This window comes from Trachemys scripta, chromosome 9 (assembly GCF_013100865.1).
Source record: "Trachemys scripta elegans isolate TJP31775 chromosome 9, CAS_Tse_1.0, whole genome shotgun sequence".
In the NCBI taxonomy this organism is placed as follows: Eukaryota; Metazoa; Chordata; order Testudines; family Emydidae; genus Trachemys; species Trachemys scripta.
In genome coordinates this window covers 47,089,787-47,232,757 of record NC_048306.1, presented here as the reverse complement: position 1 = coordinate 47,232,757, position 142,971 = coordinate 47,089,787, and the positions used below count along the sequence as shown (strand labels likewise).

The 142,971-nt window shown below is 47.3% G+C and overlaps 3 protein-coding genes across 16 annotated transcripts in view; 2 read left to right on the top strand and 1 right to left on the bottom strand.

Moving 5' to 3' along the window:
- The window catches only part of KIF1A (kinesin family member 1A), a 188,133-nt gene extending 138,236 nt beyond the window's left edge, over positions 1-49,897 (top strand). For 7 of the 13 annotated variants that reach the window (XM_034781051.1, XM_034781046.1, XM_034781049.1 and 4 more), the window contains 14 exons: positions 2,425-2,491; positions 2,621-2,705; positions 3,776-3,881; positions 25,678-25,792; positions 26,907-27,040; positions 34,933-34,994; positions 35,514-35,659; positions 42,251-42,463; positions 42,918-42,995; positions 44,421-44,545; positions 44,926-45,072; positions 45,453-45,645; positions 46,273-46,391; positions 48,525-48,567. In XM_034781051.1, the coding sequence (XP_034636942.1) occupies positions 2,425-2,491; positions 2,621-2,705; positions 3,776-3,881; positions 25,678-25,792; positions 26,907-27,040; positions 34,933-34,994; positions 35,514-35,659; positions 42,251-42,463; positions 42,918-42,995; positions 44,421-44,545; positions 44,926-45,072; positions 45,453-45,645; positions 46,273-46,391; positions 48,525-48,567 (1,633 nt within the window). Of the gene's footprint in view, positions 1-2,424; positions 2,492-2,620; positions 2,706-3,775; positions 3,882-25,677; positions 25,793-26,906; positions 27,041-34,932; positions 34,995-35,513; positions 35,660-42,250; positions 42,464-42,917; positions 42,996-44,420; positions 44,546-44,925; positions 45,073-45,452; positions 45,646-46,272; positions 46,392-48,524 lie in introns of all 13 variants that reach the window. The other 6 variants (XM_034781045.1, XM_034781041.1, XM_034781042.1 and 3 more) reach the window with 1 other exon arrangement.
- Positions 49,898-59,268: 9,371 nt separating this feature from the next.
- Positions 59,269-98,025, top strand: ILKAP (ILK associated serine/threonine phosphatase). 2 transcript variants are annotated; one of them, XM_034781094.1, is made up of 13 exons: positions 59,269-59,409; positions 68,090-68,152; positions 72,511-72,576; positions 73,016-73,072; positions 74,686-74,805; positions 76,317-76,443; positions 77,500-77,606; positions 78,111-78,204; positions 81,953-82,040; positions 85,528-85,649; positions 94,696-94,815; positions 97,082-97,163; positions 97,706-98,025. In XM_034781094.1, the coding sequence occupies exons 1-13, from the start codon at positions 59,364-59,366 to the stop codon at positions 97,844-97,846; spliced, it is 1,233 nt and encodes a 410-aa protein (XP_034636985.1). In that variant the 5' UTR covers positions 59,269-59,363; the 3' UTR covers positions 97,847-98,025. The 2 variants fall into 2 exon arrangements, with proteins under 2 accessions (XP_034636985.1, XP_034636986.1); XM_034781095.1 differs by lacking the exons at positions 59,269-59,409; positions 68,090-68,152 and having other exon boundaries at positions 74,686-74,863.
- A 4,752-nt stretch (positions 98,026-102,777) lies between these two features.
- Positions 102,778-128,843, bottom strand: ERFE (erythroferrone). Its single transcript, XM_034782033.1, has 8 exons — positions 127,985-128,843; positions 119,257-119,379; positions 118,357-118,450; positions 116,653-116,876; positions 114,214-114,322; positions 110,641-110,731; positions 107,210-107,285; positions 102,778-104,723 (listed from the first exon to the last, which is right to left on the bottom strand). The coding sequence occupies exons 1-8, from the start codon at positions 128,177-128,179 to the stop codon at positions 104,625-104,627; spliced, it is 1,011 nt and encodes a 336-aa protein (XP_034637924.1). The 5' UTR covers positions 128,180-128,843; the 3' UTR covers positions 102,778-104,624.
- Positions 128,844-142,971: the final 14,128 nt, after the last annotated feature.

Here is a 142,971-nt window from a genome sequence, read left to right as displayed (position 1 = left end):
TCTTGGGGGGTGCCTGTGTCAAATTCCCTGGGCCCTGGGGGTGCATATATCAGATCCCACAGGCCCTGAGGGGTGTGTGTGTGACATCCCCCAGGCCCTGGGGGTGCATTTGTCAGATTCCCCCAGACACTTGGGATGTGTTTGTGAGATCCCCCAGGCCTTGGGGGGGGTGAGATCCTCCGGGCCCTGGGGGGTTCGTGTGTCAGATCCCCCAAGCTCTGCGGGTTTCATGTGTCAGATCCCCCAGGCCTTGAGGGGTGCTTGTGTGAGATCACCTGGGCCATGTGGGGTGCGTGAGATCCCCCAAACCCTGGGGGGTACGAGTGTAAGATCCCCCAGGTCCTGGGGATATGTGTATGAGATGCCCTGGGCCCTTAGGTGTGCATGTGTGAGATCCCCTGGGCCTTGTGGCGTGAATGTGTGAGATCCCCCGAGCCCTGGGGAGGGCATGAGTCTGATCCTCCGGACCCTTGGGGGATGCATGTGTGAGATCCCCCAGGACCTGTGGAGTGTGTGTGTGAGATCCCCCAAACCCTGTGGGGTGCATGTGTCAGATCCCCCAGGACTATGGGGTGCAAATGTCTGAGATCCCCCAGGCTTTGGGGGTGCGTGTGTGAGATCCCCCGTACTCTGGGAGGGTGCATGTGTCCAATCCCACAGGTCCTGGGGGGTGCCTGTCTCAAATCCCTGGGCCCTGGGGGTGCGTGTGTGAGATCCCCCGGGCCTTGTGGGGTGCGTGTGTGAGATCCCCCAGGCCCTGCGGGATGCGTGAATGAGATCCCCCAGGCCCTGGGGGGTGAATGGGTGAGATCCCCCGGGCCCTGGGGGATGCGAGTGTGAGATCCCTCCGGCCGTGGGAGGTGCATGGGTGAGATCCCCCAAGACCTGTTGGGCATGTAGGTGAGATCCCCCGAACCCTGGAGGGTGCATGTGTGAGATCCCCCAGGCCCTATGCAGTGCATTTGTCAGGTCCCCAAGACCCTGGGGGTCCGTGTGTGTGATTCCCCAGGACTTCGGGGTGCAAGTGTCTGAGATCCTCTGGACTTTGGGGGGTCCGTGTGTGAGTTCCCCCGTACTGTGGGGGGTACATGTGTGAGATCCCCCAGGAGCTATGGGGTGCATGTGTCTGATCCCTAAAGTCCTGGAGGGTGCCTGTGTCAAATTCCCCAGGCCCTGGGGGGTGCATGTGTCAGATCTCCCGGGTCCTGGGGGTACATCTGTCAGATCCCCCAGACCCTGGGAGGATGCGTATGTGAGATCCCCCGGGCCCTGTGGGGCATAGGCGCCGACTCTGTGGGTGCTCTGGGGCTGGAGCACCCACAGGGAAAAATTAGTGGGTGCGCTGCACCCATCGGCAGCCAAGCTCCCCACTCCTCCTCCCCCCCCAGAACGCGCCACATCCCTGCTCCTCACCCTCCCTCCCTCCCAGCACTTCCTGCTGCACTGCTGCGTAACAGCTGTTTGGCGTTGCTTACGCCTTTCTGGGACTGAGGTGGAGGAGCGGGGACACGGCATGCTCGGGAGGAGGTGGAGAAGCGGCGGGGCAGGGGAGGGGACTTGAGGTAAGGGGGTGGAATGGGGGAGGGGTGAGGGCGGTGTAGGAGCGGAGCCAGGGATCTGGTGGGGGTCGAGCACCCACCGGGAACAGAGGAAGTCATCACTTATGCTGGGGGATGAGGGGGGTGAGATCCCCTGAGCCTTGGGGGTGTCCGTATGTGAGATCCCCCGGTACCTGTTGGGTGTCTGTGTGAGATCCCCCAGTGATTGGGGGTGCTTGTGTGAGATCCCTGGCCCTTGGGGGTGGATATTTGAGATCCCCAGGGCCCTAGGGAGTGAGTGTTTGATCCCGCGGGTCTTGGGGGTGCATGTGTGAGATCCCGCAGGACCTCTGGGGTGCATGTGTGAGATCCCCTGGGCTCTCTGGTATACAAGTGTGAGATCCCCTGGGATTTGGGAAGTGCATGGGTGAGATTCCCCCTGGCCCTGGGGTGTGCGTGTGTGAGGTCCCCAGGCAATGGGGGCTGCGAGTGTGAGATCCCCTGGGCTCTGAATGGGACATGTGTGAGATCCCCTGGGATCTGTGGGTGTGTGTGTCAGATCCCTCAGGATCTCAGGGGATGCGAGTGTGAGTTCCCCCGGGCCCTCGGAGGATGCGAATGCGAGATCCCCCTGGCCCTGGGGGTTACATGGGTGAGATCCCCTGGGCCCTGGGGGATTGGTGTGTGAGATCCCCTGGACCCAGGGGGATGCATTTGTGAGATCCCCTGGGCCCTGGGGGGAGCATGTGTGAGATCCCCAGGGACTTGTGGGGTGCGTGTGTGAGATCCCCCGACCCTGGAGTGGCGGGGTGAGATCGTCCAGGCCCTGACATGGGGAGGAGCATCTCCATCTCAGATCACATTTCACTGATTTTCCCTTTTTCAGTTACATTCCTGCCGTCGTTGATCACCGTGGAGGGATGCCGTGCCTCGGAACCTTCCTGCTCCACCAGGTATGGTCCTTGCCCTGCTCCTTGTCCCTGTGCCGCTCCACTGGCCCATCTTCCTAATCCCCATAACAACTGGGTGTTGGGCTGTTGGTTTTAACCACTGCCCTTTTCTCTTTGGCGTGGTGCTGACAGGGAATCCAGAGGAGGATCACCGTGACGTTAGTGCATGAAAACAGCAGCCTTGTCCGCTGGAAAGAAGTGCGAGAGCTGGTTGTAGGTAAGCAGAGTTGCTGGTTGGCAGGGTCTGAGCAGACGTCTCACTTCTGCATCCTCACGCCTGTGTGCTCCCTCCCATTCCCTTCTCTCCCATAATCTCTTCTCCCTCATACTTTGTAAGTTTGATTTCTGACATTGAAAGATTTTGGATACTTTGTCCAGGCTCCCGCTCCACCTACTCTGTCAGGCCCGTTGTGGGAAATAATGCAGATGATCGCTGGGGGCCGGCTGGCACCCCCTGTACTCATGCTCAGCAGCACATCACTCAGCAAGGTGCCCCCTCCTTGATTACCGAGGAGCCAAGGCTGCACTGCTAGGCCCTTGCTGCTGCAGCAGGGGTCCCGGGGTGGATTCTCAGCTGCTGTCAATGGTCAGAGTTCCATTTACTTCAATGGAAATTGCCACCAGCTGAGGCTGTGCCCCCATTATTCTTGCCAGCACCCCGGATTAGACTGGGGGGCCTCTGCCAGCTCTTTGCGCCCCCATCTGGGGAAGTGGGGCCCTCTCGGTGCCTGCTCTCTGCCCGGGGCATAGTGGAGGGGAAGGGGCAAGGAGCCCCTCACATTGCATAGCCCATGTAAAGGCCAGACTATGCTTTGGGGAGCTCAGGAGTGGCTCCATCCATATATCCTTACAGGTAGGGGAGGGGACAAGATGGAAGGACATGCCTCCCCCTCTCCATGGCCTTTGGAGGCTACTGGCCTGTGGGGCTGGCCGGCCATGTGGAAGGGAGTGAGCCAGACCTGCAGAGGGGTGTGGTAGCAGGCACACAGAGCTCCTCCTAGTGGTCCCCCTGGAGCCATGCACCCTCCCACCCATGGGGATGAGCCTGGGCAGTTTGGTCTCTAGGTTCTAGCAGGAAGGGATGGATATAGGGGCCTGTCCCAAGGGGCTGAAGGAGGATATGATGCTGACATTAAGCATCTTCCCCCAAGTCTCACCTTTACCATTTACTCTGCTATGCAACTTGGAACTGTGAACCATCCCCATTGAGCTGTTTCCCCCCCCCCCCTCCCCCCCCCCCCCCCGCTGCCCATCCTCCAAACGGTGTGTTTTGACGTGTGTTGGCAGGTCGGATCCGAAACACCCCAGAAGGGGACGAGTCTCTGATTGACCCCAACATCTTGTCTCTGAACATCCTGTCGTCTGGATATGTCAACCCCTCCCAGGATGATCGGTGGGTCTGGCCTGGCTTTGCCGTCTCTTCACTTTGCCCTGGTGTCCTGTGGCACTAGGCAATGTCTGGTCCAGTTAGGTTGACAAGGGCTGTCTGTGTTTATGGGGGCTTCACTCCCTCCCACCCCCAAGGTCTTGCCCATCAGGTCCTTCTTGCTGCTGCAGGACCATTTAGGGGCGGTGATTGTGCTGCATCTGGGCACTGGCGGGATGGTGACATGGCTGCACCACAAGGCAGGAACAGTGGAGAATGCACAGAAGCCCAAGGATTCGAGGTGGGCTTCCCCAAATCCCGCCACACACAAAAACACACACTGATGGCATCCAAGATCATTATCTGGCTGACAGCTTTCACCTGAGGCTGCTGAGGCAGGTCTTCCTTGCACCACACAGGGCTGCCATGGGCATGTGCCAAAGGGGGCCTCACCTCCCAGTGACATTTTCAAAATATTACACCAACATCAAAGGAGTCTTTGGATTTTCACCCACCTGTGGATTTTAAGATGCCATCCCCGTCCCTGTGTTGTAGCAGCATTGACCCAAGGTGTTGAGGCCCCATGGCCCTACATTCAACTAGGCAGTGTTGTATGCACCTCCCTTTAGATGCTGAGACTGTCACCTAGGCTTCTCTGAGATCCAGTATAGCTGTGTGCTGCAGTGTCAGTCAGATGCCTATAGGGGCTCTGCTAGTGCTGATGCTTATGGCTAAGTCATAAGGGGGGGCAGCAAACACCAGAACTCGGAATCCTAGCAGCAACCTGGGAATGAATAACCAGTCAGTAGGTCAGTAGTGGCTGTGGAGCGACTGCTACTGGCACCACAGAGCAGAGCTCCAGGTCACTGCTGCAGCACAGGGTAGCCCCAGCAAGATGTCTAGCCTGGAGAGCTGTCACGGGTCCACGCTGGGATGGATTCTGGGTGGAAGTGGTTGTACAGTGTGTTTTAGGAGAAGATTGGGAGCACATCCATCAGGAAGCAGGGGCAGTCACTAGTCACAGTGCTTGCTTGTAATTCGCATAGAGGAGATGAGAGATCATCACTAGCAACACAGGGAACATCAGCATTGTGTGTGGCCATCGTGAAGCATTGTAATGCCTGTCCTTGGAGCATGGCAGGAAGGAAACTGAGCTGGTCCCTGTCACAGCTTCCTTCCTTGCATCCTTGGGAACATCTCCTCTTCCTTTCTCCTGCCAGGGTTGCCCTGCCTATGGGCACATGGTGTAATTGAGGGAATACAGTTTAAAACCCAGAAAGCTCAGTGCAGGAGAAATGGTGAGTCCCACTGTGAGCCTGTGTGCTCACTTACATAATCTGCCTCACCTAGCAATCCCACAGGCCAGCGCTCTGCCCCAGGCCAGCAGAGCCCTTCACCAGCTGGGCGGATGACCGAGGGGGCAAGAGCAAGACAGCAGGTTGCTGGAGTGAGTATATGAGAGGAGTGGGGAAGGGCAAAGGTGGGCCAGGCGAAACGTGAGTCACGTGACAAGCAGTTGCGTCTGAAGAGTCACTGAGCAGTGAGTGACCCTGAGGAAAGGATTGGATCAGGGCAGTAGGGCAGGCTCCACTGCGTGCTGTCAGACGCCATGCAGGTGACGCTGCGTGAAGGTGACAGCAGCAGTGTTCAGAGGGAGCAGGGACTCAGAACAGCGGCACTGCAGCACCTCTCAGGGTAGCTCAGATTGTTTGTTCCTGCCTGTCCTGAGCAAGACAGAAATTGATAAAAACAAACACAGTGTAATAGATGCAGCGTTTCTCAACCTTTTGATACCAAGGACCAGCTTGCTGCCTTCCTAAACTTTATCAGGGAAATCTCAGAGCTGGCGCCAGTCCACGGACCGGTCATTGAGAAACAGTATAACAGACAGCTGGAAGAATTAGGGGTAGATCCTGAACTAGTATAAATCAGGCCCATTGATTTCATTGGAGCCACATCAATTTACACCAGCTGGGGATCTGACTCAGTGACTCCAGTGGAGCTAGGGCTGATTTGCACCAGCTGGGGATCTGGCCCATTAAATCTGACAAAGCACAGTGTGACTGCAGTGCTCATTCTTTTGCCCTACTCCACACATGAGAGCAATGCTGTAGCACCTTGGGAATTTCTCCCTCTTCTTCCTCCCTGTTTGAGCCCTGCACGCTAGAAGAGGTCATTCTGGGCAGGGGATTTCAGTCCTGGCATGGAGTTCTCCAGAGAGGGTGGAGAGGTGCTTGTTTGCAGAGTTGCTTGTCACAAGACTGTTTACCAAGCAAAGGGGAGGCATTGCTTACAACTTGAGGGACCCAGGGCCTCAGGTTTTTATATAGCTTTCTGTCCCAGAATCTAAACTGGGTGTGTGAAAATGCACTGCTCTCTCCCAGGGATGGAAACCTTGGCTCACTGCCTCTCTCCTCAACTGGGACCAGAAGCATGGGCAGAAGGGGTGGTGCAGGGAGAAGGAGGGGTAACTGGAACATGTGAAAAGGAAAAGAGGATTGAATTTCCACAGGACAATGGAAGGAAACATCTTCACAAATTTCCTTTGCTTCAACCCTGCATGGGCTTTTTGCTTGGTTTGACCTTAACAATGGGGAGATCCTGGATGTAGGGATAAAGGGATGAGAGCCAATGGAATGGGATGCATCTAACCCTCTTTCTGAACTGCTTTTGCTCCCTGCTTTGCTCTTGTATGTCCTTCAGTCTTCATTGCAGCAAGCAGGCCTTGGGACCATCCCCTGGACTGCCCTTCTCCCCCACCACTGATGTTTCAGTGTAAGTTGTTCCTGAGGAGAATCAGGAAAGCTCTCACTGTGGAGGTGTTACGTAGGCCCTCAAGGAGTTGGCTTTAGCCTGTAGCGCCAGCAGCCCCAGGCTCTTCCCCCACAGGCTCAGGCATGCTTTAGGTGTCCACTGCAAATAGCCCCTGCAGCTAGGATTGTCACTCCTGCTCCTCACCCTAGCCAGCCCAGATAAGGATGTTTCTTGTTCACACTCTGTCACCACCGTCAGGAGGGGGATCTGGTCTCTTCCCCTTTACGACTCCCCAGACGACAACCCAGGCCACAGCCGTTGCCCCTCAGCACGCTGCTCACACATCCACCCATGCCTACAAGGTGCCTGGCCCCTTGGCTGCAACCCTGCTGCCCTGCATGAGGCAAGGAAGGGCAGCAGGGGCTGCGTGGAGGCATTAGGCTTCTGAATCACTTCCTTACAGTGCTGCTGCTGCTGCTGCCGCCGTCCATTTGAACCCACACTAACCATGTGATTGTTTTGTGTTTTTGCAGGCAGTTTCTTGATTCGGATATGCCTAGGTAGTATTTGTTTCCCTTGGGTTTTTTTCTTCACTTCCACTCCCGTCCTGGGCACTCTTCCTCCCCCTCAGAGACAGAACTTTAATTTCCAGACACTCCATCCACTGACTTCCCTTTCTCTTCCACGTCTCTGGGCTGCTCTTTTGTTCCGTTTCTGTCCCTTGGGCTTCCCTGTTTGTTTGGATTGCTCTCTTGTTAGCCTCTGTTCCTCTGGCTGGCTTTTCCTCCGATTTTGCTGCTGTTGTAACTTAGTGACATTTGGCAAAGACAATCCTTCCCCCTCTTGTACCCTCTTCCAGCTTGGGCCCAGGAGCAGTTTTGGGGAGCTGGGAGCTGACCCAGACTGCGTGAGAGGCTAGACTGCAGTGCGTGGATGGGGTGGGGCACTTTGGAAAAGATACTGTATGAAGGTTATTAAGGAGAGAGAAATGGAAGCAACATAGCTGAGTTTGGGAGCAATGTACAAGCTGCATGTAGAAGGAAGGGACATAACAGGTGAAACCCTGGCTTCACTAAAGTTGGTGGGAGTTTTGCCATTGTCTCCAGTGAGGCAGGATTTCACCCAAGCTTGTTATTCTCTGGCCTGCTTGACAGAATTTCTACCAAAGAAACCTCCGTGGAGACACAGATTCACTGGCTTGAATTCTCAGTTTTGCTAAGGCCCCTTAACATCCCTCTGCAAATTTAATGGGGCCTCAAAGTGAACACCCATTTTAAGGCCCCTTTCCACTGCCAGATCAGTATAACTTGGCATAGCTGAAAATCAGGCCCCAAGGTTTTTAAGGTCAGAAAGGAGTATCATAGAATATCACAGGAGATTATCTAGTCCAACCCCCTGCTCAAAGCAGGACCAATCCCCAGACAGATTTTTGCCCCAGATCCCTAAATGGCCCCCTCAAGGATTGAGCTCACAACCCTGGGTTTAGCAAGCCAATGCTCAAACCACTGAGCTATCCCTCTCCCCTTCAGCCTATCATCATGTGATCATCTGGTCTGACCCTCTGAGTGCTGAAAGGAGATAATGGGCCAGATCCTCAGCTGGTGTAGAGCAGCATGGCTCCATTGCAGGTTTACACCAGCTGTAGGGCTGGCCCCTTGTTCTTTGGACATTACCAGGGGAAAGTGTTTGGAACTGTAAGTTAATGCACTCTCTTCTCAGAGTCAAATCTTTATATGATTGCAGGCTGCAGGGATACTGGGGTCATCTTATTACTATGTAATAGTTTTACTATTGAATGGACTTCAGTGGAGCTGTGCCAGTTAATACCAAGGGGGATCTGGCCCACTGAAGTCAATGGAGCTGTGCCAATTTATACCAATCGGGGATATGGCCCTCTGTACGTGCATACACACAAGAAGCAGTGCTAAGGTATGTTCAACCCTAGCACTGGCTCTCTTGACTTTTGAATGTATAACTGTGCATAATTCTCGGATAATTTTGGGTTTTTTGCATGTAATTTAGTTTTGTTTAAAGAAAAGTTCCCAGTTCCATAACTAATGGGCACCAGCCAGCAAAGGGTAACTGGTGCTTGTCAATATCATTAATAAACTGCTCACTTGTGGGGAGGGGAGGAGAAAAAGGCAGAGATATAAAGGCAGAGGGGAGGCTATAGGGAAATAGGTCCAGGGGGGAGACTGTGGGGATATATATAGATATAGATATATAGATGCTATATATACACACCATTGTGATGGGGGTGCTGGAAATACAGAAGCAGGCAACAAAAAGTAGGAAGAGGCAAAGAGCAGATGGGAGAAGTGGAAAGATGAGACTATTAAAAAGCCAAAAAATTGTGGAGAAGGGACCTTTGATTGGCCTTCTTGCTCTGTCTCATGCTTCCCATGTTGAGAGAGACAAGATCAGTGAAGTAATATCCCTGAAGAGCTCTGTGAAGGTTGGAAGCTTGTATCTTCCACCACAGAAGTTGGTCCAATAAAAGATATTACTTCGCGTATCTTGTCTTGATCATATGCTGGGAGCAGCATGACTACAACGCAACAAACTTCCCATGGGAGGATGGGATTGTGACATTACCCAGGGTACAGTCTGGACTGTTGAACAGCTGTGTCCCCTCAATTCTCTAGCTTAGGGTGCCTTTTACACTGCCTCGCTGTGAGTAACGACTTCTGGTCTGCTCACACAGAACCTCCAGCATGTAAATCACTCCCAGTTTTACTGTGTGAGTGCTGTAGACAGCCACTCTTGAATTACAGTGCAGGGCAACACCAGCAAATTTTCAGTCCGACTTTCCTGCAGAAATGTGCATCTTGTGCTGCCTAGAACACTCCTGGACAACACAAGCTCATATAAAGTCAGTCATTTATTATTAGAAAATGATACATACAAATCCTATTATCCCAAATGGAGTTTTCTAGGCACTTCAGTCCAAGCACACTGGTGTAGATAATAAACTTGTTCTATTGTTTTAAGTACAGAAGGATTTTTTTGTCTCTTTGGAGAAGGCTTTTAATTCAGGCATTCCTTTGAGGCTTTGGCAAGGAAAGAGTGTACTGCAACCATGCCTGCCCTCAGCCCATCCCTCAGGAATGTCTCTGGGCTGGACCCCACTCCCTTGTGAAGTTTCACCCATGCAGAGATTTTTCCCCTCCTGTCTTGGAGAGACAGTTTTATCCCTTACAAGAGTTGCAAGAACAACATCTTTCAATGGAGTGCCTTGGTTTGGTAAAACCCCACTTTGTTCCCAACAGGTCAGCTGGATGGACTCCCCCCTCCCGGAGATCTGACCCCCAGTTTTTCCTAAAACCTGATTCACAGGAGAGGGGTCTGGCATTTTAAATGCAGACTTTTCACCCTCCTCCTGGAAAGATCCTCCCTACAAAAGATGGTCGGATTTCCCAGCCCCCACTCACCTTCCGTCTGGGCTTTCCTCTTTGGGCTCCCCTCTGGGAAGGTGACCCTGGTCCAGCTGTGGGCTCACAACTACCAGCTATGACAGATCCTTCACTGGCCAGCAAAATTCCCCCCTCTTCACTCAGGTTGGGCTTGCCAGCAATCACCAGGACCCCAACTTCCACCTTCGGGACACATGTCTCTGTGCACCCCAGGGCAGGCCCTGCCCCCTGCTGACCTGCAACTTTCTGGCAGTCAGCAGCTGGGGTGGCCCCCCCTGCTATAAGGTGGTACATCCCCCTCCCCCGGGGAACTGATTACGGGACAAGAGATGGCTTTGTCCAGCCACTCTTTCTGGGACTTGCCTTGAGCCCTGGGGCTACAGAACTGGCTACAACCATTCCTGCCCCCAAAGCTACATTCTTTACTGCTACAGAGGAACCTAAGAGACACTTTTCTATTCCCCTAGCAGTCCATGTGACTTCACCCCCCCCCCCCCCCCCTTTTAGCACAATATTTCTTTTCACTGCTAACCAACTTTGGGATAGATTCGGCCACATTAAAGAAATCATTTCCAAGTAGAAATGGTGCAAAATTGTGTGCCACCGTTGCAACGGTCAGTTCAGCCTGTAAACCCCCAGTTTGCAAGTGTACTTTAGCTGAAGGTGCAAGGACTTTGTAACCCCCCACCAATTTCAATTCTGCTAGTTTCCCAGACAATAAATCCTTCTCCTGGATCAGGTCCCTCCTGACCACAGAAATCTTAGCACCCGTATCTCTTAGGCCAAGAAGCACTTTTCCATTCAATTTAACAGCATGCATATGCTCACTGCTTGGTTGTGTGGAAGCAAGCTTTACAAATCCTGTGTGGAAAGAGGCAGCAGCTGTGCTCTGAGAAGTACAGTAGCAGTTTTATGTGTTACTTGCTGCTTGTTCCCACTCAGCAAGGGACACTTATTCCTCAGGTGCTCAGTGGACTTACAATTATAGCACCTCTTGGGCTCCTCTGCTTGCACAGGAAATTTGGGACGAGTAGCAGAGGACTGGGGAGGTGAACACCCAGGCTCCTTTGTCCCAGGGGTAAAACAGTGATTCTGCTTTCCCCCAACCCTCTGCCAGTGGTTTATGTTTGATTGCAGCTTGTGCTTGCTCATAAGAGTCTGCATATCCAGATAATTCACCCACTGCATCCACCTTTTTGTCCCACAAATGCTGTTTTATGTCATCACTGAACATATTCAGGAATTGTTCATGAGTAACCAAATCACACATTTCTTCTAAGCTTGTAATGCCTTTCCCCCTCACCCACTTATTTACCAAACCTCTTATTTCATTTACATAAACCACATTACTTAATCCAGATCCCCTCTTAAGACTTCTGAATTTAACCCTGTAGGTTTCAGGTGTAACCTGAAACTGTTTAAAACCAGTTCCTTAAATTTACCATAGTTTGAAGCATCATTAATAGGCATCTTATTGAATATGTCCAGAGCTCTGCCAGTCAATTTTGCTATCAATGTGGTTATCTTTTGATGTTCAGGAATTACATGGAGGGTGCACAGTCTCTCAAAGGTGATGAAATATTTGGCAGTATCGCTGGATTCATTATACTGTGGACATAGTTGCTCCCATTTGTGGATTTTTGAGGAAGTTGAGCCACCAGCTGAAGGGTTTTGTCCCCTCAACCCCATAACAGCCAGTTCATGCTTTTGGGCCTCAATCTGGGCCTCCATAGCTTTCTTGTGGGCAGTCTCTTTTGCCTCCACCCTGGCTGTTTCTGCCTCCATTGCTCTTTTGTGGGCAGCCCTGGCTTCCTCTGCCTCTTCGAGTTTCAATTGAAACTTCTGGTTCTTTGCCTTCTTTTCTGCATCCAGCCTAGCCAGCTCTAGTTTAGAAGCTGCTTCACTGGTTGTCATTTTCCTGCTTTCTTGTGCTGGGCCACACCCCCTCTGCAGTTCAGTGAAACTGGGATGCACTCAGCTCAGGGGATTCTTAGTTAACAGGGACTTGCCCAGTGTTCAGCTTTTCTGGGCAATTTGCAACTTATATAGTTTTAGCTTCTTCTGATCTTTAATCTTATTTATTTTGCTTCCTTTTTTGTCCCTACTTTCCTTGCCCAAAATAAGCAAACAAAAAATAACAAACCAGTAACCACTATGTCTGTTCTCCAGCCACCACACTTAAAACTCACTTAAAATCACTACCTAACTCAAAGTAATCAGCTGTGCACAGATCCTGGTGACTATGCCACTGTGACGGGTTGAATCACAGAACCCCCCTTGGGAGCTACCACCTGATGTGCCAAGACTACCTCTGCTCCTGCTTTCCATGCCAGCTCGGGATCCCAGCACCCTGTCTTGCTGAGCCAGACACGCCCGTCTGCTCCAACGCAGACCCAGGGTCTGAATTACTTGCCCTAAAGCTGCAGACTTAACTGAAAGCAGCTTACAAAAGTGTTCTTGTCTTTAACACTCAGATGCCCAACTCTCAATGGGGTCTGAAACCCAAATAAATCCATTTTACCCTGTATAAAGCTTATATAGGGTAAACTCATAAGTTGTTCTCCCTCTATAATTGGCCTCTCAGAGTTGGTAAGACAACTCCCACCTGTTCATGCTCTCTGTATGTGTGTATATATATATCTCCTCAATATATGTTCCACTCTATATGCATCCGAAGAAGTGGGCAGTAGCCCACGAAAGCTTATGCTCTAATAAATTTGTTAGTCTCTAAGGTGCCACAAGTACTCCTGTTCTTTTTATTGATAGAGAGGTATGCACAGCTGTTTCCCCCCCGCCCCTCCCCGGCATTAATACATACTCTAGGTTAATTAATAAGTAAAAGTGATTTTATTAAATACAGAAAGTAGGATTTAAGTGATTCCAAGTAGTAACAGACAGAACAAAGTGAACTACACCAAGTAAAATAAAATAGAACACATAAGTCTATGTCTAATACAGTAAGGAACTGAATACAGATAAGATCCTCACCAGTTCCAGAATACTTCCTTTTACAGACTAATCTCCTTTTAGTCTGGGTCCAGCAATCACTCACACCCCTTGCAGTCACTGTCCTTTGTTCCAGTTTCTTTCAGGTATCTTTGGGGGTGGAGAGGCCTTCTGTTTAGCCAGCTGAAGACCAAATTGAGGGGTCTCCCACAGGCTTAAATAGACTCTCTCTTGTGAGTGGAGACCCCTCCCATCTCCTATGCAAAGTCCAGCTACAAAATGGAGTTTTGGAGTCACCTGGGCAAATCACATGTCCTTACCAGCCAAGCCACATTTCTGGGAAAGCCCAGATGTGGATTGGTGTCTCCAAGTTCATTGTTGGCTTAAGTGTTTCTTGATTGGGCACTTACTGAGAATAGTCTTTTCTCAGGAAGCTGACCAACTGCTTCACTACAGCCTACTTAGAATCAAACAAGTATACAGACAATATTCAAAACTTTGAATACAAAAATGATACATGCCTACAAATAGGATTAATAGATTTAGTAGATCATAACCTTTACAGAGATATGTTACATGGCATATATAGAATACTACACATTCTAGTTATGTTATATATATACACACACACACATAAGCATATTTTTATAAAACCTTATGGGGGGCACCAACCATCACAATACCGTCATACGGGGATCTGTACAATGTAAGCTCCTTTATAAAGTTCACCTTCCGCTCGATGTGGGAGGATATGCAACAAGCCTGTGTTAACCAAGCTGAGATTTTTCCCTAGACACTTCACTCAAAGGCTCCCTGGTTTAGATAAAGAAAAACACCCAAGTTCACTAATTACAAAAGATAGATTTTAAGTGATAGCAAACAGATCAAAGCAGGTTACCTAGCAAATAAACAAAACACAAACTAAGCCTAACATACTAGATAGATTGGATACGAATTAGCAATTTCTCACCCTGGCTGATGATACAAGCAGTTCACCAGGTTTCCATACACAGGTTAAAAATCCTTTAGGCCTGGGACCAGCACTTCCCCCAGTTCAATCTTTTTTCCTCAAGTGTTTCCAGGAGTTCTCTTGTGTGGGGAATGAGGCCACTAGATGATGTCTCACCCCACCTTATATAGCTTTACCATATGGCAGGAACCCTTTGTTCTAAACTCTGTTCCCAGACCAGCTTGTGGAAAAATACAGGTATCAAAATGGAGTTCAGTGTCATGTGGTCTGGTCACATGCCCTTGCATGTCCTGCTGATTCATAGCAGCCATTACTTACAGGCTGGCTGGAGCGTTCTCAGGAAGGCTAAGCTCTTCTATGGTCCATTGTCTTTGCTGATGGGCCATCAGCACTGTTTACCTTCACTGTTGTACCTGACAGGCTAGCTGTGGGTGTTCTCAAATGTGCTTACTCTGGAAATACTGATACATAGTCAATATTCATACCTTCAAATACAAAAATGATACATGCATATTAATAGGATAATCATATTCAGCAAATCATAACTTTTCCAATGACACATTACATTACCCATCTTGTCCAAAATGCATCATAACTATGCCATAATCATATAATATCCCATGACGAATATGGAGTGTAGTGTCAAACAGATGATATTCCAGAGGGACTCCTTAAGACAAGGATCAAGGGTGGTGACATCTGGCAGCTATGGGGTGGTGTGTGCAGAGCAGGTGAAATGGTTCAGGCCAGGCGTAGCCAGCTGGTGCTCACTAAGCCTGACCTACATTATTCTTTTACCTTAGTGAGGACATGGTCTGACAGTTTCTCCCAGGGCCTCCACAGTGCTCCGTATCTCCTGGAAACATAGAGGTCATCATATGTGATGGGGCAGACTGGGGCATCACTCAATGAGGGCAGAGTTAAGGTTGGGGAGTGGGACTGGTGTGCACTTTAACTCTGAATTGCCTGCTGTGCAGGGACCTAAGAATTGCTGTTCTGGAAGGGTACGAGGCACTGCTCTTCAGCTGTAACTCGGTCAACAAAGGTTTTGGGCAGTGAATTTAAGCACTAAGGGCCTGATCCAAAACTTGAAGTTGGTGGGAGCTTTTCTCTTGATTTTAGTGAGCTTTGGCCTTTGGTGAATTAACTCTTTAGCCATCAGAGGCAGAGTAAAAGGCACCAGCAGCCTGGGAACTTGATTTTGGAATGTTTTTTTTCCTACCCCTAGGCTAGATTTGTGAAAAGGAGTAATGGACTAGCTACCTGAGATTCCTTTTACTGAATCCTTAGTCTTTGGTCTGATTCTTTATCTTGCAGTTAGCCATTTACGGCAGGAGTAACATTAGGAAGAGATCTGTGGAAGCCAGTACAGGGACTGAGAGCAAATTCTCCTTTGGCCTAAAAAACCCCAACCCCGAATCTAAAGTATTCCTAACTACTAGAGACTGATTTCCTTTGATGAATAAAGTGTTGCAGAATCAAGTTTTAAATTAGAAATGAAACTCTGCCATCATTCTTTTTAGCGGAGAAAGGGGAGACTCTTTATTCCACTTGGGTTTAGATTTAGGTTTTGTTTTTAATTCTACTTCGAAAATCCAGCAGGGTTTGTATTATGCAAGTGCTCTTGCTTTCCATGGCATTTGTGGAGCTTTGCATTACTTGTTAAATACAGGACATGATGATTTCTGTCTCATAAATCAACATGCATTCGCTTCCAAGGCAATTACTATGCAGCTCATATTTTTTACCAAGCTCTTCTCTAATTACAGACAAGTCACATGGCCATTGTGCATTGACAATCTAAGAGTTTTCAAATATTGGGCATTGCTGTGATCTCATTTACCCCAGTGCCCTGCCACTGAATTCAGTTTTCCGATTTACACTGGTGAAACTAACATCAAAATCAGGCCCACAATATTTTGTTTGGCTAATACAATATTATTGCCTAGGTAATACCTGGGTGTCTGGTCTGCTCAAGCTCTGTGCTCAGGGCAGGCCCATTGCCAGGGTCATGGGGGGCAAAGGTGGCTTTCCACTCACAGTTTGGCCTCCAGGGTGTCATTATGCCAGCCAGGCCTTTCCTGAATGCTCTGGGTAGGCCCCTCGCTGGCAACATCCCCTGCAGTGAGGACTATGGGAGTGGCTAGTGTAGTGGCAACATAGCTTTAGCCCCCCCAGGGATTCCCCACTCTGGGGATGCTCAGCTGGCTCAGTAAGCCTATCTTACAGCCCCTTTGTGCCACCAAACCAGAGCATGGGTGGGAGATGCCAGCTCTTTCTGGTTCTCACATTTTTGCAAAGGGGGTTGCCACAGACTCTTGTGGTGGAATTCAACACATGCTATGGGAATACGTTTAAATCCTACCCCATAACTGCACCTCAGGCCTAGAGCCAGCCCATAACATTTTGGCACCTGCGGCGGGGAGCTCAAATGACGCCCCCATACTCCCTCACTTGGGCCAAAACTTTGAAAGATCTCAATTCTGCCTTCTTCCTGTTCTACTCCTCTCATGGTACTGCTCTGCTACCTACCCCAATAAAGGAGAACTAACAACTTACAATGCCTTGTTCAAAAATTTTAAGTAACACTTAACTTTCAAATGCCTGAACAGCAAATGTTACTTTTCTTGTCTGCATAGTAAACACTGGCATTTTTATCTGTTTGAATAATCAAAGTGATGCTTTTCGTGCCTTCTTGGTTGCAAAGATTTGAACTGCTTCTTGAAGGTCCACAGTCTGGGCCAGCTCATGCTCTATTGAGATGGTTGTAAGGCCGACCAGCCTCTCCTGTGTCATTGTGGAGCGTAGATGTGTTTTTATTAACTTCAGTTTGGAGAAGCTGCGTTCTCCACTGGCAACTGTTATAGGAAGTGTTAGAAATATGCGCAGAGCAACAAAATAATTTGGAAAGAGGGTGGTCATCTTATTTGTGCACATATATTCCAGAACAGCCTTTGGAGTTGATCCTGCTGAAATGTATCTTGAAAGGGCTTTCAGTTCATCACCTAAATCACTTGCATCAATATTGGGCATGTCATCATGTGTCAACACTGTCTCTAGTGCCCTGCATTGCTGGTGTAGGTCTTCTTCAGGTATAGTGAGGAATTTTGGAATATCATACAACATCCCAAATATACTGCTGTGTTCCTTGAGCTGCATGAAATGTTCTTCAACTGACTGTATTGCACAATCTAGCACCTGGTTAAAAAATTCAATTTTGAATTGTTCTTTGGAGTCTCTTATGGGATTATCCCGTGCCTCGTAATCAAAATGTCTTCTTCGGTGACTCTTGTATTCTTGAATGAGTGGGAAAATAGCTTCAGTGTGAAGTTCCTCTGCCAACTTGTGTGCACTCTTCAGAACGTTTTGAAATCCCTTATCTGACTAGTAAGACTGTAGGTATGACTTTCCTTTGTCCAGTTGTTCCATTGCTCCAGATAAATCAAGGTCAACACCTTGGAGTCTCTTGCTTACAACATTTATTTCAAACAGTATGTCATGCCACAACACTACGCCACACAGAAATTTGAAATTGTGTATGTTTCTGGTGATTCCATTTCCCTCTGCCACTGTTCTCCCATGAACAGTTCCTGTCATAGCATTATCCTCCATAATGGCAACTATGGCATCATCTGTCTTCCCAATTTGGTGTTTGATAGGCTTTATCGCCTCCACTCAACTTTCCCATCATGTGGCACTCAGTGGTTTCAGTGTCAGAGAGGATGTTCCCAGATGTTGCTTCAAAATTTGCTATTGATGAGTTGATGCAGAGAAAAATACATAGATGCTTTGAATTACATTAAAAAATTCAGCAGCCTCACTAGACGCTGATGCTGCATCACTGACCACCAAGTTCAATGAATGAGAACCGCATGGGACAAAAAAAAGCTTGAGGGTTTAACTCTCGGATCCGTGTCTGCACTCCTCTGTTCTTTCCTCTCATGTTGGCACCATTATCGTAGCCCTGACCTCTCATGTCAGCTATTGCAATTCCCGTATCTTCCAGCTTTTTAAGAATCACATAGCTCCTGTAGTATCATCAGTGTGAATACATTCTAGAAAATGTTCTCTGACAGTCACCATTGCAGGGACATTTTCACTGGGTTCTGTTGTTGTTACAAAACGCACCATTAAAGTCATTTGTTCCGTATGGCTGATATCAGGTGTGCAGTCCAGAATAACAGAGTAATATCTTGTTGACTTCAGATCTGCCACAATTCATAGATTTTTTTTTTCATAGATTCTAGGACTGGAAGGGACCTCGAAAGGTCATCGAGTCCAGTCCCCTGCCCGCATGGCAGGACCAAATACTGTCTAGACCATCCCTGATAGACATTTATCTAACCTACTCTTAAATATCTCCAGAGATGGAGATTCCACAACCTCCCTGGGCAATTTATTCCAGTGTTTAACCACCCTGACAGTTAGGAACTTTTTCCTAATGTCCAACCTAGACCTCCCTTGCTGCAGTTTAAACCCATTGCTTCTGGTTCTATCCTTAGAGGCTAAGGTGAACAAGTTTTCTCCCTCCTCCTTATGACACCCTTTTAGATACCTGAAAACTGCTATCATGTCCCCTCTCAGTCTTCTCTTTTCCAAACTAAACAAACCCAATTCTTTCAGCCTTCCTTCATAGGTCATGTTCTCAAGACCTTTAATCATTCTTCTGTTTGACTTTTGTTGCCAGTAACTGTATGATCTCATTTTGAATTGTTTTTCCAAGGTGGTGGTGTGTGTACATTTCTTGGGTGGTGACCCTTCTTTGATGCTCCTGGAGTACAGCATCAAACTCAGCCATCAGCTCCACAGTTTTAAGGAAGTTTCCATTGTTTGGCACATGCAGCTGATCTGAAGTGCCACACAGTGCAAGGTTTTGAGTAGCACGCATTCTCACAATGGCAATGAGCCTTTTCAGAACATTTTGCTAGTAAAGAGACTCTGATGCAATCTTCTCTTGATGCTGATCATCTATGGTGGCCTTTAACCTTATTCTCATCTCAAACTCTTTCCACCTATGGAATGCTTTCTGGAGATTTGCTGCCTTCTCGTGGCATGTCAGATTTCTAGCCAGATTTTTCCAGTTCTTTGTTCCTGTAGAACCCAATGTGGCTGGAACATTAGACTGGAAGAGTTTGCAACAAAAACAGTATGCAGCATTCTGGGTTTTTGAGTACATAAGCCATGGCCTCTCCACTTTGTCACCATTGGGGATTTCACGCTAGTAATGTGTTGGATGGAAATTTCTATTTTCATTGTCTTTGGGGAACGTGAAGTTTTTCACTTGCTGTGGCCCATGCAGTACAAGGAAGTCCCTTAGGCTACTGCTCAAGTGGGTCCACAATCCTGGATCATCTCGATTTAAGGAACAAAACTCCGCAGCAGCTGTTTCTTGCACTTCCATCACACTCTTCTCTGATCTACACTTTTCTTCAGGAATGTGCCTGGTTACATCCATTTGAGATGGAGGTATGGATGCTGCAGTAGCTGCCAGGTCACCTGCACTCTGACTAACTGGAAGATCAGGCATCTCCTCACCACTCACATCCTCACTGGGGCCGGAAGGCTCACCATGAATATTTGTGTCTATGTATCTCAGGAGAGCTCCTTCCTGCTTAGATAGAAAAGCTTCCTTTGCTTTCTTTCTTTTTCTGAATGCTGCCTCAGAGGGGCGGTTTCTTCTTTCACTCATGACTGCTGTTCTGTGCCAGCTGTAGTGGCTCTCAACACTCTATTGAAGGGGACTAATAAGCAGGCTGGTAGCAGGGCCTGAGTGAGGGAAGATATCAGCGTCTTAAGGGCCTAACTGGCTCCTACTACTTCAGTTGACTTAGGGTTACCATATTGGAGCCCCTGAAAAAGAGGACACTCCAAGGGGCCCCGGCTCCGCCCCAACTCCGCCCCTTCCCCAAAGTCCCCACCTCAACTCTGGCCCCTCCCCTGAACTCTCCAACCCCCTGCTCCTCCCCCTCTCCTGCTTCCCGCGAATCAAATGTTCGCGGGAAGCCTGAAACAGGCAGGCAGCAAGCAAGCTGGGGCTGGGGAGGGACGGGGGGCGTGAGGAGACATGGCCCAGTCCGGCCCCTCCAGCCGAGCGGCTCCCTCCGGCATCCAGCTAAGAGGCTCTGGCCCCGGCGGCTCCAACCCAGCTCGGGCCCTGGGGCGCCGGCCGAGCACCCCCAGCCCCAGTCGCTCCAACTCGGCTTGGGCCCTGGTTCTGGCCAGCGGCCGAGCACCCCCAGCTCCGGTCGCTCCGGCTAGGCTCGGGCCCCAGTTCCGGCCGCCGGCCAGTGGCCGAGCACCCCCGGCCCCACCGGTCCCGGCCAAGCAGCTCCGTCCCGGCCCCGCCCCTGGCCGAGCACTCCCAGCCCTGGTCACTCCGGCCCAGCTCGGCTCAGGCCCCGGTTCCAGCCAACGGCCGAGCACCCCCGGCCCCACTGGCCCAGCCGAGCACCTCTGGCCTGGCCCTGGCCGAGCGGCGCTGGCCGAGCAGCCCCAGCCCTGGTCCCAGCAGCTCTGGATCGGCTCGGGCCCTGGTTCCGGCCGAGCACCCCCAGCCCAGCCCCGGCCAGCGGCCGAGAACCCCCGGCCCCACCAGCCCCGGCCGAGTGACTCCGGCCTGGCCCCAGCCCTGGCCGAGCAGCGCCAGTCGGCAGCATCCCAGCTCACAGCCGCCTCCTCCCGGGCTCCGGTTGCTGCTGCGCTGGGGAGAGTGGCGGGAGCCAGGAAAGTTGAACCCTGGGGAGGAGGCGGTCCCCTTACCATGCCTCCCTTTTTTCCCGGACATGTTCGGCTTTTTGGAAATTCCTCCCAGACGGGGATTTGAGGACCAAAAAGCCGGCCATGTACGGGAAAATCCGGATGTATGGTAACCCTAGTTGATTGCCTGTTCTTCTCAAGTGAGTTCAGGGAAGCAGCAGGAAACAGGAAGCTCCCGCAGAAGCTGGTGTTAATCAGTCCAGGCTCCTGGGGGTGCTAGAGAGGTACATAAGAGGCTCCTCCTCCTCTCTCTCCCTGCAGCTCCTGCTGCTTTCTGTTATTCCCTCTCACCTTTTCTCCTGCCTGCCTGTTATGTCTCTTGTGCCCTCCTTCCTCCAGCACAGCACTTCACCATCTCTGTGCACCTAGACAGGGTCGGCTCCAGGCACCAGCCTGGCAAGCAGGTGCTTGGGGTGGCCACTCTGGAGAGGGGCGGCATGTCCAGCTATTCGGCGGCAATTCGGCGGACGGTCCCTCACTCCTGCTCGGAGCGAAGGACCTCCTGCCAAATTGCCGCCGCAGATCGCGATCACAGCTTTTTTTTTTTTTTGGCTGCTTGGGGCAGCCAAAACCCTGGAGCCGGCCCTGCACCTAGAGCAGAGAGAATACATATGCACCAGCAGCAGACACAGTTTTCTACACTCTGGGCGGCCGCCTCAGTTCACCTGATGGTAAGGCCAGCCCTGCTCAGGCCCTAACCAGTGGGATCATACCAGAGCAGGCACATCAGAATGTCTTTCCAGTTTGGGGGCTGGGTAGGAGGAGGGGAAAAGAAGGGACATCGTTTGTGCTTTACAACATTTGGCTGGTTTGGTTTAGTTTCTTTAGGGAGGCGCATTGCAAAATACAGTATTTACTTTTTAAAACAATTTGCACTAGAGTCCCCTGTTCTCTTTGTTGGAACTAACAGTTTGCTCAGTCTACTGCAAGTTATCCTTAGCTTTGTTCTGTGATATGAAAAAGCTTTTGGCTTCAGGATTGAAAACATGCATGAATGAGCAATGACAGAACTTCCACGGTGCATTGGGCTAATTCACTAGTCTGGGGACCTGTAGCGATGTGACAACTCATGGGTGCGGTGCCTCCTGCTGGTCGTCTCAGGAATTAGCTCTTGTTCAGCTTGGAACACCCTCTGTTGGCCGGTGTCTCACCTGCCTCTGGCCCCCGTGTCCTTCCTGGACCCTGGTGCCCCTTACCCTCTGGGTTCTGCCCCCAGCAGTAACCCACAGTCTGAGTCTCCCCTCCCAGGGGAACCCCCAACCCTCTAACCCCACCTTGCTTCAGTGGCTACTGCCAGTCATTATCTAGCCCCCGCTCACTGGGGAAAACTGCAGTCTGTAAAAGGCCACTCATCATTGGCAAGGGGGGATCGGACCAGCTGCCTCTGCTTAACCCCAGGCTGCTCCTCCCAGCCCCCTGTACCTGCATAGGCCTCTATCAAGGTCTGCAGCCTGGGGAGTTGCTAGGCTGGAGCTCCTCAGCTCCTCCTCCCTTTCCCCAGCACTGCTCTGTCTCAAGTGCCCTTCTCCCTCTGAAGCTGGAGGGAGAGTGTGTCTAGCTCCTGGCTCATAGCCCTTTTATCAGGGCCAGCTGAGGTCTGATTGGGGCGTGGCCCAGCTATGGCTGCTTCCCCAATCAGCCTAGCTTTTAGCTCGCAGCCCCAGCCCCAGCCCTCTCTCCAGGCTGGCAGTAACCCTTTCCAGACCAGGGAACGGGGGACTACCCCGCTACAGGACCAGAGTGTCCCGAGGCCCGCCGGGGATATCAGCTGGCGGCTCCTTCATGGGGCCGTGAGCACGGGCGTGTACTTGGCGCGGTTTACCCCTGTCCCGGACACCTGTCCTTTCTGCGGCGTGAGGGAGACCCTGGCTCACGTTTACTTAGAGTGTGCCAGGTTGCAGCCCCTACACCGGCTCCTCACCGATATTATGTTACGTTTTTGGTTACACTTTTCCCCTCACCTTCTCATTTATGCACTCCCTATCCGTGGCCCTACAAAGTCGCGGGACCTCCTGGTCAACTTCCTCTTGGCACTGGCTAAACAGGCCATCTATAAAACCAGGGAGAGGAGGTTGGCCGATGGAGGTTCCTGTGACTGTGGGGCCTGTTTCCGATCCTCTGTCCGTTCACGGATCCGAGCGGAGTTCCTCTGGGCGGCGTCCACTGGCTCCCTTGACGCCTTTGAGGAGCAGTGGGCGCTGTCCGGGGTTCTCTGCTCGGTGTCCCCGTTTGGTTCTCTTCTTTTGACCCTTTGACCACACTCCTGTCCCTGTTTTACATTAGTTGTCCCCCGTAATTATTTGAGTTCCAGGCCCTGTGGATCCTCCCCTTAGGCTGGGGGGGGATCCTTTAGCAGTGGGCGGGCTTACGCCCGCCCACTTCCCGGAACCCAATAGGTACAGGACCAGAGTGCAAATTTTGGATCAGCTAACAAGTGAAAAGGGTGTGTGGTGGCCTCATCCACCACATTTTGGTATATTGCAAAACCACTCGACTACTCAGTGCAGTTTGTTGGGATTGGGAGACCCAACTCAAGAGAGGACCTGGACTGGAACAGCAAGGGGATTGCAGCTCAGGATCAAAGTGAATTGGCAGAAACTCTGAATTTGAATGACTGGAAACTGGGTACCCTTCCCCTCTCCAGAGGGAATAGGGCTGAAGTTGATTTTTGGTCTAATGGGTGGGAAGGAGCTCTCAAAACAAATGGCTGTCTTGGGGCATCCAGATGAAAGAGCACTCACAGCAGCAGGTATATGCTGAGGGTCCATTTGTTTCTCACAAGATCTGCACTGCTCATTCCTTGCCCTTACATTTAAAAGGTGCATATTTAGTCCCAAGTTCTCAACCACACAGCATGCTGTGTCTGTGGCTCTTTGAGATGGCACATCTTTGACATTAATAACATCAGTTGCCCACCAGCGTGATAGAAATGATGCACTCCTAATGGCATCTTTCTTGGAAGGGAGCTGAAAGGCTGTTGTGCTATTAGTGAAAATGCATGGTAAAATCTTTCCCATCTCTGACTGCATGAGGGGCAATGGAACCTAGTTTCAGCAGGTTCTGTAATCCATGCCCTAAGGAGCACGGACAATGGGTTCCTCTTTTGTTACAAAAGAGGGTGTTCTCTGCAGGAGGGCAGAGATCCACTGATACAGCAGGGCAGGAAAGCCCATTAATTGAATGAACAGAATCTAAATTCCCCTATTGCGCGCAGAGGGTGGGTGTGGGAATCCTTTGCATATCCAGGGTTCTGTGAAACTGTCTGGCCCAGGGTTCATCCTATTACATCACCACCATGAGGATGGAGAGAATGTGATATTTGTTGATGGAATGTCTGTGTGGAAATGATTTTGAATCATGTCTTCTCGAGAATGCTCAAACGGAAATTAGGGGGAGTCCTGAGTAGATGTCATCTTTGATTGGCTTCTGAGTGTGGCTTTCAAAAGTAGTCTTCAGGATGCTGGAAGTTGAACCCAAAACACTAGAGCTGAGAGCCAGATGGGTTCAACAAAGAGACCGTCAGCACAGTGGACTGTTCTAATGACCCAGGACAGGTCCGGGATTTTGGGACCTGAGCTTAATTTGTTCCAGCCAGAAAATATTGACCCTAAAAATGATAGGGCAAGAAGTGTGAGGCTGTGATGTCCCTCATGGAAGTCCTGTCTTTAGAAATGGTGTTTCCAGGAAGTACAGCAGAGCACAGTTGCTACCAGTTCCGATTACTTGTGGGCAGGATTGATATCTTTTATGGTACCAGCTTGTCTCTCCCAAAACTGCATTAATTTGGCAGGCAAACTTCCCAAAAGCCCAGCTCTGTATTCCAGTATATGCACATATCTACTTCTTGAGACCAGTGCAGCTAATTTCACAGGAGAAAGGGACAATGAGTGGATATGTTGGTGGCCAGAGTGGAGGTGTTTAGAAAGAATGAGCCTGGGCCCTGATTCAGAAATCCATCTCTATTCAGCAAAGCATGGAAACATATGCTAATGTTAGGCACATGCTTACATCCCCTTGACTTCAAAGCCACTTAAGCAGTACTTTAGTTAAGCCCATGTTTAAATGCTTTGGGGCCATGGATATTAAATTCCTTTGTCAGCCCAGGCCCCCTTAATTTAGCACAGACATTAAATGAGGTGGGGGGAGCAAGGGGACAATGAACATGGAGGGTCAAATTCACCCTGGCACTATGGCGCTCCATTGACTTCACTGGAGTTGAACTCACTTAGGCCAATGCTGAATTGGCTCAGAGCCCGTGGCTGTGTGCCAGAGATGAACAGTAGGAAGGAATTAACTGCCAAGCTTTGATGGACACTTTGAGCTCACAGCTTAACCTTGGAGGGAATTGGTGGGTTTTGGTGTCAGGTAAAAGGTAAAAAAATCACTGAGAGCATAAAGTGCCTGAGAGAGATGACAGCAATCACTTCGCTAAGCATCCTCACTCTTTTCCGTTCTGACCATGCTCACAGAAAAGTCATTCTTCCTTTGCGTGGAAGGAAGCCTGTTTGTTATCCACGTTTAACTGCACAGATGTGGTCCTGGAGTGCTGCACATTTCTTTTGGCTAGAGACAGTACCTGGTGCTGATACAGCTATTTCCTTTTCTCCATCTCCTCCTCTAGCTTTCTTTCTGTCCTTCTCGCACTCCTCCCATTTCCATAGTATTGCCAGTAGGCTGCATCCCACTGCTTTCAAATCTTCTCTGTCCATGTGTAATCCACACAGAAGATTCTTCCTCAAATTTGCAATGCAAACCCCTCAAATGAAGCTTCCTCACGGAAATGTTACAATATCTTTCAGAGCTGGGGGTGGGGGGGTGTTTTCCCCTCAGCCTGCCCCTTCTGAGAGTTGACTTGAACCTGAGAACTCCAGAATGGCTGCCCATCTGTCACAAATGTGGTTATGTGCGTGCATGTTACATGTTTCTGCAGCTCTAACTTAAGGTGTAGTTGTGTTTTTACCAGGCCTCTGCTGTTTCCTTCCAGAACGTTTTACCAGTTTGAAGCAGCGTGGGACAGCTCCATGCATAACTCCCTGCTGTTGAACCGAGTCACCCCTTACAGAGAGAAAATCTTCATTACCCTGTCTGCTTACATTGAGGCAAGAACCTTCCCGTGTTCCTTAACCTGCCTGTCAGCGCACAGAGTAGGCAATATGGTCTGTGAGATCAAGGTTCTTCCACCTCCCCTCTACTCCAGTCCCTGGCATGAGCTACTCCAGTTCTTCCAAGTAACTCAAGATGTTTGTGCAATGTACACTATGCCTCACGTGCAGACAGTTCTTAGACTGCCAGATAACCCAGAGCTGCAGGGCCTGAGTCCCCACTCCAGCATGCCAGTTTTACAGTAGGGTAGCTCCACTGAAATTGGTGCAGTGCAGAATTAGAACCATCAGGCTCTGCTGGGAACATTGCTACACCTCTGGCAGTAACAGGGCATAAGGGGTGCTCATTGCCAAAGCCGATACAGGCTGCTACTCCACACCCTGTGCAGGTGGGAGGGAGGGAGTGCAGCCACCACCAACACAGCAGCCCACCAGCCTGAACACCAGAACCAATGCTTGGGAGAAAGTTAGAATCTGAGTCATGCCCTGCAGGAGAAAGGCAGGGGGCTACTTAACATTCATTGAGCATGTTCCTGAAAAGGCAGAGCCCATTTTAAAGTGCCCTTGCTTGGTTTAGGCCTAGTTTTTCTGAAGACTATTAACTCTGTGAGAACAGGCATTTTCTCTAAGGTTGGCCCTTCCCTCCCAAAAGCTATTTATCAGAGTGGTGGAGAAATCTTCTTGCAGAAGCCCAGGACCAAGGGAGCAGAATGGCTTGGCATAATGGAGAATCAAGCCCACAACCCTCTGCTGAATATTCTTTATACAGTAGGCAGTTTGGTCTTTGCGAAGTCCCAAGTGTAAAGCAGGAAAGAAGTAATCCAGTTAATATCCACTTTCCCTGGGCATGCTTGAGTCATTCTAGAATGGCCAGCCTCATAGTTTGAGGCATGTATATTAGGAAATGACATATGATAAAGCCATGAAATCACCATTGTCTAGTCACATGTGCTCTTCTCTCTGAATATGGACCACTCAGACACAGTGGTCTTTACTAACATTACAGACACTGTCATCCCTCACTCAAATTGATGGGGAGGAGTTGACGTTAGCCTCATTACGAGCCATCTCCATAATTCTCCCTTCATCCTCTTTCTCCACCCTACTGCAGATGGAGAACTGCACCCAGCCAGCTGTGATCACCAAAGATTTCTGCATGGTCTTCTACTCCAGAGATGCCAAACTTCCAGCATCTCGCTCCATCCGCAATCTCTTTGGCAGCGGGAGCCTGCGAGCCTCGGAGAGGTAGAGGAATCTCCTTTCCTTTTTAAAAGGAGGAAGGAAGACACTGAAGAATAATTAGCAATGGTTATTAACAGTGACAATGTCTTAGTTGTCCATAGTGCTAGTCACCCCAAACCTTCCCAAGGTACTTAGGCCCAAATCCTCAAAGGTATTTGGGCACCTAGCAGCTTTTAAATATCCCACTAGGCTTCTATCTGCATCAAATACTTTTGCAAATCTGGCCCTTACCACTCTATTAAGTGAATAAACTAGTTCCACACACTGCAGGTTCTTCTTCGAGTGATTGTTCACGTCCATTACACATTAGGTGTACGCGCGCCGCGTGCACGGACATCGGAAACTTTTTCCCTTAGCGGCTCCCGTCGGGCCGGCAGGGCCCCCTCCTTCCCGCCAAAGCGGCGCCCCGCTCCAGGGTATATATATCCCTGCCGACCCGACCCCTCCAGTTCCTTCTTACCGTCCGTGGCGGTATTGGAACAACTCTGTCTCTCGTCTGAGAGTGTCCCTTAGCAATAGTCATTAGTGTTATTTAGCAGTTATCAGTTAGTTTGTAGTAGTGTTGAGCCAGTAGTTAACAGCTCATTAGGGTACTTAAAGTTCCTGCTGTGGTTGTTTGTTCAACCCCGGCACCGGCCCTGGGCGGCGGGGCATGCCTCACGCCCAAGGCTTCAAGGCTTGTGCCACGTGCTACAGGCCTATGCCATTGAGCGACCCCCATGCCTCGTGTCTCCGCTGCCTGGGGGAGGCTCACCAGAAAGAGCGCTGCAAGATCTGCAAGGCCTTTAAGCCCAGAACTAAGAAAGAAAGAGACTTTCACCTTAAGCAGCTGCTCATGGAGACGGCATTATAGCCCTCCACTTCGGCGGCACCGTCTGCCTCCGTGCGGAGCGCCCCGGCATCGGTACGGGAACCGGCGCCGGCGGGTCACCCGAAGCCCACGGCACCGACCCAACGGGGACATATACAACGCCGGTCGTCTTCGCCGGCAAAAGCGAAGGGCCAACCTAAGGCCCGAGGACGCTCCCCGCACAAGAGGGCGGCACCGGTGAAGACCTCGAGTGCCCCTAAGGCCTGTACGGCCCCAGCACAGACCCCGGTAGTGGCTCCAGCGCCGAAAGGCCCGTCAAGCCCCGGGATGGACGCGTCGAGTGAGGATGAAGGGCTGGAGGAGCTCTTGGAACAGCCCTCCACTCCGGACACGTTTGAGGCAGCTAAGGACCTCATTGCATTGTCCGTCGAGGCCCCTACACGCGCTGAGGACGCTCCGCTGAAGCTGCCGCACAGAGGCAAGCCGGCGATGGTGCGCCCATCACGGTCGCCGTCTCAGCACCGTTCCAGGAACCGGTCCCGGTCGAGCTCCGCCTCGGTGGACTCCCGGTTGCCCTCGGCGCAGGAAGCACTGCAGCAGTCGGGCTTCAACAAGCGGTCGGCACCGACTCAGCAACCCAGCACGAGTCGGCACCGCGAAGAGTCGGCGGTACGTTACCCGATGCCGACCAGCCGTAGTCGTTCCCGGTCCCGCGATCACCGGTACCGTTCCAGGTCCAGGTCGGCGAGACGCTATTCCAGATCCTGGTCGCGAAGGCGCTACTCCCCAAACCCGGACCGGCACCATCCTACGGCTCCGCCGTGGCCTTCCAGGTCACCGTCCGTGGTCTCGGGGACTGACTCGGACCGGTACGGCGGGTATGCCCATAGATCACAGGCCAGCAGGGACTACGGCCATTCTCAGTGGGGCCAACCGAGCCAATGGCCATTCTGGACACCCTGGGCCTACAACCAGCAAGGGCCCCCATCGAAGGCCTCGAGATCCGGGCCATCGGGGTACCGATCCCGCTCCCCGCGGCACCGCCCGCCATCGCATAAGGAGGCAACGGTCTCTAGACCACCGGAGCGGGAAGGAGTGGACTCGGCACCGAGTACGGTACCGTCCCAGTCCCACACTGCGGGTCAGGCCCCAGAGGAGCAACTGGTCGATGCCGGGTTGCAGGACAATGAGGATGGGCAGAAGGCCCCGACCTCTTCCTCCTCGCCAGATGAGGCAGTAGCGGGCACAATGGTGTCCGGCCCTCCCCCGATTGACCATCGGGCGCACCAAGACCTGCTTCGCCAGGTAGCCCTCAATCTGGGCTTGCAAGCGGAGGAGACCGTAGAACAGGAAGACCCCATGGTCAATATCCTGAGCCCGGAGGGCCCCTCCAGAGTCGCTCTCCCGATTATATGGACAGTACAGTCCAACTATAAGACAGTGTGGCAAATGCCGGCCTCCAGTGCACCGACTGCAAGAGGCGTGGAGAGGAAATACTTCGCCCCATCTAGAGGGTTTGACTTCCTCTTTTTACACCCGTCCCCTTGTTCGCTGGTGGTCTCGGCGGTCAACGAGAGAGAACGTCATGGCCAGCAAGCTCCTGCCCCCAAGGGCAAGGAAGCTAAGCGATTGGACTTGTTCGGGAGGAAAGTCTATTCATCTGGGGGCCTTCAACTGAGGATCGCCAATCAGCAGGCGATTCTAAACAGGCACAATTTTAACTCTTGGGCATCAGTCGCCAAGTTTAAGGACTCCCTCCCACCTGACACACATCAGGAGTTCACGGCCCTGGTGGACGAGGGGATGGCGGTGGCCAAGACCTCATTGCAGGCCTCCCTTGACTCAGCCGACGCTGCGGCTAGAACAATTGCGTCAGGAGTCGTGATGAGGCGTTCGGCGTGGTTGCAGGCTTCAGGTCTCCCGCCAGAGGTGCAGACCACACTGCAGGACCTCCCGTTTGAAGGTTCGGGCTTGTTTTCCAACCAAACGGACGCCAGGCTACATAGCCTTAAGGACTCGCGAGCAACCCTTAAGTCGTTGGGTATGCACACCCCGGTGACGCAGCGTAAGCCCTTTAAACCCCAGCCACCGCAAAGGCAATACCACCCTCGCCCCCGGCACGAACCATACCGCCGTTGAGGCAGGGATAACAGGCGGAGACGTAACAATACGCCTAACCAGGGCCAGAGTCACGGCCAGGGCAAGCCGCAGCCAGGGAATAAACCAGGCTTTTGAAGCTACGCCCGAGGACAGCGTACCACATTCTATACCGGATCCTCCTCTGATTTTCAAGGACCGCCTGTCCCATTTCTACCGGGCATGGTCGTGCATAACATCGGACCGCTGGGTCCTGCGCACAGTGAAGGCGGGCTATACCCTCCAGTTTTCCTCGCCCCCTCCCTGCCATCCCCCTTCCCCGTCCCTCTTCAGGGACCCCTCTCACGAGCAACTTCTCACGCAGGAGGTTCGGACCCTTCTCGCTGCAGGAGCAGTAGAAGAGGTCCCACCAGACCTAAGGGGAAAAGGATTCTACTCCAGATACTTCCTGATCCCCAAGGCAAAAGGGGGCCTCCGTCCTATTTTGGACCTGCACGATCTAAACAAGTTTCTGATCAAAGCGCGCTTCCGTATGGTCTCCCTTGGAACTATTATCCCATCCCTGGATCCGGGGGATTGGTACGCTGCCCTCGATATGAAAGATGCCTATTTTCACATCGCAATCAATCCGGCCCACAGGCGGTTCCTGCGCTTCGTTGTCAACCAGCGCCATTTCCAATTTACTGTCCTGCCCTTCGGCCTGGCATCAGCACCACGAGTGTTCACGAAATGCATGTCCGTGGTAGCAGCCTTCCTTCGAAAGAGAAGGATGCGCGTGTTCCTGTACTTGGACGATTGGCTTCTCGCGGGCAGGTCGGAGGCCGAGGTCCGATCTCACGTGACGCTGGCCTTGCAGACGTTCGACAAGCTCGGCCTCCGGGTCAATGTGCCCAAGTCCACGTTAGTCCCCACACAGAGACTGGACTTTATAGGTGCGACCCTGGACTCGGTGGCCACGCAGGCAAGCCTACCAGAGGCACGGTTCCTGACAATTCAGAGGGCCGTAAGCTCAGTCCAAAAATTCCCCACGACAACGGCAAGGTGTTGCATGCAGCTCCTGGGGCATATGGCAGCTTGCACACACGTGGTCAGACATGCTCGCCTAAGGCTCCGGCCTTTACAGTTGTGGTTCGCCCAAACAGAGACCCATTGGATCAAGTAGTAACGATCCCAAGCCAGGTGTTGGGCTCGCTCCGCTGGTGGCTCGATCAACAATAGGTCTGCAAAGGGATCCCCTTCGCTGCCCCACAGCCCACTCTGACGTTGGTAACAGATGCATCGGACCTGGGTTGGGGAGCGCATCTGGGGGAACTTCGGACCCAAGGGCTGTGGTCCAGAGAAGACAAGCTGCTTCACATCAATCTGAAGGAGCTAAGAGCGGTTCACCTAGCCTGTCAGACCTTCCACGCCACCATAGAAGGTCACAGCGTGGAAGTCCTGACGGACAACACTACCGCCATGTTCTATATAAACAAGCAGGGCGGGTCCCGGTCTTCTCCCCTCTGTCGCGAGGCACTCCAATTATGGGACTTCTGTATAGCCCATGCGATCCACCTCATCGCGACGTATATTCCGGGGATCTTAGCGGACCGCCTCAGCCGATCCTACCGAATGCACGAATGGACGTTGAGGCGAGACGTCCTGCATTCAATCTTCCGGAGGTGGGGCTTTCCCCGGGTGGATCTATTCGCCACCAGGGACAACAGTCAATGCCCTCAGTTCTGCTCATTCCAGAACCTCAGCCGGGGATCATTAGCAGATGCCTTCACGATCCCGTGGGGAGGGAGCCTGAGATATGCCTTCCCTCCGTTCCCACTCATACACAAGGTTCTCCTCAAGACCCGCAGGGACAGGCGACAGTCATACTCATAGCCCCGGCCTGGCCACGCCAGCATTGGTTCACGTCCCTGCTGGAATTGTCCATAGCCGACCCAATCACCCTCCCCCTCCATCGCGACCTAGTCACACAAGACAAAGGTCGCCTACTCCACCCGAACCTGTCTTCGCTACATCTCACGGCATGGTATCTCTCTGGCTGAACGATGCAGAACACAGGTGCTCTCACCAGGTTCAACAAATCCTCCTTAATAGTAGGAAGCCCTCTACAAGAGCGACCTACCTGGCAAAATGGAAAAGGTTCTCCCACTGGTGCGAGCCTCAATGCATACAGCCTTTACAAGCCTCAGTTCCGTCGATCTTGGACTACCTACTGCACCTCAAGAATCAAGGGCTTGCGCCCGCCTCGATTAGAGTGCATTTAGCCACCATTTCGGCTTTCCATCCGGGAGAGTTGGGAGTGTCAGTGTTCTCCAACTCCACAGTGGCCCGATTCCTCAAGGGGCTGGAAAGGGTGTTTCCCTACTCGCGCCCGCCTGTCCCGGCGTGGAGTCTGAATCTAGTCCTAACAAGACTCATGAGTCACCCCTTTGAGCCCCTAGCCACTTGCTCCCTCACGCACCTCTCGTGGAAGGTGGCGTTTCTCGTGGCCATCACGTCGGCTAGAAGGGTATCGGAATTGAGGGCCCTCACTTCGGAACCACCCTATACAGTGTTCCATAAGGATAAAGTGCAACTGAGGCCGCACCCCAAATTCCTTCCAAAAGTGGTATCGCAGTTTCACATGGGGCAGGACATTTGCCTACCGGTGTTCTTTCCTAAACCCCATACGGACCCTCACCACCGCAGCCTACATACCCTGGATGTTCGAAGGGCGTTGGCATTCTACCTGGAACGGACCAGGTCGTTCCGCAGAACACCTCAGCTGTTCATTGCTATTGCGGAACTTATGAAAGGCTTACCTATCTCGACACAGCGCTTGTCGGCATGGATTGTGCATTGTATATGCACCTGTTATGAGCTCGCCAATGTTCTGGCCCCAGAGATCCGGGCCCACTCGACTAGGGCCCAAGCATCTTCAACGGCCTTCTTGGCGCAGGTCCCTATCCAGGAGATCTGTAAGGCTGCCACCTGGTCGTCCGTACATACGTTCACAGCCCACTACGCGATCCATCATCAGACGAGAGAGGACGCGATGGTCGGCCGGGCTGTGCTACAGTCAGTTGTACCTTGACTCCTACCCACCTCCAATGGTAAGCTTGGGAATCACCTAATGTGTAATGGACGTGAACAATCACTCGAAGAAGAAAGAACGGTTACTTACCTTCTGTAACTGTTGTTTTTCAAGATGTGTTGTTCACATCCATTACACTTCCCACACTCCTTCCCCTCTGTCGGAGTCTCCGGCAAGAACCGGAGAGGTCGGGTCGGCAGGTATATATATACCCTGGAGCGGGGCGCCGCTCTGGCGGGAAGGAGGGGGCCCTGCCGGCCCGACGGGAGCCGCTAAGGGAAAAAGTTTCCGACGTCCGTGCACGCGGCGCGCGTACACCTAATGTGTAATGGACGTGAACAACACATCTCGAAGAACAACAGTTACAGAAGGTAAGTAACCGTTCTTTCCTTATCAGAGGATCCTGATTTATTGATGTAATTGATTCCAGAGGAGCTCTGTGTTTGTCATGCAGAGGGTGGGATAACCAGAGCTGGCCAGGAAATGATTATTTTCTCCTGCAAAAAAGGGTTGATGAAAAAGATTTGTTCATTGTTGTTGAAAGTTTTCAGGTTTTTATCAAGAAAGTGTTTTGGTTTAAAACTATTACCAAATACCAAACAAAAGTTGTTTTTTTTTGACAAAAACCTGAACTTTATTAACTAAAACAGAATTTCTTTTTGCAAACATGTCTTGAGAGTGCGATTCAGGGCTGGAAAAGTTATGATGTCTGTTGTGGAGGGCTTTTATTTTGTTTGCTGGTTTGTATTTTTTAGGGTTGAAAAAGCAGTCTGTTCTATCATGTTATTGCACTGTGAAATGAAACTGTGCTGGGCCACCCAGAGCATGGGGTGAGGGCTTTGTTATGTTTGTAAGAAACTAAATGGAATAGCCTGTTCTGAGGGGTTGGATTGGTAACATAGCCTTGAACAAGCTGCATCAAGTGCAGTCCTATAACAAGGATATCACAGGAAATATATTCTGTCTGGCACAGCTAGAAATCATGCACCTGGTTCCCCACGGCCTCACACCTTGTGTAGACAGTGAAATTTGTGCATAGTGGGTGAGTGTGAAATGCTACTGTTCTGATCTGGATAGGGGCAAATGATTGTACTCACTTCATAGGGGAAAATGATTATATAAAGTGCAAAGTCATGAAGAATCAGGCCCTGTGTTTCCTGGTGATTGTGCAGTGCTGCATGTTCATGTGCATTGTTCTCTGCCAGAAGGGACATGAGAACAGGGACTAACGCTGAGGTTCTGGAATGGTCTATAATTATCTTTCTCTCCTTTCCTTCCTCCCTTGTCCGGAAATAGAGAAATCAGTGCATTATAACAGCCCCAGGATCCAGATACTGTGTGCCATGGGAGGATGCTGGCTAACCTGGTTATCTAGTAGTGGCACAGTGTGCTGGGGCTGTAGGATTGCTGTTCTCAAGCTGGCAAGGAAGAGGAAGTACCTCATGACCGCCACCTACCCACTCAGCCAGCACAGAGGCAGCACTGATGGGCTCTGAAGGGATCCATGTCCAGTCCTTTGCTCCCAGGATTTTCCCTGGGAGAAAAGAAGAATCACTTGAGGTTGTTCAATGCACTACTAACCCTTTGTTGCAATGTGCTAGAGAGCAGGAAGTGGACTCAGTCCCAGGACTGCAGGCCCCACTAAATGAGCATGAAGATTCAGGAGGAGAATTTGAAGGACATTGCCAGAGCAAGAGCTTGTTCAACGCTCTTCTAACAAATTTTGTACCTCATTGTTATTGCTGGCTAGTCGCTTAGTAATGAGAACTAAGGTACACCCAGCATTGTCACAGCTGGGACATGAGCCCCATTTCCCTAGATGCCACCTCCCAGTCACTGCCTCCCTCAGAAGAGGGGCTGTGTGAGGAGCATCTGTCCTCAGCAGTGTGTAACCTGTTGCCTTCTGTTTGCTTGCAGTAACCGTGTGACTGGGGTGTATGAGCTCAGCCTTTGCCGTGTGGCTGATGCCGGCAGTCCAGGTGGGAAGTTCATCTCTATCTCTGGGTTGCTTTAGGGGTTATTTCCCCCATGGGGACTCCATTGCTGGAACTTAAAGGGGACCAAAACCCCTGGGATTCATTTTGGGGTTGGATTGTTTTGGCTACTTATTTTGTAAAAGGACTTAAACTTTGGGGGTCAAATCCATCCCTGGTGTAATGCCATTGGCTTAAGTGGATTAATATGTGTGGCCCTTTCTGTCTTCATTAGATGACAGGTTGTGAAGGTCAGCACCTGCAGCACTCCAGCATGCTGCATGGGGGGAGGGAGGGGAGCGGAAGGAGATGGAGAACAGCTAGTCTATGCATGTCGTTATCTCCCCAAACTCTGACACACACACACACACACACACACAAAATACTGTGCTGCAGTGCAGGTATATGGAGCATATCTGCAATTAGATGTGCATCACCGTAGGCCATTCTCCATCTTACCAGCCCCAGCCTCCAATCTAAAGGCTGGAACAATGATCTCTAAAGTGGAGAGCTTCTCTCCTTCAGGTATGCAGAGACGACGCAGGCGTGTGCTGGACACCTCTGTTGCATATGTGCGGGGTGAGGAGAACCTGGCTGGGTGGAGACCTCGAAGTGACAGCCTCATCCTGGATCATCAGTGGGAACTGGAGAAACTCAGCCTCCTACAAGAGGTAAGACTGCACCCTAGAAACCTATTGCCAGGAACTTCAGTCAACCAATGGCCCTTGACTTGTAATGGTCAAATGCAAGGTCAAACATCCTGTTTAACTGGCAGCTCCTCCTACCCATGTCCACTAAGGTGTGTCTGATGCTTTGCCTTTGAGGTACACTAGAAGCGGATACAACATGCAACTGCTGGTGCTGCGTTCCTGCCATTTGACTCCATCCCCATGGCTCCTCTTGCAGAGATCAAGCACTGGTGTGTGGCAATTTGGACCTACGAAGCTTTAGCAGGGAGGGCTGTGCAGAGGTCTCTTATGTTCTCCTTTGAGTGCTTGCTTTATTAATCCAAGTGGGATGGATTGCACCCTCAACAAATTCGCGGATCAGACTAAGCTGGGAGGAGAGGTAGATATGCTGGAGGGCAAGGATAGGGTCCAGAGTGACCTAGACAAATTGAAGGATTGGGCCAAAAGAAATCTGATGAGGTTCAACAAGGACAAGTGCAGAGTCCTGCACTTAGGGATGGAAGAATCCCATGCACTGCTACAGGCTGGGGACCGACTGGCTAAGTGGCAGTTCTGCAAAAAAGGACCTGGGGATTACAGTGGACAAGAAATTGTATATGAGTCAACAGTGTACTCTTGTTGCCAAGAAGGCTAATGGCATACTGGGATGCATTAGTAGGAGCATTGCCAGCAGATCAAGGGAAGTGATTATTCCTTTGTATTGGGCACTGGTGAGGCCACATCTGGAGTATTCCTTCCAGTTTTGGGGCCCCCACTACAGAAGGGATGTGGATGAATTGGAGAGAGTCCAGCAGAGGACAATGAAAATGATTAGGGTGGTGGGGCACATGACTTACGAGGAGAGGCTGAGGGAACTGGACTTATTTAGTCTGCAGAAGAGAAGAGTGAGGGCGGATTTGATAGCAGCCTTCAACAACCTGAAGAGGGGTTCCAAAGAGGATGGAGCTAGGCTGTTCTCAGTGGTGGCAGATGACAGAACAAGAAGCAATTGTCCCAAGTTGCAGTGGGAGAGGTCTAGGTTGGATATTAGTGTCGGGGACTTTTTAACCCAGACGGCAAGGTTCGTTGTCTGACCGCAGAGTGAGAGACAGGCAACACCAGCAAGGTCCAATACAAGCTCTTTATTGAAGAGTGCACACAACAATAGAGAGCGGCCCGTCTCCAGAGAGAACCAGCCCCGATTACAATAACTAGTAAGGTTATATAGACAGTTTTGTCGCGTCATAGTTAAAACAACCCAACCCCCCTTTATTAGTTAGAAAGCTTCTAATATTCATGCATATCTATCTTCTTTGACACTACAAACAATTCGTGATGCCTCAGCAACTTCTTATGAGCTTTGTTGTCATGCACCAGAAACTGGGAGAAAGGAGGGAGTTAAGAACAGAAACAGGGAGTGGAGACTGCAAGTCTCCATATGTCCAAACAAACCGTTCCTAGTACATTTGGTACAAGAATACGGTCCCCCCTTTATCTCATTCTTTGAAGCCCAAGCAAGCATGTCCTCATGTTTCACAGAGAGACAGGAATGGCCCAGCAACTACAGTTAGCCTAACTTTGGCTAAGCTGGCCAAACAACCTGTTCTATACTCCATTTTCCTTGGACCTAACATTAGGAAACACTATTTCACTAGGAGGATGGTGAAGCACTGAAATGGGTTACCTAGGGAAGTGGTGGAATCTCCTTCCTTAGAGGTTTTTAAGGCCCGGCTTGGCAAATCCTTGGCTGGGATAATTTAGTTGGGGTTGGTCCTGCTTTGAGCAGGGGGCTGGCCTAGATGACCTCCGGAAGTCTCTTCCAACCCTAATCTTCTATGATTCATGTCATTTGCATGTTCAAGAGAAGTGCAAAATTTGTAAGGGTCCTACCGCATGCACTCAAAACGAGAGCCTTGCATGGTGTCAAGCATCAGAGGGATAGCCGTGTTAGTTTGTAACCACAGAAACAATGAGGAGTCTGGTGGCACCTTAAAGACTAAACAGATTTATTTGGGCATAAGCTTTCGATGCATTGAAGAAGTGGGTTTTTTACCCACAAAAGCTTATGCCCAAATACATCTGTTAGTCTTTAATGTGCCACCGGACTCCTCGTTATTCAAAAAGACAGAGCTATTCATCTCCAAGCCCTTCTGATGGAGGCAGCATTTAGACCAGCCTTGGAACCCACCTGCTCCGACTCAGCGCCTAGTACCTCAGCCTTGGTACGGAGCGCCCCACCGGCACTGGCTTCACCTTGGCACTGCTCACCATTGCCATTGCCATAGAAGCACCACAGGAAGCAGCGCGCTGAACATGGGCGCTCCCTGGTCTCGAAGAAGGATGGGAAAGGCGACAGGCAAAGGACCCATGTCGGCCCATCTGCCTTTGTCAGGACTGAAAGGTGCAGCCTCTCTGCCCAGGGCTCCGAGCCCAGTACAGGAACTGCCTCTGACTCCAGGCAGCGGCAGGGGTCCCATATACCTTATGGTGCCCTCAGTGTTGGAGGTCTTTCAAGTGGCCAGGGACCTGATGGCCCTACTGGTGCTGCATACACCATGGAACTTCCCTCCATCGGTGGAGCCAGTGACAACCTCCCCCTCCCAAAGGAAAGCCTTCCATGGGGTCTCCCCAGTGGTTGCTTGGTCATCAGCATTCGCCACAGTCCTGACACCAATCCACAACTCCAAGTCTCCGGTCTCCAGCACCGCGTCTGTGGTCTCTGACCCCATGTCCCTGCTCCCCAGCCCCACATTCCCGGTCCCCAGCTCTGAGACATAGATCACCAACCTCACGACGTCAGTCCCAATCTCCTGGGTACTGGCTGCCCTCTTCCCAGCACTGGTCACTGTCATCACACCGCCGCTCACTGACGCCCTGTTCCTAATCTCCGATGCCTCGGTTTCCTTCTCCACGTGTCTCACCGCCAACTCGACGCCAGTCTCCGATGCGGCACTGATCTTTGTATCCCTGCCTCTGATCACCTTCCCCTCGGTACCGCTCAGCCCTGCACCATAGCCAGCAGTGAGAGGCACCGTTAGTGCCACCATGGTCCCCAAGAGAGAAGTCCTCCTCGGAATCGGAAAGGGATTTTGTTTCACAGTCCCAAAGGCACCATTTGGCCCATGCACCGGACTGCGGTACCGGCCCTGCAGCAAGTGTCTGGCTGCAAGGTCAATGGCAACTACATCGGCCAAACTGGAACCCATGAGGGCTCCCTATTATGCCAGGACTGTACTCCTGGCTGTCATCCACAGCCTAATTGGGAAAGCAGATTGCAGCGCCTCCCGTCTTGATACAGGAAGTGCATGGCGGTGGTGGCCACTTACCTGAGGCGCTGGGGCATTCAGATCTACCTATACCGCAATGACTGGCTTGTCAGAGGCGGGTCACTGGACCAGGTGCAGTGTGGCCTTTCTTTTGTGCAAGCCACATGTCAGGATCTAGGCCTATTTATCAACGAACAAAAATCGACTCAGACTCCCATTCTAAGAATAGAGTTTATAGGAGCAATATTTAGCTCCACCCATGCCAGAGCCTACCTGCCGGAGTCCTGATTTTAAGTTATGTTGGATCTCATTGAGCATGTCAGAGCCGACCCGCTCATGACTACCCAGGTATGCCTCAAACTGCTAGGTCACATGGCAGTGTATATGTACGTGGCTTGATGCATGGCTATGGCTCAGATAGAATATCAGGGTTGGAAGGGACTTCAGGAGGTCATCTAGTCCAATCCCCTACTCAAAGCAGGACCAATCCCCAATTTTTGCTCCAAAACCCTAAATGGCCCCCTCAAGGATTGAGCTCACAACCCTGGGTTTAGCAGGCCAATGCTCAAACCACTGAGCTATCCCTCCCCCCAAAAACTGGAGGGGAGTGTCTTTCTAAAGTTCTTGGGGGGTATGACAGGGGAGGGACTTGAACCCTGGACCCTCAGATTATATATATATATCAGGGAACGCAAGGTGATACGCCTGGCTTACCAGGCATTCCTCCCCATCTAAGGGGCAGAGTGGTACAGATCTTAATGGACAATACAGCTGTAATGTTTGACATCAACAAGCAAGATAGAGCCCACTCATCTGCCCTGTGGCAAGAGACTCTTCACCTGTGGGACTTCTGTGAGCATCATGCCATTCATCTGGAGGCTTTGCACCATAGGCGTCAACTTCCCCTCTGCCTGGTGGGTGCTCAACCCCCACCCCGCCCCACCTCTTCCCACCCCTGCACCACCCTCACCCCACCGCCATTCCTCGCCCTTCCCCCAAGTCCCCGCCCCTGCCCTGCCTCTTCTCCGCCTCCTCCCCTGAGCATGCCATGTCCGCGCTCCTCCCCCTTCCTCCCGGAAAGTCCTAAGTGCCACCAAACAGCTGTTAGGCGGCTGGGGGGCAGGAAGCACTAGGAGGGAGAGGGAGGAGCGGGGATGTGGTGCGCTGGGGGGGAGGGGGAAGGAGATGAGTGGGGAGCTTGGCTGCCAGTGGGTGCAGAGCACCCACTAATTTTTTCCCCGTGAGTGCTCCAGCTCCAGAGCTCCCACGGAGTTGGCGCCTATGCTTTGACCCTACTGAGCATCTGAAATGCATGGGCGGATCTCCTCAGCAGGTCCTTCTCCTTTCTCCACGAGTGGTCACTCCACCCAGAGATCATCAGCATGATCTTTCGAAAGTTGGGGACTCCCCAGGTGGACCAATTCGCGTCCAGTCATAACAGGAAGTGTCAGTAGTTGTGCCTATTTCGCAGTCTAGCCAGAGGCTCCCTGTTCAACGCTTTCCTGCTCATTTGGATGGGAACACTGCTGTACGCCTTCCCGCCGATACCCCTGGTTCACAAGGTCCTACTGAAGGTCAAGAGGGACAAAGCGAAGGGCATCCTGGGAGCTCCAGCATGGCCTCGCCAGCACTGGTTTGTCACACTTTTGGACCTCTTGGTGGCAACCCCGCTAAAGCTCCCGCTTCGACCGGACTTGCTCTCACAGAACTGAGGCCATCTGCTCCATCTGAACCTAGCATCACTGCATCTGACGACATGGCTTCTGCATGGCTGAATGCAGAGGAACAGGCCTGCCTGGACCAAGTCCAGCAGATCCTGTTGGGTAGGAGGAAGCCTTCCATCAGGGCAACTTATCTGGCCAAGTGGAAGTGCTTCACCTATTGGGCCATGGGCTCAGGTCTCTCTCCCTCCTGGTCATCATTACAATCCACCTTGGACTACCTGCTCCATCTCAAGCACCAAGGCTCACTTGTCAGCCATATCAGCCTTTCACCCTCTGGTCCAGGGCAGATCAGTCTTTGCTTATTACATGACAATCAAGTTCCTGAAAGGTCTGGAGAGACTATACCTGCAGGTTCATGATCCAGTCCCTTCTTGGGACCTAAAGCTGGTGCTAGCAAGGCTCATGGGCCCTCCTTTCGAGCCTCTGGCTTCATATTCTCTGCTGCTCCTCTCATGGAAGGTCTCCTTCCTGGTGGCTATCACTTCGGTTCTCAGGGCCTCCAAGATTAGAACGTTGACATCTGAACCCCCTTATACAGTGTTCTACAAGGAACAGGTCCAGCTGCATCCCCACCCAACCTTCTTACCTAAGGTGGTGTCACAGTTCCACAATAATCAGGACATCTTCCTACCAGTTTTCTTTCTGAAGCCTCACAAGACGAACAAGGAGTGTCAATTAAACTCTTTGATGTAGAAGGCTAAGGCCTGTGTAACATCCAGAGGACCAAACTCTTCACTGAGTCAATGCAGCTCTTCATCACAGTGGTGGACAGGATGAAAGGTCTGCCCATGTCCACTCAGAGAATCTTCTTGTGGATAACCTCCTGCATCAGATTCTGCTATGAGCAAGCGGGGGTGTTGCCTCCAGCCATTGACTGCCCATTCCACCAGAGTGCAAGCTTTGTCAGCAGCCTTCCTCGCGCAGGTACTGATCCAGGATATCTGTAGAGCCACCACCTGGTTTTCACTTCATACCTTTGTGTCCCACTACGCCATCATGGCCTGGGATGATGCCAGCTTCAGCAGAGCAGTGTTGCAAGCAGCACATCCATGAACACCGAGCCCTCTCCGGGGATATTGTTTGTGAGTCTCCTAACATGGAATCAACATGAGCAAGCATGCAAAGAAGTAAAAACGGTCACCTACCTTTCGTAACTGTTATTCTTTGAGATGTGTTGCTCATGTTCATTCCATGCCCTGCCCTCCTACCCCACTGTCAGAGTCAATGGCAAGAACGAACTGTGAAAGCGCCAGAGTCGGCCCTATGTATTCCACTAAGAAAAATCTTCGGTAGCAGTGCACGTGGGCGTGCACAGTCCTAGCATGGAACGGACAGGAATAACATCTCAAAGAACAACCGTTACGAAAGCTAGGTAACAGATTTTTTGGTAGGCCACGAGCAGGCATTTTGTTGAGTTTATGATCGTTCTGGTATAATGTCATCTTAAAGTGTTCCCATAGTAGCTCATGTAGGAGCTGTGACATTCGTTCTCTCCAAGATACTCATCACCGTGTGTTTGAACAAGGCAATGCAGTGGGAAGGGAATAGTGCAAGTGAAGTTAAGTGCCAGACACTTGAACTTGAAAGTGAATGTCTTTGTCCAGGTTGAGAAGACGAGGCATTACCTGCTCCTACGCGAGAAACTGGAGACAACCCAAAGATCAGGCCTGGAGTCCCTGTCCCCATGTTCCAGTGAGGATTCCGACTCCCACAGCACTTCCTGTGTCTCCTCTCCACTCTCGGCAGATGGTGCCTCAGAGGGCAGGAGCTCGCCCTTGGAGACCCCCAGCGAGAGGCAGAAGGAGCTTGCTGTCAAGGTATTGTATTGCAGCAAGCCAGCCCCTCTAGAAGGCTAGACACTGGGGAGCAAATGGGCAGCAGCATCCTACATAGGCTAGAGTGAAGCTTGGGAGGCCACAGAGAAGGGAGTGGCCTTCATCAAGGTGCGAGGAGGTGACAGCATGGAGGAGGGTTTCAGCAGAGGCAGTGATTAGGGGAGGAGGCAGTGGGCAGGAGATGTGGAAGGAGAATTCATGGAAGGTCTGAGGCAAGCAGGGGAATCCATGAGCTGGATTTGGTGCTCACAGCTGGTCCTCCTGATCAGCAAAATGTTGCCTTTGAAATATTTGTCTCAGCTTCCTCTGGATAGAGCCGCACGTTTCAGGACTGGCAGAGAAGGGCAGATGGGGAGGGTCACTGGTGGGACTAGAAGGTGTTTACAGGGAGAGGTCTTGCTTGCCAACTGGATGTTGCCTTTTGTTTCCCCTGCAGTGCTTGCGTCTCCTCACACATACATTTAACAGAGAGTACAGTCACAGCCATGTCTGTATCAGCGCCAGCGAGAGCAAGGTAGGACCAACTTCCCACCACCATTAGCATTCCCTGCCTCTGACAATGATGTGATAAGCGGTATGGAACTGTTGGTTCTGCTCAGACAGTGACACCTACTGATAGTGAGCTCCTGGTCTGGCCTGCATCGGGAATCTTAACACAGTGGCTCTCAAACTTTTTTACTTGTGACCCCTTCACATAGCAAGCTTCTGAGTGCATCCCCCCCTTATAAATTAAAAACACTTTTTAATATATTTAACACCATTATAAATGCTAGAGGCAAAGCGGGGTTTGGGGTGGAGGTTGACAGCTTGCGACCCCCCCCATGTAATAACCTCATGTGACCTCCTGAGGGGTCCCGACCCCCAGTTTGAGAACCCCTGTCTTAGCAGGAGATTCCCGCTGGTATGTGAACAAGGCCTCAGGGTGCCATTTCACTCCACTTTAAGCAGGCTCTGTGTGCTAACGCCGATGGCATGCCACAGTCGTCGCTACTAGAGAGGTGCATGGTGCTGCATTCCACGAGATTATCACCTCCATGTCTATCTCTGCTTTGGCTGAGCAGAGAAGGAGGGGAGCTGAAGTTGCCTCTCCTAATATCTGTCTCCTGGCCTGACTGCAGTTCCTCCCTTATGGGACTGAGGAGTGGGATCAGTCTTGTGAATTTAGTGGCTTCCAGAAACCCACCCCCCAGCTACCAGCCTAGAAACACCAGTGCTCTGGGACCTCAGGGCTATAGGGCCAGCTCCAGAAGGAGGCCAGTGTCAGCACTGTGACAAAGCTTCCCACTTTGCCTCCCACTTACTTCTCCAGAGCAGAGCACAGGAGGGCAGGGCCCAGTGGGTCTGACCTTGCCAGTTCCTGATGTCTTTTCCATTAGGAGCACCCAGGAGTGGAAGGGAAAGGGAGACATAGGCAAGGTGTGGGAAAGAGCAGATGACCTGCCCTGAAGATTACCTATGTGGGGAGAAGGAAGGTCTGGTGACCTGCCCTGTCCCTAGAGTCTGCCTCTGCTAGAGGGCTGTACAACTTTCCCTAGCTGGTAAACTGTGGGGAAAAAATCAAGGGCATTAGTTTAGTATATCAAATATAGGCTCTAACCAAAGGGCAAGAGCTATAAAAGATAGCATCCTCAACTGTGTTATATCGGCCTAGCTCCCTTCTCCTCTAGGGATCACACTGACTTTGAGAAGCTGTCCCCCATCTGTTCACTGTGACCTTTAAAAGACCCCAGTAACCATGCAAATATGAAAGAGGAATTGTCTCTGCAGCACGGAAGAGCACTCGTTACCCAGCTAGGGCCAAATTCATACCAGGAATAAGCAGGTGAAACTCCATTGTCTTCAGTTCACCAGACCGAACTTTGGCCTTTGCCCTTCAGGTCCACGTCCTATAACTCAGATTAGATTGTGACTCCAGGAAATGATTCCTTTCCTCCTGCAGCTGTCAGAAATGTCCGTGACCCTGCTGAGAGACCCCTCCATGCCAGCTCTTGGTGTCACCACCCTGACTCCCTCTTCCACCTGTCCATCACTGCTAGAAGGACGGTATAATGCCACTGAGGTCAGGTAAGAGAGGTGCAGCCAGACCACTGAGGGATGAGAAATGCAAACTGAGGCCCAAACAAATACAGACAGGGTCAGCCTGATCGCTAGTCCAGACACCAACCCACCATGAGATTGGGCATAACCATCAGTCTCTGTGCAAAAGAGAAACAGTGCCAGCATCATGGGAGGTTTGAAGGCCAGAAGTGACAAGCATGGACAGTGATTTGGAGCGGGGGGATGTCTACAGGGATATAGCTATGCCTGGGTCTAGCCACTGCTATCAGTAGGTCACTTTCATGCGCACCAATTTAGCCAGTTTTCAGAAGAGAATCAGAGATGGCTATTGGCAAAAGTCACTGTGAAGGCATCACTGTGATTAAATACCTTTCTTCCCCTTCCAGAACCTCCCATCTCTCTTCCAGGGCAGAAAGCCCTGAGCCAGAACCTGTAGTGGAGGGAGAACAGAAGAAATCTCCTACACATGGGCCTGAAGATGAGAAAGAGACCCAGCGCTTACTGGTCCCCGATATTCAGGAGATCCGGGTGAGGTATGAGCAGTTGGTTTATTTGAAGCAGGAGGTGTCAGTGTGCTCTGAATCCCCTCATGGCTGGAGCTCTCCCTGCTAGAGTGGGCAGTCTCAGTACAGCCACATACAGCTCCCTCCTCAAATGGCTGAAAGCCTCGCTAGGGACACAGGAAGATGGAAGGTGTTCAGAGTAGCTGCTGCTAAGTGACAAGAAGGTCACAGGGTAGGAGGTTCAAGGCTGGCAGTCTGCATCAGGAGAGGGGGCGGGATTTGCAGGAAGGAGGTGAGGGACAATCTGCAAAACAGCAAGAGTAGGGATAAGTCCTTGGGGTTTTAACCCTTTCGCTGAGTGGTTTTCTGCAGTCACTAAGCATAAGGCTGCCCTGTCTTGTCCTTTGCAGTCCCATTGTCTCAAAGAAAGGCTACCTGCACTTCCTCGAGCCTCACACCAATGGCTGGGTGAAGCGCTATGTGGTGGTGAGGCGCCCCTATGTCTACATCTACAACACGGACAAGGATTCTGTGGAGAGAGCTATCCTCAACCTCTCCTCCGCTCAGGTGGAGTACAGTGAGGACCAGCAGGCCATGCTCAAGGTAATTGCTGGAGGTCATGACATGGGCAGAACAGGGGAAGCACAGCTCATGTCCAAGGCTGTGCTACAAGTGCAAGGTGGGGGAACCAGAATGGCAGCACGTGTCTGAAACCGTGTTAAAAGGAAAAGGGAGGGGCTACAGCGATGGCTATGGGCCAGGGATGGGGAAAGACCATAGGGATCAGAACCTGGTATGTGAAAGGAACAGTGACGTTCACAACATGGTGGTGAAGGGAAAAGAGAGTCTAGGAGCACAGTGGTATGCTAATACTCCCCACAGAGCCAGCTTTAGGGAGATCCTGTGCTGCTCGACAGCTCAAACCTAGTCTCCTTGTCGGCACGGAGTGCCAAAGGATGAAATTGCACCTTTAAAAATGAGAAATGTTCTCATGGTGTCAGAATCCACTCTCCTCTCTGCAGAGAAGCCACAACAGAGCTCTGATCTGTGACTGTTCAGAAAAGCAGAGGATTTTCATATTCAAGGAAATGTAGCCTACTGTGATAGTGTCTTCCCTGGCATCATCTGGGTCCTGTTCTATGTCTCTTCATGCTCCAAGCTGTGCTGCATGTTGCTCGGTGTCATCTCAGGTAGCCCTGTGGACTCATTCATGGCATTGGTCTGTTTCAGACCCCCAACACGTTTGCAGTATGCACGGAGCATCGTGGAATCCTGCTGCAGGCAAGCAGTGACAAGGATATGCACGACTGGCTGTATGCATTTAACCCTCTGCTAGCTGGATCCATAAGGTACCTGGGGACATTTTAAACCATTCCATAAGGAGACAGCATGGTAACCTGTTAGTAACACTCTAGACTGTGTAGCAGTGCAGACTCACCCCTGCAGCGCCTCCTGCTGGTCATCCATGGGAATTAGCTCATCCCAGCTCCAGAGCACCCTCTGCAGGCCAGTGATCCACTACCTCTTGGCCCCTGTGTCCCTCCCTGGACTCCAGTGCCCTTTTAGCTGGGGTGCTGCCCCCTGGCAGTAACCCCTTTTTCTCAGGGCCCCCCCTTTCCCCAGGAAATCCCCGCCCACTATCCCCACCTCTCCTCAGTATAAGCCTACTGCCAGTCCTCATCTAGCCCCCACACCCAGGGGCAGACTGCAGTATCAGCCTACTCATCACTGGCAAGGTTGGGTTTGGACCTGCTGCCTTTGCCTACCCCTGGGCTGCCCTCTGCAACCCCCAGTACCTGTTGGCCTTATGCTAGGCTGCAGCCTGGCGCTTTCCAGGCTGCAGCCTAGCATAAGGCCAACAGGTACTGGGGGTTGCTTTGGAAGAAACTTGGTTTTGATTCTCTAGCTTGGTTTCTTGCTCCCCAAATCTGCTCTATGATGCCTTTTCCTACCCAGTTATCAAGTATCTTCCATGTATTTTTGAAGGTGGAGCTGCAGGGAGCAAGGCCTGCTGTCTGATGATTATAACATTATTGCAAGGGGTTGGCAGCATCAAATGAGCAAAATAGGGCAATTCCCAGAGACTCCTTCCCCTCCATCCACTTCAGCTCAGTAGCCTTATGAGAAGAGGTCTTGGTTTAATTTTTTTCTATCAAAGAGATGGTGCTACTGTTGGTCCCTTCCATTTGTATTTCAAATTGGATGTTGAGGTCTTCTTCCTTGCTCTCAGCACCATTACTTATAAAATTCAAATGCTTCACAGACTGTATGCAGATGCAGACACTGAACCATAAGGGGTTAAAATTGCGGGCGGGCAACATGGTGGTGCTCTATTCTATCTCCACTGACAATACAAAATTTTGCTCCAAATCCCAGAACAGCTGGGTTTCTCCACAACTCTGAACCCTAATGATGATGGTTTAATCCAGTTGGATTGGGGTACACCATGGGGTTAGGTTGTACAAGCACTTCTCTAGTGGCCTCATTGTTTTGTGCAGCATTTAGGAGTTCATTTTAACTGTGATTTCAACTGTGCCACCTTAATGTTACAAGGACACTGTTTCTCCCCTCCCCCCCCCCACACCGACCGAAATAAACACAGAAATTCAGGGATAGATCCTCAGCTGGTGTAACTAGGCATCAGTCTATTGAAGTCTATTGGGGGGAGGGATAGCTCAGTGGTTTGAGCCTTGGCCTGCTAAACCCAGGGTTGTGAGTTCAGTCCTCGAGGGGGCCAGTTAGGGCTCTGGGGCAAAAAAAATAGTTGAGGATTGGTTCCCCTTTGAGCAGGGGGTTGGACTAGATGACCTCCTGAGGTCCCTTCCAACCTTGATATTCTATGATTCATAAAAACAGCCATACTGGGTCAGACCAAAGGTCCATCTAGCCCAATATCCTGTCTTCTGACAGTTGCCAATGTCAGGTGCCCTAGAGGGAATAAACAGAACAGTTAATCATCAAGTGATCCACCCTGTCATCCATTCCCAGCTTCTGGCAAACAGAGGCTAGGGACACTTCAGAGCATGGTTTTGCATCCCTGCCCATCCTGGCTAATAGCCATTGATGCACCTATCCTCCGTGAACATATCTAGTTCTTTTTTGAACCCTGTTTTATATCAGTTGAGGATCTGATCCTTAATCCCTAGAACAAATCATCATCATTTCAGTAGTAGAGTTAAAAGAAGATAAATAAACAGAAATTCCCTGTAGTCATTGTATAAAGAAACATACCTACCCACCCTTTCTTTGATTAATTCTGATGCTGACCCCTGTCAGGTACAGATGGATTAGATAGGCGGCAGATGGGTCTGGTCTCGTCTGGTCTGTGCCGATGTTAATCCAGCCCATAGTTTCTGTCTGTCTTGCATCTTTCTACCTCCATGACAGGATCTCTCACAAGTAGAGTGTCTGCCTCCCTTTCTTTCTCTCTGCATTCCTTTTCTAGTTCTTTGACTCCTTTTGTCTCCTGGTTTCCAAAACAGATCCAAGCTGTCCAGAAGGAGAACAGCCCAGATGAGAATCTAACCTAAAACCATTCTCCACCTCATCTGTCTGCCAGCAGGATCAAGATTGCTGGTTCTATACAAGAGTCCCTATCTTAACGTCAAATCTTTCATGCCATCCACCACCCCAGCTGCCTGCTCCACAAATGGATCCATCTCGATTTACACCTTCACTGGGAAAATGCATTTCTGTTGTATCTGCAAAAGCCTGGTACAGCCTGGTCATGATTTCTTGTGTGCATGTGATCTTCTGCCCATCTTCTGCCTATTGAGTGACCTTGGTGTCACATGACCTGTAACTCTCAAAAGCGGGAGTTGCGTTTCTTATTTTAAAGCAAGGCTTCAATTTAAGGAGGCAGGAGCGTTTGAAAGGTCAGACATTACAAGTCATGAGGAATTGCTTCCATGTGAAGAGAAAGTGATAGGTTTAAGTACTGATACTTCTTAACTTATTGACGTTTTAAAAGAAGATAGATTAAGTTATGGTAGTTTGAGATTATATTTATAAAGTATTTATTTCTATTTACTTCACTGCAATCTGTACATTGAGTTTATCCCGTTTTATTGATCATGTCTGCATACATAAAGCCTCCTCAAGGGAAGGCAGGGCCTTGGACGGTGGGCCAGTGGGGAAGGGGTTGTCAGGCCATTTTGTGATGCCATTTTTGTCTTCTTTCTCTATCCCAGCACTGGGAGGTCTGGATGGATTCAGGAGGTCATGCTCCCACCTCTGTGCAAACACATACACACTGACTTCAGAACTCTCACCCTCCTACCCTACCCCATCTCCTTAGCCTTGACTCCAGAGCTCAAACCACTTTTCCTCCACGTGGTGACTGGATAGTGCACTGTGCCCTCCCAAACGAGGCAATCCACACATAGCACAGCAAAGACATGCACACGGACAAGTCACCGCACTTATCAAAGCACTTTGTGTGTGTGTGTGTGTACATGTGTGTATATCCCATCCCCTCCATTTTTCCAAGTGCTTGAAACCCAACAATGTAGGGTTCAGTGACTAGACAGGTAGAATGCAATGATGACAGGTTCTGGTTGGTTCTACCCTCTATTCTGTCTGTTTTCAGAGCCCAACTTCAAATGGGGTGAAAGGGATGGAAAGGGGATCTGAAGTTCTGGAAGGGCAGATGGTTCTGCCAGTTCACTTTTGGGGTGGGGTGCTGTTTGAATGCTCCAAATGAGTACAATGCAGCCTGCCTCTCAATATCCTCAGTCACCTTCTAATACAGGGGTTGGCAACCTTTCAGAAGTGGTGTGCCGAGTCTTCATTTATTCACTCTGATTTAAGGTTTCGCGTGCCAGTAATACATTTTAACGTTTTTAGAAGGCCTCTTTCTATAAGTCTATAATATATAACTAAACTATTGTTGTATGTAAAGTAAATAAGGTTTTTAAAATGTTTAAGAAGCTTCATTTAAAATTAAATTAAAATGCAGAGCTCCCCGGACCGGTGGCCAGGACCCGGGCAGTGTGAGTGCCACTGAAAATCAGCTCACGTGCCACCTTTGGCACCCATGCCATAGGTTGCCTACCCCTGTTCTAGTAAGTATGCAGTCCATCTATACTGTACTGTACTAATCTCTGGCATGGGCTGTACTGTACTAATCTCTAGCTGGGAAACCTCCAAAAGGATTAATCAGTGTGACAGGGACTCACTGTAGATGGGGCTCAAGAATCCTCTCTGATCAAACCCACCCAGCTGGGAAGTGGGGAGAGGCCAGGAGGGATTGCATCCTGCCAGTGAGTGTAATACGGAGGGAGATGACAGACCTGAGGTGTGCATTACTGCAGACCTGCGTTGTGTTTAGCTAGCAATAGCTTGTTCTGGGCTATCAGGTGGCTACAACACCCAAATGCGGGTTCATTAGTGAATCTTGGGAAGGTGCCCATATAGTTACATCTGTGCAGATGGTCAGAGTTAATAAAGGGTTGTTACTGGTGGGGGTTAAAGCTAGAACATAAAATTATATTGGAGCCTAAATTCAAAACAGTTGTCTCGAACCAGATGGCTGAGTTTCACTGTCCTTTTCTGAAAGGGCTTTTACTTCCTTTCTCTTTCTTATGGGAAGAATCTGTTTGCAGCAACTGAATGGGTAGCAGAGAGAATGGCATGAGGATGGGCAAGGATGAGAGAAATTGAGACTTTTTACTTTTATATGTGATGCCATTTTCTTATTCCCCTACCCCATTTAAAACATTAACTTCATCCTTCTTCCCCTTGCCCCACCTCTCTATTGGGCTTAGACTGCCTACATAGAACAGCTAAGTTGGTGGGGGAGGCATACCAAAGCAGAGATATGGCATCATTAATAATCCCTCTCCCCATGGGAAGGACCTGGTCATCTGGTGCTGACCTTGCTATAAGCTTTTTAAAGTAACTTCAGCAGCAAAGATCTTTATTAATTTTTAATTACCCAGATTGTTTAATTAAGATTTCCAGTTGGTGGTATGCATGCAACTCCAGGCAGAAACCTGGGGAGCTCCCCCTCCCTCCATACATCTCCCAGGACCATCACTGGTCCATGCTTCATCATCACACTTCATGGCTGACTTTAATTTGCACAGCACAGCTGTGCCTTGGTTCTCTTCGGCACTTTTCCATCCTCTCTGTTGTGTTTGTTGAGTATTGTGTGTGTGGCTCCAGGTGGAGATGGTCTATGCACTGTATTTCTTCTTTCCCTTTTTCTTGTTTTGGGGAGGCTAGGGTATGGGATAAGGGGACATGTGGGAAGCCCAACAAAGCCTCCATGCAACCTCAACGGGCTTGTAGAGATATCACACGCACACAAAAGCTCCCAGCAATTGCCCATCACCATGCTGCAGTGTGAAGAAAGATTTCATTCCCCAGCCTCTGCCTCCTGTCTGCACAGAGACAGTGCATTTGTATTGAGCCACTATTTCGTTCAGCTCTCATGCTGTATGACAAGTGCTTTTTTTCCCTCTGGACCCTGATTTGCTTTTGACCAGCTCCACGGCATCACTCCCATTCCCAGGGAATTTCATTCTATCTCTCTGACCTGGATAGCACTGCGGGTTCCTGCAGGGAACAGTGTCAGTGCAGGTGCCAGTGCTTGTTCCTTTCAGTGGGCTTTTCTTCTTTGTGCCAGTCCTACATGGGCAGACGGGTTAGACAACAACTTGCTGACCAAGGCGAAGGTCTCTTGTTTTTACAGCTATTCCTTATGGACTTAAAATAATTTTTTTAAATCCAGGACTGAATTTTAATAATTAGATTAAATGCCTAATGCCTGGAATAAGCGCTTTATACATACAAATAAATCTTATGTGTTGTTATATACACAGAGAGATGCTTTGCCCTCAATGAGAATCTGCAAGAGAGAAACTCCACTATGTCCCCAGTTCAGAAAAGTATGTAAGCACATGCTTATGTCCATCCCTATCCAGCAGAGCAATTAAGCATGTGCTTAAATCACACTGAATGGAATTAAGCACATATCTAATGTTTAGTACATGCCACAGTTTTTTGCTGACTGCTGAATCAAAACCTATAACAGTTAGAGCGCTCCTCCCCTTGTGTATATATCCATATTAATCAGTCTTAAGTTCTAGGGTTTTTTAATTCTTAATTCTTTGTTCTATCTCCCAACTCTGCTTGACAGTATAGGGGAGTTTTCATAGAAAGGACTAGGGCTCATTCTAACTGCTAAACCTCAACTCAAAGAACTGATTGTCACCTGGTGAAAATACATTTCAGCAATCTCTGCTCTAGCAGCAAATAAATCCTTCCACTGAGGCCCTGATGGAAAGTCTCCCATCAGCTTCAGTGCATTTTGAATCAGGCCCTTGGTAAAGACCACTTGGCTTGAGTATTTATTTTAACATAATTCATAGTCAAAGACTTGTTGTTTAGATGCAGTTTCTAAGAAATTTCCTGAATGGCTGGTACAGTCCCATCAAGAGCTAGTGTAAACCAAAGTCTTCTGGAGCCAATCTTAGGAAACATATGAAATTTTAAGCCCCTTCATTTGGTAAAACAGGCTTATTAAATTTCCATTCTCATCCCAACTGAACTCTGGATTTTAAGGGTAAATCAAGGCATTCTTGGTCTCCTGGGGTTTTTTAATCTCCTATTCAGTCTTCTCAGAGATTTCCACAGGTTAGAGCAGTCTAGAGTGGAGGTAGCTAGGTTATAAAAGTATATCACCATGCTTCCTTATATACATGCCTGTATTTGTTTTGGACTAGACACAGAATCACAGGAGACAATGGGAGAAAAATGAGGAAGGGATGCAAATGCCAGTGTTGGGTCCTCTGGGAAACCCTGTCAGGTCAGAGAGGAAGGATGGCTTGGGAGTGATACTGTTATGGGTCATGCCTTAGGTCAGCGATCCTGAAGAGCATGATCTTGATGGTTTGGTTATGGAGAAGACATCTAGTTTCACTCAGTCAGTGCTGTGTGCCTGAGGCCAGCAAATCTGCAGAGCACACTACTTTTCTGAGTTAGAGACTGAGGTCTGATCCAAAGTCAGTGGGAGTCTTTCCATTGACACCAGTGGGCTTGGATCAGGCCGCAAATATAAAGATCTAGAGTTGAGGAGTAATGACTGCTTATGGGACTTATACTGGCTCCCAATAAAATATCCAGATAGTAGCCATCTGCTGTTCATGTGGATTCTGCAAAAGGGTTATTTTCTTTAGTACCATCTGGGGAATGGCTGGAGAGTCCTAATTCTATATCTTCTATATTTGGAGAGTCCTGGAGAGTCCTCTTCTATATCTGACACCCCACACCCTTCCTCACTTAGCATCCCTGCTGTTAAGAGTCCCACCCAGAGAGAGATGCATTCTCAAAAATTCAAGTAGAGGATACATGAACCAGCTCTTAGAGTAGCTGAGATTAAATTCTATTCATTGTTCTTTCCATTGGATTTGAGGATGAAAAGGGTCTTCAAGATTTAAACATTAAAGAATGGGTAAATCTTTTAGCTTCGGTCAAAGCTGAGGCATAGAAACTTTGTTGTGATGGTAAGAATGCCACAGGAAAAGACCCATATAGACCTTATTAATGAAGAAAGAATCCAAAATGGGTGTATTTGGCTAAGACATCCCCAGTATGTTTCAATATGTGTAGATGAATTTGAAAACTAATTGAATTCAGTGTTAAACCACTGAGATGTAGACTGGTCACTCAGAATTAACAGCAGTTGCACTGTAATAGAATCATATTGTTTCCTTGGTGTAACAGAGGTCAGTGAGATACAATGATGTCATCAAAGTTAATCATGAGTTAACAGGAAGTTAGGATAAGAGATAATTTCATGGAACAAGTTTGTCATGGGGAAACAGCTTTGAAATCAATTGACTGTCTTTGCCTGGTCTCTTGTAATCATGCAAGAGGCAGTCATTTGTCTACATTAAGTTTTTCATATGAGCACCCATCCTAAAGATCCTCAGCCAACAATGAGGTGCTCACTCAAAAGAAAAATACCAGCTCTTCAAAGGGCCCTCAGAGAACAGCTGGTCTGGTAACCACAGAGAAAGATTTCCCAAATTGACCTCAAAAGAAACAAGCAAGAAGAAGTTGAGTTTTTACAGTGGGAAAGGAGGCGGCACCTGACTGAGAACTGGATAAGTTCACATAAATATTTCCAGCTGTTGCCAATGATGAAGGAAACGTGCTACAGTATGTCATAATCAGCAGCAGCCCATAAGTCTAACACTTTTCTAATATGCTCTTACTGTCTCTCTTTCTGTCTGGTAATCAATGAGCTGTATGAAGGAACTCTTCATGAGATTCAACTTGTTATTAAGACCTTACTGTAAAATGAAGGCGGTTGTGGTTAATTTTATTTTAGTTTGGTTGGGGGTTTTTTTGTTTTGTTTTGAGGGTTTTGTTTTATTTGTTTGTTTTTGCCTGTGCTTCCATTATCTAGTTTGTCCACATGAGTTCTTCCTGTGATGCCATCCCCAAGTGCTGGGAGACCATTTCTCTTGCTTTGTATATATGTGATTGCTGTGGGCACACCCTGTACTACTGTATAATAACAAAACTACTGAAGTCATGAGTCTAGTTTTCTCGATGTCTTAAACTATGAGTGTTGGAATTTAGGGTCTTAAACTGTTTGTGTATACTTAAGGCATTGTTCAGTTAAGAAATAAATGTGGCATTTATGCAAATACCGGACAATGGCTCCTTGGTAATTTTTTTTCTTAAAGAAATAGGTGAGGTCAGGTTTAATAAAATGAAATAAGGTTTTAACTCAACATAGTTCTAGAGATAAATTAGTATGACAAATGAATTCTCTTCTCAACCCAATAAAGGGCGGTCTTTTAGATTAAATCTCAGGAAAAACTTCCTAACTTGAAGAACAGTAGGACAATGGAAAAACTGCCTCAGGAGGTTGTGGAAGCTCCTTCATAGGAGATTTTAAAAAGGAGGCTGTATACAGCCATCTGTCTTGGATGGTTTAACCACAACAAATCCTGCATCTTGGCAGGGGGTTAAACTAGATGACCCTTGCAGTCCCTTCTAATCCTATGATTCTATGATGCTGTAGCTTCGAGGGAGTACCTATATGTATGTTCAGATATTTTATACCATATTTTATACCATTTGAGCTTTGTCATACTAGTATATAGTAAAAGAACAGTAGTACTTAAGGTGATAATCACAATGGGTTCAATTGCCCTCTCATTTAGTGCTCGCTTACACAAAATGCTCAGCTCTCTGGCCACAACACAGCAAAACATTTAAGGATGTGAGTAGTCCACTGACATCAATGGTTACAAGCGTAAGTGCTTTGTTAGATTGGGACCAGAGTGCTCAGCACATTACTCCTGGGGGAATTTGCACCATTGCACATGCAGAATTTGCGCAGAACTTAATGTGAATGCAAAATTTCCTTTTTCTCCCACAGAAATGGGCTGCAGAGCTGCTAGCTGCCATTAGGAGTCACTGGACCCAGCAGAGCACAGCTCACAAATAAAAGACAGTGCCAGGGAGAGGGGGAAGGAGCTGGAGGGTTCCTGGCAGCTGCAGTTCCTGGCACATCCTGAAGGAAGGAGGCAGCCTGCAGGAATCTCCACACAAGCACAGGACCCAGCATCAGGCTGTTTCTCCCTCTGGATCCCTGGGCTCTGGGGGCTAGGGGGTATAGGTGTCTGGGCTGGGGTGTGCCCCACAGCTGCACTCTGGTGGGGAGGGGGTGCAAGTGTCTGGGTTGGGATGGGTCCTGCATCTGAGCTCTGGAGGGGAGTGTGAGTGTCTGGGCTTGGGAGGCCCCAAGCTGGGGGATAGGGGGTGCGTGTGAGTGTCTGGGTGGAGGGGGCTCTGGGAGGTAGGGGGTTTGGGTGTCTAGGCTGGGGGGCACTCCACAGCTGGGCTCTGTGGGGGGGGTAGGGAGTGTGAGTGTCTGCCCCCCCCCACTAGGCTCTGAGGGGGGGAGGCAGGGAAACGGGTTTCTTTAACTCTCTACTCCTGGAGGAAAATTTTTGTGCCTGTATTGTTACTGACATAGTTGCTGACATGTACAATATTTTGAAATAAATTTCCAAAATAATTGAAACTGGCATGATTTTTATAATGTTATTCTGACAAATAAAATATGCAGAATTTTAAAATATTGTGCACAAAATTTTTAATTTTTTGGCACAGAATTCCCCCAGGAGTAGCACATTGCAGGATCAAACCTTTTACACCGGTCTGTCTCTATTGACTTCTGCGGAGTTACTCCTGATTTACACTGGTATAAGTCAAACGAGAATCAGACCTAATCCTCCCAAACTAAACTTCCTACATAGAATAGCTAATGGTCTAAGACAGTGGTTCTCAAACTGGGGCCGCCGCTTGTGTAGGGAAAGCTTCCAGCAACTCCCATTAGCCTGCAGCAGTGAACCGTGGCCAGTGGGAGCCGCGATCGGCCGGACCTGCGGACGGGGCAGGTAAACAAACCGGCCTGGCCTGCCAGGGGCTTTCCCTACACAAGCAGTGGCCCCAGTTTGAGAACCACTGGTCTAAGAGTTCATAAGCCACTCAGCCCTCCCCGAAGGAACCCTGAAGCTAGTCACCTAAATCTTTGATTAAAAGCTTCTGCTAGTCCCAGGCAAATACACTGAGCACAACCCCCCCCCCCCCCCCATGGAACATCTTAAACCAGGCAATGTACAACGCACAAGGTGCTGCACAGTGATGTATCAAAAAATATACCATAGATGTCAGCACCATGAGAATAGTCATTAGCAGAACTCTGTTATAAAGACTTAAAAGCTGGGAAAAGTTCTGGCACAGTACAATAAGGATTAGATCATTTCCAATTCAGAGGATATTTACAGCACTGCAGTTTCACTTACGTGAAGTGTGGCCTACGTTTAGAACAGGAGATACTACTATAGATTTAATTGCAGGCGGAGGTTTTAATGGCATCTGCTATGTAAATGTCATCCCAAGGCAGCATTATTTTTCTATGCCCCATGCCCTCGAGTGGGGAGTTCTCTTTTGGACAGCCCCTGGGGCACCTGCTAGCATCAGAAACCTTGACAGCTTGACTTCACTGGAGCTGTTTTGCAGGAGCAGGGCACCTGTGGGAACAGTGGATCCACCCCATGCATCTGGTTTTTGCTTCCCACCGTTCCTGAGAATCACAGTTGGCTCTTCTGGGGAGGCTCATCCTTTTCCCTAACAAAATAACTGGGAAGAGAACTACAAGAGGGGAACCTCATGAAAATTTACTCCCCCACAGATCATTCTGGGCCGGGGTTCTATGGAAAGGGACAATTGGGTTCAGTGTTTCTACTTCAGACTGGTTCATCTGGTTCAGATAATTATTCCTGAGGCACTTAAAAACCTTCACAGTTGAAGAAGAAACCACTGTGGATATAATGAGCCAAATTCACTGCTGATGTCAATGTGCACAACTCTTTAAAATCTAGTGAATTCACTTCACTTTAGACAAGCAGTGAATTTGACTCCATGTGAGCCTGTCTAGCATGGACAGTGCTAGTAAGTGCCGGTCTGCTGAAGGGGAGACCTCAGCTCTCAGAAGAGCTGGATGAAATGTTTTCATTAAACTGTTCCTCATTTTTCAGCTAGCTCCAGTTCTCAAATTTTTCATTCTATTCTGGGCAGCAAACACAGAGGTCATATGTGTACTCTATCTAACACTGAAACATTCATCTTATCCCTTCCCTTCTTCCTGGTTTTGTGAATATAGACAGAAGTAATCTAGGGAGATAGTGATATATGGCACTAAAATATTAGGGGACAAAACTAAAAACACTGCAAGCTCTCAGAGAAAGTTTTGCAGATTCTGTTCTATTATAATCCATTTCTGATACTATGCCCATCACCATGGTATCTAAGCCCCTTTCAGTACTGCCTTAATTTATGTGACTAGCATGATCTGTCAATGTGAATATGGTATTTGGAAACCCAGAATTCCTAAATCTGATTAATACATTCCTGCAGTGACCAAGGAAAAGATTTCTGCTATATAGCCTTCTCTGTCATGTGGAAAGCAAAATTATGTGGGGAGTTAATGAATAAATATGGCCTTGCAGACAAAATTAAATTTTAGTATCAACAGGCCAAATGTCAGAAAGTATTTTGGGAACTAAAATGGGATAGTTCCACCCCACCTTCTGGTGTATCATATTTTCCCACAGGGCTCACATCAAGCTAGTGTTATGTTGTATTGGATTACGTCACAGAGAAATAGATCCTGCTACATGTGGCATACTTGGTGGGCGGGGGGGGAGGGGGTGTTTCACAGTGGACACCGGAATTAGTGGATACTGACCTCTTACCATGTAACTGGAACATTAAGCTTCTATAACCCTGATCCATGTCAGGTGACTAGACCTAAGAAGCAAAGAGCAGTCTCCTACTAGCACTCTTCTGTGTCACATCCTCATTGCATAGCATCAGGAGCAAACTAAATCTTTGGGAAAACAAAAGCTGCTTGACTCCTCAGTCTGAAGGGAAAGCTGACAAAGGAGGTAATGGAAGAATCTCCAAATAGTCCTAGAAGCACTGATGTGCTCCAGGTGTCTTAGGGTTGCCACCTCTGGGCCATCCAGGATGATCCTGAGCCAGAAAAACTGTATGTACTGACCAGCCTTACAAATGTCCCAGGACAGCTATCTCAAAAAAGGGATGAGCGTGGGAAAACCTGGACAGCCCTCACATGGCTCCATAGATTTCTAACTGCCCCCCAACTTGGGCAGTTAGCTGGGTTCTTCCCACTTCCCACCTCCCACCTAGTGGCCCGGGCATGGCCACGGGGGCAATGGTGGGCTTGGCACTGGGGAGCGGCAGGCGCAGCAGGGCCATTGCACCTGGGTAACAGCCCTGCCCTCACACCCCCCTGCCAGATGTGGGGCAACAGCCTCCAGAGCCTGACCTTAGGCCAAGGCCAGACCTGCAGGCCCTGCCCGCCCTGCGATGGCCACAGCACAGGGTCCAGGGCTGGGGACCCCCCCATTTCCCAGCAGGTGATTGACGGCTCTACTCGGACCCGCCCATAGGATGATTGGCAGCTGAGAGAGGCCTTGGGACCTGCCTTGTAACTAGCGGCTGGTAAAGGCCTGAGGCTCTGCCCCCGCCGGGTGATTGATAGGAGGCGGCTCTGGTCCCGCCCCTCGGGGATGATTGGTAGGCAAGAGGGCTATAGCCCTGCCCCTCAGGGTGATTGGTAAGCGAGAGGGCTCTAGTCCCGCCTCTCGGGGTGATTGGTAGGGGAGGGGTTCTGGTCCCGCCCCGCGAGCTGATTAAGGGAGGGCGGAACTGGGCCTTAGGAGGAGCAGGAACTAGGAAGCGGGCTGTGGAGTCCCGGGCCGGGCCGGATGGATTTGTTCGGGGACTTCCCGGAGCCGGATCCCTCGGCAGCAGGTGAGCGTGGCCCCACATTTTCCCGCCGCAGGGGGCCGCGGCCGGGCCCGAGATCTCCCAGCGGGCCCTGCGCCCCTCTGGGCGGGGCCAGCCTCAGCAACCACTACCCTCGCCCCTCCCGGCCGCGGCGTGAGGTGAAGCCCCCGGGCCTGCCCCGCTCGGCCGCGCGGGGTGACGTTCCTGGGCCCATCCCTGTGTGGCCGGGTCCTCCTGCGCCGCGCTCACCCTTAGTGCTGCGGAAGGCCGCGGCGCGCTCCTCGGGTCGGCCTAAGTGGCTGGTTGTGGCGGGCAGCCGTGGGCGAGGGGTGGGCGGCCTGAGACCTGCGGCCTCCGCAGCCCCTGCTCGCTGAGGAAGGCGGGCGGACGTACCTGTGGGTGCTGAGCCAGGGTCCGCCCCGCCCCGGCTCTAGCCAGGGGACAGCTTCAGCCTGGCCCCCGCACCCGCCACCCCAGGGCGGGCGCAGACCCCAGTACCGACAGGTGCGACTGATCACGCCCTAAGGGTTGAATCTCGTCCTGCTGCCAATGGGATCCTGGCGCCTCCATCTCTGTGTCAGTGGCCCAGGGCTTGGCTTCGGCTGGGGGATCAGCCCGGGGCTGTTTGGTGTCGGGTAAAACTCCACTGCGCTGTGTGCGCGAGGAGAGGCAAAGTCAGAGAAGAGACCTACTGTATAGCGTCCTTCTAGATTTGCGGGGGAGAAAGGAGAGAAGAGGCAGAAATATAAGGCAGGGAGGGAGCGAAGGCAGGCTAGAGAGAGGTGGACATGGTCATTGAAGAAAACTCAAGGAAAAGGCACAGTATGATTGAATGCAATGCTCCTCCTGCCATTTTAACAATCATGTTATGCTGACCTAATAAAACAACCTTGACGAGATAGAGTGTAGGGCGACTTAGAGCTGTCCCTGTCAGTGTAAACACTGCATTGCTTAGGTTGCACCAAGTGTCTTCCAGGAGGTATCCCACATTGTCCATCCTGTGCACTCTGGTGAACATCCCTCTCCGTTAAAGCCCTGGAAAGTTTTGAATTCGCTCTTCCTGTTTGCACAGTATGGAAACCTCATATCAAATGCTGGTGACTGCTGTACTTACCTACATGCCTCCAGCTTCCATCCAGGACACATCACAGATCCATTGTCTACAGCCAAGCTCTAAGATACAACCGCATTTGCTCCAATCCCTCAGACAGAGACAAGCACTACAGGATCTCGATCAAGCATTCTTACAACTACAATACCCACCTGCTGAAGTGAAAAAACAGATTGACAGAGCCAGATGAGTATCCAGAAGTCACCTCTTACAAGACAGGCCCAACAAAGAAAATAACAGAACACCACTAGCTGTCACCTTCAGCCCCCAACTAAAACCTCTCCAGCGCATCATCAAAGATCTACAATCTATCCTGAAAGATGATCCCTCACTCTCTCAGATCTTGGGAGACAGACCTGTCCTCGCTTACAGACAACCCCCCACCCTGAAGCAAATACTCACCAGCAACCATAAACCACTGAACAAAAACACTGACCCAGGAACCTATCCTTGCAACAAAGCCTGATGCCAACTCTGTCCACATATCTATTCAAGTGACATCATCATAGGACCTAATCACATCAGCCATGCCATCAGGGGCTCGTTCACCTGCACATCTACCAATGTGATATGCCATCATGTGCCACCAATGCCCCTCTGCCATGTACATTGGCCAAACCGGGCAGTCTCTACTCAAAAGAATTAATGGACACAAATCTGACTGCAGGAATCATAACATTCAAAAACCAGTAGGAGAACACTTTAACCTGTCTGGTCACTCAATGACAGACCTGCAGGTGGCAATTTTGCAACAGAAAAGCTTCAAAAACAGACTCCAAGGAGAAACTGCTGAGCTTGAATTGATATGCAACTAGATACAATCAACTTAGACTTGAATAGAGACTGGGAATGGCTGAGCCATTACAAACATTGAATATATCTTCCCCGTGTAAGTATTCTCACACTTTTTATCAAACTGTCTGTACTGGGCTATCTTGATTATCACTTCAAAAGTTTTTTTTCCTCTTACTTAAATGGCCTTAAGACAACTCCTACCTTTTCATGCTCTCTGTATGTGTGTGTGTGTATATATATTTCCTCAATATATGTTCCATTCTATGCATCTGAAGAAGTGGGCTGTAGCCCACGAAAGCTTACGCTCAAATAAATTTGTTAGTCTCTAAGGTGTCACAAGTACTCCTGTTCTTTCTGCGGATACAGAGTAACACGGCTGCTACTCTGAAACCTGTGTGGAGTCTGTGGTTGATTTCCTGGGTCTGTGGAGAGAGGAAGCTGTGTAGGCACAACTCCACTCCAGCTGCAAGAACTTGCTCAGGGCATGGAGCAGAAGGGCTATGACAGGGACAGGCAGCTGTGCTGTGTAAAAAATCTGAAGAGCTGTGGCAGGCATAGTTGAAAGTAAGGGAGAAGTGTGGAGCTGCAGACATGGAGGAGGAGGCTGGGGGTCAGGGTGGTGGTGAATAACTCCCCTGTTGAGCTCCTCTTATGTGTTTATAGAGCACAGCAAAATACTGAAGAGCAGTGAAGGATCCATGCTTTCTGACATAGATGGCTGGCTCACAGGTTACCAGAGCAGTTGAAAAGCAGCTGGAAACCTAATAGGATGCCCATGGAATGATACACTAGAGGGGTAGGGATCGGATACAGAGGGACCTAGACAAATTAGAGGATTGGGCCGAAAAAAGCCTGATGAGGTTCAACAAGGACAAGTGCAGAGTCCTGCACTTAGGACGGAAGAATCCCATGCACTGCTACAGACTAGGGACCGAATGGCTAGGTAGCAGTTCTGCAGAAAAGGACCTAGGGGTCACAGTGGACGAGAAGCTGGATATGAGTCAATAGTGTGCTCTTGTTGCCAAGAAGGCTAACGGCATTTTGGGCTGTATAAGTAGGGGCATTGCCAGCAGATCGAGGAACGTGATTGTTCCCCTTTATTCGACATTGGTGAGGCCTCATCTGGAATACTGTGTCCAGTTTTGGGCCCCACACTACAAGAAGGATGTGGAAAAATTGGAAAGAGTCCAGCAGAGGGCAACAAAAATGATTAGGGGTCTGGAGCAAATGACTTATGAGGAGAGGCTGAGGGAACTGGGATTGTTTAGTCTCCAGAAGAGAAGAATGAGGAGGGATTTGATAGCAGCCTTCAACTACCTGAAGGAGGGTTCCAAAGAGGATGGAGCTCGGCTGTTCTCAGTGGTGGCAGATGACAGAACAAGGAGCAATGGTCTCAAGTTGCAGTGGGGGAGGTCCAGGTTGGATATTAGGAAAAACTATTTCACTAGGAGGGTGGTGAAGCCCTGGAATGCGTTACCTAGGGAGGTGGTGGAGTCTCCTTCCTGAGAGGTTTTTAAGGCCCGGCTTGACAAAGCCCTGGCTGGGATGATTTAGTTGGGAATTGGTCCTGCTTTGAGCAGGGGGTTGGACTAGATGACCTCTTGAGGTCCCTTCCAACCCTGATATTCTATGATGGGATTGAGAAACTCGTAACGTGTGACGCTAAACCTGACCCTGTGAGGCATTAAAAACCCTTTCCAAAACACCTTTTGGTCTGTTGCACAGTGGGATAGCTACTCATGGTGCACTGATCTCTTTATTGATGCAAGAGCTGCTACTATGGACACAAGGTGCATAGTGGGGGGGTGAGGCTCTGGCTGGAGGTGCATGCAGACTCTGGGTGGGGACAGGTTGGATAAAAATCAATGATTTTTTTTTAAATCAGATTTTTTTGATTGCTTTTTTCCTCAAAAAGCATATCTAAAGAGAAATACATTATAGCTCAGAAATATCTCATGGAATAGAGATTATAAATTTTATAGTACAAGACAAAATATTCATGTAATGTTTAAGAAAATTTGTAAATGAGTTCCAGTAGTTCATGGATTAGGGACCCAATTTTATGGGATTCCAGGGGCTTCTATACAGATTATTTAGATTAATCTTTCTATCTACCCAATGGGACTCAGTGCTCAGTCTGGAAGATACCATCAGAGAATGTTTTTTAAATAAATAATATATAGAGGTAAGAAATAACGGACCTCAACCCTATTGTCCCTCTGCAAATTTGTGTACACTGAATCAATCCCTTACCTCTCTCTAAAAGTGCAAAGTTTCAAAACGTTCAATGAATAGAAGATTGTTGGGGGCGGAATAGATCTGGACAAGAGGAGAAAAAGTCTGGAGATCAATGTGTGAAGGGAGGGGCAGGCGGTAGAAACAAAAGTGAAACTGTTTTGAGCAGCATATTCCAGAAGGCTTGAGGTCTTTCTGAGTGTAGCCTTCATTGGTTTGAGAACTACCATACCATTCTCTCACTAGTAGGGAAAACCTATAATGGCAGCAGGCTGTAAAAGAGACCAAGTTTGGGAATATTTTAATGAAGTTCCTCTACCTGTGGGTAAGACAGGCATGCATACAAAATGCAAACAGTGCAACAAAGAAATACAAGGTTTGGTTCCCAGAATGAAACAACATCATGAGAAGTGTTCCTTCTCAGGAGGAAGCTGTGTTGAAGATGATGAAAGGAACGTGTTTGAACATGCAGGATCTTCAGGTTGGTTAACTTTTTTATTTCATACTTCTTTCTTAAGGACTGCCTGTCTTCTTCCTTCTGGACTATTCTTGAATTCTCATGTTTGAGCAAAAAAAAATATAGTTGTTACTCTATGGTACTATCATTTTAGATGCAGTTGTGATTAAAAAAACAAATAGCTGAAATAGGCAGATCTTCCTTTTACAGTTTCACCTTTAAAGTAGTACTGAGTGTCAGTGACTGCAATGAGTAATACTAAATTAGCAGTATGGTAGTAATAATTAAATAACTGCATTGACTTACTTTGTTTAGGAGAATCCATCCACAACATACAGGGTTCTGAAGACTATCCACCTTCAAGATCACCATTATATAATTTGAAAGTTATCTGCCAATGATAGTGTTTCAGTCACATCATGTATATCACATAGCAACAGTATATCACCCTGTAGCAAAAAGAAAAGAAAGAGGGGGGGGGGGAATCTGTCATGCAGAAACAACCATATATAAATTTGTGATCAGAACCAGTAGATTATAAAAGAGGTAATTGATGAAAAACTTGCCCGGTTTGTTTAGGCAACAAACTCTCCTTTCCGTATGATTGCGAATCTATACTTCATTAACATGGTTCGGTCATTAAGACCAGGATACAGTCCACCCAACAGAGCAGATGTCACAGGCAAATTGCTGGATAAAGTGTATGAAAGAGAAATTGAGCAGTGTGCAAAAGGTCTAGAGAATGAAATTGTTAACCTGAGTCTTGATGGGTGGAGCAATGTCCACAATAATCCTGTTGTATGTGCTTGTGGGACAACAGAAGAAGGGAATGTCTTCCTTTCAGAAACAATTGATACATCAGGAATTGCACAGGGAGCAGAATACTTACAAGAAGTAGCAGTAAAAACTGTCACAAACTGAAAAAAAATTAAAATGTCTAATATGCAGCTTGGTCACAGACAATGCTGCAAGTGTATCCAAGATGAGAAGAAATTATTTAGAAGAGAGTCCCAAGCTAATAACATAAGATTGCAAGACTAGCCAAAGACTTCAGTGTTCCAGAAATAAAGGCTAATGTTGTTGAAATGGCAAAATACTTCCGTAACAACCACTTTGCAGCAGCTGCTCTGAAAAAAGTGGGAGGAACCAAGTGAACTCTCCCATAAGATGTGTGATGGAACTCAGTAGTGGACTGTTTTGAGCACTATATCAAGAACTGGCCTAATCTGATGACAGTTTGTGACCAAAATCATGAAAAAAATAATGGCACTGTCATTACCAAAGTTCTCAACATTGGGTTTAAGAGAAATGTTGAACAGATGCTGAGTACCCTGAAGCCGATTTCTATAACCTTGAACAAAATGCAGGGAAATAGCTGTTTTATTGCTGATGCTGTTGACATTAGGAAGGAACTGAGTGAGATCTTAAAAAGAGAAATATGCAATAACAAAATTACAAGCCTTAAAAAAACGACTGGGACTATTTCCAGCTAATTTTCTTGCAAATATTCTCAATACTTGGCACCAGGGTCAAACATTAACTGCTGAAAAAGAGGAGTTGGCTATGACCTGGACATCCAGCAATCATCCCTCCATAATGCCAACTGTAATAAATTTCAGAGCTAAGGGTGAACCATTCAAGAAATGTTTGCTGATGTTTTAAAGAAAGTCACACCAGTGACTTTAAGCATTTGGATTCAGAGACTGTTGACGTGATAATCTCACTTTTAATAGCAGTAGCTTCTTCTGCCGGTGTAGAAAGAATATTTTTTCCTTTGGACTAATTCATTCCAAATTGAGAAATCGTTTGGGATCCGAGAAAGCAGGAAAGCTTGTTTTTCTTTTCCAGATTATGAACAATCTGGAAAATGAAGGTGAAGACAACTGAGTTAGCTACATAAGCTAATATTTTAAGTTTCTCATGTTGAGATCATGGCTGACATAATCAATTTAACTTTTGGTTTTTTTAAATGTTTCATTAACTATTTTAGTTAAACAATTGTAACAAAAACAAACCTGATTTTAAAAAACTTGAATGTTTAACTAAATTCAAAAATTCCTATGCTTATTTAAAATATTATGTTTGCTGTTGAAGAAAAAAATCCAGAATATATAACGTTGTTTTAGTTAAATAAAACAATTTAAATGTCTGTCTGGTGATGTTCTCCTCCTAATACAGCATGGCAAGAAAATCCTCCAAATATTAATGACCGTTCACATCCCAGTGACTTCATAAATATCTGCTTCAATTACCTTTGGTAAATGAAATAACTAAACAATCATTCATTTTCTGATATAGCTGTAAAATTAATCTGAAAAGTTTTCAAAATAAATCACTTTAAAAATGTATAGTGTGTACCTTCTAAAAATGAAATCTACATCTATCTCTGAGTTGTGAAGAATATGTACTAAGGTTATAACAACCAACAAGAATGCACTTTTATGTAGAAATCCATGATTAAATTGAGTCTTCCTGACTAGTGATTTAAATCAAATCCATCGTAGCTGGGGATGAGGGGTTTGGGATGCAGGAGGTTGCTCTGGGCTTGGATCAAAGGGTTTGGTGGGCAATCAGGGCAGGCGGTTGGGGTGCAGGGGTGCGCTCAGGGGTGCAGGATCCCACACCACTTACCTGAAGTGACTCCTGGAAACAGTGGCCTGTCCCCCCTCCAGCTCCCACATGGAGGCAGGGCCATGCTGCTCTGTGCACTGCCCTGTCTGCAGGAACCACCCATTTGCCGTGGTTACCAGCCAATGGGAGCTGCAGAGCCTGCACTTGGGGCGGGGGCAGCATATAGAGACCCCTGGCTGCCCCTGTTTCCAGGAGCCGCGCGGAGCTGCTGCACGCGCAGAACAAGGCAAGCTTCCAACCCCGCTCTCCAGCAGGAGCTTGCTGGCCAGATTAAAAAGTCCAAGGGGCTGGATGCGGCCTGCAGGCCATAGTTTGCCCACCCCTTTGTTAGCATTATCCAATAAGAGTTAATGTCCTGTTGGAATTTTCGGCATAATAATGTCCTCAAAATATCATCTGTTTTGACTCTCTTCAAAATTGTGGATGTTTGGGTTGGTGAAAGGGATGCTAAATGTTTAAATCAGTTCTTAACCTTTACTGCAGCCTGCACCCCTTTGGTTCTCAAAAATATGTTCTCGCACCCCTTATCAAAAAGCATTGAAGTAGGTCAGTTCTTTAACCTAGATATATCATAACTAAAATAAATATATAATTCTTTCATTCTATAATTTTACAGTTAAAATTTAATGCCGTAATCGTTTAAAAATATATAATAATAAATACATAGGTTTGATGAAACAAAGTAGTTGTACTTTCATGCCTGTGCTTAATTTGTGTTTTCGATGATTTACCCTCTTAAAAAAAAAAAAAAAAAAAAATCTGGCATGTCTCGCACCCCTAGAAAGGGCATCTCGCACCCCAGGTTAAGAGCACTGGTTTAAATGTATGGGAAAATATGCATGTAGGTACTAGGCTTTTGTTTTTTATCTGGCACTGATCTACCATAGTGTTAGATAACACAGAATAGTCCCCCTTGGCCTGTAAATCTATTAATTTCTAAGGTATCTAGCCTGACCTGCATAACACAGGCCAAAGCACCTCACCTAATTCCTACATCAAGGCCATAACTCCCACTTCAGCTATAACATTTTAGAAAGATATCCTGTCTTAGCTTAAAGATGGCAAGTGATGGAGAATCCACCACATTCCTAGGTAAATTGTGCCAATGGCTAATTATCCTCACTTAACAATGTGCCTTATTTCTAGTCTGACTTGCCTAGCTTCAGCTTCCAATCATTGGATCTTGTTTTGCATTTTTCTGCTAAAATAGGGAGCTGACTGCTATCAGAAATCTCTTGTGCATGTACTTGTAGACTGTGATTAAGTTGCCTCTTAACCTTCTCTTTGATAAACTAAATAGATTAAGCTTTCAGACTGAAATGACTGACAAATCTCTGCAGTAACAGCTGTTATATCCTGGAGCAGTGCATTTATAAACTAGCGTTGTCATAGACAGAGAGGGGTTAACAATTCCATTCTGTGTGAATCACCCTGGTGCTCTGGTCATATTGTTACTGTTTTCTGATGGGTTTCAGGGACCGAAGCACTGAAAGGAGGATCTTTGCTTTTTGATGATCTCCCACCATCCAGCAGCTCAGGTAAGGAGATATAGCCTTCTCCCACATGCCTGACCTTTCCCTGCTTACAAATGCTTCGCTTCTTTTTCTACAATGGCTTGTCTAAAACCTATTTTTCACTTTGGTCACTAAATCAGTCTCCATCTTCGTGGCTAGGGATTTTTTTCATTTTTAGCTGAGAGGCTGGGAAATGTGTTAAATGTGCACACTATTTCATCTTCTGCAAGAGAGGGTAGAGAATCAAGACACTTTTGCGGGGAGGAGGGAGAATGATTTTTGTGAGCTTTTTTCCTGATACTGATCTAATCTTTTTCTCTCCCTCTACTTCCATTAGTTAAGCCATTCAATTTTCTGTTTCTTTCTAGTCCTTTCTGGATTTTGTGCATTTCCCTTTATCTTGCTTATTCTCCCCCCCCCTTCTGATTCTTTCCTTTTCCGTTTCCTGTCTCTGCCTTCATCTCTCTCTGGGATATTCTAAGCGTCCATATTTTGTCTATGTAGTCAGTCAGTACTACTATTTCAATGCTGGCCATGGATGCCTGAGAATAAACTAATTTAAACAAATGTGCGCTGCCAGAGAGCCACCAGTGCATCTTATGCCCATTTGTGTGTCCCATTTCCACTTCCATATTTTGTCCCTTGCCAAGGCTCTGTTTTTTCTCTTCCTCCCATCCTGCCCAACAACAGAGTGAATAGGACATAAATCCTAGAATATCAGGGTTGGAAGGGACCTCAGGAGGTCTAGTCCAACCCCCTGCTTAAAGCAGCACCAATCGCCAGACAGATTTTTACCCCAGTTCCCTAAATGACCCCCTCAAGGATTGAACTCTCAACCCTGGGTTTAGCAAGCCAATGCTCAAACCACTGAGCTATCCCTTCCCCCCAAATCCTTACCAGTGTTTCTCTTGCCAGTATTGCTGGAGAAGCACCATGTGCAGGAAAAGCAGCACAAATGGGATTTATTGTAGAAATCTCTTTAAGAGAAATTTTAAAAAATAAAGTGGGAGAACATGGGATTTCCATAATCTGGTTTTGAATTAAAACCCTTCTTGGATGTATTAGAAATTGGTCTCTCCATAGTTCAGCCCCACAGCATCTGCCATGGTAGACACTTATGCTATTGTCACTCTGCACATTTGGTATAAGCAAAATGTGTTGGGGAAATCCCCCATATAGTGGGTGTGGGTGTCTATGGATTTTTTGGTTTATGCTTAGTGTGCATATATAGCCTTTTGCACTAATGTTTATTAATATAAGAAAAATATCGTAGTACAAATTAAAAATGAGTGATTTTCAAAGGTGTTGCGCACCCACAGCTTCTCAGTAGCTTTGGAAAATCTGACCACTTATCACAAAATAATTTGGCCACATAATGGCTGCAGTGTCTGTACAAAATAAAAAATGAGGGAGGATTATACAAGATGGTGTAACAGCTTCTGTAGCCTGCCAAAACTCCTGTATGTGCATTTGTAAAAACTGTGGGTGAGTATTTAAGTGACACTTTGTTAACTTGGTGCTCTGTAGGGTCAGATTCTGCCCCTCTTAGTCATGTTGAGCGTACCTGATTATACACACAGTCCTACTGATTTAATGAGCATAAAGGGTGGAAGAATCCAACCCTTAGTCCTTTTTTCCATCATTTCTTTTATGGCAAATATTAGTTTTGATACCACATTTTATAGGAATTCAGAACTATTTTAATAACTTATTTGTATAATTATTGGTGTGGTTTTGTATTGTGTACCCATTGTGAAATATATTGGCGATTTACTAGAAGTCATTAAATCCACTTTACTGGGTGTGTATTTTGTCAAGAAAAATAAACATGTAAACGTATCCCAGACAGGATTTGAGCTCAAGGCCAACTGCTTCCTTAAGTGCATATGCATTTCAGGTGTTCTGATAAGTCACCAGAGTGATACTCCTGGGGAATTCTGTGCATCTGCGGACAGGCATAATTCATCTGTCTCGCATTATTTTGTAGTTTTCTGCATAAAAAATATTTTGCCTAAGAAGTGCTGTACTTCTAATCTGCTGTGGTGCCAGAACAGCCAGCTGTGTTCATGCCTGCTGTTCTAGTGCCATAGCGGCCTCTGGTGGGCAAAAGGCACAATTGCAGCACTTCTTAGGCAAAATGTATCTTATGCAGGAAAATACAAAATTCTATGCCCAGTGCTGCAGAATTCCTCCAGGAGTAGGGTTCATCATAGCACCCTGCCCACGGAGCCAGGTTAGGACAAAGTGGGACACACAAGGCTGCTGGCGGGTGTCACAGACTGGGGTTCAGTGTGTCCCGTTCTCTCCCTCCCCAACTAGCCAGACTGGAGCATGGACCAGTGGGGTGACAGTGTTGAGCCTGGGTATGGGGAAGGGGGGCTGCAGAGAGCCAGCAGGATGAGAGGTGCAGGGACAGGGGCAGATGTGCCTGATTGAATGGGAGAAGCTTGGGGTCAGCCTGGGTCTGCATGGGGGAGGCTTCCCAACACCCTAACAATCCCACCCTTCCGTGCCTTCCCCCCCAAGGAAAACCTCACACCTAGCACCCTCCAGATTCACTCCTAGGCTCCTTCCCTCTCCCTCAGCTCTTCCATTACTCCTGCCTCCGCCGAGCCTGTGTACTGCTTCTGACAGGTGCAGGAAATACAGTTCTGTATTGTAATTTAAATGAATTACACAAAGTTCTGTATTAATATGCCTTGTAAGGAATATGTCAAAAAAATTACCAGAATCTTTTTTTCTTTTTTTGGTCTGTATTGTTACAGACATGCTTGCTGACAGATATTTTGAAATAAATTACCAAAATAATTGTAACTAGCATGATCATATTGTTGTTTTGACAAAATATGGAGAATTTTTAATGTCTTGGTGCAGAATTCCCCCAGGAGTAAGAGAGAGCCCAGATAAGTTGAATTGGTCATTGTTTTGTTAGTTCAACAGTAAGTAGAAAAGACTCCCTTTTTGGTCATATATTTTTTTCTTCCCATTAAAATGACTGTGGGAGATCTGCACAGAATTATAACCTGAATAACATGCTGAAGTATGACCTACTTCAGGCAATTCACTGGCGTTCATTTCCAGTTCAAATATATATTGTCGTAGTTGTAATGTTTTTCTACCCTCTAACTTAGTTAGGCCCCAATTGTGCAAAGACTTAAACCTGACTGACTTTATGGAACTATTCATGATGTGTAATGTTAATCAGACAAGTCACATTCCTTAAAGGTAAGCATGTGTAAGCTTTCATTATAGTGGCTAAGGCCCACTCCTGCATTCTTTGAACTCCATACCATATTCGCATAACTAAAAAGAAATATCTCAACAAGAAGCCTTCTTTCTGTTTGTTTGGAAGTTAACCAATAATCAGTTGAGGCTGAACATTTTTAAGGGGATATCACCAACTTGAAAAATCCCATTTCTGCCTGAAGAGGGTTTTTTTATTTTACCTGTTGTAGTTACAAGTAACAAATAGGATTATTGTAACTGGGTGAAGTTAAGATTTTTTTCTCTTTTTAGTTTTTGTGCTTTTTACAGCACTTTGTATAGTCCGCTTTGCTGTTTTTCCCCCCATATAGCTATATTTACCTTGCTGAAAATATCTTCAAACACCAAAAGAGGAGCAGAAAAACTCTTGAATTTTTAAAAAATAAATAATCAGCACCTATTATTTAAACGGTGCTCACTGGAGTTTTTTAAAATAGTCAGCATTGCAGTATTTGTTTGATAGGATTCCTTTCTCCAAGTAACATATTGTGAATAATCATGAGGTCGTAGCTCTTAATCATACATGACATCAGATGGTTGTAAGGACATGAACATCTACTAGCTATTTGCTGTGAACTGAAAGCCACAGGCTTCCAGCATCTTAGAAATGCTCAGTAGGGTAGATGGATGTGGTTCAGAAGAAAAAGCCCTGGTTAGTAGAAAAGGAAGAGAGCAAAATGGGAGAAGAACTGAGGTGTACTTCAGATCTGTGAGGAATTCAAAGTACTTAGAACATCAGTGATAAAGATGCAGATTTCTTCAGTTTGCCATTTCAGTGTCTCCTCTGCTAAAGGCCATTGGTCTGCATGTAAATACTTAGCAGTGTTATCTGAAATAACCTAATAGAATCTCTGTCCCTTCATTTCCTACAATATTGAAGGTTTCTAAATGAATCATTTTAACTCTTGTAAATCAGAAGTGTTTTAGCTAGAAATCCTTACAAAGGAGTTCTGACTATTTCCAGGAAAGTGGCAGTTTCTGTCTTGTGCAGTAACAGTCTATAGTTAGGGTGGAGGGGTTCATTTGGGGCAAGGATTGTTCTAGAATAATGGGGCATTCCTTTTCTTCCTGTAAATAATTTTTCAAGTGTGTTCTGACTCTGCTCTGATGTGTTTTAGGGAAAGAAGCACAAACAGGGCCTTTGCTTTTTGATGATCTTCCACCCATCAGCAGTGCTGACTCAGGTATGAGGACTCTAATCATTGTCTTGGCATCTGCCTAGCTTGTTTGCATCAGCATCTCTTCTCACACTGAGATTGTAAACCCTTTTTATTATACATAAGTATAAGATAAACATGTACATATTCTGGAAGATTTTGAGTGTCCATCTTCTTCCTCCTCACTCATTTCTTCAACTAATATAAATGGCTATCTTAATATGGATCTTTCATATTTTTTGAAATGTTAACATGGGGCATATTAAAAACATCAACATAAGGCCTAGGGCCTCCCACTGTCTGCTAATCATTGTTTTATATCTTGGAGAGGTACACATTTAAACTGATCTGGTCTGAGTAAGCTGACATTTTGTAGCCTTCACACATCTGTTGGACATGATCAGAATTCTGCTCATGGGGTTGAGGCACTCAATTTACATTTGTTGACTGTTTTCTTGTGTTTCAGGGACAGGAGGACCTTTGCTCTTTGATGATCTCCCACCAGCCAGCAGTGGTGACTCAGGTAAGGGACTTGTAACAGCCTTCATGAGGGTCCCTCCATACATGTCTTTTCTCGTGGAATTTGTCAACTTAGCTTGTCATACTGGGATTGTGATTCATCTTGTTCTTTCCAACAAACTTGCCTGTATCTTGGTGAGTATTTAGGCTCTTGTACTGGTAGTGGAGACTTATTCATGTAACTAAAAATCTAAGGTTTCAGAGTAGCAGCCGTGTTAGTCTGTATCCGCAAAAAGAACAGGAGTACTTGTGGCACCTTAGAGACTAACAAATTTATTAGAGCATAAGCTTTCGTGGACTACAGCCCACTTCTTCGGATGGGCTGTAGTCCACGAAAGCTTATGCTCTAATAAATTTGTTAGTCTCTAAGGTGCCACAAGTACTCCTGTTATTTTTGCTAAAAATCTAAGCTCATCAAACATGGGTCTATCTGCAGAAGTACGTACATGCATCAGTTCCTGCTAGCTGACTCCATAACATCTCTGATGTCCTTGAAAGACTGCAGATAATGGGTTTTATAATACAGTAGTTCTCAACCAGGGGTATGCAGAGATCTTCCAGGAAGTACATCAACTCCTCTAGATATTTGTCTAGTTTTACAACAGGCTACATAAAAAGCACTAGCAAAGTCAGTACAAACTAACATTTCATACAGACAATGACTTGTTTATACACTGAAATGTAAGTACAATATTTATATTCCAATTGATTTATTTGATATTTATATGGCAAAAATGAGAAAATAAGCAATGTTTCAGTACTAGTGTGCTGTGACACTATTGTATTTTTATGTCGGATTTTGTAAGCAAGCACTTTTAAAGTGATGTGAAATTTGGGGGTACAGAATACAAATCAGACTCCTGAAGGGGATACAGTAGTCTGGAAAGGTTGAGAGCCACTGTTGTACTATATGCTTTTTGGAGGTTGGAATGAACTTAGGGCTCTCTAAAGTGAAAAGTGTAAAGAGCACTTGCTATAGTTACACAGGCTGCAGTTAAGCACTATACAAGCTTCTTACAGCATTGCCACTGTGACTTGATCCTGGCCAAAACTGCCTACTGCTGTTAGAGTAACTTAAAGCTAGACTGCCAGATTTGCCAAATTTTCATCATGTACACAGCTAGTCATTAGGGACTAGGAGGAGACTCATTCTATGAGCACTGAATCCACTGTCACTTCAGATTCCATGCTAATTATGTTTCTACCTCATCACTCCTGACTTTATTTTGTAATCCATCCTGTCTCTTATATATCTTCTATATAAGAGTAGTATTGTCTGTCCTAGAAAGTAGTAACAATCCTTTTCATGCATGATAGACTTGTTGCAAAAACTAGAAATTCCTCTGCTTCAAACTTTTGGTTTTAACATATCGAAGCATTCAACCCAGATCAGTCTGGTAACTAGGAAACTAATGACAAGGCCAAAGTGGGGGAGAGGGGAGTCTGCCAACCAAAATTTACCAGACTGTAGTAGTACTGTAGGTCCGTAATACTTCAGTGTAAAAGGAATTGTTCTCTTCAATGTAAGAGGTGAGTGATTCCCATAAATAAAAACAGAAAAGGGCAGAAAACACTTCTGCAAAGTCTTCAGATACCTGTATTTTTGCTGTCTTCTAGCTTCACGCATCACTGAGCAGGTCTCAGCAGTAGGGAATCATGGGAAAGGAGAGAAGAGGAAAGTCTCAGAGGAAGAGAAGAACGGCCGTGAAGAACTTGTGGAAAAGAAAGTTTGTAAAGGTTTTCAGACAGTTTGAAAACAAATGTACTCTGTTTTGTACTCTTTACGTTGGGTTGAGTAAGTCCAGATCAAAGCTGATCTCTGGTTCCTCAGTACACTTTCTATGGTTATTCTAAGAAATGAAGTGTGTTGCCTGCTGGCAGAGTTCATACTTAGATCCCAGAGTTTGGATGCATCCCCTAAGTATGTTCTTATTAATTTGGGGGGCTATTAGCAGTTGTGATGAACCAGCCCAGAAGTATAATAGTGGGTACTTTCACAACCGTGCATAGACCTACAGTCAGAGCACAAGTCCTGGAGTAGCAGAGATGGAAGTGACTGTTTGACTCCTGGCAGAGTGGTTCAGACCACCTTGCCACGCTAGCATCTTGTCACTCCATCAAATGGTTGCAATAAAAAGAGAACTCCTGAGAAAAATGGCTTAACCTTTCACATCTGGCTTGCTTGCTTTTTGGTGCAGATGTGTAAGACACAGTAGTGATACAGATTTCCTAACATTGCACTAGGCTTTGAGAACTGGATGTGTACAGTAGGTTCAAACTAAGATAAATTTGATTGAAACAACATTTGGTTTAGCGTTTTTATCTATTGTTAGCAGCCTCATTACAGATTTACTGTTTCATCAAGAGCAGGAGTCTCAAACTCAGTTTACCTTAGGGCCAGTGCCAGTCCTCAGATCCTCCCAGGAGGCCAATGTCACTCATGCCGCCCAGAACCCACCCCCCAAAAACTCTGCCCTCCCACCTGCCTAAGGCTCTGTGATGGAGTTTGGGTGGGGGTGGAGGTGCAGGCTTAGGTCAGGGGTGCAGTGCTTGCCTGGGGCTCCGGGGCATGCCAGGGGGCCTCTGTGCGCTTCTGCCCCCAGGCACTGCCCCCACAGCATCCCATTGGCCGCAGGGGCAGTCGGGGCAGGAGCAGCGTGTGGAGGCACAGCCCCACCCTGCCCCTGGGCCGCAGGGAGGCACTGGCAGCCACTGGAGCGAGCAGGCAGACGCTGCTCAGCTCCGCTGCGCTGCCAGGGCCCCTGAGGGGGGCAGCAGGTGTGGCCAAGGGAGAGACCCAGCCCCAAAACTGCTGGAGCCCCACGGGCCACATTGGGGAGGCTTGCAGGCCGCAGATGGGAGTTTGAGACCCCTGATCAAGAGAGTTTCCATGGAGTGCATCCCTCTCCTGGTCGTGCAATATCCCAGTCTGATGTAGCTTTAGCACTCAAGCTTGGTTGCCCTGATTCAAAAGGATGCAAACTGCCTTACAGTTTCCGATGTTGGGGACACTTAATACTAGTGTCACAAAGCATGTCACTTTCAGCAAAAGGTTCCAAAAGCTGACCCTTTTTTAAAAAAAACACTTTAATTTCAAGTACAGCCCATGCAGGGCAAGACATGCTTCTTGTCATGGTACCATGGGATTTTTCAGAATCTTGCATAGAGCAAAATGATCACAAGTTTGTAAATCAGGCTTAGGAGACAGAGGAGTTTCATGTGTGTAATCTTGCTTTGTTTCTCACTAGCATCTGGAGGCATCTTTGGACTGAAAGGTTATATGGCAGAGAGGAAAGGTGAACGAGAGGAGATGCAGGATGCACATGTCATCTTGAATGACATCACTGAGGAGTGCAGACCCCTTCCCCCTCAAATGTAAGTAGGCCAGACCTCTGGGGCCAGGGAGTAACATTGTAGTAGAATGGAGTCATGACAAGAAGATGAAAGAGCTCCCATTAAATTTGCCTGAGCTCTTGACAATGATCCCTCACTCTGAGCAACTACTGCTCATGACTAAATATTGCTTTGTGTGGTGGCGTGGGTGATCTGGATTGTATTCCTAGCTCTGCCACTGACATTGAGAAAATCATGTAAGGTTTGATGATGCAAAAGGTACCTCGTTTGTTAGGTGGTCCACATCAGGTGCCTAAGACCTGACTTTTTTCTTTTTATTTATTTATTTTCCCCATGAAGTCCTGAGTACCCACCACTCCTGTTGACTTCAGTAGAAGTCAACTCCTCCTTGTACCTCTGGATATCAGACCCAAGATACTTGAAGGCTCTGAAATTGAGTATAGCTGTTTAAGCCTTGCCTTTGGGGTTTCACAGCAGTTAAAATCCCAATTGTGGCAGTGATGAGGAGCTTGGATACTTGTAGAAGAGAAGCCATCAGGTATCAAACACTCAATTTAAATTAACTATACCTTTCAGATGATTAGAGGGGAAGTGGTGGAATGTATCATTTTTAAAAACAACACGGACAGGCCATAAAAGGTTATTTAAAAACATTCTTTTAAAGCTAAATATGTGATCTAAAGCTTGTAGAACAAAAGGCAATTTGAAAATAGTATGTCCCCATGTCTCTTGTGTATTGCACAGCTATGTTGCACTGACATCTGTGAATAGCAAATTCTGAAATTGTTGGAGAGAGGTTCCAGAGTTGGAGTGCCCATGAGGTGGAATGTTTAGCTGCTGTTAAATGTAGCTGGGGGCCAAAGCCTCTTTTCCTTTCCTTCATTTCCTGGGGGAGGTGGGGAAACTTTTAGTACTCATACATGCTAGCTCTACACTTTTTAGAGGAAACACTGCATTTTCTTTTCCAGTACAGGTTGGGAGAGGTGCTAGGGACACAAGCCTCTTTACTAAATCTTAGCTTCTGGTTGATACCAGCCGTTTCACAGCTAGTTTTCATTAATGTTTCTTCCTTTGCAGAACCCGTGTCTCATACTTTGCCGTTTTTGATGGCCATGGGGGAGTTCGAGCTTCAAAATTTGCAGCACAGAATCTGCACCAAAACCTGATTAGGAAATTTCCTAAAGGTAAGAGAGGGCCATGTGCATCATCTTTCATTCCTTATGACTTGTGCTGTGGTATGTCCACTAAGAAATGACTTTGGACAGCCAGAGTCAGGGACATAGATGTGTGTGGAGTATTGGGCGGTCATGCCTCTAGGATAGGTGAGGTGTGATAAATTGTTGAGCAGATTTGTGAGGTTATCAAGCCAAAAGCCGTAACAGTGTTAGCTAGATTAGGCAAGTTCTATGAAATAGAGCAGATCTGTGAATATGGCTGAGGAAAATAATAGCGTTACAATAGGTGTCCCTTGTCTTCAAGGGTGAATAACTAGGCTATGTTATACAAACTGGCCATGTGCTTTTATACCTGAATCTTTGGCAGTTGGGCACATGGGCCATGTCTGCCCTACGTAAGTAACATGCGTGCAATGTCACCTGTTTATGCATGTCAGACTAGTGAGGAAGGGGGCAGGGATTAGATGAGCATGGTGTTTCAAAAGGAGCATGCGCCACTTTCTCTTGTGACAGGAGAGGTAGTCAGTGTGGAGAAAACAGTGAAGAGATGCCTTCTGGACTCTTTCAAACATACAGATGAGGAGTTCCTGAAGCAGGCCTCCAGTCAGTAAGTATAAATGTCCTCCAGAGCTACTTGTAACTATTAAAAATGTTTCTCTCTCCCAGACCCCAATTCTGAGTTGTACCTCCTGAGTGGTACAGCCAGAAGGTGCAACTCCTACATTGGGGCAAAGAACGTAAGAATGGCCTTACTGGGTCAGACCAAACGTCCATCCAGCCCAGTATCCTGTCTACCAACAGTGGCCAATGCCAGGGGCCCCAGAGGGAGTGAACCTAACAGGTAATGATCAAGTGATCTCTCTCCTGTTGTCCATCACCACCCTCTGACAGAGGCTAGGGACACCATTCCTTACCCATCCTGGCTAATAGCCATTAATGGACTTAACCTCCAAGAATTTATCCAGTTCTCTTTTAAACCCTATTATAGTCCTAGCTTTCACAACCTCCTCAGGCAAGGGGTTCCACAAGTTGACTGTGTGTTGTGTGAAGAACTTCCTTTTATTTGTTTTAAACCTGCTGTCCATTACTTTCATTTGGTGGCCTCTAGTTCTTCTATTATGGGAACAAGCAAATAACTTTTCCTTATTCACTTTCTCCACACCACTCATGATTTTATATACCTCTATCATATCCCCCCCCCCTTAGTCTCCTCTTTTCCAAGCTGAAAAGTCCTAGCCTCTTTAATCTCTCCTCATATGGGACCCGTTCCAAACCCCTAATCATTTTAGTTGCCTTTCTCTGAACCTTTTCTAATGCCAGCATATCTTTTTTGAGATGAGAAGACCACATCTGTATGCAGTGCAGTATTCAAGATGTGGGCATACCATGGATTTATATGAGGGCAAGAAGATATTCTGCGTCTTTTTCTCTATCCCTTTTTTTTTAATGATTCCTAACATCCTGTTTGCTTTTTTGACCACTGCTGCACACTGCCTGGACGTCTTTTGAGAACTATCCACGATGACTCCAAGATCTCTTTCCTGATTAGTTGTAGCTAAAATAGCCCCCATCATATTGTATGTATAGTTGGGGTTATTTTTCCCAATGTGCATTACTTTACATTTATCCACATTAAATTTCATTTGCCATTTTGTTGCCCAATCACTTAGTTTTGTGAGATCTTTTTGAAGTTCTTCAGTCTGCTTTGGTCTTAACTATCTTGAGCAGTTTATTATCATCTGCAAACTTTGCTACCTCACTTTTTACCACCTCACTTTTTACCCCTTTCTCCAGATCAGTTATGAATAAGTTGAATAGGATTGGTCCTAGGACTGACCCTTGGGGATCACCACTCCATTCTGAAAAGTCATCATCGCTCCTTGCCAAGAGTCCAGTTGGCCCATATGCAAGTTGGAGCAACATCCTTCAATGTCTGCTGATAGGCTGGCAGAGTGGCCATAAGAGCTGGAGTGTAGTGCGCTCCAGCCCTGCCCCCCTACACTACAGGTTGTACAGGACAGCAACATAGGGCTACCCTACGCTGTAAGGGTAAGACCAGGATTGCCATGGGGAGTGAAGTATTACGGAGCCAGAATGTGAGCCAAAACTGGCCTCTGTCCCTCTCTTCTATAGCACCTTTTGTGACCTGTATCCAAGGAGATCTTGCTTATTACTAAAATAACAGAAACAACAAGGAGTCCGGTGGCACCTTAAAGACTAACAGATTTATTTGGGCATAAGCTTTCGTGGGTAAAAAACCACTTCAGTGAAAGCAATAGTTTTTTAACTTAAATCTGCAAGCTCATAACATGCCAGAGTGGCATGTTCGTAGCACAAGGAATTCCAGATATTCAGGGAGTTCTGCATCACCCTCTATCCAGAATTCAGGTGGCTACCAGCAGATATACTCACACATAGAGCAATGCACATGATCAAGGATTCTAGTGAACCACTGAGATTTTTTTTTTTTTTTTTTTCTTTTCATGCCTTAAGTTATGTAGTTAACATGGGACAGGCAGATAAAAGTTTACTAGTTAAATCTTGCATTATTTTCAAGACTGCTTTCTAAAGCAGTGGTCCTCAACCAGGGGTCTGGGACCCACTGGGGGACAATGATCAGGTTTCAGGGGGTCTGCCAAACAGGGCTGGCATTAGACTTAATGGGGCCTAGGGCAGAAAGCCGAAGCCCCACCGCATGGGATTGAAGCCTGGGGCCTTGCCACCCTGGGCTGAAGCCGAAGACTGAGCAACTTAGCTTCACAGCGCTCCCTGTGGTGTGGGGCCACGAGTAATTGACCTACTTGTTACCCCTAACGCCGACCCTGGCTTTTATATGCCGGAAAACAGTTACTGTGGTGGGCCGTGAAGTTCTTATAGCATGTTGGGCGGGCCTCAAAAAGAAAAGGGTTGAGAACCCGTCCTCTAAAGGATGAATGGGTCTGATGGTTAATGACTAATATGTGAATCATCCTTCTAATTGACTATACTTCTTTTTAGCTTTGTTCTAATGGAGACTTATTTTCCTTGAGGAAAAACACAGCCTATCCTCACGTGGGGGGGGAGGGGGAATCTAACACTTTGAGATGTCGCCATGTATCGCTTTATACTTAAGCTTGGCTACCAGCCTTGTATAGCCTTTCCATTTAATAGCTTTTCATCTATAACATAGCTGGAGAGAATATCAATACATCCAGCAATGAGCTTAGAAATTTCACTTCTTGTGTATCACATCACAGACCAAACTCTCGCTCAGCCCTCTAACCCTAACCAGTTAAACAAAACAAACATTACCAGTGTAGGCACAAAAAAGTACTAACAGAATTCGTTAAAACAATTATTTGGTATCTTTCCCAAACCTGTGTGAAAAAACAAACAAACAAAAAAACATTTCATCTAACCTGTATATAATATATTCTGTAATCTACAGCTGCATTGCAAACTTGTTAGTTATAATATCAGCATGTTGAAATTATGGAGAAATTTAATTAGGCTCATCAGCCTCAGGAACACTCAATGAAAGATGATTTATGAACAGATAAGTTTAAGAAATGACACTCAAAATTGCTGTACCATTATATCTGGTCCACAATAAGGAAAACAGTGCTGCAGCTATAATCCAAGCAGCATTTCTGATTTTACACAGTGCTGTCCAGACACCAGTTGAACTACAGCAAGCCAAATGTCAGGAAAACAACTTAAACGGGGGGGAATTGCTGAAGCTGGAGAATGGTGGGTACTGTGGGTGCTGAGTTGAAATAGTATGGGTGAGGAATACCAGGTATGAGGGTAGAGGGGAAGAGTGAGTAGATTGCACATTCTCCTCTGTTACTGTTTAGTTCCTCACCATCCACTTGCCCTGCACTCTGTGGAAGTTGCCAGTTAGGGAGAACTTCCATTATTTTTTAGGCACTGAGAGCTAGACAGTTACTGTGAAACTGGTTCTGTCATACCCTTAAATGTGTTTCCCTGGAGTTGAGTGTAGCATAGGATGGGAGGAGAAGAAAAACAGGGTCAGGCTCCAGCAGCTGCAGAGAGGTAGCTTTTACCTGCAGCCATCCCTGAGAACCCCACCTCGGGGGTGCTACCCCACAGTTAGAAATTGCTGCTCTGTTGCTAATCTGTCTTCATCTTCGAATGTATCTTATCTATAAACCTTTTTAATATAATTAATTTAACAAAAACCTGTGAGCAAAACGGGGAGAACTCCCAAACAGAAGCTTGGTGTTTTGGGTCTAGCTGACTTCTGAATGCCTTGCAATGGAGGCATCCTTTGCAGGGTTCTCTGAACCTTTTGAAATAGAACCTCTAACAAAAACTAGCTTTTTCCATTGTAACCTTATTTCTGGTGCCTTCAGGAAGCCTGCCTGGAAGGATGGTTCCACAGCAACCTGTGTCCTGGCTGTAGATAATATCCTTTACATTGCCAACCTTGGAGACAGCCGGGTAAGTAGCACTGAGAAACCTACTACATAGATTTTAATTGTATAACATCCCCAGTACCTACAGGTATTGATCTCCCCACCCACACAACCATTATTTAATGGTTCACTGAAAGAGACTGGACAGAAGTAGCTGGGAGCTCCCCAACTATTCCTACAAAGATTTCTCCTTGAAGAGGATGGAACTTAAAGTAGCTGTGTGTCCCTCTAGGTCATAACTTACAAGAACATAAAAATGGTCATACTGGGTCAGACCAGTCGTCCATCTAGATCAGTATCCTGTCTTCTAACAGTGACCAATGCCATGTGCTTCAGAGGGAATGAACAGAACAGAAAGTCATCGAGTGATTCATCCCCTGTCATCCATTCCCAGCTTCTGGCAAACAGAGACTGGGGACGCTCAGAGCGTGAGGTTGCATCTCTGACCATCCTGGCTAATAGCCATTGATGGGCCTATCCTCCAGGAATTTAACTAGTTCTTTTTTTTGAACCCTGTTCTAGTTTTGGCCTTCACAACATCCACTGCAACAAGTTCTACAGGTTGACTTTGTATTGTGTGAAGAAGTATTTCCTCTTATTTGTTTGTTAAACCTGCTGTCTATTAATTTCATTGGGTGACCCCTAGATCCTGTGTTATGTGAAGGAGTCAATAACACTTCCTTATTCACTTTCTCCACACAGTCTAGATTTTTATAGACCTCTATCATATCCCCTCTAAGTTGTCTCTTTTCCAAGCTGAGAAGTCAGTCTTTTTAATTGCTCCTCATACAGAAGCTGTTTCATACCTTTAATCATTTTTGTTGCCCTTTTCTGAACCTTTTCCAATTCCAATGTATCTTTTTGAGATGGGGCAAACAGATCTGCACATAGTATTCAAGGTGTGAGCGTACCATGGATTTATATAGGGCTTATTATCTAGCCCTTTCTGAATGTTTCCCAACATTCTGTTTGCTTTTTTGACTGCCACTGCACATTGAGGGGATGTTTTCAGAAAACTATCCATAATGATTCCAAGATCTTTCTTGAGTGGCAACAGCTAATTTAGACCCCATCACTTTAGATGTATAGTTGGGATTATGTTTTCAATATGCATTGATCAACATTGAATTTCATCTGCCAGTTTGTTGCCCAGTCACCCAGTTTTGTGAGATCCCTTTGTAATTCTTTGCAGTCTGTTTTGGACTTGAGTAATTTTGTATTGTCTGTAAATTTTGTCACCTCCCTTTTTCAGATCATTTTGTCCCTGGGGGACACCACTGTTTACCTCTCTCCGTTCGGAAAACTGACCATTTATTTCTACCCTTCACCTCCCCCACCCATCTTTTAACCAGTTACTGATTCATGAGAGGACCTTCCCTCTTATCCCAGGAGAGCTTACTTTGCTTAAAAGCCTTTGAGGGGCCTTATCATTGGCCGTCTGAAGTCCAAGTACACTATGTCCAATGGATCACCCTTGTCCACGTGCTTGTTGACCCCCTCCAAGAATTCAAATAGATTGAGGCATGATCTTCATTTACAAAAACCATGTTGACTTTCCCAACAAATCACTTGTGTGTCTGGCAATTCTTTATTATAGTTTCAACCAATTTTCCAGGTACTGAAGTTAGGCTTACTGGACTGTAATTGCCGGGATAGTCTCTGAAGCTTTTTTAAAAATTGGCATCACATTAGTTATCCTCCAGTCATCTGGTACAGAAGCTGATTTAAGCAATAGGTTACATACCACAGTTAGTAGTTCTGCAATTTCATGTTTGAGTTCCTTCAGAATTCTTGGGTGAAGCCCATCTGGTCCTGGTGACTATTTTAATTTATCAGTTTGTTCCAAAACATCCTCTGACACCCCGATCTGGGACAGTTCTTTAGGTGAGACATCTAAGAAGAATGGTTCAGCTGTGGGGAATGTCCCTCGTATCCTCTGCAGTGAAGACTGATGCAAGAATTGTTTTTCCGCAATGACCTTCTCTTCCTTGAATGCTTCTTTAGCACCTCGACCATCCAATGGCCCCACTGATTGTTTGGCAGACTTTCTGCTTCTGATGTACTTAAAATTGTTAGTTTTTGAGTCTCTGGCTAGTTGCTCTTAAAATTCTTTTTTGGCCTGCCTAATTATACTTTTACACTTGACTTGCCAGAGCTTATGTTCCTTTCTGTTTTCCTCAATAGGATTTAACTTCTAATTTTTAAAGGATGCATTTTTGCCTTTAACCACTTCTTTTACTTTGTTTAGTCATGGTGGCACTTTTTTGTTCCTCTTACTATGTTTTTTTAATTTGGGGTATGCATTTAATATGAGCATCTATTATGGTTTTTAAAAAGTTTCCATTCAGCTTGTAGGCATTTCACTTTTGGGACTCGACCTTTTTAATTTCTGTTTAACTAGCTTCCCCTTTTTTTATAGTTCCCCTTTCTGAAGTTAAATGCTACTGTGGTGGGCTTCATTGGTGTCTCTCCTCCCCGTCTGCCCCCCACAGGGATGTTAAATTTAATTATATTATGGTTGCTATTATCAAACAGTTCAGCTATATTGACCTCTTGGACTAGATCCTGTACTCCACTTAGACGCAATTCTTGATTTAGTCCTCCCATTGTGGTTTCCAGGACTAGCTGCTCCAAGAAGCAGTCATTTATGGTGTCAAAATACTTTATCTCTGCATCCTATCCTGAGATGACATGTACCCAGTCATTATAGGGATAGTTGAAATCCCCCATTATTACTGAGATTTCTATTTTTTATAGCCTCTAATCTCCCTGAGCATTTCACAGTCACAATCACCATCTTGGTCAGATGGCCAGTAGTATATCTCTACTGCTATATTCTTCTTCAAGCATGGAACTTCTGTTCATGGAGATTTTCTATAGTACAGTTTGGTTCATTTTAAGATTTGTACTATATTCGACTCTATGCTTTCTTTCACATATAGTGCCACTCCCCGACCTCCATGACCTGTTCTGTCATTCCTATGTATTTTGTACCCTGATATTGCCGTGTCCCATTGATTATCATCATTCCACCAAGTTTCTGTGATGCCTATTATATCAATATCCTCATTTAATATCTGGCACTCATATTTGCCCTTTTACTAAGAAGGGCAAATATGACTTCTAGCATTTGTATATAAGCACTTACAAAACTTGTCAATATTTAGCTGTCTGCCATGATGTGATGTTGTGTTCTTTAGCTGTCTTCTGGTGCACTCTAGGTTGTGCTAGATACCTGATTATATCTTTTAGCTAGTGGTATATTCAATTTATTTTAAAATTACTTTTGAAATGCAAGTAATTTGTGGGATTTGTAAGACCAATCCTCTTCCTTGCCAAAGGGCTATTCAGTACAATATCTTTTGGTCTTGGCATGAATTTTTATTTCCTGGGGAATTGAACCTAAGAACCTTTGTTTAGGGGCAAGAACCTTTGTTCTGCTTTTATTTTGGTAGAGACTTTATATTACAGGCTTAATACCACTTACTCACAAGGGATTTTTGTCAGCACAGGCGATTTTGTGTCGTTACAACAAGGAAAGTCAGAAACATACAGCCTTAAGTCTCAGTAAAGAACACAACCCTACCCAATATGAGGAGCGAATGAGGATACAGAAGGCTGGAGGAAATGTCAGGTAAACAAGAGAAAGCACAAGAGAAGAGATGGGAATGAGCCTGAACTCTCATCTGGTTTCGATGTGCTGAGCACACCCAACTCCCATAGAAGTCGATTGTGCTTAGCATGTTTGAAAATCAGGGCACATAGGAATCTTGTTGGAGAAGCAGTTGTTTATGGGATGCCCTCCAAGAATCCCGTAACTGGAATGGTTGGCTGGAATTAATTTTCCTGGCCTTAGAAAGAAACTGAGGGTGGATTTGTCCTAGAGGCATGGTACTGTGTTGCAATGGCAGGAGGGTGGAGCAGTGTTGTGTCTTTGAGTGAAAGCCAGATGGCACTAAACAAGCACATATAAACTAAAACATTTGTGAAGGAAATAAAGAATTTCCTGATGTTGATTTTAAAAAAGTCTTTAACAGCTAAAAATTGCTCCTTGAGTGTTTCTAAATCTGCTTCCTCATTTCCTTGAAATGTTGTTATGCATACAGTGACACCCTTAGTTCATCAACTAGGGGTTTGTCTACACAGACAGTCAATGCATGGCAAGGTGAGGTGTAAATCCACTCCACGATAGTGTGCTGTACACTAACTGTCCACATGGATCCTGTTGATGCACACTGAAAGTTCTGTAGTGTGCATTGATATACTCCCATTTCAAAGCAGAGTAGCATTTTAGTATGTGTCAGCAGGGTCCACCCAAACAGTTAATGCGCAGCAGGCTAGTGCCAGATAAATTTACATCCCAGATTGCCATGCACTGTATAGACAAGCCCTTAGTGATTGGTTAAGGTTTGAGAAGTTCCCTGTATTTAAAATAGGTATTCTTTCTAGAGCCGGAATGGACTTCCTTTCAAGTGCACTCACTCTGTGTGCACGTGAACACATAGACACTTTCAGTCTGGTGTGTATTAATACTTAAATATCTGCTGTATTTTAATATTTGCTACTTTCTTGAAGGTTTCCTCTTGACACAGTCAATGTTTCAACTAGTTACATCTTGACTTTTACAGGGAAGTCCAAATCAGAGTGAAAAGATGTCATTTTGGGGGGGTGTTTTAAATTCTTAAACATTTGGAATGCATGTGCTTCAAGCTCCCTTGGAATCGTTTGTTGCAGGGTGTGGGAATGGGTGGGCTAAGGCTTGTAAGGCTAGCTTTCTCTATAAACGACATGTCCCTTATCTTCAGAGAGCACATGCCATTATTTGTGTTTATCACCAATCCATCTCTGCAAGTAGGAAGGAGATGAACAAGTCTCTATTAGTTCTTTGCAGACTTTAGGCAACATCTCCATTGACTAGGAATCTACCCCTGTTTCAGTTGTCAAACGTTTTGTACCAGAGAGAGAGGGAGGAAGGGAACGGTCAGCACACTAAGTTAATTATTGCAGTTTAACAAATAAGAGAAGCACCTGAATGGAGTTCATCCAAGTTTTTGGTGGTGGAGTAGTTTCTGCCTACTGTTTTGAATTCAAAGGTTGACATTTGAGTAACACATACTTTAGGTCTCTGCACAGTTGCCTATATGTATTAGTCATCACATAGTACAAGTAGTGCTGTGTATTAATGATACTATATAAAGATATACCAGTAAAGCTTAACTAAAGAGAATTAAATAGGCAGTGTCTCTGAAAAAGTAGGGGGCAAGCTAATGAGGGATGGGGCAGCTTGAAGAAATAAGCAACTACCAACTGGAGAATTAGGGCCTAGGCAAAGATGAGGCCATGATTAGAGGAGCATTGTAAATGGATTGGCAAAGGGAGATACAGAGATCAGGATGGAGCAGGTCTCTGCATGGAAAGTCTTTTTTGAAAAGCCAGTTGGTTCTAAGTAGGGCTATCAATTAATCGCAGTTAACTCACTCAATTAACTCAAAAAATATTAATCGTGGTTAATCGCACTGTTGAACAATAGAATGCAAATTGAAATTTATTAAACATTTTTGATGTTTTTCTACATTTTCAAATCTTTCAATAGATTAAAAAATTAATCACTATTAAGTGCGCTATTAAGTAATAATAGAATACCATTTATTGAAATATTTTTGGATGCTTTCTACGTTTTCAAATATATTGATTTCAATTACAACACAGAATACAAAGTGTACAGTGCTCACTTTATATTTTTGATTACAAATATTTGCACTATAAAAATGATAAAAGAAATAGTATTTTTCAATTCACCTCATACAAGTACAGTAGTGCAATCTCTTTATCATGAAAGTGCAACTTACAAATGTATTTTTTTGTTACATAACTGCACTCAAAAACAAAGCAATATAAAACTTTAGAGCCTACAAGTCCACTCAGTCCTCCTTCTTGTTCAGCCAATCACTAAGAGAAACAAATTTGTTTACATTTATGGGAGATAATGCTGCCCACTTCTTAATTACAATGTCACCTGAAAGTGAGAAAAGGCATTCACATGGCACTGTTGTAGCTGGCGTCGCAAGATATCTGTGCCAGATGTGTTAGATTCATATGCCTCTTCGTGCTTCAGCCATCATTCCAGAGGACGTGCTTCCATGCTGATGATGCTTGTTAAAATAATGCGTTAATTAATTTTTTTTGACTGAACTCCTTAGGGGAGAATTTTCTCCTGCTGTTTTACCCGCATTCTGTGATCTATTTAGTGTTATAGCTGTCTCAGATGATGACCCAGCACATGTTGTTTGTTTTAAGAACACTTGCATTGCAAATTTGGTATCCTCTTTGCATTTTGTCAATGTGCAATTTCTAAAGATAGCTACAGAACTTGACCCAAGGTTTAAGAATTTGAAGTGCTTTCCAAAATCTGAGAGGGACGAGGTGTGGAGCATGTTTTCAGAAGTCTTAAAAGAGCAACACTCTGATGCAGAAACTACAGAACCTGAACCATCAGAAAAGAAAATCAACCTTCTGCTGGTGGCATCTGACTTAGATGATGAAAATGAACATGCGTCGGTCCGCAGTGCTTTGGATCATTATTGAGCAGAACCCGTCGTCAGCTGGACGCACGTCCCCTGGAGTGGTTGTTGAAGCATCAAGGGACATATGAAACTTTAGCACATCTTGCGATGCCAGCTACAAAAGTGCCATGAGAACATTGTTTTGTTTTTGAATGCAGGCTTTTTTGTACATAATTTTACATTTATAAGTTCAACTTTCATGATAAAGAGATTGCACTACAGTACTTGTATTAGGGTGAATTGAAAAATACTATTTCTTTTCTTTTACAGGGCAAATATTTGTAATAAAAAATAAATATAAAGTGAGCACTGTACACTTTGTATTCTGTGTTGTGATTGAAATCAATATATTTGAAAATGTAGAAAACATCCAAAAATATTTTTAAAAAATTAATCACTATTAAGTGTGCTATTAAGTAATAATAGAATACCATTTATTTAATCTATTGACAGCTCTAGTTCTAAGATGGCTAGAAAGTCAGTAAGGGTGATGGAAAGAAGGCATGATATGGTGGTCTCATTTTTAAGACCCTTCATGGCTTATTCCCAGCCTGTTATTTCATAAATGGTATTGAGATGTCAGCCCTTACCCTTGCTCTACTGTTGATGTCAGCCTTCATTGCTCTTGGCTGCACCTTCGTGCTTTCTCCCATGTCGCCCCCATGTATGGGCAAAGCCTCCATTTTGTCCTTCAGATCCTTCCATAAAACTCACCTCTGCCATAGTGTTTACAAAAGAGTCAGTGGTTAGGCTGTTGATTTGCTGTGACAGCTGCTTATTATGGCAATCAGAATCATCTTGTTACTTTGTACTCCTGTATGATGATTCAGTGTGTTGGCTCTTGTCTTACACTTGGATTATACATTCTTTAGGGCAGGGACTGTCTTATGTTTGTACAATACTTAGCACAATGGTCTCTAGGCACCACTACAATACAACTAGTAAATAAAAGATGGGTATAGCACATTACATCAGACTTTCTCCATTATCCTGTACCTCTGCCCTAACATGAAGGGACCAACCCTTGTGTTTTGTTAAGGCTGCCAATGAGGGTGAAGATTAATGCTTGTCTGTGGTTTCTATTTGGACACCTGTCCACTAGGAGCTACAGTGACACTGCCAAGGCAGGCCACTGAAAAGCCATCTGACAGTGGCTTTCTGCTGCTATTGATGGTGCCTTATGTTGAATTATGCCAGGTGCACGGTTAAGGTAGGATTTTCAAAGGTGCTTGTTGATTTCATTGGGAGCAATTAAGCCAGCGTTGAATGCTTTTGAAAAATCCCATGCTCTGGGCCATAACTTGATGTATTTAAGCTTTCTTAGATATCCCTAGAGTGTGCGGTTATTGACCTTGCTGGAATTGAATCAGTGACCTGGAAGTGAAAGACCCATTACCAAATGCCCCCAGGCTCTTGACAGTCTTGAAATGGGAGGGGCATATGGTATCTCCCTCCTTTTTGTGCACATCACTCATGTTTCTGCATGTCACAGCTCCTTTAAAAAAAAAAAAAAAAAATCTGCCTCCAGGGCTTGTTTCCTGCATATCTCTGGCCTGCCAGAAAGCAGATCAGCATGTGCAGTTTGAAGAAGTTGCTTGGTACAAACACTGTAATGATACAGTGGGTTGTTCTCTCTTGTCAGTTTGTGGGAAGAGAGGGTACAGGAAGAGGCATGTTTAGATTTGTGCAATTTCTTAATGCTACTTCGAGTTCTTGCTCATGTCAATTCCATTCTAGGTGCGTGCGTGCCCATGTGCACAGTCAGAATTTTTTTCTTTAGCGGTATCGGGAGGGCCGGCTGTGGCACCCTCTGGAGTGCCGCACTCATACGCTGGTATATGAGGAGTCACCAGCCTTACGTCCTCTTAGTTCCTTCTTACTGCCCCTACAGTTTGTCAGAGTGACTTCCCCCCACCTCGGGAAGTGGATAATGGTTTTCCCCAGCACCTATTTATATATAGTTGTTTACAGCCGTTAGTAATTAGGTGTTAAGTTATAAGGGTTAGTTTAGTAAGTTAGAGTCTCAGCAGGGACTTTGCCCCAGGGTGGGGCATGCCCAAGTCCCCGGGTTTCAAGCCTTGTGGTAGAGGAGATCCCTCGGGAAATGAGGGGGAAAGGAGTCTACTTCGAGATCAGGTACAAAGGAGCCTCAATCTGGTACGTTCCACATGTCACGATCTGGGTCTGTTAATAAACTAAAAGAAATGGATCCTAATACTGGTGCAACGAACAGAGTTTATAGCGGGGTGGTCCTCAATTCCATGCGGGCAAGGTGCTTCCTCCCCAGAGGCCCGTTTCTGAGCCATGAGAGACCTGATCTTGCACGTGAGGGCCTGCCCGCTCACCACTGCTTATGCATGCCTAAGGTTGTTAGGCCACATGGCAGCCTGTACTCTATGTGGTACGTCATGCCTGGCTCCATCTCAGACCCCTGCAAGCATGGCTTGTGTCAGTCTGCATCTCCAATAGGTACAATCTAGACCGCGTGGTCAGGGTGCCAGAGCACATACGGTCATCCCTGGAATGGTGGTTGGACCCTGGATTGGTGTTGGAGGGAGTTCCATTTGCATCCCCGTTGCTGACCCTGGTTTCTGATGCCTTGGACCTGGAGTGGGGAGGCCACCTGGGCAATCTCAGCACGCAAGGTCATTGGTCACGAGGTGATCGCTCCCTCCACATAAACGTCTGAAAGCTCAGAGCAATTCACTTGGCCAGCCAGGCTTTTCTGCCTCATCTGAGGGGCAAGGTGGTCCAGATCCTGATGGACAACACCGCCACAATGTTTTATATCAACAAGCAAGGTGGAGCCTGGTCGTCAGCCCTTTGTCAAGAAGCTCTCTGGCTGTGGGACTTCCGTGTGAAGCATGCCATTCATCTCGTGGCAGCGCACCCGCCCAGGGCCAGGAACATGTTGGCAGATGGCCTCAGCCAGACCTTCTCATCTTGCAATGAGTGGTCACTCCACCCGGAGGTGCTCAGCATGATCTTCCAGAGGTGGGGAACTCCCTGAGTGGATTTGTTCGCGTCCAGATAGAACAGGAAGTGCCACATATTCTGCTCGATTTTGGGGGATTGACAGAGGCTCCCTGTCTGATGCCTTCTTGCTCCTGTGGTTGGGGGCCCTAATATACGCCAGTGCCTTTAATCCAGAGTCCTCATGAAGATCAAGCAGGACAAGGTGAGGGTAGTCCTCATAGTTCCGGCTTGGCTTCGCCAATACTGATTCCTCACGGTGCTGGATCTCTCAGTGGCCACTCTGCTGCAGCTACCACTCTGGCTAGACCTGGTGTCCCAGAACCACGGCAGACTTCTGCACCCAAAGCTGGCCGCGCTGCACCTGACGGCTTGGCTGCTGCATGGTTAAATGCAGAGGAGCAGGAGTCCTTGGCTTGAGTCCAACAGGTCCTGTTGGGCAGCAGCAAACCCTCCACCAGGGCAACCTACCTGGCCAAATGAAAACAGGTTCACATGTTGGACCTTGGACCAAGGTCTTAGGCCTCACTACAGTCGATCCTGGACTGTTTGGGCGGATCTTCTACATCTCAGGCTACAGGGCCTGTCTCTTTCATCGATCAGGGTCCACTTAGCCGCTATTTCTGCCTTCCATCCTCTGTTCCAGGTCAGGTCAGTGTTTGCTCACAACATTACAGTCCAGTTTCTAAAAGGTCTGGAGTGGCTCTATCCTCAGGTCTGTGATCCTGTTCCTCCTCAGGATTTGAATCTCATACTGTCATGGCTCAAGGGCCCCCCTTTCGAGCCATTGGCTTCCTTCCTGTTCCGTTCTTGTGCTTTCATAGAAGGTCTCATTCCTCGTAGCAATAACATCAACCTGTAGGGTCTCTGACATTAGGGTGCTTACCTTGGAGCTGCCCTATATGGTTTTCTACAAGGACAAGGTTCAGCTGCAGCCACACCCAGCTTTCCTGCACAAGGTAGTTTAACAGTTTCATACTAGCCAGGACATATGAGGTTTTGGAAAGAAAACTGGTAAGTTATAAGTCACATGAGGAGCGTAGATTACACACTCTGGACATGAGGGGGGCACTAACTGTTTACACAGAGAGAACTAATCTATTCCATAAGTCAATGAATCTATTTGTCATGGTGGCAGACAGGATGGAAAGGCCTTCTTGTGTCCACCCAGAGAATTTCATCGTGGATCACCAACTGCATTTGTTTTTGCTATGAACAGTGAAAGTGCCGCTGCCTGGTCGTCCATCCACACATTCATGTGCCATTACGTGCTTACCCAGCAGGCCCGGGATGATGTTGGCTTCGGTAGAGCAGTGTTCTAAGCTGCACAACCATTAACTCTGAGCCCACCTCCAAAGGTGTACAGCTTGTGAGTCACCTAGAATAGAACTGACATGAGCAAGCACTCAAAGGGGGAAAAAATAATTACCTACCTTTCGTAACTGTTGTTCTTCAACACGTGTTGCTCATGTCCATTCCACTACCTGCCCTCCTGTCCCTCTGTTGGAGTTGCCGGAAAGAAGGAACTGAGAGGGCATAGGGCTGGTAGAGGCTCGTATATGGGTGCCACAGCTGGCCTTATGGATACCACTAAGGCAAAAATGTCTGACAACTGTGCACTTGGGCGCGCGCAAACTTAGAATGGAATGGACATGAGCAACAAATCTCGAAGAACAATGGTTACAAAAACTAGGTAACCATTTTTCCTCTCTGGAAGCTCATTTTCACCATCACAAACTAGCTTTCTTTCCTTGTCCTCTTAACAGGCTGAAGGGAACGAGGTGAAGGATGAGAGCAGGGACAGTAGAGCCCTCTTCTATAACCAGAAGCAATTAACAGTTGTTAAAAATTGAAAGCTAAGAAGCCATTTAGATTAGGATCCATTGATTAGGACTCATCTTAGTAATAACACTGCTTAAGTTCCTTAAGAAGATAGCAAGGGTGGCTAGTGATTGAGGAGCAACAGAACAGCACTAGAAAGCTTGTCCACCCCACTGTCTTACTGATGCACTAATATTTTTAAAGCAGTATTTTCTGAGAGGAAAAGAATGAAGCCTCCAAAAAGTAGCCCCATCTACACCCTTGATCTGCAGGTGAGTCAGCAGGATCTTATGATCAGTGGTATCAAAAACAGCAGATAGCTCTAGTTATCTCCGATTGAGAAGAGATCATTGGTCAGAGCCATAACCACAGTAGAACCCAGACTGTGAGGGGTCAAGGAAGTCAGAGGCATCCAGCTACAGGGAATGTCACAACATTCCCACTGTTAACTGAAACAGAAGATTAGAGACAAGTCAATAATTTGACAGATTGTCAAGGTCAAGAGTACTTTAATTGGTGGAAAAAATAGCCAGGTCCAGGTGCTTCATTGTTTTCTGTCTTAGTATATCACTACATATGATGATCCCACTCTGTTCTCTTGCCTCCCCCAATGCAATGGTATTTCCATTCAAAATTATAATCCTCTACTGAGTTCGTAATGGAAACCCACTTTCATTAGCAAATCACTTGTGGTCTATTCTTAATCCTCATGGTTGTTGACAGAGTATCATTCTTTGCTGTACTTAAATGTGCTCTGATGCTCACTGTCTTTTGTTTAAAATATCTCCTATGTGTAGCCTCTCCTTTTTTGAAGTCAAGGTTGGGGTTTTGTTAACGCTGACTTCAACAAACTCTGGTTACACACACTATGCTCAGTTCTTATGCTTTTGAATTATGTTTTCCTGCCCTGTTAAGTTTAACGCCTCTCAGTTTAGGGCAAGTCCAAAGAAAAGAAAATGGTTAATCCTACTGATGGTTTCTTTCAATCTCTCCTTATCTTCTGTCATTGTTGAAGTTTCTGTGTGGAGTTTGTTCACCCTGAATGCTATGTCCTAAGAAATAGGAGACATGGGATGAAATCCAACCTATTTTTAGGCAATGGTAAAACGCCTCCTAATTTAAGTGGGGGCAGGGTTTTACCCATAGTGTCTAAAGAGTAGGCCAGCAGGAATAGCTCCTCTGCATTTCAGCCCTAAGCGTCTGCTTGAGAATGTGCAGTCAGTCTTCCAACGAGAGAGAGAGAAAGGGATGTGTGCGGTGTTGGGACAGCTGGTGTCCTGCTAAATTATTTTGTCCCAACTGGGCTTCCTTTTCATCATTCAGGGATGGACGAGTGCTGGGTGTGCTGGAGGTTTCCCGCTCCATTGGGGATGGACAGTACAAACGCAGTGGTGTCATTTCTGTGCCGGATATCAAACGCTGCCAACTCACACACAATGACAGGTAAAGCATGTCCAAGCAGAGGGTAAAGCAAGGTATGTGTTCAGTCCCATTTCTGTTTAGCAGTTCATAATGCAGAATCTTCTCAAGTCAGATCACCAGAGTCATCTAACTACTCCTTGGTCTCATCATTGTGATGGCTCTTTCCTTAAATTTGTTTTTTGATGGAGAGTTAATCGAAAAGGTTCATCGTGTGGAGCAGTGTAAGCATATGTAACAACTACAGACTGACACAGCCCCTGCACTAAACAGCTTACCATCTACAGTAATTCAAATGCGGTATTATGGGCAGGGCTTATACCCCCAATTATTAAGGTTGCCTGACAATTCTTGCTTTTAAGACCCCGTTTTCATTTGCTTGTAAATTTGCCAAATTCTAATCATTTGGACTGAAATGCTGCATGCTGGGTGCATGCCTCAGGCTGAACTATCTTGGAACATTTCAGGCATAACCGAATGAGGCTAGAGAAAAATACATTATTTTTTTGCTTATGTTAAAAATTCTGGCAGATTTTCCCTTGAACTGCTTGCACGCTTATGCTCTGGAGCAGTGACTTGATATTTGGTAGAGGGGTGGCCTTTGCGTCCGAGATGTACTTTTTGCCATCCCCACGAAAATGTGCCCAAATTCAGCCAAGATGATATAAGCCTTTGAAAAATCCTAGCTCTCGCATGCTCAACAAGGACTTGCTAAAACATCACGACTGAAATTTCCAAAGATTGTGTCTGCATAGGCATGCTCCATTCTGGGGCTAGAGCAGACTTCCCTTGCAATTTTTCACTCTGCTGCTGGGGGTCATGCCAGGGCCAGAGCTGGGCCCTGAAATGGAGAGCAGGGACACTCTTCTGCTCAGTGCTCCCCCCCCTGCTAGTTCCAGGCAGCATGGAGGAGGAAAGTGCCTGATTTAAATGCAGAGGGGATCTGAGATGGAAGGGGATGGGTAGTAGAATGGAACAAGGAGAGAGGACTGACTGGGAAACTGTGGCGAGGAGACAGGAGGGGAAATGAGAAGAGATACCTGATGAGCCAGGGTGGGAAAGGGGACTAATTCTGACTGGGCAAAGACATCAGAGTCAAGTTAAGAAATGCCTGAATTAACGGTGCTAGTGGGAGCTCTGAGACACTAGATGCTGTAATGTGGGGTGCCCTGGTGGTTGTACTGGGGCACCAGCCCTGCTGATACCCTTCATATTCCCTTGCTTTTAGCCACTTCACAGGGGGAGAGAGATGGAAAACAGAACTTTCAAGGGAAGAGTGAGTTCCTGCAGGAACGGAAATAACTACATATGGACAATACACAGTGACTTTGCATAACAAGTCATTGTATTCATTGTTTGTAGAGCCCTGTAGTATGTCCTGACATAGGAACTCTGCTACTGCATCTTTATTATACTTTTGGCATGTTCTCTAGTTTTGTGTAGGGAATATGTAAGGAGGATAGCCTCGGGGGGCATCAGCATACTTTCCAGCAGCTGATAGCAGTGCTGTCAAAGGTTATCTGTATTTTGGAAACTCTTCCACAAGATTCTAACAGAGGGCATCTAGTAAAATAAATTGGGGATTTTGTAGTTGGAGGGTGGAAGAGCCTACCCATATTGCTAGGGCCCTACCAAATTTATGGTCTGAATTTTCATGGTGTTGTAATTGATGGGGTCCTGACCCAAAAAGGAGTAGTGGGGGGATTGTGGTACTACTACCCTTACTTGTGCGCTGCTGTCAGAGCTGAGTAGCTGGAGAGCGGTGGTTGCTGACTGGGAGCACAGCTTTGAAGGCAGCACCAGCAGCAGCGCAGAAGTAAGGATGGCAATTTCCACCCTTACTTCTGCGCTGCTGCCTGCAGAGCTGGACTCTGTCAGCCTCCGCCACCCTTCGGCCACCCAGCTCTGAAGGCAGTGACACAGAAGTAAGGGTGTCATGGTATGGGATTGCCACCCTTACTTCTGCTCTGCTGTGGGGGGGGGGGTGCTGCCGCCTTCAGAGCTGGGTACCCAGCCACTGCTCTCTGGACGCCCAACACTAAAGACAGTGCAGAAGTGAGGATGGCAATATCACAGAATTCTTCCCCCCGCAATTCCCTTTTGGGGTCAGGATCCCCAATTTGAGAAAAACTGGTCTCCCCTGTGAAATCTGGATAGTGTAGGTAGAGTAAAAGCGCACACAAGACCAGATTTCACGGGGGGAGATCAGATTTCACAGTCCCTGATGCATTTTTAATGGCCGTGAATTTGGTAGGGCCCGACATATTGCCTAGCGTTGATTCTCTTTCAGGTTCATTATGCTGGCCTGTGATGGCCTCTTCAAGGTCTTCTCACCAGAAGAAGCTGTAAACTTCATCTTGTCCTGCCTGGAGGTGAGGAGAAGGCAGCTCTAGGGTGGACTTGCATGTGCAATTTCATCAGTGCAGAAGGTGTGAAATACTAGCATGCTGGGAAGGGGAGAGCATAGAAGAGAAATACTCTTTTAGGTGGAACCCGTGTGCTCTGGCAACTTATTGAATGAGAGCTATTCTAAAATACTGTATGATTGCCTCATTCTCAAATGATTGCTTATGGCCATTATTTGTCCTGTTTAATCCATCTCTGCTTCATGGGACTATCACCATTTTATTGTCTCCCAGCCCCAGTATGAAGAAGAGCTGCTCCTTAGCCAGTATGAGAGAGCTTTCCTTGCACATTATTAAATTCCATGTATGAGCAGTCTGGGCTTTTTCCTAGAGCTGGAAGAAACAGAATCCTGAAGAACAGGAGGCTCTTTTAGTGTTGCCCACGTGAAGTTGCTGTTGGATTGTGCAGCATAAAATTGTAATCCACATGAATGCAGAGCACTGTGAAATGTTTACACTCAGCAGAACAGGTTTGTGTGAGTAGTATGGTCAACTTCCTCTTTCAACAGGACAAGAATATCCAAACAAGAGAAGGAAAATTAGCAGCTGACGCTCGATATGAAGCAGCCTGTAACAGGCTGGCCAATAAAGCAGTGCAGCGAGGTTCTGCGGATAATGTCACTGTAGTGGTGGTCCGGATCGAGCACTGAAGGAAAACATGCAGGGATGCAGTCCAGAGCTGCATGTGATGGATTTAAATGCAAGAACAAAGTGTGTGTGTGTGTGTGTGTGTGTGAGAGAGAGAATCAGGGAGGGGGGGGTATGGGTCTCCTCCCTGGATGCTGTTCATTGTAAATAAACTTCTTTTTTCTAATTGTTTTAGTTCATAGTTTTGTTTACCATATTTTATAAATGAATTTCTGTACAGGACAGATTGCATTTCCTGCTACTACAGTTGGGGCTTCATGTGGAAATTCATGATTCAGTTTCAACTGCCTAATAACGAAAGTCTAAGCAAATCATCCAACGAAGTGGGTATTCACCCACGAAAGCTTATGCTCCAATACATGTGTTAGTCTATAAAATGCCACAGGACTCTTCGTCGCTTTTTACAGATCCAGACTAACACAGCTACCCCTCTGATACTAAGCAAATCATAACTCTTTACTGTAGGTATTGGAACTGTAGTTGCAAGACAGTGCCTTTTTATCATTGTAATTTTGAGCCAGTTACTCTCAGTTGTAAGGGGAGGAGACTGCCAAATAGAAATGGACAAAATCTGTAGGGGAAAGAAGAATTGCCTTGAGGCTTTTAACAGTAATTGCAACCAAAGGCAAGATCAAAACTAGCAGGGGCGGCAGGCTTGTAGAAATTTTGGTGGTGCCCAGAGCCCACCTCCCCAAAATTCTGCCTCCACCTGCCTCAGGCTCTGGGAGGGAGTTTGGGGGGGGGGGGAAGGTCGGGGGTGCAGGCCCCGGGCTGGGGGAGGGGTGTAGGAGGGATGGAGTTTGGGTGCAGGCTGGGGGTTCAGGCTCGGAGAGAGCATGGGGGGTGTGGCACTTACCTGGGGCTCCTAGGCAGGGTGGTCCGGCGGGGGCTGCACTTGGGGTGGGACACAGACCCACCCCGCCCAGGGGCTGCAGGGAGGGGCTGGCAGCCACATGCAGTGAGCAGAGAGGAAGCTGCTCAGCTCTGCTGTGCTGCCGGTGGTTGGAGGGGGGCCCCAGGCCATTTTAAATTACTTGGGGGATGCGGGGCTGGGGAGGGGGGAAAAGCACCTGGGGAAAGTCAGGGCCGAGGGAGAGACCTGGCTTCAAACATTGCTGGAGCTGGGCCCCAAGCCAGGAATATTCTTGGTTTCCAGGCACCATGGGTCTATAGAACTTGCTGCCCATGAAAACTGGATAAAAATCATGAAGTAGCTGCTGATGTTGAGAAACTCAGTTTGAAAACTGCAGTCTTATTCTCATGCTCCCCTTTTCACCCATTCCTCTATAAAATGGTGGTTCTGAGTAGCTGTTACTCTACCTGCAGAAGCAAGGATTAAATTGCATCAGTTTCCAATTACTCATTCACAAATGGCTAATCTACCACTCTGGAGCAGTGACTTCATTGTATTTGGTTTAGCTGAGAATGGTATCTTAGTGTCTGTCATTAAACATGGTTATGTAATATTAAGAAGAAGGTTGACGGATGCATCTGGTCTACAATTCTGAAATTCAGCCTTTGTGCAAAAAGTTTGTCAAGCCCAATTCTGGTGCCTTGGAAGTCAAGGGAAGTTTTGCTCTTGATTTCAGGGGATGTAGGGTTGCCCCTTTTAAAATGTTAAACATTGTGAAATTGAGCAAATACAGGGGAGGTGCTTCCTCAAAAGACACTTTCTCTTTTAAAGAGGTGAAGAGAAATCCTGGGTGCTAGCAAATCTACTGTCAGAAACCAAAGAGCAGGTTTAGACTTGCCTCTGGTAATTGTGTAGTGACGTGAACAGGCAGAGGATGCAATTATTTAGGAGCTTGGAAATTAATGAGGGGGACGGGGAAGGGGGAAGAAAGCCACAAATGAGGGGAAAAATAACATTACTGGTAACAATTCTCAGAACAAAAACAGCCTGCTCCTACTCCTCCTTTCCCCATCCCCCACTTGTCTCAGCTTATCAAAAGAAGGGGGGGTGGAGGCAAAGGCAGTTGGAAGATGCCTGTAATGTAATGCCAGCTGGGAGTGTGACTGGCATCCGATAGGAGTGGATGGAGCATCTCTAAGCAGGGAGGCTTCAGGCTATCTTTACTGCTTTCAAGATGTGCACTTAAGTGCTTAAATACCTTTGAGGATCTGGAGCTGGGTGAACTTTCTTTTATTCCTTTTCTCTTTGCTGCCTGTTTTTTTGTCTCTCTCAAGTGTGCGGAGAGAGTCCTTTGTTTCCTCTTCCCATTTTCTCTACCCACACTTCCCTTTTGTTTTCTTTGGCTATAGGTTCATTTTTCTGTCATTCCTCCCCTTCTCAAACCTCTCTGGTGAAACAGTACTGAAAGCACAACTCAAGTCAGTTACATAAATATATTCCATATTACAGTACCATCCAATAAATATTTTTTCATAAAATGCTTTATACCCTACATTTATCTATACTGCAGGGAGAGGAAAAACCTGGAATGTAGGAGTTTCACAATAGCTGTAGCTTGAAGTCAAATTGCAATCTGCTTTTGGAGGACCAGGGCTAACCTTAGCTTTATTGTAGTCAAAGATGGGAGGCCTGCTGACGTTTCCAGAGTAGGGTGGCCTGGGTGAGCAACTTACTGAGAGAACACCCAAGACAGTTTAGCTGTCTTGTCTAGACTTTTTATTTAATGTTTCAACACTTTAGTGTTTTGCTGTGAAGAAAAGCAAATGATTATGAAGACAGCCTGAACAGAAGTCCATTTTGGACATTCTGCTGCTGAGCAGTGTTATCCCTCGGGGGGGCATGCTGAGTTGTCCTTCACTAAATAGCAGAAGGCTGGGTTTATTTTAAGGATATAAGCAGATTGGCTCTGCAAGCTGCACCATGTCCCCTACTCCCACAGACTTCCCAGGGGACTGCTCACCTTGCAGGATCAATGCCTAAGAGTGAACTCCTGCTGTCCTTTTTGGGTGCCTTTTCATTACAAGAATAGCTGTATTTTTCCCTTGCGTTAACTAATGTGGTAAAATCCTAATTAAGACAAGGCAGTTAACTTGTATGAAACAAGCAACAGAGGGTCCTGTGGCACCTTTGAGACTAACAGAAGTATTGGGAGCATAAGCTTTCGTGGGTAAGAACCTCACTTCTTCAGATGCAAGTAATGGAATCTCCAGAGGCAGATATAAATCAGTGTGGAGATAACGAGGTTAGTTCAATCAGGGAGGGTGAGGTGCTCTGCTAGCAGTTGAGGTGTGAACACCAAGGGAGGAGAAACTGCTTCTGTAGTTGGATAGCCATTCACAGTCTTTGTTTAATCCTGATCTGATGGTGTCAAATTTGCAAATGAACTGGAGCTCAGCAGTTTCTCTTTGGAGTCTGGTCCTGAAGTTTTTTTGCTGTAAGATGGCTACCTTTACATCTGCTATTGTGTGGCCAGGGAGGTTGAAGTGTTCTCCTACAGGTTTTTGTATATTGCCATTCCTGGTATCTGACTTGTGTCCATTTATCCTCTTGTGTAGTGACTGTCCAGTTTGGCCAATGTACATAGCAGAGGGGCATTGCTGGCATATATAACATTGGTGGACGTGCAGGTGAATGAGCCGGTGATGTTGTAGCTGATCTGGTTAGGTCCTGTGATGGTGTTGCTGGTGTAGATATGTGGGGCATGGGTTGGTTCCTGAGTTAGAGTTGTTATGGTGCGGTGCGTGGTTGCTGGTGAGAATATGCTTAAGGTTGGCAGGTTGTCTGTGGGCGAGGACTGGCCTGCCTCCCAAGGTCTGTGAAAGTGAGGGATCATTGTCCAGGATAGGTTGTAGATCACTGATGATGCATTGGAGAGGTTTAAGCTGAGGACTGGAGGTGATGGCCAGTGGTATCGTAGTTTTGAGAATGCTTGGTGCGCCTACCTTCATGCCTCTAGCTTCCACCCCGGTCACACCACACGATTCATCGTCTACAGCCAAGCACCGAGGTACAATCGCATCTGCTCCAACCCCTCAGACAGAGACCAACACCTACAAGATCTTCACCAAGCATTCTCAAAACTACAATACCCACACAAGGAAATAAAGAAACAAATCAACAGAGCCAGACGTGTACCCAGAAGCCTCCTGCTACAAGACAGGCCCAGAAGAGAAACCAACAGAACTCCACTGGCCATCACCTCCAGTCCTCAGCTTAAACTTCTCCAATGCATCACCAGTGATCTACAACCCATCCTGGACAATGATCCCTCACTTTCACAGACCTTGGGAGGCAGGCCAGTCCTCGCCCACAGACAACCTGCCAACCTTAAGCATATTCTCACCAGCAACCACATAACTCTAACTCAGGAACCAACCCATGCAACAAATCTCGATGCCAACTCTGCCCACATATCTACACCAGCAACACCATCACAGGACCTAACCAGACCAGCTACAACATCACCGGCTCATTCACCTGCACGTCCACCAATGTTATATATGCCATCATATGCCAGCAATGCCCCTCTGCTATGTACATTGGCCAAACTGGACAGTCACTACGCAAGAGGATAAATGGACACAAGTCAGATATCAGGAATGGCAATATACAAAAATCTGTAGGAGAACACTTCAACCTCCCTGGCCACACAATAGCAGATGTAAAGGTAGCCATCTTACAGCAAAAAAACTTCAGGACCAGACTCCAAAGAGAAACTGCTGAGCTCCAGTTCCACCATCAGATCAGGATTAAACAAAGACTGTGAATGGCTATCCAACTACAGAAGCAGTTTCTCCTCCCTTGGTGTTCACACCTCAACTGCTAGCAGAGCACCTCACCCTCCCTGATTGAACTAACCTCATTATCTCCACACTGATTTATACCTGCCTCTAGAGATTTCCATTACTTGCATCTGAAGAAGTGAGGTTCTTACCCACGAAAGCTTATGCTCCCAATACTTCTGTTTAGTCTCAAAGGTGCCCCAGGACCCTCTGTTGCTTTTTACAGATTCAGACTAACACGGCTACCCCTCTGATACTTGTATGAAACAGTAAAGCCCTGGCAGTGTCCTTCAGATCTTACTTTGACCTGCCATGGGGAACCCTGATGTTTGCCTTGGTCTGCTGATTTGTGTGAAAGCTACAACATGGTCTGTGTTCACTAGGATTTTACCACGTGGTAAGAACACAACTTCTTTTCCTAGTAAAGAGAAGGGCTTTCAGGCTTGAATTCTCCACAACTTCAGTGGGAGTTCAGCTAGAGTAAAGACTGCAGGAATTTGGTGTGTAAGTTGCTATATACTATAAAAAGCTGAAAGCACCAAATTTTTGAACTTGGGGCTTATGTCCTACTTTGTATGTTACCAGGGCTCCAAATTGAGACTTGTAAAGCTTTTCTAAGACAACAGTTAGGGTATGGCTACACTGCAATGAAAAACTCGCAGCACTGAGACTCGGAGCCCAGGTCATTTGATTTGGGCTGTGGGGCTAAAAATTGCAGCAAAGATGTTGAGGCTTAGGCCGGAGCCTGGGCTCAGAGACCCTCCCTCCTCATGGAGTCTCAGCATGAACCTGTATGTCTATACTGCAAGTTTAAGCCCCACAGCCTGAGCCTTGTCAGCTGACCTGGGCCAGCTGCAGCCATGCTGCTGGTCTTTTATTGCAGTAGAGAGGTACTTACAGTTTTCTAATCAGCGAATGATATGAGCTGGTTTGTAGAGAGCGCTAGTATTTTATGTAAAGGGCAGCATATGTAGGTTTTTCCTGAAAGATTTTGTGAAAATGCTGCCAACAGCAAATGCCCTAGTCCAAGTTAACTTTGTTTCCTGAAAGGAGAGTTTGCTGTGAAAGCAGTTCCTCTAGCAGGACTGGAAAAGCTTTGCTGGTGGGGGAAAAAATAAAATTCAGAGAGAGTTGAGCCCCTTGTCCTGCTATCATGAAGGTGGAGCTGAGTGTAGTTCTAGGATATCTCATTGAAGTTCTGGCAGGAGCTCAGGAATTAAGTACATGGTACTAAGAAATGAGACTGCATCTTTTTCTTTCCCTGCCTTTGTTATTAATTTAGGGCCCATTCCTGCAGCCCTTATTTATGCACGTAGTCCCATTGGGTTAATCGGAGTTAGACTGCGCTATCGGGACTAAAACCAGGCGTAATGGTGAGTATCTCCACCACCCATTGACTGGGCTCTCTGCCATGGGCAGAGAATGGGGTGGTGATGCGAGTACACAGTGCCTAGGAAGTGGAAAATCATTGGATAGTAATTCACGTTCTAACTAGTCTGCTGCCTTATCAGGACACTGCTCTGCATTGAAAATTAACTTCCAAGTACCAGTGCCTGCTGATAGCAAACCTTAACTGATGAGCTATAAGAAAGCTAGAGCTATATACATAATCTGGCTTTGGCTGCTGAAAAACTGAACAGCAAAAAATTGCCAAAGTGCTAGTCTATGGGTGAAGGCTTCTTCAAATCACCTTTTCCTAAGGATTCGTGCTTGATTGGGGGGAGGGGTTCCTTTATAAAACTTGGTCTGGTTTTGGAAGTCAGCCATATTATAATTGTCCATGTAAAATAAGCCTCAAAATCTGGCCATAAATTAAATTAAAGGGGGATGGATTTAGTGAGTCCTCCTATTTTCATGCTTCCAATTTTCTTTCCAGCTCTCCATCATCTTTGGATGCTTGAGGTCTTGTGCAAAGTATGGTGGCTGGTGGCTGGGTTTTGCAGCACAAGCAGAATCTGTAGAGACTGCTGCTCCTGACCTCACTATGCTTTGCTCCCTGTGCGTGGGTGGGAGAGAATTAAGGTGGTTTTTGCTGAAGAAACCAATTCAGCTTACAGCGTGTAAGGGCAGGTGGTTTGAGACCATTCACACCCCCAGAAGAACAGCGCTGAAATCCGAGCCACTTCGAACAGTGAGGGATGATCCAGTGGCATTATCTACAAAAACTGAGGCATACTGGCCAGCCTGAAAGGGAGAAATGAGAGTGACAGTGAAAATAGTCCCAGGTTGCCACAATCAGCACATAGAGGAGTGTGTCATGTAAATGCAGCAGATCTATAGTTTAGCAAAGCAGCAAAAGTAAGTTTCTACATTTCGGTGGGTCTACTCGTCTGTTTGACAGCAGTCTTCAGTGCATTGCTCAAGTGGGACTGGAGCGTGTACAAAATACACAGGATATGCAAAACAGCAGAGTCCTCATTATAACCTTAACTTTGGCATTTCCCACTTAATAACATCCTGGTGGATAATTCGGAATCATCCTACTTTGGAGATTGGTTGAGCCCTGACCCAAATCAGCATGTGCTATTGGCTTGTAGCAGCCTGTACTGGCTGCAGCACTGTGCAGAATGAGCTTAGCATTCCACATGGCAGCCCTGCCCACTCAGCCATGGCATTCTCTAGGGCAGGGCCTACCTAGTTATGTAGGTTGTGATGCATTACTTAAAGTTGAGTCATGTTTTACACTTAAAGCAGAACATGGGGCAGTTTCTGTCCCTTGTTCCAGCCCTTCTGGCTATGGTCATGCTGCACCACTAACTCCAGAGTGGTGGGAGCCAGACTGGTGGACACACTGTTTCCAAGCTCATGCTTGAGTGTTCCCACACCATTGTAAACCTGGGTTTACAAGTGCTGGACTCATAGCTATGCTAACAGTAATACTGCAAATGCAGACCTTCTGACTTGGGTCTGGGACATGACCTTTATCCATAGTGCAAAATTACAGGGCTTAGACCTGAGACACAGTAGGACTTGGGCTGACCCACTCTCTAGCAAGGTCATAGAACCTGGGTCAGATTGTGTGTGGGCTTGGGCTCAAGCCTGAGTCAGAGCCTGGACTTAGTGTGCAGTGTTTATATATAGCATGCTAGCCGCATCGAGGGCACTGTAAAAAGCCTGGAAGGGGAGGAAGAATTCCCCCACCACAGACAAAGTAGGCCCTGCCATGGCTGAGTGGGCAGGGCTGCCAGGTGGAATGCTAAGCTCATTTTGCACAGTGCTGCAGCCAGTACAGGCTGCTACAAGCCAATAGCACATGCTGGTTTGGGTCAGGGCTCAACCAATCTCCAAAGTAGGATGGTTCCGAATTATCCACCAGGATGTTACTAAGTGGGAAATGCCAAAGTTAAGGTTATAATGAGGACTCTGCTGTTTTGCATATCCTGTGTATTTTGTACACGCTCCAGCCCCACTTGAGCAATGCACTGAAGACTGCTGTCAAACATGAGTAGCCCCACCGAAATGTAGAAACTTACTTTTTCTGCTTTGCTAAACTATCCGTTCTCCTTTTCAAAACCAAACCCTTTGGGCTGAGACCAAACATCTGAATGTGACTGATCTGTGTCCCTCTCTATTGGGAAACACTAAAACAGTGCAGTGCGAAAGCTCTACCCTTTAGTAATGGGTGTCTGCCAATGGTGGGCGTTGGTCTATCAGTGCTATGTGCATTATCCCTGAGGTGCCTTAGGCAGCTGGCTTCCCCATTGTCCTGCACCTCATGCAGGCATTTACCCAATCAAAATAGTAGCATTTTACATGCACTTTACAGAGGTGGTAATGACTACACAAGCTGCCAGGCACGGGGGAATTAGGACTACGGTATATAGTATATACGGTATATAGTACCAGAGTACTCCAAGGATATCCATGCATCCGAAGAAGTGAGGTTTTTACTCACGAAAGCTTATGCCCAAATAAATCTGTTAGTCTTTAAGGTGCCACCAGACTCCTTGTTGTTTTTGTAGTACCAGAGTAGTTGGCTGGTTCTATTGCTATAAGCCACTGACTGTAGGCAAGGACACCCTAAAGACTAAACCCTGCTGTACTGTGGCAGATCACTGGAGGGACTCGGGTCTACATCCTCAAAGATCTTTAAGTGCTTAATCCTGTTTAAATCGGATAGCTTTGACGTTCTGGGTCTCAGCCCCCAGAGAGATGGAAGGCTGATCATGCCAGTATTATTGAGGCTGGTTTTAAAAAATGATGCAGAGTCAGACTGAGGAATGAACTTCCTGCCCAGCTGCAGAGGAAAGCCAGCACAGAAGCACGTGCCTGTCATCTTCACTGGTTGGTTCCAGTAGCACCCACAATGCAGGGCGCTTTCTGTAGAAAAGGACATGGCTTCCTGCATTGAAGAGCTTGTAAACCACAGTGACTTCCTGCTGCACTTGGGAATGGATGTGCTCAATTAGGGCATGTCTGCAATGCAATCAGAGGTGTGATTACAGATGGGGTAGGTATACTCCTGTTTACTTTGAGCTAGCTAGCATGCTGAAAATAGCATGGACTTCAGTGTGGGCTGTACAAAGCTGCCTGGCCCCCCGTGGGTAGAGTTATTGTTGTGAAAAGTTAGCTGCCCAGTTGTGCTGCATGCTCATGTCAATAGCACACTGCACGAGGTGGGTCTGCCCATAAGGAATACCCCTTGGCCTCATTAGTTTGCTCATGTTTACCTGTAAGTACAGGACTCCACTGACTGAGATGGTGAAAAGTTCACTGCTGTCCAAACCAGCCACCGTCTCCAGAGAACTGAAGACAAGAAACAGCAATGTCAGCACTGAGGCAATCCATGTACAACCCAGAATTCACCTACTAGCCAGTTATCTACAGTAAGAGAGAGTGATTGCCTCCCCATCCCCAGGTCCAGACATTAAAGAGAAGGGGAGGACTGCACAATGCCCTGGCAAACTTGTCTCCTCTCTGCAAAGCTGCTCATCACCCTCTGTGTCATTATTTACATTTAATTCTAAATTTTGTTTAAAATACCAAACCAAGTATAGTCCTCAAGAATGGTCCCAGGGGTGGCGTGGTGCTTGACAGCCTCTTGCCATGGAGTAGGTGCAGCATGGTCAGAGGCTCAGTAGGCCTTCTCACGCCCCCATGTTGATGTATTTATCTCAGCTATGTTCTGGAGGGTTCATCCCATCCATCAATTTATTATGCAAACAAAGGCTAGGGATAGAGTGCTTTTTCCCACTAGGACTGGCTCACAGAGGGTCATAGAGTTTATGGCTGTAAGGGACCAGCAGATCACCCCCTCTGACCTGTATATTACTGGTTCCCTACACCCCCGCTCATCCGCACACTCATCCCAACAACAGACATTAGAAAAAAGTATTACAGCCCACAGGAGACTCGATGTGCCACAGGAATGGACTAGGAGGGCCCAAGGTGCATCAGTGCTCGCGGTCCCTGCAATGGCAGGGAAATGATTATGAGATAGCTCCAGATAATCCTGGATAGTGACCTGCCACACGCTGCAAAGGAAGGTGAAAAAGCCCCAACTCACTGCTAATCTGACCTGGGGCAAAAATCCTTCCTGACCCCGTGTATGGCCATCTAGCCTACCCTGGTTGTGACTGGAAGTCCTTACAATCTGATGGCAATGGGATCACTAATATGAGCTGGGATGAATTAGTGGGGTTGGTCCTGCTTTGAGCAGTGGGTTGGACTAGATGACCTCCTGAGATCTCTTCCAACCCTAATCTTCTATGATTCTATGATTTCTTAGTAGCCAGCACAAGCCAGCCATTAAAGTTAGCATTCATGCTGGCAGTGTCAGCAGGGGGCCAGTGATGGAAGGGGCTTGGCACCTGACCTACCTTTCTAACTGAGAGGGTGTCCCTCCAGAACACTGTAAGTATTTTATTTTCTACCTAACAAAGTGACATATAATTAAAATCCCATTTCAGTAGAAGTTATGCAGGCAAAGACCCTTGGGATACATGTGTAATAACATGGAGAGCTATATAGAAAGAGAATGGATGAGGTTTTTCCAACCTAATGGGTTTTGGACAGTAAAATCCCCTAGGGAGCTTTGAAAATCTTAGCCCGCATGCACGCTATTAGCCGAGCTAGATGCATGGGTTCTGTATGTATATGCCTCAGATGGTAATGACAGATGCACATGCCTCTTCTGGCATGATCCTTGCTAAAATTGGCCTCCTTTACAGTGCATCTTGTGGAGGTGAGATTTGTTTATACAGAGGGGAGAGATTTGGGACTTTGCACTTTTTCTGGAGAACAACCCAGAGTTCTAGCTGAGACCAGCATATAGAATTTAATTTGGTCCCATGCATAGACCAGCTCTGCGATCAGCTGACATTAGCCAGGAGGGGTTGACAACATTTCCAAATAACTAAATGGCACAACTCTGCAGGGCTATTGTTTCCCTTGGTTTGTGGCACTGTTTTGTGAGCAGTACCTGGCACAGAATGTGTGCGCTGTGGAAATATTTTTGCTCTTTGTCACAAAACTATAGTGACGATACTCCATCACTCTCATGCTGACTACCAGACACATAGGGCCCCCTATAAACTACGCATCCAGGGACCAAAGTCAGATGTGGTCTAAGTTGCACATTGGTAAGATGCATGTAAGTCAGAGGGAATCTAAGGTCCGGACTACACTAGGAACTTAGGTCGGTATAACAAAGGCTATGTCTACGCTGTCACTTTCAGCGCTAAAACTTTTGTCATTCAGCAACAAAAGGTTTAGCGCTGAAAAACACCAGTATAGACAGCGCAGCTCCCGGCAATAAAGCTACCACCACTCGTTTGAGGGTTTATTTGATTTTTTTTTATCGCCGTGAGAGCTCTCCCCCAGTGATAAAGCGTGACTACACTGCCCATGCAGCGCTGTGACATGGACAGCGTAGACATATCCTAAGTCGCTTGGGGGTGTGAAAAAATTCACACTCCCCTGAGCAGTCCAGTTAAACTAACCTAACTCCTGGTGTATACAGCGCTAGGTCAATGGGAGAATTCTCCTGTTGACATAGCTACTGCCTCGCAGAGAGGTGGAGTTCCTGCACGGACAGGAGAAACCACTTTAAAAGTTCATTCAGATTAACCTTCCTGAGAGTCCCCATGTAGACAATCCCACAGGCCCACAGAGCATGGTTGTGATTAGAGCTGGCTGAAATTGGCATTTCCATTCCACAGGCAATTCTGATTTAAAAAAACAACAACATTCATTCTGAAACAGAACAAAATGCTAAAATTTCAAAATGTCCTGTGGAATGAAAATTTAAAAAAAAAATTCCATTCAAAATTATTAAAACATTTAATTTTGAGAATGTCAAGTCACCTTGCTTTGATGTTTATATGATATTAAAATATTAAATATATGTAAATGAACATTTGATATACTATAAAAATCAAAACAAAATGAATCAAAGTCATAATGAACACCATTTTGACACTCTCCAAATGAAACGAGAAAATTGAAGTCATTTCAACTTTTTCGCTTCAAACATGTCATCGAAATTGACACATTCCAGTGAAACATTTGGATTTTGATGAAACTGCATTTTTTTGGTGGAAAACTGTTCCATGGACATTTTTTTGACAAGTGGTACCTGTGATGATACTCCAGTTACAGGCACCAGTCCAGTGCAGTGTTCAATGCAGTTCAGGACTGGGGCACATAAAGGACATACAAAGTTGACATTATGTCACCTGATCTGGGAGCCAAGCCAGTTGCTAGTCTATGTTAGATCAGCCTTAAGGCTGCTCTAGTTTAAACCCAGCTATCAAAGGCCCCCAGAAGCTATTCAGGCAGCTAGGAATCACCAGGGTGCAGGGATACCCCCAACAGGATCTCTCTCTCCCAGCCAGATCCCCTACTCTGAGAGATGAGAAAGGGGATGGTGTGGAAGCAGCTACAGAGGTTCCAGGCCACCCTGGGATTTCCCCTACATAGGAAATCCTTCACCAGCTCCCAACAGCCATAGTGATGCCATGATCTGTGTGCCCTATGGACTGTGGGCCCCTCTTTTTTGTGAACTCACCTTCTGGGCTGAGAGAGAGAAAAACAGTTTTTACATTTAAAAGAAGTCTGGCTGTGCTAGCAGGGAGGGCATGCCTCTACCAGGCACACTCACATGTTATGTTGACACAGAGACTGGACGCAGATCAGTACCCGCAGGCGATCTCTCGCACGCTGTTGCCCTTTCTTCTGTTGTTCTCCATGAACTATAAACACAGAACAGCTAATGAGACAGGGATGAGATGTTCTCCCCTTCTGAACAGAACCCCCTGTAAAGGCCTTAGGGCTCAGCCCCCCAGGGAAGCCAGACATGCCCACACAGCTGGCCAGCCTGAATGCTCTGATTGAATAGCTGGGTCTGGGTCTCAGCTGGTGTAAATTAGTGTAGCCAAATGATCGTCAGTGGAACTACATCAAGTCATACCCACAGTATGTTGACTCCAGTGGAACTATGCTGATTTACACCAGCAGAGGATCTGGCACAGTAACTTCAATGGAGGTACACTTATTTATGCCACTAAGGTTTCTGTCCCAAAGAGTCCTGGAGGATGACTATGGAGGAGTATAAAAATATTGCTCGAGTATGCAGGGGTGTAATCAGGAAGGCCAAACCACGATTGGAGTTGCAACAAGGGATGTGAAGAATAACAAGAAGGGTTTCTATAGGTATGTTAGCAACAAGAAGAAGGTCAGAGAAAGTGTGGGACCCTTATTGAATGGGGGAGGCAACCTAGTGACAGATGATGTGGAAAAAGCTGAAGTACTCAATGCTTTTTTTGCCTCAGTCTTCATAGACAAGGTCAGCTCCCAGACTGCTGCACTGGGCAACACAGTATGGGGAGGAGGTGAGCAGACCTCAGTGGTGAAAGAACAGGTTAAGGACTATTTAGAAAAGCTGGACATACACTAGTCCATGGGGCTGGATGTACTGCATCCAAGGGTGCTGAGGGAGTTGGCTGATGTGATTGCAGAGCCATTAGCCATTATCTTTGAAAACTCGTGGCAATCAGGCGAGGTCCTGGACGATTGGAAAAAGGCAAATATAGTGCCTATCTCTAAAAAAGGGAAGAAGGAGAATCCGGGGAACTATAGATCAGTCAGGCTCACCTCAGTCCCTGGAAAAATCATGAAGCAGGTCCTCAAGAAAACCATTTTGAAGCACTTGGAGGAGAGGAAGGTGATCAGGAATAGTAAACATGGATTCACCAAGGGCAAGTCATGCCTGACCAATGCCTGATTGCCTTCTATGATGAGATAACTGACGCTGTGGGTATGGGGAAAGCAATAGACATGATACACCTTGACTTTAGCAAAGCTTTTGATATGGTCTCCCACAGTATTCTTGCCAGCAAGTTAAAGAATTAAGGTGGATAGAAAGATGGCTAGATCGTCGGGCTCAATGGGTAGTGATCAACGGCACGATGTCTAGCTGGCAGCCAGTACCAAGCGGAGTGCCCCAGGAGTCAGTCCTGGGACCAGTAGTGTTCAACATCTTCATTAATGATCTGGATGATGAGAAGGATTTGCACCCTCAGCAAGTTCACAGATGACACTAAGCTGGGGGAGAAGTAGATACACTGGAGGGTAGGGATAGGGTCCAGAGTGATCTAGACAAGTTGGAGGATTGGGCCAAAAGAAATCTGATGAGGTTCAGTAAGGACAAGTGCAGAGTCCTGCACTTAGGATGGAAGAATCCCATGCACTGCCACAGACTAGGGACCGGATGGCTAGGCAGCAGTTCTGCAGAAAAGGACCTGGGGATTACAGTGGAAGAGAAGCTGGATATGAGTCAACAGTGTGCCCTTGTTGCCAAGAAGGCTAACGACATATTGGGCTGCATTAGTAGGAGCGCTGCCAGCAGATCGAGAGAAGTGATTATTCCCCTCTATTGGGCACTGGTGAGGCGACATCTGGAGTATTGTGTCCAGTTTTGGGCCCCCCACTACAGAAAGGATGTGAACAAATTGGCGAGAGTCCAGCGGAGGGCAATGAAAATGATTAGGGGGCTGGGGCACATGACTTATGAGGACAGGCTGAGGGAACTGGGCTTATTTAGCCTTCAGAAGAGAAGAGTGAGGGGGGATTTGATAGCAGCCTTCAACTACCTGAAGGAGGGTGGTGAAGCACTGGAATGGGTTATCTAGGGAAGTGGTGGAATCTCCATCCTTAGAGATTTTTAATGCCCGGCTTGGCAAAACCCTGGTTGGGATGATTTAGTTGGGGTTGGTCCTGCTTTGAGCAGGGGGTTGGACTAGATGACCTCCTGAGGTCTCTTCCAACCCTAATCTTCTATGATTCTATGATTATCGCCATGCTGTGGAGGCAGGACCGGCTCTAGCCACCAGCAAAGCAAGCATGTGCTTGGGGCGGCAAATTTGCAGGGGCGCAAGAATCCAGCATGAGAGCTGAGAACCAACAAGGATCCCTGGGAGCTGTAGTTCCTTGGTTAGCTCCCTGCCTATAGAGCCAGCCCCGGAGCAGGGAAAGAACTACATTTCCCAGCATTCCCTCAGCCACAATTAACAGGAAAAGGAGGGGAAAGGAGTGTAGAACTGAAACCTCATGCTGCAGCTTGCTGTACATGGTAGGGACAGAGGCAGCTCTAGGTTTTTTGCCACCCCCCACCTCAGCCCTGGGCTCCCCCTGCACCACCGTGTTGCCCCAGCCCTGGACTCTCCCCCGCCCACACCCCCTGCTGCCCCAGCTCTGGCCCCCACCTGCACCTCCTGCCGCCCCAGCCTGGGCTCTTCCCCCCCCCGGCACCCGCACCCGCACCTCCTGCCGCCCCAGCCCTGGGCTCTCCCCCAAAGAAAGAATTGGGTGGACTAAATGGACATTGCACCTCTCTGTCTGAAGCCTAGCAAGGCAGGTACGTGGATCCCACTAGAACTTAAAATGAAAAGTAAGGGAGGGGAGGCTCTACTAGACTGGGTAGCTTTAGATACAGTACCAGGCACATAGAAGGATTTACACTTCTGAGCCATGGAAGCAGAAATTGACTTTTCCAGATTTAGCTAATATTCAGAAAGGGAATCCAGCACCTGCCTTCCAGATTTGAACACCCTCAAAATTCAGGCGTTCTCAAGCTCAATTTGGGCAGCTGTTACTTCATTTCTCCCAAATCAAATATACTGATCCACTGTAATTTGCTGTAGGAAAAAGTAGAATAAATTGAGCAAGAAATGCTTCCCAGTGGTTATTAGGACTGGAATTGCTATTTTCAACGGCCATTGCTTTTATTATTATTATTATTATTTATTATTAAGTTTTAGTTTTATTTGTTTAAAAGGAAGACAGTGATATTGCATTGGCAAATTCCCCATAGAAACAAAGAATGGAACAAAAAAATAATAAAGGTACCTCAACTTTTCCTCATTTATGTAGGACAGTCTTATAATATGCATCCAGATAACCTTCAATCACACAAGCTGAAAACTGTTCCACTTTACTGCAGTTCTGTAACCATATGGGAACCAATCCTGTCTGTGTTCTGTGCACATCCAACATTCCTGCGGAATGACCCGCCCTGGGAGCGAGTTACCAGTGACCCAGGGCTGGGGTGGCAGGAGGGTGTAGTGTGTGTGTGTTGAGGGGGCAGACAAAATTTTTTTTGCTTGGGGCAGCAAAAAATCTAGAGCTGGCCCTGTGTGGAGGCCAGCTCTGTGTGCCAGGCAGCAGGAAAGCTTACCGATGTGCAAGGTGGCGGTGAAGGTGTAATACCCTGCAACAGGTGCTGTGTATTGGCCGCTGGTCAGGTTCAGCCCCAGGCCTCGATGGAACACCCCCTCTTTCTGAGGCTAATAACAAAGAGAAAGGCAAGACTGCACACACTGCAAAACACCATCCCAACTCTACATATTGCATTAGGAGATGGGCGCTCAGTTAGCAGCATCCCCTTAGGAAACAGACATGCACTGTGTCTGCAGTGCAAGCAGAGGGTGATCGCAGCACGCAGAGTATAACTGTATCTACACTAGGCCTCTTACTGCCATAGTTATTAAGTACAGACTAGGCCTAACAACGTATATGAAAATTTGTCTTGTTCTCTAGTTGTTCACAGATTATCTGACGTCTGACCATGATTGTTTTCAAATGTGTTTGTTACTCAGAATTATTCATCAAATAATACCTGCAAGCAAATTTTGATCAGTAGATTAAAAAGGTAGGATGGCTGGTGAAGGACTTTGGAAAGCTCAGAGTTAGGGTTGCCTGGTGTCCAGTTTTTGACCAGAAAGTCTGGTTGAAAGGGGACCCGTACAGTGTCCAGTCACATGTACTGATGACACCAAAAGTCCAGTTACCACAGGTGGGGGGGCCAAGGGAGTAGGCACTGGGTCATCAACCCATGCCAGCCCCTGCTCAGCTGGGGCCATCTCCTACCTGCATCCCGTGGGCGGGCAGGCTCCCATCCTAGCCCCGGAGTAGAGAGCGCCCAGTTGTGTGGGGGGAGGGAGGGCAGGGACGAGATCAAGGAAGGGGAAGGGAGGAGAGTTGCGAGTGATGGGGGTGGGGGCCTTGGGGAAGGGGCGGAGCAGGGGCGGGGCCTCAGGGGATGAGGTGGAGGGGGGAGATTCCGGCTTTACTTCTGTAATGTCCGGTTTTCAGAAATTAGAAAATTGGCAACCCTACTCAGAGTACAATTCCTAGCTCTGCCACAGACTTCTTATGTGGCCATGGGCAAGCTGCATAATCTCTCTTTGTCTCTTCCTCATCTGGAAAATAGGGATAATAGTACTCCTTTAGTCTTGTCTGTATAGGTTGTAAATTCTTCAGGGCAGGGAATTCTGGGTTGTAGTGACACTATGAGGAGAAATCGTGGAAAAAAAACGCATGATTCTTAACTCTATGTGTAGTATATGGCATCATTATAGAGCAGAGTTTTTAAGGTTGTTCTGGGTGTCTTAACTGCATTTACGGGTCTTAATATACAGTAGAACATCAGAGTTATGAACATCAGAATTACAAATTGACCGGTCAACCACACAGCTCATTTGGAACCTGACGTACACAATCAGGCAGCAGGAGAGACCAAAATAAAAGCAAATACAGTACAGGACTGTGTTAAATGTAAACTACTTAAAAAAAAGGGAAAGATCTAACAAGATTAAAAATATGATTTGACAAAGTAAGGAAACTGATTCTGTGCTTGTTTCATTAAATTAAGATGGTTAAAAGCAGCATTTTTCTTCTGCATAGTAAAGTTTCAAAGCTGTATTAAGTCAATGTTCAGTTGTAAACTTTTGAAAGAACTGTAATGTTTTGTTCAGAGTTACGAACAACCTCCATTCCCGAGGTGTTCATAACTCTGAGGTTCTACTGTATCTAGATTTTATGTATGTTTAACCTTAACTCTGAATTTCCTGGTCTGTAATGCTTATTTTGGGTCTAAAAATAACATCCGTGTAATATTTTTGTATCCTAAGTTACTGATGTGTACTCAACCTTATCTCCATTGGTACATAAAAGTTTGTCTAGGGATTTTAATTGGCCTGCAATTGGCTAGGAGGCTCAAAGGAAGTAACCCCCCCTACCCCCACCCCGGCACACACACCTATAATATGGCACAAATGGCAAGGTGCATTTGGGAGGTCAGGACCTGATCCAATGCTCATTGAAGTCAATGGGAATCTCCCCAGAGACTCCTGTGGGGGTTGGATTGAAGTTATATTCACCTTCCTCGGAGAGATCAGATGCTGGGAATATAATTGTGAGAATAATGGATTTTTTTTTAATTCACTGGCAATTCTGAAAAATTGGGGGGAAAAAGATGCAATTTCAGGCTGAACCAAAAATGAAATGTTTCAGCAAATCAAAAAGTAGAAAAAAAATTGTTTCAGGTCAAACAAAATATTTCATTTAGGCAAAATTGAAATGTTTCATTTTGATTCCAGCCATTTAAAAACATTTTTGTTGGGTTTTTAAAATAAAATTAAAGAAAATTTTGAAACAAAAAGGTGTTTTGAGCCAACAATTTGAAACGTTTCATTTAGAAAAATGACAATTTTTGGACTGTTTGTTTTTTGACCAAAACAATTTGGCAAAACCAACACAAATTCGGGAAACGTGTCAGTGTTGCTGAATCTGCATTTTTGCCAGTCCAGCATGGCAAACTCCCTCCCCCACTCACTATGTAATAGATCCGAAGTTCTTGCAGGGATCTCCGTTCAATGGAAATGTTTCTCCGTATTCGGCAGTGGAAGGCTGCCTCCACTCGATGCTGTGGCTTACTCTTTGCCAACGGACCAGCAACAAGTGCCAAGATGTCATCTTCTCCTCTCTCCTCCTCTTCCTCACCTTCCTGGCAACCTTCACAGGCCTTCAGGCTCATCCTCTCCCGCTCTTTTACCACCTCTGAGAGAACGCCCCCCCAGAGAACCAGTTTTAAGAGTCACCGATGTACAAAGGGTTTTCACAAATGACTGCTCCCATTGGAGCCAATGGTAAAATGCCCCTTGATGTCAATGGAAGCAGGATGGACACTGGTGTGAATTCTAGTCAAAACCCAGCAAGCTGGCACCATCATGATAGACTGAATGCCAGTCATCCCTGCTTCATGTGCTTGATCCAGGCAAATGTTTCGTCCTGGTCATTTTAGGCAGCAGTGAGGTTTGTTGGAGAATGCTCCCATTGGTTTTCATTGCAGTCATGGAGCCAGGAAAGGGCTATTAGTTCTCTGGGGTTCCCAATTATTGTTGCTGAGTTTGATTCTTAAGTATTGAGCCAAAAAGCTAATGGGAAGTCCTCTGAGGTGTTGGAGATAAACAGGGAATGAGGTTGTGACACACACAAATCTCACCACACAAGTACACACCTACCACTGCAGTTAGAAGTAGGCTGTAGCCCACGAAAGCTTACGCTCAAATAAATTCATTAGTCTCTAAGGTGCCACAAGTACGCCTGTTCTTTTTGCAGATACAGACTAACACGGCTGCTACTCTGAAACATCTCCAAAGACTGCAACGGAGGTTGGATTGGGGCTAAAGTCACTTCCCTAACACCCCGCCCACACAAACACAGACAAATAAGTACCTCATCACCAAGATGTGTGTTAGCAATTATTATTTGTGATATTAGACAAAGTGCACATTTGAGGTTGTAGTTAGTCATGTCCTGATGTGTGAGTGTAAAACTCTGTTCTGGAAAATTATGTCGAAATAACTGATACACTGAAAGTGTAAAGCTGCTCCTGGGGCTGGAGTTTGTCTAGCTGAGCACCCATGTAAGAGGGAGTAAGATACCACCCCAGACATACACCCCTTTCTGCCCTGCTCCAGTTACCTGGCTCTTGTGTCTGGGCAGGCAGGCTAAGCAGCACTGCCTGCCAACTTACTGCCCCTGCACCCACCAAGGGGTCGACTCCCCATATGCACTAGACAGCAACCACTAAGGGCTTGTCTACACTGGCACTTTGCAGTGCTGCAACTTTCTCGCTCAGGGGTGTGAAAAGCCAGGCTGCCAGTGTAGATAGTGCACCAGTGTCGGGAGTTGCATTCCCAGCTCTGGTAGCTACGCCACTCGTGGAGGTGAGGATTTTTAGAGCGCTGAAAGAGCTCTCTCCCAGCACTCTGCCGTGACTACACAAGCCATATTAAAGCGCTGCCACAGCAGCGCTTTAGCATTGCAGTGTAGACTAGCCCTTACTCTCCTTAACCTCAGCCCTGAGAGAGGGAGATCAGCTTCACAAGGTGACCTTGCCCCCCCAGTAGGACATGAGCTCTTGTCTCTTCAGTGTCACACTCCCTGCAGCATGGGGCACCCACCTTCCCAGCCCAGCTGAAGTGCCTGTGGAGACGCACTCAGCCCACTCCATGCACTGGCTTTCATACTGTACCTTTCAGCAGCAGCCGGAAGTCCTTCAGCAATTCTTCTGGTGTCACCAGGGCTCCTTGAGGGCCGGGGGGACCTGGTGGGCCTGGCAGGCCAAACTGGAACCCCAGACAGAGCACAGAGCTACTCAGTTCAAATTAGGGCACAGCCAGCCAGTGTAGATCCAATAAGAATGGCTCCATCCCGCAGTGCCAGCCTCTAGTCACCCACATCCTGGCACCCTTCCCCTTCCCATTGCCTGAAAGGGCACCTGCCTGTTCTGAACTCTGTGCTGGAATCTAAGCAGGATTGGCCATCTCTGCTGGATTGGTCACTGTTTTCAGCCCCACCCCCTCAGTCTGTTCTGGGCTCAGAAGGAGCAGGGCTGTTACACTAGGGATGCTGTGGGCCCTCTGGGTTGGGGGCACAGTAGGCTTGGGCCAGGACTCTCCATGTGGGGTGGGGTGCAATGCGCCCAAGCTGAGCATCTCTGAGAGGGGAGGGGTGCAGTGGGCCCAGACTGAGAAGCTCTGTGAGGGGAGGGGCGCAGTGGGCCCAGATTGAGAAGCTCTGGGAGGGGAGGGGCGCAGTGGGCCCAGGCTGAGGAGCTCTATGAGGGGAGGGGCGCAGTGGGCCCAGGCTGAGGAGCTCTGTGAGGGGAGGGGCGCAGTGGGCCCAGGCTCAGGAGCTCTGTGAGGGGAGGGGCACAATGGGCCCAGGCTCAGGAGCTCTGTGACGGGAGGGGCGCAGTGGGCCAGTGCCAGGGATGTTTGTGTAGGGTGGGCGCAGCAGGCACAGTTCGGATTTCTGCATGGGGTGGCGGTGCAGCAGGCCTGGGATCGCTGTGTGGGATGGGGTGCAACGAGTCTGAGCTGGGGCTCCCTGGGGTGGGTTGTGCAGACACACCGGGGATGTGAATACATACCTTGAATTTTTTTGATTTGCCTTTGTCCCGTTTCTTGCTGTTCACTCCTTTGTTTGATTGTTTCATAAAGAGCATCCAGGCGTCCCTGGGGTCGATGCTGCGAGACTGCTCAGGAAGGGGTTCCTGTAGGACGATCAAAGAATAAGAACACAGAAAGTGACAGTAACCAGCTCTGCGGGCTGCTGGGTGGTTCAGACACAGGTGGGTGCCGTTCTTCATCGCTACTCCCATTACATAGCAGGGGCAGGAACTCAGCAGCCAGAAACCAGCCTGTGCTTTGCCAGAGTGTTAATGAGTTCCTTATCGCTGTGACTGCCTTAGCTGTTGGCCAAGGAGCTGTGCCCGTCTCACAGCATGCAGGACATGGGGAACCTGGCTACCTGTGGGACCTCTGAAAAACTCTGGACTCAAAGAAACTCTGTAGAGGGCATGCTTCTCTCTGGGTGGGCGCTAACCCAGTGCCAGCAGCAGCAGTGTTTCTGGGGCGCATATTTTGGAGAGGATGTAAACGGAGGTCATTAAACAGCCCACAGCGCTTTTTGCAACCATGAATGTTAGCCCAGCGTGGGGGTAGGTTGTAGGCATATGGGCCGGTGGTGCTGGTGCATTGCACGGGGCGGGGTGGGGGGAGGTATGGTGCATTAGTGGAGAGGTATGGTGAGTTACAGCTAACACAGGTCCACTTAAAACTTCACAAGAGCACAAATCAGCATCTTGGTGAAGTGCTAAGTCTTTACCGCAATTTCAGTTTGTCAGCTGCTGCCCTAGACTGTTCCTGTATCTGTGACACAACTCCTGTTTCACCTAGCAAGTGTCATCACACCGAACTCATTGATACCATGCTCTGGCTTCCCTGTTGGATCATCTGGTATTGACAGTCCGTGATGTAACCACGTATGTTCATTGGCTGATGCCGAAATCAATATCAAAATATTGATCCAAGAAGTAAATACTAATCAAGGTGTAGTTGATGCTAAAGCTGGACGAGCATAAGTCCATGGGGCCGGATGCACTGCATCCAAGGGTGCTAAAGGAGTTGGTGGATGTGATTGCAGAGCCATTGGTCATTATCTTTGAAAACTCATGGCGATCGGGTGAGGTCCCGGATGACTGGAAAAAGGCTAATGTAGTGCCCATCTTTAAAAAACCGAAGAAGGAGGATCCGGGGAACTACAGGCCAGTCAGCCTCACCTCAGTCCCCAGAAAAATCATGAAGCAGGTCCTCAAGGAATCAATTCTGAAGCACTTAGAGGAGAGGAAAGTGATCAGGAACAGTCAGCATGGATTCACCAAGGGCAAGTCGTGCCTGACTAAACTAATTGCCTTTTATGATGAAATAACTGGCTCTGTGGATGAGGGGAAAGCGGTGGATGTGTTATTCCTTGACTTTAGCAAAGCTTTTGATTCGGTCTCCCACAGTATTCTTGCCAGCAAGTTAAAGAAGTATGGGCTGGACTATAAGGTGGATAGAAAGCTGGCTAGATCATCGGGCTCAACAGGCACTGATCAATGGCTCCATGTCTAGTTGGCAGCCGATATCAAGCGGAGTGCCCAAAGGGTTGGTCCTGGGGCTGGTTTTGTTCAATATTTTCATTAATGATCTGGAGGATGGCGTGGATTGCACCCTCAGCAAGTTTGCAGATGACACTAAACTGGGAGGAGTGGTAGATATGCTGGAGGGTAGGGATAGGATACAGAGGGACCTAGACAAATTTGAGGATTGGCCCAAAAGAAATCTGATGAGGTTCAACAAGGACAAATGCAGAGTCCTACACTTAGGATGGAAGAATCCCATGCACTGCTACAGACTAGGGACCGAATGGCTAGGCAGCAGTTCTGCAGAAAAGGACCTAGGGGTTACAGTGGACGAGAAGCTGGATATGAGTCAACAGTGTGCCCTTGTTGCCAAGAAGGCTAACGGCATTTTGGGCTGTATAAGTAGGGGCATTGCCAGCAGATTGAGGGACATGATCATTCCCCTCTATTCTGCATTGGTGAGGCCTCATCTGGAGTACTGTGTCCAGTTTTGGGCCCCACATTACAAGAAGGATGTGGAAAAATTGGAAAGAGTCCAGCGAAGGGCAACAAAAATTATTAGGGGGCTGGAGCACATGATTTACGAGGGGAGGCTGAGGGAACTGGGTTTGTTTAGTCTGCAGAAGAGAAGAATGAGAGGGGATTTGATAGCTGCTTTCAACTACACCGCTACCTCGATATAATGCGACCCGATATAACACGAATTTGGATATAACATGGTAAAGCAGTGCTCCGGTGGATTAAAGCAAGTTCAGTATAACGCGGTTTCACCTATAACACGGTAAGATTTTTTGGCTCCCGAGGACAGCGTTATATCGAGGTAGAGGTGTACCTGAAAGGGGGTTCCAAACAGGATAGAGCTAGGCAGTTCTCAGTGGTGGCAGATGACAGAACAAGGGGTAATGGTCTCAAGTTGCAGTGGGGGAGGTTTAGGTTGGATATTAGGAAAAACTTTTTCACTAGGAGGGTGGTGAAGCACTGGAATGGGTTACCTAGGGAGGTGGTGGAATCTCCTTCCTTGGAGGCTTTTAAGGTCAGGCTTGACAAAGCCCTGGCTGGGATGATTTAGTTGGGATTGGTCCTGCTTTGAGCAGGGGGCTGGACTAGATGACCTCCTGAGGTACCTTCCAACCCCGATATTCTATGATTCTAATTCTTGTCTGGGTCTATCTGCGCTGCAGTCAGAGGTGTGACTGCAGCCCGTGTAGCCATACCCTAGCCAGTGTGAATAACAATAGCAGTGACGTTGTCTCAGCATGGGACTCTGGGTATGTCCTTACATGCTGCTGTCTGTGCTACTGCAACTTCTATGTTACTCACACTAGCTAGATCTGAGATAGCTCAGGTATGTCTGCACATGCTACAGTCAAGCCTCTGACTGCATTGTAGCCATAACTAGAGTGACCAGATGTTCCGATATTTGGAGCTTTGTCTGATATAGGCTCCTATTACCCCCTCTCCCCCCCTCCGTCCCAATTTTTCACACTTACTATCTGGTCACCCTATCCATAACCCACGTGGCAAATAAGGCCAGAGCTCCCCTAGTGTAAAGTGGCACCACTCCACTGAAGTCAGTGTCAACTTACACTAGCTCAGGGTCTGGCCCATGAAGCTTATAAAGCCCCTAGTATAACACTGGCACGTTGTTCATTGTAGCAAAGATCAGCCAGGCAAGATGTCTAGGTCTGAGTTCTGGCCCTAGTCTCTCCCTGGCTGTTGCAACAGCAGATGTGATTGTGGCAGAGGCAGTGGGCTAAGGCCTGCTCTTCCAAGATATTTTGCCTAGCTGCCTACCTCTCATTGAAATCAATGAGTTCTGGGGGAAGGGAGAGAGGACATCAGGCCCTCAGCAGCAGCCCCTCTGGAAGATTACCGAGCAGTGTTGGCAGGTGCCAGAGGACCAGGCTCCAGCAGACCAGCTACTGTGGTCCACCTCCTGCCAGGTGTGATGGGTATCATGGAGAAGCCTCTGCTCCACCAATGACACAGCGTACTTACTGTGGCTAGGAGGGATTCCTATCCCCTAGGAGGGATTCCCTCTAGTAAGCTAGGGGCATGGTTGGATGAGAGACTCACACTTGGTCCATAGAGTCTGGAGGGCTGTATGGCTGAAGGGAAGAGAACATGCCTGAGGTTTCATTTCTATTAGATGGGAATACTGAGGCACAGAGAAGCTGTGTGACTTGTCCAGGATCACACAGTGAGCCACCAGCATTGTGTGGATTAGATCCAAGATCTCCTGAGTCCCAGTGCTGTGCTCTGGTCACCCAGCCTGCTGCTGGCCTTCACAGTGCTGGACAGCAAGAGCATGAGTCTCCAGGCAGTATTAGTTCAGTTTACACCAGCTGAGGAGCTAGACCAGAGACATCTCCATACACCATTGCACAATACAACTGCATGGGCTACATTGGTGCCATCTAACTTGCTGCCCATTGTCACTTCCAAGTCCCTTCTCACGTTGCATGTGTGTTATTTCCCCGGGCGTGGGGGAGTTTACAGTTTATTAGGCTTCAAGCAGAGTACAAAAATCCACAGCATAAGCATCTGAAGAATTAGGTACCATCTCAGCACTGCCAGGCACTTCTTGTGTGCCCTTGGGCCAGTCAGTGAACTTTTCTGTTGCCCCATCTCCCCCATCTCTACCACACAAGGGTGTTGTGGGAAGGTGCCAGGGCAGTGCAGGAGCAGCTAGAGATCTTCCATTTGCTGTACTTGCCATGTCTCTCCACCTGCTCATTAGCAAGGGAACTGTACACCAGTGGGAGATGCAGGCAGGACTTCCAGATAGCCACTAGTCACACTAGTTCTGCTAGTAGTGCAGAATCCCTCCATCCACCCAAAGGAGGGGACCGACAGAAGCCCAAGTGGAGAAGGCACTGTTAGCCGCTGGCCAGTGTCAAGGGTCTTAGAGGGAAGGTTGCTCCCTAAAGGGGTTGACAACACTGCATGGCTAGAGAACTGCCAGTCACTTAATGACATGTCCAGTCACTTAAAAGGCACATCTCACCTAATCAATTCCCTGCAACTGTGAGGGCCTACAGCACTGGTGGCAGCTGGGGCTCACCTGTTCTCTGCCTGTGGCACACAGCAGGTTAGTCTCCTGAGGACTGAACCATTTTAGTCTAACTAAAGTCATTGGGCTCAATACAGGGGTGTCTAGGGGAGGTTTAATGGCCCCAGATATACAGGAGATCAGAATAAATGAGTCCCTTTGGGCTTTGAAATTTATGAAATAACTGCCTAAAAACTCCCATCCTCATTGGAAAATCATGGGCCTGACAAATAAGTTTTGTGTAGTTTTATGTAATGCACTTGGCAATCAATTCAACCAGAGCCTAATGTACTTTCCATTGGTGGCAGAGGCACCTATAGCCTAGCTGAGGTGCTTTTTAATATGTATTGTAAATAATAGTGGTCTACCATCTATTCCAAGCGAACAAAAGTCATCTTCAAAATATCACCAGCTACAGATCAACATAATCATACAAATGTCGGGCAGGAAGGGACATCAAGAGGTCATCAAGTCCAGCCCCCACCGCTGTGGCAGGACCACATATACCTAGACCATCCTGACATTGTTTGTCCAACCTGTTCTTAAAAATCTGCAACAATGGGGATTTCACACCCTCCCTTAGAAGCCTGTTCCAGAGCTTAACTACCCATACAGTTGGAAAGCTTTTCCTAATACCTAACCTAAATCCCCCTTGCTGCAAATTAAGTCCATTACTACTTGTCCATTACTACTTCAGTGGAGATGGAGAACAACTGATCCCTGACCTCTTTATAACAGCCCTTAACGTATTTGAAAACTGTTATCAAGTCTGTCTCAGTCTTCTTTTCTCATGACTAAACATGCCTAGTTTTTTAAAGCTTTTCCTCATAGGTCAGGTTAGTCTAAATTTGTCCAGTTTGTCCTAATTTTTCCTAAAGTGTAGTGCCCAGAACTGGAGTCTCTATTCCATCTGAGGTCTCACCAGTGCCATGTAGAATGGGACAGTTACGTCCAATGTCTTACATGACACTCATGCTTATATAATCTCAGACTGATATTAGCATTTTTCCCAACTGGTCAACTCATATTCAATTTGTGATCCAGTATAACCCTTTTTGCAGTACTACCACCTAGCCAGTTATTACCCATTTTGTAGTTGTGCATTTGATTTTTTTTTCTTCCTAAGTGTGGTACTGTGCACTTGTCATTAATGAATTTCATCTTGTTGATTTCAGACCAATTCTCCAATTTGTCAAGGTCATGTTCAATTCTAATCCTGTCCTCCAAAGTGCCATTTTAGTGTCCCCCATACATTTTATAAGCACATGCTCCACTCCATTATCCAAGACATCCATTAAAATATTGACTAGTACCAGACTCAGGACAGAGCCCTGCAGCACCCCACTAGATATGCCCTCCCAGGGTGATGGTGAACCGTTGATAACTACTCTTTGATTGAGATCTTTTAACCAGTTGTTCACCCATTTTATGGTAATCTAGACAGCATTTCCATAGTTTGCTCATGCCATGTGGCACTGTGTCAAAAGCCTTACTACAAATCAAGACATATCATGTCTACAGCTTCCCCTCTATCCACTAAACCTGTCAAAGAAGGAAATTAGGTTGGTTTGGCATGATTTGTTCTTGACAAATCCATCCTGCCTATTTCTTATAACCCTCTAGGATTACAAATTGGTGAGTGAGAAGCAGAAGAGCTCTAGAAAAAAGATGTAACAAAGGCTGATTGCCCAAGTGTATAATTAGGCTGGGCAGAACTCAGTTTATAATTTTGAGGGATAATATCAATGTTTATTTTTAACCATTTGTTTAGAGTTTTATCAATTTAAATGTGTGGACTCTGAAACCTATCAATTTAAATGTCCACATTTGCAGAAAATTGTGGCAGGGGTGTCTGCTAATGCCAGCAGACATTGTGATTCCAAAAGTTAAAGCTTTATAACTGTTAAAAAGACAAATTGTTAACATCCCATGGCAAACAATACAATGTGAATATCCTTAAATCAAAACTAAAATAATTTTTCAAGTAGCATTTTTCTTACTTTGCCTATCTGTAAATGTCAGTGATCATCAATGGAAATACTTTTTTGTTGGTTTGCGCGTGTATGGCAAAAATCAACATTTATTGACATTTGCCAATAAAATCCTAATCCTTCCAAGTTTACATACCCAACAGGCCCGCACTGAGATTTGCTGCAAGTTAATTTTGGGTAAGAACAGGCCTGAATGATCATGGAAGCTGAATTTTTAATGTGCACTCCTGGAGCGGCACTATAAAACACCACTGCGGTGACTCCAGTGTATTATGTTCCCAGTGTTTTAAACAAGTGCTCTGTGCACTGCTGCTGCTAATTTTGAATAGCCTGAAGATCCCAAGTCATCGGTATGGCTAGCCTCACAACTGGCCCCCTTTTTGCCTGCCTTTACATCCACAGTGAGCTGGGGCACTTTCCAGATTGATGGTGCAGCACTTTGGACTCTCCCGGCCTCTCTGAGCAGGACCTGCTGGCAGAGCCCCCAAGGTCCACACATTTTTTAAGCAGCTAATGTGTTTCTGTGCTGACTGATTTGCAAAGCTGCCCTAGCTGGGCTTCCCCAGCTATGCAGCTCACCCAACTTAAGGTATTTACGAATCTCCCTAGCCCATTGCAGTGCACATTGTTGGAATGATGCCAAAGAAGGCCCCTGGGGGTCGGGTGGGATATAAAAGAATACCCCTGTCAAACAGTAACAGCTGGCATCACTAGCCATAAGTTTTCCACCCATTCACAAACTATTGGACACAGCTTCTGTCTTTCCCCTGATCTGAGAGCAGAGGAATGAGGGTGGGAAATTCATTCTCCTGAGCAGCAGTCTCATCTGGGAGAGAGTTGAACCCTGCAATAGCACCTTTAATAACTGCTTGAGCAGATAAGTGGAAGGGATTTCTGGGCAGGTAAGGACTGAGCCTCCTGGTCCGTCAGCTACTCCAAAAGGACAGAATATGTGAGGGCTGGAGTTTAGGATTCCTCTTAGAGCAATTCAGTTTTATCCTTCGGAGCTTGTCTGCACTCGTGGGAATGTGGGTTAGCAAATTATTGAGGCAAATTTGGTGGTAGTGGACTAGAGTCTAAACTGGGATAATTTACACCTTCTCCTGGCCCCTCAGGTTAAATTATATTATCTTAACCTCCCACAAACCTACTTACACAGTCACCTTTGCACATCACCCTTGCATTTGGATTTGTTTTTAAAGTAGCACAGATATGGTCAACCAGGAACTCACAATTACCTTCTTGTAACATAAGAATAAAGGGACAGTCAGTGCGAGTGAAAAGCTACCAATATAAAAAAAGATCAAAGGATTTTTTTTGAATACTGCACAATTTATCTATGGAACTCATTGCCACAAGGTATTAGTGAGGCCAAAAGCTTAGCTGAATTGAACAAAGGATTAGATGGTTGTACAGTTAATCAGAACGACATCAACGGTGACATTAGATAACCTGCAAAATTTTAGAAGGGCTCTGAAACCTAATGTTTCAGGATATAAGCTGTCACTGCTTGGGGAAAGGAAGAAACTGTCTCTCCATAATTGTCCATTATGAGGATTCTTGCCCCTGCCTCTGGAGTATCTGTACTTGGAGACAGGTTCCTCATCAGGTGGACCACAGGTCAATCCCACTGCAGTTTTTATGTGACACAGTTGATCAGCTGTAACCTATAAGCTGCAAGACAAACTCAGTGATTGTATGTTTCCAACAGAGCTGAGAAAATGTTTGCTCTTCAAAATATTTATGACAAAACTGGAAAAGATTTGGGGCACTTGCTAACGTTTTATGAGCCAGTAGGCTTGCTTTCACAGCATTTGGTTTGGTCCCCTCAGTGTGCTAGATTCTTTCTCATTGCAAAAGTCAGTTGCTCATTGACAATAAACAAGCGTAGTCACCCAAAGGTGAAAAAGTACAAAACCATCCCTACCCCTCACCCCAGCTACCCACTCTGTGTGTGTGTGTGTGTGTAAAAAAAAAAAAAAAGTCATCACACAACTCAAATTCCCTGAGTAGATTTTACTTGCAATCACATTCACTCAGCTCAGAAATTACACTCTCTGTGCATCACCCACTTTCCTGGTTTGGTTGCTCTGAGTTTAGATCTGTGCTCAATTCCCTACAACTAGATGCTGGTAGAATAAGTGCTTACCGGGTTGTTAGAGGCTGGCAAAGGCATGCTGCTTCTTCCCTGGCCTGTGGGATACTCATTCCACTGGGATTTCTTCTCTCGGCTTCTTCTGCTTCCAAGTTTCTCCGACCCCACTGAGCCAACACATGAGGCCACTGCCAGGAATCCCACACACAGTAATAGGATCCAGTGGCTGGCAGGGAGGGATCCAGCCATCCTTCAACACGGCACCAAAGAGATGGTCCTTTCTCTCCAGGAGCCAAAGTTTCTATGGCCACCCAGAAGCTGGCATTGTCCGTAAGAGCAAGAAGAAATCTGACTGTGTCCTGTTAGGAGTGGCGTGTTTGGGGGAAGAGATGATACTCCAGCAATGTCAGGCCTGTCCTCCCATCAGCACCAGCTCAGGAGATGGGTTGCCCTTGCAGAACAGCTGGCTTGTACTCGACAGCTGAGCCACCTGGCCTGAGGAGAGGGCAATGCGTCCTACTTTGTGGGAGGAAAGCACATTGTGTAGGTTCAAGGATCCCTTAGAGAAATGTCCCTGTACTTCAGAGTACTCCCTGCTCCAATCCGCTCGTGAGAGCTCGGACCAAGAGGCTGGGCATGGGCTTAAAAACCCACCAGCTGGGGCTGAGTCCAGCTGGGAGAGGGCTATCTCCCTTGCTTGCCTCCTTTCTTGGGCTGCCTTTGGAGCTGTAAATACAGTCTCTTCCCAGCAGCTCTCATGTGCTCCTTCCCTTCACAGCTGGAGGGGCCAGGAGAATGCCCAGTTTCTCTGCTGGTGGCTCTCACTCCAGCCTGGCCCTGGCTGGGATCTGTGGCTCATGAGAGACACCCATGACTGGTGCACTGCCCTCTCTCTCCCTGGGTTTCTGTGGGCACTGCTTCTGGTGCAGCAGACCTTGGCTGTCTCGGTCTGATATTCTTGCTTACATCCACTCCTTTTAATGAGCTTGAATTCCCCGCCTCATAGGCACTGCCTCACGCACGCACTCCAGGGAGCCAGAGAGCCCCCTCCTGGCTTCAAGTGTTAGGTGCAACCATTTCCAACCTCTGGCTCCATGAGCTAGAGACTGGCAGCTGGGAACCCAGGGACAGGTGCACAGAAGCTCCAATCACACTAAGTACAAGGCAATTTTCACAGAGAGGGCCACAGGCGAGAGGACTGAAGCAAATCCCCAGCCAGCAGCCTCTAGACTCCTTTCAGCCCACGGTGATCTGAGTGACCCTCATTGCATGTCTGACTGTGGCTGCAGTGGCTGGAGCTACCAGCTCATCCTGAGAGGCAATGGCCCCTATTTGCCCAGCGAAGAACTAACCCCATCCAGGACTCTGCATGCTTTATGCAAGTGATTCTTCAGCAAAGCTTCAGCAGGACCATAGGGTATTCCTGCTTGGGACAGCTGACTGCACCACTTACTAACTGGAGGAGCTGCATCACTTCCCCCTTGAGCTCCTCAGACCCTTCTATGGGCCATCCTGAGCATCCAGCTGCCAGTGCCTCGCTAGCTATGGATAGGATGGGCATGTCTGAGGTGGGCATGGACTGCTCCACTCATTAGCAAAGGAAAATCTGGTCTCCAGTTACCATGAGCACCTAGGGATATGCCTCATTGGTGGGTGCTGAACTCATAGGAGGGGTTCTAACTTGCTCAGTTTCCTGCATCAGCTGGGACACACTAGGGCTTTAATCTTTAAGGGAGTCCCCTCTCCTGACCGGGCAGCGACAGTGGCCAGGGCTTGGAGCTGCTATGACAACATTGCTCTGGCCATCCTAGAATCGGGTCAGTCCTGCCTAGGGCATGGAAGTGTCTAGTGCCAACCCCAAAGCCAGTAGTATCCCCCACCCACATGGGCTTTGGGTTAAAACTGGCTCGGGTCCCCCAGGAGCACACAGGGAAGAGCAGGATTTTATCAAATATACACCAAAAATACTGGGCCCAATTGCCAGGGCTGGCCAGTGGTTATGGAGCAGGGAGCTCATCCCACGCATGAGCGCATTTGAGTCTCAGTCTCGCCAGGTGCTGAGCACTCTGTCCCCAATCCAGCAAAGCACATAAACACGTGCTTAGCTTGAAGCAAGAGAGTGGAGCCTCTAAAGAGACAGAGAGTGGGATCCCAGCCCCACTGAAGTCAATGGAACCAGGATTTCTCCTGAGTCATCTTGGGGAACCCCAAAGCTTTTTGTTGTTCCAATCATGGAGCAGAAACCATATCATGTGACCAGAGGCAGATTACCGCTTTGTGAGGCTCTGGGCCAGAGCAAATGGGGGCCCCTCCCCACCCCTTCCGCCTGCAGTCTCCCCCAACCTCCTCCCCAGTGCTCCTGCCAGGGAAATGAGGTCGGGGCACAGGGGCTTCCCCCACTCTCTGGCAGGAGCACTGGGCAGGTGGAACTGGTCGGGATGCGGCGGGGTGCCCATTTTTCCAGGGCCCCCCAATTGGCTGGGGCCCCTGGGCATGGGCCCCATTGTCCCAGTGGCTAATCCGCCACTGCATATGACTGATGTGACTGTGCATGAGTCCCCCCCTTATCCCTGAGCACCCCCTTGTGACTGGAGGCCTAACACCAGGATTAAATCCCACATCCCCTCTTGGGCCCCTAAGGCCGGTACAACAGGCTCTCTTCCCTTAATAATACCTCCTTGAGACTGGATTGTTACAAAAATAAATAATCAACAACCAAAGGCCCCAATCAGTCCAGGCTCACCCCCAGTGCATGTAGGCCTTAAAATCTCACAAGATCTAGGTCACTAATGTAGCACATACCACACTCCGGCATCTGCCACCACACCGAGGCACATTTCTGACCTTCTCCTGTCCTGCTGCCAGCCCACTCTTTCCATAGGAACCTGCCCTCCCCAGCCTCTCAACTGGGAGTGCCTCTTCACCACGGGAGCTGCCATCAATCCCCCTGTTCCAGTATCCTTTCCTAGCTCTCCAGCATGAAGACATTACCAGATAAATCCCTCCATTGCTCCTCCTGTCTTTAGCCCTCCTACCCTGGCTCGGGGAGCTCAGCTAGCAATCCCCTCTGCTGCTCTTCAGCCTTGCCCCCAGAAACCAACAGCTTCCATCAGGGACCTTCTCCCTCTGTTTGTCCCTGATCCTTTATAGAAATTAAGAAGGTGCCACCCCACCCTCTTAATTCACCAAACTGGGACACCTGTCCTGGCACAGAGGCACTGGACCTGCTTCATTTAATGGGGCCAGCCATCCTGTGACAGTAACTCACCATACTCTACAAACAGTGCCTTGTCAAATAGTGCATGAACAACCTGGAGCCCAAACGTGTTGGAATAAATAACAACCAATGATAAATAGACAACAATGCATAGAAATCACAACCCACCAATGTCTTTGTTCAGCTGTGCTCCATATCAGCTCAAAGCGTGCCCTGTCCTCACTGCCCTTGCCGCTATAAACCTTGGCCAACCCCTGCCATGATTACTGTAACCTCTTTTCCAGCCACCCTCTTCTCTCTCCATGCTGTCAAAAATACTGCAGCTACACTCATCTTTTCTCCAGTTACCCTGACTCCCTTCCCTGCCCCCTTGGCTCTTATCACACTAAGTTCAAGTTCTTTGTCCTCCCTACACCCTTGCTTATGTCCTATGCTCTTCTCAGTCCTCTTGGCTTGCTGCACCCTATGGGACTGAGCCAAATCCCATGGATGTTGATGGGAATCTTCCTTGACATCAGTGGGCTGTTTCTCTCACTCTCAGAAGTTATTGTCCTCAGCCTCTGCATTCTTGGGCGACTTGGGCTGCACACACAGACTATGGCCATCCAGAGCGCACATCTCTCTCCCTGCACTCAGTGCTTGTGGAATCCTATGGTATCAGTGGGTGGCTCTCACTCACACTTAGCAGCTGTATTGAGCACTGCGCATGGCTCCCACTATTTTAGGATAGGTTCAGTGTGTGAATATAGCTTGCAAGTGTGACTCTCCACGACATGGTCCTGGCACACTAAGAGCAGAGTATTCCCAAGAGACTAGCTAGGTTTCCTACATGCTGAATGTTAGTGAGAGCTCCTTACAGTGGTAGCTCAATAAACAGCGAGGGCTTGGCAAGCAGAGTAATTCCATGTGCCGTAGGGTACAAGCGGAGCCATCTCTAGACCTACAAACCCCTCTTCATTAGGGTCAGGTACTTGGTCACCCTGGAGCAACAAGGTGGAATGAGTCAGCTGACATGGTCTGGTAATAGCACCTGTGACATCATTAAAACCTTCCAACAGGATGACACTCTTGCTGGAGTCCTGTTCAGCAGGCTAATGGAAGTGACTTGGGCTTGTTGCCATGTGGACCAAGTTATTTTCCTAAACAGTGAGCAATATTAATGATGTCATAGGGGCTGCCAGAGGGCCAGATCTAATTGGTTTAGTCTTCCAGCAAATCCACATGTAATGATATCTCTGCGCTGTGCCATAGCCTGGTATGGCAGGGCTGTAGAGCACTTGCCTGCTCTGATTGCAGCACGGTGCTGAGATGGTGATATTATTACCCATGCTTGGTGTATGAGAATAGTCCAGTCTGACCACTGGAGTGGCATTCTGCAGTGTCATAGCGGTCAAAGGTCATTCTGAAAGCAGACCCTGCATAGATAGAGACCTGCACTCAATTTTTTAATTCTCCCTTCCTCATAAATCAATCAGTTAGTTTAAACATTAAGGGCTGTGTTGTTGGGCACCTTTGAGGAGGCTCAGCTGGGACGGATGTGTGGAAACGTAAAGGGCACCGGGGGAGGGGAGTGAAGAAAACTGGACTCTTCCCCTTCCTCTCCTTCACGCTCCAGTGAAATCTAATCCTCATTCTTGAGCTCTCGTGTCACTGTCTTGGCCCACAGCTCCCAGCAGACTGATGTAGCCAAGCTGTTCACTCTCGCTCCCCGTCAGAGGGAAGGACCTTGCAGATGAAGTCATGGGAATGAAACCTCCAGCCGTCCCTGAAAGCAAAGCAGTACGAATGGGAAGTCAATGTGTGGCCTCTTGCCTGTCTATGGGACTTCCCCTTGAGGCCCAGCAGTCAGTAGCCAAGTGAAACTAACTCAGCCAACCACTGCAGTGACTTCCCACCATACACAAGCCTGGTCAGCCCAGGGAGGGACAGCTGAGCATAGGGAGATGGTTTCCTGTATGCTATGGCAGGCTACTTGCCAGGTATCAGTGGGACAGGGTGGAGAGGAGCACAATACCTTTGCCTCGGATACCTCCTCTGGGTCCAAAGGGTTTGCAGTGCATGTAAAATGAGCTGTGAGCATGTCCCAGACATGCCTGGACACTAGGCTCTGTTGTTTGCAGGCCGTAAAGCAGACAAGCTTCTGCGGGAGGGGATGGGAGCGGGTGGAAGGCAGGCCATTCAAAGGAGTCTTGAAACATCTCTATTAAATGCATCAAAAAAGGGTACAATCACTGGCGGCTGCAGGGCTGTGATAACTCACCTATGACTGCTGGCGCGGGGATATGGGGGCCTGCAGCAACCTTTCCAAACGGGGGTTTTGGATCACACTCTAACCCATGTGTGACACTATACCTCATATTCTTCTTACAGATATTGTTATTAGATGAATATGGCATAACTAAGATATGTTTTATGCAAGATGGATCATGTGCGATATTATTGGGACGGTTATGATTTACTGAAAGTGATTATCCTATTTGCGTGCATGTATCATTTCTGTATCTGAAGTTAGGAATATTGACTATGTATCAATTGCAAAAGTGTTTGCATCTGGGGAATGCCCACCAGACAAAATGCAATCAGTCTTGCTGGTTAGTCAATAAACCATTAGGGAAACAATAGAACTTTGAATTTCCCACCACCCTGAGAAACTTTCTGGGCTTCTGCTTTGACATTGCAGGGTCATGTGATCATGTCACCTGCTACTGGACACCATCTTAAAATGCTGGTATTTTTCCACTTGTAGGGGGTGGGGATCAAACTGGGAAGCAAAGGATTCCCACCATATATAAATCCTATTTAAGGCTGGGAAGTGAGTTAATCAGTGTCAGTTCTTCACTGAATTCCCACCCAAGATGACTGCTAAAAACACCGAAGACTGAACTGAGGAAGAACTGGACCCAGGCTAGAAGGTGTCTGGCCTGTGAAAGGAATATCTGGAGTTCTAAGATGCAAACAAAAGAAGTTTGTCTTCAAGAATCCCTGCAATCTGCTTAAAATAGCATTTAGGGTGAGAAATTATTACTGGTAGCCAGTTTCATAGAATATCAGGGTTGGAAGAGATCTTAGGAGCTCATCTAGTCCAACCCTTTGCTCAAAGCAGAACTAATCCCCAGACAGATTTTTGCCCCAGATCCCTAAATGGCCCCATCAAGGATTGAACTCACAACCCTAGATTTAGCAAGCCAATGCTCAAGCTACTGAGCTATCCCTCCCTCTCTCCCTTACTGTAGTAAGCTTAGTTTGTGTGTTTGCTTTATTTGCTCAGTAATCTTCTTTGATTTGTTTGCTAGCCCTTATAATCACTTAAAATCTATCCTTTGTAGTTAATAAACTTGTTTTGTTTTCTGAAACCCAGTTTGTGCAATTCATAATGGGGGGAGAGGGGAGCAAAAAGCTGTGCATGTCTTCCTCCACATTGGGGGAGAGGGGCGATTTTCATGAGCTTATGCTGTACAGATCTCTGTGCAGTGCAAGACAATATAATTTTGGGTTTACAATCCAGAGGGGGTGTGCACATGGGTGCTGGGCAATCCCCAAGCTGATTCTTCCCACGCAGAGCTGATCTCAGTGTCTGTCTTTCTGCAGCTGGGCGTGTCCTTACCTGTGTGTGTGCTAGAGGAGGCTTGAGGGCTGGATCAGCAGGACAGGGTGAGGGAGCTCAGGCTGGTGGAATGGGCAGGCTCAGTGGGACCCCAGTATATCAGGTGGCACCCTGAAAGAGGGGAAGCCTATCACACCATGGATGAGACAGTACAGTGATTCTGGCGAGCTCTCCATCTCTCCTAGCAGTGACCAGGTGGGAGGTTTGATTTCTGGCTGAGTGGGGCGCCATCAGTATCTGTGTGGGGATGAGGAGCACACTCTCCTTACCCACCAGGACAGGAAAGCGAGAGCACAGAGTGCACAATGAGCATGCTACACTGCTGCTTGCTCCGGGGGGCTCTACAGGATTTGCCGGTGCTAGTTCAGCTGTCTCAAGTGAGGTGGCATTTTTAAAACAGGCCCAGGACTGCCATGCCCAAGTAGCAGTCCCTTTTTTATAGAATCATAGAAGATTAGGGTGGGAAGGGACCTCAGGAGGTCATCTAGTCCAACCTCCTGCTCAGAGCAGGACCATCACCAACTAAATCATCCCAGCCAGGGCTTTGTCAAGCCTGACTTTAAAAACCTCTAAGGATGGAGATTCCACCACCTCCCTAGGTTTCCCGTTCCAGTGCTTCACCGCGCTCTTAGTGAAATAGTTTTTCCTAATATCCAACCTAGACCTCCCCCACTGCAACTTGAAACCATTGCTCCTTGTTCTGTCATCTGCCACCACTGAGAACAGCCTAGCTCCATCCTCTTTGGAACCCCCCCTTCAGGTAGTTGAAGGCTGCTATCAAATCCCCCCTCACTCTTCTCTTTGTAGACTAAACAAGCCCAGTTCCCTCAGCCTCTCCTCGTAAGTCATCTGCCCCAGCCCCCTAATCATTTTCATTGCCCTCCGCTGGACTCGCTCCAATTTGTCCACATCCTTTCTGTAGTGGGGGTCCCAAAACTGGATGCAATACTCCAGGTGTGGCCTCACCAGTGCCTAATAGATGGGAATAATCACTTCCCTCGATCTGCTGGCAATGCTCTTATTAATGCAGCCCAATATGCCATTAGCCTTCTTGGCAGCAAGGGCACACTGCTGACTCATATCCAGCTTCTCATCCATTGTAATCCCCAGGTCCTTTTCTGCAGAACTGCTGCTTAGCCAGTCGGTCCCCAGCCTGTAGCGGTGCATGGGATTCTTCCATCCTAAGTATCTCAAGTCTTAGCCAGGCGGTGAGCAAACAACCTTTAATATACTCTGTCTGAGAAGGGGCAATAGTGCCACCATCTAAGTCGTACTGAATCTGGGGCTCCAGGGTGTTCAGCCTGTGAAAGTCCTGTGATTAATCAAGGTAGGGTTAAAGATGTGTAACACAAGCTACAGATGACTTCACATTTTGCAATGCTGGCATGAACTCTGTGCGGGGTGGTGGTGGTGCAGGAATGAGAGAAAGACCACTGCCCTGGGCTGTGTTTCAGACTGGCAGATTCGCCTTCAGCTAATGTGGCAGAGGCCTGTGCCTTTGAGGTGGGCATAGCTGGGTTCTCTCCCCACTGCCACCCTGCAGATTTGAGTGGTTTGGGTGTGGGCCATGACTCTGTTCCAGTATGGACTAGATATCTGTGTCTGGGAACGAGGAGCCAGTGCAGACACAGCACTAAGCCAGAGCCAGCGCAGGACACACTTCCGGTTTCAGTAGGTAGGAAAGGTGACAGGAGGCAAAGGGGGCGAGCATCTCATTGCAAGCCCCAGTGTTGGCTGCAGCACACTGTAGGAAGAAGGCCCTGAGCTGCAGACAGAGGAGTGACATTAGAAAGAAAACAGTACAGCAGCAGAGCCGGGGGAGAGCTGTTTATTTGCTGCTGTGCTCTGAAACGGTGCTTCATTCCAGTTTGCAAATGTGGTAAGAAGAGTAAACGGTGAGACACATTAGTGCCACTTATATGACTCCGGAGGCACCTGCTTGAGCTGGATACAAATTGGGACCTCAGATCCCCTAAAATTATCATAACCTGGTTAGCATCATTGCTGCACACACTGAACATTTGGGGCCAGATCCTTGGAGCTGCTGAGGTCCATGAGTTGCCAAAGCGGCATGTAGAACTTTAAAGCTGCCCGAAGAGGCCATTACTGATTCCCCAGAGCTGGCAGAATCCTGAACTAGTGCAGGAAGCATGTCAGGGTCAACTGTGCCTTATTGCTGTCTGGCCAGCAACAGCATTGCAAGGGGACCATTCTAGCTCTTGCAACTTAGAGCAGTCCTGTGGCTCCTCTAAGTTGTGCCAGCCACCAGTTTGGCCCCTGGCCAGCCCAGGATGGGGAGGAGACATACAGGTGATTTAGTGCTACCTTTGCCTCTCCTCCTAGATACACTGAACATGAGCCTCGCAAAGCTATTTGTTTTTACATGAGACATTTTTATTTCACTAGGAACATTCTGAAACAATTCTGCTGAGCACATCAAATGCTGCATGGCTGCTACTGTGCTACAGAGAGCTGCCAGCTCCCAACAGTCATGCTGAAAGAAATATTGTCTAGTATGGTAGCCATTCACAGTTACCTCAGTTAGAGAGGTACCATGGAGCATGATCACACACCTGGTCAAGTCCCATACCAAGGCAGGTTTGCAACCTGTTGTGAGCAGGATGACTGGGTTCTGGCCATGGGCTGCTCAAAAACTAGGAACATTGTGCAGAAAACAGTAATATTTCAAAGTTGTTGCCATTTTGCAGGGTTTGAAATTTTTTTTCAAAATTGTCTGCTGTCGTTTTTATCAAAGTCATTTTCCAAACGTTACATTTAACAACAACATCAAGATTCACTCGCAGCTTCGATGAACATTTGGCAAAAATATTGTGGCAAATGTTGCTAATGTCAGCACCAGCTGGAGGTGTAATTCATAGAATCATAGAATATCAGGGTGGGAAGGGACATCAGGAGGTCATCTAGCCCAACCCCCTGCTCAAACAGGAACAATCCCCAACTAAATCATCCCAGCCATGGCTTTTTCAAGCCTGACTTTAAAAATCTCCAAGGAAGGAGATTCCACCACCTCCCTAGGTAACGCATTCCAGTGCTTTCACTTTATGCATCCGAAGAAGTGAGGTTTTTACTCACGAAAGCTTATGCCCAAATAAATCTGTTAGTCTTTAAGGTGCCACCAGACTCCTTGTTGTTTTTGTAGATACAGACTAACACGGCTACCCCCTGATACTTGATTCCAGTGCTTCACCACCCTCCTAGTGACAAAGTGTTTCCTAATATCCAACCTAAACCTTCCCCACTGCAGCTTGAGACCATTACTCCTTGTTCTGTCATCTGGTACCACTAAGAACAGTCTAGATCCATCCTCTTTGGAAGCCCCTTTCAGGTAGTTGAAAGCAGCTATCAAATCCCCCCCAACCCCATTTTTTTCTTCTGCAGACTAAACAATCCCAGTTCCCTCAGCCTCTCCTCATAAATCATGTGCTCCAGCCCCCTAATCATATTTGTTGCCCTCTGCTGGACTCTTTCCAATTTTTCCACATCCTTTTTGCAGTGTGGGGCCCCAAACTGGACAGAGTACTCCAGATGAGGCCTCACCAATGCAGAATAGAGGGGAATGATCATGTCCCTCGATCTGCTGGCAATGCCCCTACTTATACAGCCCAAAATGCTGTTAGCCTTCTTGGCAACAAGGGCACACTGTTGACTCATATCCAGCTTCTCGTCCACTGTAACCCCTAGGTCCTTTTCTGCAGAACTGCTGCCTAGCCATTCGGTCCCTAGTCTGTAGCAGTGCATGGGATTCTTCCATCCTAAGTGCAGGACTCTGCACTTGTCCTTGTTGAACCTCATCAGATTTCTTTTGCGCCAATCCTCTAATTTGTCTAAGTCCCTCTGTATCCTATCCCTACCCTCCAGCATATCTACCACTCCTCCCAGTTTAGTGTCATCTCCAAACTTGCTGAGGGTGCAGTCCACACCATCCTCCAGATCATTAATAAAGATATTGAACAAAACCAGCCCCAGGACCGACCCTTGAGGCACTCCGCTTGATACCGGCTGCCAACTAGACATGGAGCCATTGATCACTACCCGTTGAGCCCGACAATCTAGCCAGCTTTCTATCCACTTATAGTACATTCATCCAGCCCATACATCTTTAACTTGCTGGCAAGAATACTGCGGGAGACTGTATCAAAAGCTTTGCTAAAGTCAAGGAATAATATGTCCACTGCTTTCCCCTCATCCACAGAGCCAGTTATCTTGTCATAGAAGGCAATTAGATTAGTCAGGCATGACTTGCCCTTGGTGAATCGATGCTGACTGTTTCTGATCACTTTCCTCTCCTCTAAGTGCTTCAGAATTGATTCCTTGAGGACCTGCTCCATGATTTTTCCGGGGACTGAGGTGAGGCTGACTGGCCTGTAGTTCCCTGGATCCTCCTTCTCCCCTTTTTTAAAGATGGGCACTGCATTAGCCTTTTTCCAGTCATCCGGGACCACCCCCGATTGCCATGAGTTTTCAAAGATAATGGCCAATGGCTTTGCAATCACATCCACCAACTCCTTTAGCACCCTCGGATGCAGTGCGTCCGGCCCCATGGACTTGTGCTTGTCCAGCCTTTCTAAAAAGTCCTGAACCACTTCTTTCTCCACAGAAGGCTGGTCACCTCCTCCCCATGCTGTGCTGCCTAGTGCAGTAGTCTGGGAGCTGACCTTGTTCATGAACACAGAGGTAAAAAAAAGCATTGAGTACATTAGCTTTTTTCACATCCTCTGTCACTAGGTTGCCTCCCTCATTCAGTAAGGAGCCCATACTTTCCTTGACTTTCATCTTGTTGCTAACATACCTGAAGAAACCCTTCTTGTTACTCTGAACATCTCTTGCTAACTGCAACTCCAAGTGTGATTTGGCCTTCCTGATTTCACTCCTGCATGGCTGAGCAATATTTTTATTCTCCTCCCTAGTCATCTGTCCAATCTTCCACTTCTTGTAAGGTTCTTTTTTATGTTTAAGCTCAGCAAGGATTTCATTGTTAAGCCAAGCTGGTCGCCTGCCATATTTACTATTCTTTCTACACATCGGGATGGTTTGTTCCTGCAACCTCATTAAGGATTCTTTAAAATATAGCCAGCTCACCTGGACTCCTTTCCCCCTCATGTTATTCTCCCAGGGGATCCTGCCCATCAGTTCCATGAGGGAGTCAAAGCCTGCTTTTCTGAAGTCCAGGGTCCGTATCCTGCTGCTCTCCTTTCTTCCTTGTGTTAGGATCCTGAACTTGACCATCTCATAGTCACTGCCTTCCAGGTTACCATACACTTTTGCTTCCCCTACTAATTCTTCCTGGTTTGTGAGCAGCAGGTCAAGAGCTCTGCCCTTAGTTGGTTCCTTCAGCACTTCCACCAGGAAATTGTCCCCTACACTTTCAAAAAACTTCCTGGTTTGTCTGTGCACTGCGGTATTGCTCTCCCAGCAGATGTCAGGATTATTGAAGTCCCCCATGAGAAACAGGGCCTGTGATCTAGTAACTTCTGTTAGTTGCCGGAAGAAAGCCTCGTCCACCTCATCCCCCTGGTCTGGTGGTCTATAGCAGACTCCCACCAGGACATCACCCTTGTTGCTCACACTTCTAAACTTCATCCAGAGACTCTCAGGTTTTTCTGCAGTTTCATACTGGAGCTCTGAGCAGTCATACTGTTCTCTTACACACAATGCAACTCCCCCACCTTTTCTGCTCTGCCTGTCCTTCCTGAACAGTTTATATCCATCCATGACAGTACTCCAGTCATGTGAGTTATCCCACCAAGTCTCTGTTATTTCAATCACATCATAATTCCTTGACTGTGCCAGGACTTCCAGTTCTCCCTGCTTGGTTCCCAGGCTTCTTGCATTTGTGTATAGGCACTTAAGATAATTTGCTGATTGTCCTGCTTTCTCAGTACGAGGCAGGAGCAGGGCCAGCACAACCCATTAGGCGGCCTACGGCACTAACATTTGGGGGGCAGCGACCGCGGTGGCTGGATCTTCGGCCGCCCCAGTCGTCTTCAGTATTTCGGGGGCGGGACCTTCTGCTGCCTCTGTCCAGGGTGGCATTTTGGGGGAGGGACCTTCCACTGCCTAAGGCGGCAAAAAAGCTGGCGGTGCTCCTGGGCAGGAGTCCTCCCCTCTTGCGCTCTCCTGCTCATGCTTCCTCCCGGTATCCCACTTCCCCACTTACCTCAGGGCTTTGGTCTCCTTCCCTGGTGAACCTAGTTTAAAGCCCTCCTCACTAGGTTAGCCAGCCTGCTTGAGAAGATGCTTTTCCCTCTCTTCGTTAGGTGGAGCCTGTCTGTGCCGAGCACTCCTTCTCCTTGGAACACCATCCCATGGTCAAAGAATCCAAACCCTTCTCTCTGACACCACCTGCGTAGCTATTCGTTGACTTCCACGATTCAACGGTCTCTACCCGGGCCTTTTCCTTTCACAGGGAGGATGGACAAGAACACCACTTGCACCTCAAATTCCTTTATCCTTCTTCCCAGAGCCACGTAGTCTGCAGTGATCCGCTCAAGGTCATTCTTGGCAGTATCATTCCTGGCTCGGGCTGACATACACGCTTTAGCTCTGCTTGTGCTAGCACCTAAAATTAGCAGCCTGGACACCATGGCCTCAGGGTGGCTCAGACAACCCCCTGAGCATAACTCAAGCTGGGGATCCTGGGTCTGTCCTCAGGCAGCTAGGCACAGTGGCCTTGCTGCTATTTTATGTGCTAGCTCAAGCAGAGCTATTATGTGTCCATCAGGAATCATACCTGCCAGCTGCAGTGTAGACAAACCCTTAGTCTCACTGACTGGGGATGACCCACCCCAAAAAGATTTTGTTGGAGAGGCTCTTCTCTGAACCTTCTCCAGGAGGTCTGTTTGGAGAGAGAGCTGGCAAGCCCAGGCTGAGCTGAGTCAGGGTGATAGTCAAAGCAGCACGGGAGGATTTAGCAGCATCAGTGGAGATGGCACGGCTAAATCACAGTCCGACTCTGTGAGAGGGGCCCACAGACTCTTGCTGTCCTCAGACTCTTGATGGGCCAATGGCTGTTCTCAGTTTCACTAGTGTAAATCCAAAGTGACCCAGTGAAGTCACTCTGTATTTCACTGGTGTAACTGAGAACAGAATGTGGCCCCACAGCACAATGCTCAGTGAGTGTGGAGGACAGGACTGACAAGTGCTCAGCTGTAGGCTTTGAACCCAGGTTGTAGGTGAAGGACTCAGTTTGAAAGAAACAACATACTTGCAGACAGCAAAAAAATAAAAGAAATGACCAATTACCAGGCCCTTTTCTCTCTGCTCGTTAGTATCGCTGAGAGCTAACTGCATATGGCGGCAGCAGAAACACGACTCCTTTCTACTAAAGCAGCAGCTGACTCAGTATTGGACTGAGGCTGTCTGAGTGGTCTGGACTAGTTAGGGCTATGGCATAGATAGCACTAAATAAAATGAACGAGGAGTACCTGTGGCACCTTAGAGACTAACACATTTATTTGAGCATAAGCTTTCGTGGGCTAAAACCCACTTCATCGGATGCATGCAGTGGAAAATACAGTAGGAAGATATATATACACAGAGGACATGAAAAAACGGGTGTTACCATACTAACTATAACAAGAGTAATCAGTTAAGTTGGGCTATAATCAGTAGGAGGATAAAAAAACTTTTGTAGTGATAATCAGGATGGCCCATTTCCAACAGTTGACAAGAAGGTGTGCGTAACAGTAGGGGAAAAAATTAGGATGGGGAAATAAATTTTACTTTGTGTAATGACCCATCTACTCGCAGTCTTTATTCAAGCCTATTTAATGGTGTCCAGTTTGCAAATTAATTCCAATTCTGCAGTTCCTTATTGGAGTCTGTTTTTGACTTTTTTTTGTTGGAGTATTGTGACTTTGAGGTCTGTAATCGAGTGACCAGGAGATTGAAGTGTTCTCCGACTGGTTTTTGAATGTTATAATTCTTGACATCTGACTTGTGTCCATTTATTCTTTTACGTAGAAACTGTCCGGTTTGGCCAATGTACATGGCAGAGGGGCATTGCTGGCACATGATGGCATATATCACATTAGTAGATGTGCAGGTGAACGAGCCTCTGATAGTGTGGCTGATGAGTCTCACACATTGTATAGAACATTCTGGCTATCACTTCCAATAACCCTCAAGGTGCACATACAGGACAGGCTTCACCAGGGTTGCACTCAGCATCCTCTCTGTGTTGCTACAGAAATCCAGTTT

What these genes read in the sequence shown, in the direction of transcription:
- ILKAP (XM_034781094.1), top strand. Translation starts at nt 59,364, where the DNA reads ATGGATTTGTTCGGGGACTTCCCGGAGCCGGATCCCTCGGCAGCAG. An exon ending in AGCCAGCAGTGGTGACTCAG is followed by an intron (nt 73,073 to 74,685) that starts GTAAGGGACTTG and finishes GCTGTCTTCTAG; the next exon opens with CTTCACGCATCACTGAGCAG. An exon ending in CAACTCACACACAATGACAG is followed by an intron (nt 94,816 to 97,081) that starts GTAAAGCATGTC and finishes ATTCTCTTTCAG; the next exon opens with GTTCATTATGCTGGCCTGTG.
- ERFE (XM_034782033.1), bottom strand. Translation starts at nt 128,179, where the DNA reads ATGGCTGGATCCCTCCCTGCCAGCCACTGGATCCTATTACTGTGTGTG. An exon ending in TGCCAGCCTCTAACAACCCG is followed by an intron (nt 119,380 to 127,984) that starts GTAAGCACTTAT and finishes ATCGTCCTACAG; the next exon opens with GAACCCCTTCCTGAGCAGTC. An exon ending in CACCGCCACCTTGCACATCG is followed by an intron (nt 110,732 to 114,213) that starts GTAAGCTTTCCT and finishes CTGTGTTTATAG; the next exon opens with TTCATGGAGAACAACAGAAG.